General features: G+C 38.5%; 3 protein-coding genes and 1 long non-coding RNA gene across 6 annotated transcripts in view; 2 read left to right on the forward strand and 2 right to left on the reverse strand.

Annotated features, from left to right (window-relative positions):
• Window positions 1-21,068: 21,068 nt before the first annotated feature.
• On the forward strand, window positions 21,069-68,983 carry PKIA (cAMP-dependent protein kinase inhibitor alpha). Of its 2 annotated transcripts, none has more exons than XM_061342917.1 (3): window positions 21,069-21,304; window positions 58,646-58,823; window positions 66,459-68,983. In XM_061342917.1, exons 2-3 carry the CDS (start codon window positions 58,673-58,675, stop codon window positions 66,536-66,538), a joined length of 231 nt encoding a protein of 76 aa, XP_061198901.1. In that variant the 5' UTR covers window positions 21,069-21,304; window positions 58,646-58,672; the 3' UTR covers window positions 66,539-68,983. The 2 variants fall into 2 exon arrangements, with proteins under 2 accessions (XP_061198901.1, XP_061198902.1); XM_061342918.1 differs by lacking the exon at window positions 21,069-21,304 and adding an exon at window positions 34,271-34,403.
• Window positions 30,352-34,264, reverse strand: LOC133206717 (uncharacterized). The gene is made up of 2 exons (XR_009723854.1): window positions 34,211-34,264; window positions 30,352-31,926 (listed from the first exon to the last, which is right to left on the reverse strand). It is a non-coding gene; the product is annotated as an uncharacterized LOC133206717 (long non-coding RNA).
• Window positions 68,984-95,516: 26,533 nt separating the features above from the next.
• Window positions 95,517-128,160, forward strand: ZC2HC1A (zinc finger C2HC-type containing 1A). Of its 2 annotated transcripts, XM_061343003.1 has the most exons (10): window positions 95,517-95,611; window positions 107,821-107,894; window positions 108,659-108,775; window positions 108,982-109,117; window positions 112,411-112,559; window positions 113,595-113,694; window positions 114,886-114,994; window positions 120,915-121,037; window positions 125,801-125,908; window positions 126,700-128,160. In XM_061343003.1, exons 1-10 carry the CDS (start codon window positions 95,596-95,598, stop codon window positions 126,881-126,883), a joined length of 1,116 nt encoding a protein of 371 aa, XP_061198987.1. In that variant the 5' UTR covers window positions 95,517-95,595; the 3' UTR covers window positions 126,884-128,160. The 2 variants fall into 2 exon arrangements, with proteins under 2 accessions (XP_061198987.1, XP_061198988.1); XM_061343004.1 differs by lacking the exon at window positions 120,915-121,037.
• Window positions 128,161-135,901: 7,741 nt separating this feature from the next.
• IL7 (interleukin 7) overlaps window positions 135,902-144,179 on the reverse strand; it is a 9,708-nt gene continuing 1,430 nt past the window's right edge. The window contains exons 2-5 of the mRNA XM_061342834.1: window positions 143,293-143,435; window positions 139,416-139,502; window positions 138,517-138,669; window positions 135,902-137,045 (exon numbers count right to left, since the gene is read on the reverse strand). Of these exons, the coding sequence (XP_061198818.1) occupies window positions 136,893-137,045; window positions 138,517-138,669; window positions 139,416-139,502; window positions 143,293-143,435 (536 nt within the window). The 3' untranslated portion in view covers window positions 135,902-136,892. The remainder of the gene's footprint in view (window positions 137,046-138,516; window positions 138,670-139,415; window positions 139,503-143,292; window positions 143,436-144,179) is intronic.

Below are 144,179 nucleotides of genomic sequence, written 5' to 3' on the forward strand. Positions count from 1 at the left end.
TTTGAAATCATTCTTCCTTCACCAGGATATTGTATGACTGGTTTGAATCATTAGCTAATGTAAGCCTATACTATCTTAGGATGGGTTTCAATAATTCTGAAGTGGAGGCGTACATGATCTAATATCAAGCAAAAGTGGGCAAATTATACACTGCTCAAAGAAAAGTGTAGTTTACTCTAGCTGAGTAAGATCACATGCTTCTTATAGAAAATCAATCAAAACACGGATTTCAGAAAGAAAAAAATATTTGCATTACTAATAAGTCCAATAATTCAATAATAAGAACTTCATATAAAATAATGAACAATAGAAGAAATATATTGCATTCATTATGCTGAGTAGGAGGAAAATTATAGGTCATTACATACTGCAAGAGACATCAATTCTTAGATTTAAAATGTGGTTTAGTGAAGAACTAGTGGGTTTTGGATAAAAGCAGAACTTAATAAAAGAATTCGAAAACCCATTAGCCTCAAATTTATAAATCATTCTCTTTTACATTTGAATATGCCCACTCTGATCATATTTTAAAGTGCATTTGCCCTGAACAGTGAAATTCAGGCTGTTTGGAATGCATCATCTTGCTGTGACAACAGTCGTCTCTACTGCGATGGAGGTGGTCAGATGTAACCACCATGCTGTGGCAAGTGTTACCAGCAGTGGTATAAAAAAGAGTTTTGGAAGAGTGGATTGGAAGCACCTGGATTTTCCACACCTGAAAATTAAACTCCTGTCAAATCTAGCAGTACCTTGGGCTTTAAATACATATTTTTATCTTTAGCTTAACATGAAACATTGAACAAAATATGTATAAGGAAAAAAAAATTTTAACATTTTTTCACTACTTTGAAATAAAATTGTTTAAAATTGGAGAAAACATTTTACAATCATACAAGCCCCTGAGGCTGCCACCCTGCACCAGTTGCTGGTACAGACTATCACACTCTCACACATACGTACACACACACTCAGATACATAGAGCTGGCCAGGACTCCCCCTGCTGATCCCCTGCTCTCTCCCACCTAGAGACACAGGCACTCTCCCAGTCACAGACCTACTCACCCCTTGCTCCCAGACCACCAGCTCACCAGTTTATCCAGTTTGATTTTTACTAGTGAACATATACTAATTCAGATACCCACACTTGCTCCAGTCACTGCACAATGGACACATGGGACCTCCAACATGTGGCCTCAATCCAGTTGCTGCATTCATACACACAGGAATTTAATAAGAAGACAGGACAGACTGCACTGATAAAGCACAGGGTATGGATGGACAAGTGCACCAACCAGTCAAATATTTTCATTTTACCAGCCTTTTTTATTCTCTTAACCCGCTATTTCTCAGACTTACTCCTCTCCAAGTCACCTAAATCTCTCCCTTTTTCACTTTTGGTTCCTCCCTGAAATGCCATAAGGACTCCTGTGTGATTCGAAGATGCTCTTCCTCTGCATCCCATCATGCATCCCCTCCTTGGTCTGAAAGATGACTTGGAGAGCTGCTCCCCAGGACTCACGGTGATGAGTTTCATGCCTGGGCACTGGGGTTTAGGGTCTCCTGGGGCAGTCCTGGGAGGGGCTTAGAGAAGGTGTTTGCTCCTCCTGAGGGCTTAATCCAGGTTCCTGTCTCCCATTGTGCCTCTATGCTTCTCTAGGCTTAAGAAGATGGATCTTTGATGGGCTGATGGCTCCTGTGATGGGCCTTCAAGTAGCCCAGCAGGGTATTACTTGGGATCCCCCAAACATAGTCTCTCTGTGCTCCTCTGCAGGTGCGTGGATGAGCATCTATCATGTAACCTGACATAAACCAGCATAATGGGACACCAAGCCTTTTGGACCCTGCAGCCAGTGAGTAACAACAGCCAGCTTCTAATACAGGTATATATAATAAAGATTGGCTGACAAGAGGGATATGAAGCAAAAATAAATGGATAGCTTATTAAATGGATTGCACTTTCCACTGAAGCATTACTATTTGCTTAGAATCTGTTCAGTTCTCTAGATGCTGCAACATCATTTTTTTTTCTCACACTTCTACCTGATTTGTGTTGCTCAGCAGTCACAGTAAGCTGGAGCAGTTCTACTCCACTTATCAGCCACATTGTAAATGGTGAGTAAATCATTGTAAATGATGTTTTACTTAACATATACTTCAGTGAAGTATTACAACAACTTTTTAATTGGTGTATGGCACAGGTACATAATTATGGTTCCTCCCAGCTTTCCTGATGTGTGATTTGATTCATATAAGGCCTGTAAATTCAGTAGGGCCTGCTGTGACAGGACAAGAAATAATGGCTTTAAACTAAAAGAGATTTACACTAGGTATAAGGAAGAAATTTGTTACAATGAGGGTGGTAAAGCACTGCAACAGGTTGGCCAGAGAAGTGGTAGATGCCCCATCCCTGGAAATATTCAAGGTCAGGATGGATGGCACTTTGAGCAACATGGTCTACTGGAAGGTGTCCTGGCCCATGGCAGTGGGTTTGAAACTAGATAAGCTTTAAAGGTCCCTTCCAACCCAAACCATTCTATGATGATTCTATGATTCTACGAAATAATACTACCAAATAACAAATGCTTCTGACTGTACTGCTAGCGGAACTAAAGTGTCATGTGCCACAGCATGGCCTGCAAAGTGCCATAACTATTCAGCCTTTATTTGAAGGACTTGTCCATATTTCAATAAATCGCCTCTATATCCTTTGTTGGTGATATGAGGAAAGGGAAGACTGAAAAAATTACAATTATGTAGGGTAGCATTATACACTAAAATAAGTTAGAGGAAATCAGCTGAAGAAAACAGGCCCTTAATAAAAATCAGCCACAAAGCACTAAAAAATGTCTTACTTTCATTCTTGTCTTAAATATATATCTAAATAAAATAAAAATTATTGATGTGGCTCCCTTATTTGAAACTCTTCATGTTAGAACTTGATTTTGCCCTGAGGTTCTGAGGGGCTTTTTGTTTGTAACCAAGGTAAGGAAACTAGCACATAAAAAGAAAAATCTGAAAAGGTTAATTAATCACTGTGTTAACAGCTGATATGAGTGATCATACATTTTACTACAAATGTTTAGTATCACATACAGGGCAAACCTTTGAGGAAGCTACAGCTTAAACTGGACTTCAGAATCCTTTTGTATAAGACAGTCTCCATTGTCTTGTATAAAACTACTGAAGAATCAAAGGACTTCAAAACCAGGCACTAGAACCAGATAAGAGATGGTGTTCCTTTGGGCTTACAACTAAGACTAGGTGTGTGTTACATGAGATTTTTAGAAGACAGTTTGAGGCAGAAAACTACTTCCCTCCCATTCTTCACAGTGGCAACTGTTTAAGAACTAAAAATCTGATTAGTGAAGTAAAGAACTAGGAATGAATGATGTTGTGCATCTTTAGTGAGGCAGAGGTCCCTCTGACAAGCTGCACCTAGGCTATCTTAGCCAGTGACTTCATCACTATCCAGACGAATATGGTGCTGAATATCAAGCACTATCTGCTTGCTATTGAATATTTCATGTGCATACATCTCTAAGGGAGAAGGAACCTTCAATTTCTTTAGAAATTTTTTTACAGAAATTATTAAAGCCATCATTAAAAAATTCTTTTAAAAATACATTTCTGGAAATATTTCTGTAAAATACATTTCCAGAGTACAAAGCTGCCTACAAAGCTGTAGGTGGCATAACTGAATAGATTCAGCTAGCTAGTGAGTAAAGATTCCAGGTTTTGTATTTATCATAGCATAAATGTTATCTAGTATAGACTACACTGTCTGGGGACTATCTCTCTAGTATCAATCAATTACAGAGATTGGCATGAGAATAAAAATCAAGGTAGAGCCAGGTATTACTTATTTTTATTTGCTTAAGTTACACCATCCCATGGATCATGAATACAATGCTGATAAACTGTTATAAAGTCATACCCTAAAGAGAAGATATACTTTCAGGAGAATACACTTTGCTCTTTCAGTAATGACAAATATTTTGTACTATGTATGGCTACTACTACTTTCTACTACACTTTACACAGCAGTTGGGGGTTGTTTGGAGTAGGACAGCATGCAGGCAATGTAAATCCTGCAAATCTAATATAGCATCAAGGAAGAAAGCTCTTGGTTTGATGTTTTTGTTGATTATTGCTAATAAATGTGAAAACACAGAACCTCACAAGGTGGCTGCTGCAAAAGCAACTTGTATACCATATCACTTGAAGTCATTCACATGAATGAGTTGACTGTAATAATAAAGTAGTATGGTTTTCTAAGAGCATCCATGTCTACAATTTGTATGACAGAACGTTATTGCTACTTTTCTTTTAACTAAGAAACTCGGGGAAAAAAAAAAAAAAAAAGCTCTCCTTTGTGGCTTTTGGTCCTTCAGCTAATAAATATATCCAAATAATTTGATAGTCCTACCTTATTAATGCTAAAAAAAACCCACAAACCCACCAAATCCACTATTTGATGGATTACTTTCTAAAAGACCAATGAAACTGTAACTGAGATTTTGAAAAAATAAAAAGCACACTGCATTCAACTGGTCTGCACTTTAACAGAGATTAATCATCTCCAGTTGATAGTGTTAATATCAACTCTGTGAGATATTACTCTGGAAAATTGATGGAGAATAAAAACAAATATTCGCTTTTAGCTAATAGTCCATTTCCTACAGAGCAAAATACACTATAAGTCACAAAATGATCCTGCCAATGATGTAATAATACATTTAATCTTCCTCTCTCATCTTCCAAAATTTCATGATAATGGGAGCTATGTCATTTTTTTAGTTTTAGATACTTAGAAATATTGTACATGCCCTTTTATCTCTACAGCTGAAAACAGCTTAAAATATATTGTTAATTTCCAATATTGCACTTTTACCATGAGAAGAAACTGCAATTTTTAGTCTCTCTAGAGGTGAAGAGGATGAATTTGAAGAAACTCTCCATGACTGAGAACTATTCCTATTTCTTTAATGACATAATGCATTAATTGATTGTTAGCTACCAAAGGAAAAGTGACAACAAATTATTATGGAGCCTGATGAAAAACTTCCTATGGTTTGTTTCATAAGGAATATTCTAACTGAGATTCAGAAGAGCATGAAAATTAGGAAATTGATAGGTTTTCTATCTTTGAATTGGATTCTCAAGCTCTTAAAATGTTTAAAATTTACTAAATCTATTCCTACCTCAAATGAAGTGCTCAAAATAATCATTTTCCTATTACATAGTCTTGTGAAAATTGCTGAAACTTGCTAAATATTCTGTAAAGGTTGAACATCAGACTAATTTCAACTACATATTCAAGTTATTAAACATTTTGGGGGTTTAAAATTTTGAAATATACTAAAACTGGAATCCGTTTTAAATAGCAATTTGAGACATGCTGACTTATATATAGAAGCAAGAAAACAGATACAAAAGAAAAAGTCTGAACAGTCTGGAGGAAATGGCACTTTTTCCATAATGACCTTTTAATCTATTAAAAAAATCATTAATAAGGAATATTTTGTAGTATGTATTAAAAAAATCATTAATAGATTTAAATTTAATTTTAATGTGTTGTTCGGGGGGGGGGGATGTGTATCATTTTTGCTATGTTCACCATCTCCCTAGAAAACTCCCTGAGACCTCTGCAAGACCCCAGGTAGCTCTCACAGCAATTCCTATCCATCAGATAGTGATTTTCAGTGTCCTGTGAAATCAGTCAGTCAATGACACTTTGTTACTGCTATACTGTAACTTAGCAAATGTAACTATAGATCGGGAATCTGATTTTACACATTTTTTTTCTTCTTTAATGCCAGTGTCCACCAGGTCCCTTGATTATATGTAAAAGGAATAAGGATTTTACCACAAAAGTATAAGTTCATTGCTCCTTTTAACCAATACAAACGAACAAATTCCAGTCCAGTTTTTCTAAAGGTGACATCAGTATCCACTCTGACTTTGCCTCAGTTTCTGGCATATGCATAGGCCCTTAACAGCTGCTTTAGTACAACGGTCAATTCAATGTCACAACAGAAATACTACAAATTCACTTTTCAATCTTTAAGAAAGTTACAGGAATATAATAATCTCATATACTTTCTTGTAACAGTGTAGAGATCTCCAGCCTTGGACTTTTCAACAAAGTTGCTGATAATATAAAGAGCCTAAAATGTCGATATGGGCTAAGACCATGCTAAGTGCTTTTGGGTTTACACCTCAATAGACAGCTTTTTTGTGTTTCTGGCATTGCATAGGGAGCGTACTAAATCTTCCAATTTTTCACTTTTTTCTTTGACTGTCAAGGAGGGCAGACTACCCATTAGTTTCTGCACTACAAACAGGGAAACTCTCCTGACAGCATGAACTGGGGAATGGGTAGATTCCATCAGCTACACATAAACAGCATTTTCACAGGAAGTCAACTACACTGCTCTTGCTAAGTCCTTTTGCACAAATTGTAATCAAACAGCAACTACGGATTTGAGAGTCCAGAGATGGACAGAGAGGCATTTCAGGATATGCCCAACCAGTCAGAAAGTAATCTTGTGAATGAAGAACTGCTAAGGCTTTTTGCTTTGTTCAAAAGTTAATACAGTAGTAAAATATGTAGTGTTTTACATCTATATTGTGCAAGAAAATATTACTTCCTAGAATAACAGTACATTTTCTAAGGTGGTAAATGTTATTAAGAAGCAGCTAGCATGTTTCTATTCTAAAATGCTAAATGTGTCCTGTTAATAAGACCAAAGATAGGTTGCCATATTTTTATTTTAAAACTTGTGTTTACCTGTTTTTCCCTACCACAGAACTTCTTAATCATTATTTTTCCTTATATTTAGAATATAGTATTTATCCATATATTTTATTATAATTCTCCAATACTACATGTAACTCTACCACTATAACAGGCATAACCACAGTAAACTAAAAATGCATCTGTGTTGGCTTTTTCACTTCTACTTCACACACTGTATCTTTCTGAGGCAAATGTGTTCTTTCTAGCAGCATGGGCCTATTAATTAAAGATTTTTTTTTTAAGCTAGTTTTCTAGTTGCCTTTTGCTGCAGTGGTGCCACTCCTTCCAAGGTCTTTTCTGAGCTACAATATTCTCTTTTGTTTATGGTATATACATTCTGCTGACTCTTGCAGTTGGTGCAATCCTTTGTAGTTATGCTACCATTTTACAGACAACACCATTGGCTGATTTTATGCCGATTGGTGTGAACTTGGCAACATGACTTTCATGGATGCCAAATTTGAGCTTTGATTCCCATTTTTGTTTCAGATGCTCTTTTGTGGTTTGGGATTGGTTGGTTGGTTTTCATTTCCTTTTTTGTATTCTCTCATACTCATGCTGCCCAAGAACTTAACTGTCTTCAGCAAGTTTTGATGTGGGTTGACAATTTCCCTTTGCTTGGCAAATTTGAATCTCTTCAACAAAAATTAGTTCTTTGTGTTTGAGATTTAGGGCAAGTCACAACCTGATCTTTTATAAAACCCCCAGCATTCCTGCATCATTAGGTCAACTTTTCCTATCTTGCTTTTATACAGACTTTTAAAAAGTTATTTTTTATGTATATTATGTATACAGTTCTAGTTTCTAAATTTTCTGAGGGGAGCAGGGGGAACAAAGATTAAAAAAACCAATCAACCACACCAAGTGCATATTAACTGTTCTGTTTTTCCATGTTAATCTACAGCATTCCTACAGAAGTCAACAACTCAAAGTATGACAGATTTGAAATAGGAACATGTCAGAAATATCACTTCTGTACCTCCCAACTTTTCTTTGCTGCTGCCTGCTCATTGTGCTCTTTCATACTGTAAGTTGGTGTGATGGAAGCACCCAGTCTGTGTGAGTGAACAACCAACCTCATGGTCCCAGACGGACTGGAAACAGCCCTGCTGTGCAGTCCACAGGAACTGGGCTGGACTGCATCTTCTCAGGAACCAAGAAGCCTAAGCCATGTCTTAGCAGGAGCTCACAACACCAGCTTGAGCTGGGACTAGACAGAACTAAAACTGCTACAGCTGCACACATTACACTATAAAAGTCTGTGACTTCTAAAAGTCCATTGAGCACTCCTGTACAGCAGCAGGCTGCACAATGCCGATCTCCCCCTTGAGCAGGGCCACCTCTCAGGGTTACTCCTTGAGGTTGGGAGATCCCTTACCTGGCATCTGATACTTACAATTAAGCCTGAAAGTAAACTGTATGCTAGTGACATTTGTATATAACCATCTACAGCTTCTTTATGGGAAGACTTTGACTGCTATCTAAATCACTGTCTAATGACTGCCTAAATTATCATCAAAATCATCATTTAAATCATTGTAAAATCATTCTCAAATAATTGTTAAATCACTATTTAATTAACATTAAAGTATTGCTTAATCACAATTTGATTGCCATTTGATTTCCACTTGATCACTGATTACCATGAGAACATCATTTGATCATTAATTAAACCCTTTAATTGCACAATGATAATTTTTCTTGTTAACTTATCTGTGACAGATTTTTTTTTTTTTTTTTGTAAGTGGTAATTCCACTTTTCTTACTTTACTAGATGTCCCAGGTGGGAAATAAATAAATAAATAAGTACAGCCCCCAAAACTCCCAACAAACAAAAAAACCCAATACTTTAGCTAAAATACTAATTTATTTTGGTTATTTATGATTATTTTGCTCCTTTTCCTAAGTCTTATGCACAAAGATTAGCAATATAGATTCTGATGCACATAAAACCAGCAGAATAATCAAGCAATGAATCTACAGAGTTCAAGACAGAGAAGGCATCCACTGTAAAAATATTCATGCAAAGTGTTCAGACAATGCACATATTGTAAATCAAACAAGGGAGGAAAGAAATAGAGCTGCCCAGTCCATTCTTAGAGAAAAAACATGCTATTGTTTTCCCGTGACATTGTTAGAGACAAAGAATGCTGAATAAGTGATGAACTTCAGTTTTGTGTAATTAAGTGCACCAGCTGTATTTTTGAATTCTAATAGTCAACTGAATGATTTTCAGTAATCTTTGTAATTAAACTTTTGCATGTAATTAAACTCTTTCATGATGTTCTTTCACATAATGTAGATTTGAATAGCCACATAGACAGCTACCTATTCTAGAACAAGTGAGCAGGTTTTAATGTCATGCTACTTCAAATCAGAATCATTTGAGATATCAGATTTCACTGAACTTATGCTTATGGAATATGACACATGATAAATTAATGCAAATCAGCCTAAAAAACACCAGTGTTCTGAGTCTCTTTATTACATATTACTGGCATTATCAAAATAGTCTAGGAATTTCCTATAAAATCAGGTGGAACATGCCTTCCCAAAGGACTATTTCTTTCTCTGAGCAGTAAATAAGCAGAGAAAAGGAAGAAGACAAACCTAGCTACACAGGAAAAATAAAATTGCCAGGGAATGCTTCCTACATAAATAGGCTTTACAAATTATTCACATACACATGCACACAAATACTGCATAATATTAATTCTATCAAGACTATTTTTTCACTTGCTCAGTTTCAGTTTCCTCAGTTGAAGGCATTTTCTGACAAAGGAAAAAGAGAACACCATAAAGCTCCCTGGTAACTTGCAGGAAGAAACGTCTTTTCTTCAAGGGGAAGAATGGCTACATTTAATTAGCTGAAGGCATGCTGTTTCCAAGGTCTGTTTTTCATGTGCAGGATTGGGATAGAGATCCTTCCACTGTAACCCTCTTATATAAATGTTTCCCTCCCTGAGGCCGTATCCAATTTAGAACTGGGCTAATGAAGAGTCAATAGGGGCTTGACAGGGACAGACACACAGGGATAAGTTTTTGTCCTATCAGTGTTTTATTTTTGGTGAAGCTTTGAGAAAACTTCAGGAAAAGCTTTAAATTCACACCCGGCCATCATATCTACCTCTAATGGCAAGCTGAGGCACTTTTTCAGCATTCCAAACCTTTAGTGGCTGAACCCCTATCAAAAACACAGAAGTGACATGAGTGCCACTTACCTTTTATAAAAATAAGGATCGATTCAGGTTTGCTTCTGCTTCCTGGGAGAACTTAAATATCTATGGCAAAGCTGAAGTGATGCATTTGAAAAAAACATCTTTGAATTATGGAAGACACTTCATTAGCAAGAACAACCATATGGATGGATAATGTGAGGACCTCCTTCTGATTTGCTGTGCCACAAAATAACATATTGTTTTATCAGAAGTTCCTTACTTAGAATAAAATCAATTATCTAGTTCTTAAGATTTACTAACTAAAATTAAAAATCTTCATACATAATTGGATGACATAAGCTAAGTAAAATAAAAGAACTTGCTGCATATTCAAGTTTGGTTGCATTTTCCTAAAAATAAAATTGATATAAACCTATTCTGCTACTTAACCATATACTACAAGAGGGATCTTGCTCATAGCAAAAGTCTCATCAAGAGATACTTATGTGTGTTTAGAAAAGTGATTATAGAACCTACCAAATTAGGCTTTTATTAGAAGATAATACAGTTCATAATTCTCCTTTTTGTGAAATTTGAGATGAGATTGGTTTAGTACATTATAAGTTTCCTTGTTAAAAACCAGCTCTCAAAGCTATGACTTCTCTCTCAGAATGCCATTTGAACAGCCTTTTATGTCATAAGGAAGAAGAATTCAACAATCGTTTGATAAGTGCTTTCCATCTGGAAATGAAGACCAGATCCACAATATTGTCTTTGATTGCTGCAAAAACAGCAGCTGTTGAAAAATTTGAATTTAAATGGTAATGTAAACAGAATTTAGAGTGAAGGGGAAAAAAAATTCATCTTCAGATAATCATTAGAGTGGAGAAAAAACACCACCCACTTAACAGAAAATAGTGGTTAAGGCACTCAGAATTCTCAGTTCAGTTTCTAGGTTTGTCACAGACTTAGCTGACCTTGCTCAAATTTCAGGGTGCTGCGGTTCTCCATTTGTAAAGCAAAAAGGAAAGATTCCTATTTCCTTTCTTTTATCCCTCTGTGCATTCATGATTCAGACTGTAAGATATCTGAGATACACATATACACCTACATATACACCCTATGTACACTAATCACTTCATATAGTTGCATGAGTTGAGTGCCAATTTATGCTTTTTAGTGACGCCAGTGCTGTTTCAATACCAGTTAGCTGGTTTCCATATTGTAAGACAAAATTACTTCAGGGCTTAAGTAAGTAGACACAAACTCCAGACTGAGCAGGGCTTACGCAAAAGCCAAGGATATCTGTGCTCAGTCATGGTTTTTCCTGAGTATTTCCAGGTCTTCATTTTAGGTATACAAGAAATTCTAAGCACAATGAGGGAGGATAAGTGGTCTCTGGAGACCCTCTCCAACTCAGACTTGAGCAAAATTTGGATACTGAGTGTAAGGCAGAATCCAGGTGACATGAATATTATGTGTATGTACAACACCTAAAACACTGCAGGGTCCAGACTTCTCGCACTGCAAGAAATTAATCATTCTTACTACCAAAGATTATCAATGTACCTTTACTTTCTGGTGCATATTTTACCTCACTCACATCATGGATATATGGGGGATTTTTACTGCACATCAGGGAATGAAATTTATAGCTTTGATTCTATAGAGTTAATATAGACATTGCCTACTCGGAGTTTCACATGATATGTCAAAGTCTGCCCAGCAGAGCTCTTTATCAACGAAGACTGCAACAATAATAGCAAATCTCTTGGTCTATCAATTTTGTCTCTTTCAAAAAAGTACAGCTAACTACCTAGCTTAATCAGGATTGTTGTAAAATTAACAAAATTGTTGCTGCAAAATTAACAAATTAACAACAGGACATTACCTGTGTAAAATATTCACAGGTAACCACCATTAAACATCTAAGGTGTAGAAATGTTGCCAGTTATCCACTTAATTGATCTATCTTTTATTGCCTTGAGATATCTAGCACACACTGTTCAAAGGCTGTTTTCAGATGGAGCATGCTCTGCTGCTCCACTGCCATCTAATGTATTACCTCTGGAAGATATTGCCCGTGTGGATATTCAAGACTCATTTTATAGAATTTTATCTGTCCAACTGTTCCTATCTCTACACTTGCAATGAAATTCCACACATTGTGAAATGTCAATGTTCCACCTGTTGTACAGTTTTATTCCCCTGTTTATCACAATAATAGCTGAGCTCATTCAAACAGCAACTAAATCTCTTATAAGTTCTTCCCTGGCAATCCTTTCTTTTTTTTTTTGACTGGACAAAAAGTGTTTGCAGAAGGATTTTGTGAAAGTTGTACCTTCCATTCAGCTCTTACTGAAATTAATGACATTTTTCTAGTCTCTTTTTAATTCCCATACTACAAAACAATACCCCATTAACCTATGGTTGAGAAAGTCATCTCCAAAAAGTTACTGTTTCTTCTTTTTCAAGACTGACACATTTTGCTCTAGGAACATAAACAGACCCAAAGAAATCCATACTCACAACATAAGATTGACTTGAAAGTTGTTTTCTTATGGAGTCATTGAGCTTGTGAGTGGGCAGGCACAAGGAGGAGTTACAGAATTTTCCACTATACACTCAGAAGTGAAATATGAAAATTAACCCAAAAATTACAAGTCAGTTACTTTTTACAAAACTATGGTGAGAAGGAAAAGATTCAGTAGCATTGATACAGAAACACTAAAGTACCTGGTTTGAGATTCTTTTTAAGTAGAAAACCCAAACACCCCAACTGCACTAATTAAAACCACTAACCAGCTTTGTGCACAGCACTTATCAGTAATGAGTTTGCTTCTTTTATTCTGTCAGATAAAAAATAGATAAATAAAAAATATGAAATACACACATCTATACAATTAAAAGAGTTCTCAGGAAACAGGCAGATGTGTTAACCGTTGCAAAAATATTCCTAAGGATGACTGTATCAACCAATGTTGTCCTGACTGCACTGAAGTCGGGAATTACATTTGTACAGGAAAAGACAGAAGCAGGAACATTAATGAAAGTATCAGTAGATGGTACCAAAAGAAACAACTGAGAACTGCAAATGCCTTGAAAACCAGAACTGTGTATGTTTAACTGCCACCTACTCATCAACTTTTAAAAAACTACAAGCAACCCACAAGCTTCTGCTATTTAGAAAACTAAGATTAGCCACCATCCAAAACTAAATTTATTTTTTTTTATTTTGAATTGAAAAATTTTGCCCAAGAATACTTTACAGAATGGGATACAGAAAGGCAAACAGGAAGCAAAGCTAACATATAACTAATATACAATCTAATAGCTAACATACAATCAAAACAACCATTAAACAGAATAGAAAATAAATGTTTTGTCTAAACTGCTTCAGACAAAGTTTTAGAGGTGCTATTATGGTACTGAGAAATCTGCCTAAAAACTGTGACTGGTTGTGCTAGATGTGGGATTAGGAAAAGGTGCATTTTCTCTGGTCAGACAAACAGAGGTATCATGTTTCTTAGCTGATGTTAACTGGTTTGGGCATTAAATGATAACTGAAAGTATACATGATCACTGTGGCACATTTTTGCTGTGAAACTCTTTGCTTCTGCAAAGGCACCAGGTTTTAGCAGCTCTCACGGTCTTTGCATCTCTCTTTCCTGTTATGCACTGAAACTTTTGGTAGTTATTTTTTAAATTTATTTTTAAAATTAAAGATCTTACCTGTGTTGCAAGATGCTCTCTGCTGCATTGCAAAATAAAGAGTGGAGAGACAAACCTTTATAAAAGCTTGGACATAAGAATAAGCACCTGGACCCATTGACTCCAGTCTTAAATGGGTTCCTCCACTAAAACAAACAGGTGTAAGGGAAGAAATCTGGAAGGAGATCAGGACTGAAACTTTGCAAAATTTTAAATGTGTATCAGTGACAGTCAAAGAAATACAGACTGTACACTGAATGCTAAATATGACTGCAAGCTGAAATCCTTTTAGTAAAGCAGAAAGACATTAAAGTAAAAATTAAATGCAGACACTGAACACAAATATATACAAAGAATATCCTATCCATTACAGGAGTTATTGGACCACTTTGGGCTGGACCCTTCTATTCTTGGTTATAACTTTACCAATTTTAACCATTTGATCTGCAAGTTTCAGAACTGTATGACCTTCAAGATGTACCCTGAAAACATGCTTAGACAGAACTGGGGAGTTTTAGCAAAAACCACTTTTGAAAGCCCACTCTCACAAAGCACGCTTCAGAGCAGGCCCAATAGAACTTTTAATTAACTGCTTAGCCTGCTGCTAGCCTGGGAGGTTTCCACCTCTTTTGTGCTCTGACAGCCAACTCCATCTATCACCATACTGCATGGAAAAGGAAGATACAAAGTTCAAATACAAAGGAGATATGAGCAAGGAAAGGGTTCTGCTAAGAGTACATTGGCTCAGGCTTTTCAGAAAGAGATTAAGGGGTACGGTGACACGCCAAAATGACACTTGGCAGTTGTGAAGAGTGAAGACGAAGTAAGATTGAACTACAGAGCCTCTAGTTACTTGGTCCACCATATATTAGAAAGTGGAAAATCCTACGACCCAGAAAATGAGCTATGTTGAATACTAGGCAGAAAGAATGAAGAATGACTTAACATCTGTGGGGTCTGTGGGGACTGGTACAAGCAACCTGAAGATGGGAATTAGTCTGAGGATCCAAGAGGATGAAAAGGCGGAGTTAGAAGAAGGCACGAATAAGATATGTCAAGATCCTCGCATTTCTGCTTTGCCATTGTTGACAAATACTTGTGGAATCAAGAGGTGAAGTACTATATCTCACTTTAATATCACAGAATCATAGAATGGATCGGTTGAAATGGGCCTTTGTGGATCATCTAATCCACACTTCCTGCCATAGTCAGGGACAACTTTTACTAGATCACCATTTATCCATTCACAGAAGTAAACATACTGAAGACCTCTGTAGGTATCAGAATTGTCACATGGCGGTTTTGGTTTGTTTTTTTCTTTAAAAAGAACATATTCCACATACTATATCTAAAAATGTGAAAAACTTAAGATTGAAAAGTCAGCCCTCAGAAAACATTATGGCTAATGCCAGAATTAAGAATGCTAGTACAATCTTAATTTCCCCCCTTATGGCATATGCGTTATAACAGCATTATATTATTATAAGCTACTTTTCCCACTTGGAAGGTTGCTTTATATTGCAATGCTACTAATGTATTTTTAAGCACAGAAAATGCCACTATGGGACTATTACCCCTACAAAGTTTAGAAAATATGTAAGAAAGCAATGTCAATGAAAATGTATAAGAAGCTGACAGTGAAAAATGAGAAAACGGAAGCAGGTTGCTATTAAAGCGTTAAGAAAATCAGACTCCTTTGTACCAAGGCAATGCTGGAAGCCCCGGGGGGGGGGTGGGGGGGGGGAGGGGGGGAGTGGCAGGGGAAAGAAATACATCTGTTCCTACTGATGTCAGGAGGCGAAGGACCAGACTCTACCCCTGTATACTTAGGGTAGAATTGGGTCTTGTACATAAAAGTGAAAACACTGTAGCAAAAATACAAGTGCCGCAAATTACCATTAATGAACTTTGCAAGTGCCTAATAACATTGTAGAAACAGAGACAGTCCCTACCTTGAAAACTTAAGTATCCTTCTCTAAGAAAATATGCAACCAGCATTAAGAGGAGGATACTGACAAACAATGGCAGATGAAGTCTGCATCGAGTTTGGTTATTCTAAACTGTTTACAAACAAATCATATTAGTTAAAAATTCCTGTTGTTGAAGATTAGAAACTAATGTACTGAATGCAGTATGACTTGTTTAATTTTTAATTCATATTATTTTGATAATTATCAAGTAATCACCAGGACTTTACTTAAATAATTATTCCTTCCCAAATGGTTTAGAAAATACTGCAGTAGTGCATTACACTACTTTGAATATATTTCCTTGATGATGGTTTTAATTATAGAAAGTCTATTTGGGTATTGGTGGCATTGTAGTTCCTCTTGCAGTGCTCTTTATCATCATACTACTTTTGGTCACTATTTCTGCCATAGACATTACACCTTATAAATACAACCAACTGAACAAAATGTGTTCATTTACTTAATTTACTTGAAGGCAGACCTATACATAACAAGCTGTAATAGCAGCAGCAGAATAAAGAAAGAAAGAGTAAGGAATTGAAACAGTGGTCATGGAGAGATAGCTCAGCCAATTTGCTTTTAAAAAATTATCTTCTGGAGCAATCCTTCTGACAGAAAATATTTAAAGTACTGTTTCTTCTTAGTAGAAAGCCTATAGCAATTTTTATTAGGTACATGATTTTTATTTGTGGGACCTGAAATTACTTCATCTAAATGGTTTCAGAGGGATTCAGGTGACATTAACTTATTAAGAGGGATAACTAAGGATTTTTATCATGTATTCTTACATTGCATTTCAACATCAGTAAGACTGCTTTGATATACAGTAGGAACTGCACTTACTGTATTCTCCATGGGAATTGCAAAATAATGTCCAATATCTTACACTGTACTGCTGGTGACAACTGTTTTTTCTGTCATTTTTTGAATGCTTATGTAAACTTTTAACCTAGATCTGTTACAAAAATTGACAGAATTTCCTAAGAACTGTTTATTCACTGGCTTGCTTCTGTTTAAATGAAGACTGAAGAAACAAAAAAAGAATGCTGTTTTTAAAGTGTACATTAATACTTAGTTTAATACTAAAAGAGAAAAAAAAGCTTATGGCAAACTATAATAAATAAAGTGTTTATAACAATTATATATTGTTCTCCAGGAAACAGCACATTTGCTTGCACTGCAAAGACTAAAAAAAAATATTAGAATTTTGGAACACATGAAAATAACCTAACACAAGTCCAGAGGAGGTAGGCTATTTAGGCATTAAAAAAAAGAAAAAAAAAAAGTGAATTGGAGATCAGAGTTCTTTCTTTTTTATACTCAGTAAAACCAATTTTCCTAGTTTCAAGAATATAAAATTTATAGAAGTCTATCATCTGCAGTGGTCCTCACATCTTCTTATGTTCTTGCACTACTTCTACCTGGGGTACAGTTAATAATTTCATAATACAGTTAATAACTTCATAATAACTACCAGGGGACTGTGTTCTGGATTTGTGCTGAAAACAGTGTTGATAGTTCATGGATGTTTTCATTGCTGCTGAGCAGTGCTTACACAGAGCCAAGTCCTCATACCACCCCACCAGTGAGCAGGCTGAGAGTGCACAAGTTATTGTGAAGGGGGACAGCTAAGACAGCTGAACCCAACTGACCAAAGGGATATTCCACACCATCTGACATCATGCTCAGCATATAAAGCTGGGGGAAGAAGAAGTGGAGGGATGTTTTGAGTGATGGCGCATGTCTTCCGAAGTAGCTGTTCTCTTCCCCATCCCTTTGCGTGGGATTGCATGCAAACAGATGAGTGGGGCTTAGCTGCCTATGTGGGCTAAGTCACAACAGTTCTCCATGTAATACATGTCTTTATTAGTCAGATGTCTTGTAAATTAGATTTGCTTTTACCTACCCTTGTGGTCTATACAAAATAGTTTTGAGATTTTATATTGTATTTTTTTCCATTCCCTTTAGATGGAGATTTACTCCTCTGACGTGAAAACACTTAGTTTTAAGTTCACTGTGGAAACAGTAACATCCATTTATATACATTCATTCATTCTCCTTAATTGTTTCTTCTTCACTCCACCCTTTACTCCAGCCAGCAATTATCAGGAAAACTCAATCTGAGAGAGAGAGACTAGCTTTTTCACCCCATGATCACTAAAACAAAGCTCAACTACTTTATTTCAGGATTTCTTTACATTTTTACAAGTGATGCATATTTTACTGTTTATTATTTATTTTCACAATCTAATTTGATTTGAATGTTGACAAATCTCACCTTACCCTTGCTATTTCTAAGGCCACAAATTTCTCTTCATTTGTTGTTTGACAGCCTACTTTTAGTATCTTGTTAGAACTCACCCCCTGTGCAGTTAAGCCTGGAGTTCTTCCTTATACATTATTATTCTCATGTTATTATACATTAACACCTTACACTAACCTTATGCACTGTTCTTATTTCTTTAATAAAGAAATTTCCAAGCTTTCCCCATATTCAGCTGTTGAACTTATTTCACTAACTACAGCTTACCCTTTTAAAGTTGAAATGCTTAGTTTTCAATCAATTTGTATTTATCGTTGCATTTATTTTAAACTGATTGGATCTGTGATTACTAAATTGAATATTAGTCTCTAAGTAAAATTGGCTTCCTGGATGTTGCTAAATGATCCACACCTTTATGTTTTTGTAATGAGATCAAATCTGTGTCTCATCCATGTGCCCTTCCTTTTCTTTTTTTTTTTTTTTTTTCCTAATAGTACCAATTAATACTCTTGAACCAGGAGAATTTACTTCTTTTGACTCTGGAATATACTACTACCAAAGAAATACTACTACTACTAATAACAGTAGTAGTAATAATAATAAAGATAGTAGCAATAATAATAATTATTCTTGCTTTTGCACAGATCAAGGATTTTCTAGTACGCTAATAATTCGGGGGATCGTGTTAGAAGTGGATGAACCATGCAGCCCAATAGAAGAGAGGCTGCCACGACTCCATTTTCCTAGGTCTAGTCAGTAACAAGTCTGAGCACCTATGCTTAATAGGCATACACACACTATGTATGTATACATAAATACGGATATAATTTATGCACATGGCCAACCACACAGATCAACATAGACACAAACACTCAAGCAAACACAGATGGCATGAACAGTCTAATCCTATCCTCTCTGGCATGGGTCCCTATGACCTGAGGTGTGACTTGCTGCGGGGACTTACATCTCATACACACACACACAGAACAAGGAGCCCCCTCACCCAGTAGAATAGTTAGAGTCTAGTGGGAAGACAGGAGATACTGTGCTGACCAGGCACGGGGCATAGCCAGACAGCATACTGACCAGCAGCCCATTTACACAGGACAAGCCCTACTTACCTCCTCACCCTACTATTTTCCCACACTTGCTCATTCGTATATCATCTTGATCCTTTCCTTTCCCTGCCTTTGGCTCTTGCCCTAAACATCCCACAATAACCCTTGTACAATACCCAAATGCTCTTCGTATTATGCATCCCATCATGTGTCCTCTAACCCTAGGCTGTAACCCCCTCAATCTGCAAGACACAGAGCTTTGTGTCTGGCTGCTGGGTGTGTTGCTCTCCCCCCGCCGCCAAGTCTCATGGGGCTGAGGCTCCCTGGGACAGCCCTGGCACGGGCTGGAAAGGGTCTGCCCTCCTTTGACCTGGTTATTGGGGCTCCCCTGTATGCTCACGTGTCCTTGAGTTCCTCTGTGTATGCAGAAATGAGCCTTTAATAACCTAACCTAACACACTGTAAACAGAGATTAAATATCAGTGTTGAAATGTTGCCAGTGCTGCACATTCAGGTGTGCAATGCCATAATCAGTTGAGGTTCGAGGCAGGGAGTAAACAGGAGCAGCCCAAAATTAGTGCAGCTGTAGAACTGTACAGGTAACAAGGAACCAAATAAGAGATACTGGCACAGTTAAAAGCCTCACCATAACCACAGAATCATTAACACTGGAAGAGGCCTATGGAGATCATCTAGTCTAACCCCCCTGCCAAGGCAAGGGCACCTAGAGCAGGCTACACAGGAACACATCCAGGAGGATTTTAAATGCCTCCAGAAAGGGAGACTCCACAGTGTCTCTGGGTAGCAACCACTATAAAAAGTAAACAGAATGAATTTCCAAAAGGGAACTCAGGCTGCAAGTTTTTATATTTACATAACAGACAAAGATTCTTACCTTTATGAGATTCCCCATTTCTGCTTTCCCCTACCACTACAGAAAACCATCATATCTATGTCCAAGCTGCTGTGGCAGCTCTTCTCCTGTTTCAGACCTCAGCACCATGGAAAACATTAGCATTTACTGTTCAGGTCTACTGCAAAAACTTGCTGAGGCACATCGCTACCCGGCCAGCAAAGCAACGTGCCTTGGAAACACCGGTGCTGTGTGTTTTCCTAGGAGCTCTTCCAGCAGAACATTTCTTGACCAGACACAGCCCTGGCCTGCTTGTGAAACATGAGAGCTCTGAGGCTACAGTGATTTGGCAACACACAGTATCTACCTGAACTGGCCCGCCTGGTGTTATTGATGCAGCAGCATAGCTGTGCTTGCCCTGCACACGCAATGGGCTCAGGAGATTGTAAACTGTGACAGGAATCCAAGCCTTCTTCATGAGCCTGTCAGTTACCGAGCACATGCACAGCACTCTGTAAGTAACAAAAATAGACTTGCTGCCTACTGGTGGGTCTTAAAAAATACCAGAACGCCCTTGGTAAGGGAGAAGTGTATCCTGTTGACCTTGAACGCTGTGCCTTTCCTCCCACCTCCTAAGCACAGAGCAAGAGCCACTGGCAAAGGAACTCCTCTCCACCCCAGGAACAGGTGCAATTTTAGGCGCACAGGCTGCGCACAGCTTGCGCACCCTGAGGCCGGGAGAGGAGAGGGAGAGCTCCGCTCCCATACATCAGCACAAGGGATTGCAGCAAATTTTCCTTCAAAATATACACATACACGCAAACACGGAACCCTCCCGGAGGAAGGCTCTCTCTGGGCTTCGGCCCTGCAGCGCTGCGGGAGCCAGCCTGTCCCTACTCTCCGCCGCTTAGCGCGGTACAGCCGGGCCGAGTAGGGCCACGCATCCTCGTCACCGGACAGAGAGGTGGCGGTTGGAAAGGGCCCGCTGAACAGAGTCCCGAGAGGAAAAACCTGGCGCGGGGCGGAGCGGCCCATCCTGCCGCCGTGCCAGGGGAGGGACTCCCGACCCGCAGCCGCACCGCCTGGGGAACCGTGCCACCCCTCGCAGACCGTCGGGCAGCGGGGTGCGTGTAAAGCTGTGGAAATGCCGGCCCCTCTGGAGAAGGTGGAGCGCCAAGATCTCGCGGCGCTCGAGCGGCCGGGCGGAGGGGCTGTCTCCCCCTCCGCGGCGGGAGCAGAGTGCGGCGGCCCGGGGAGGGGGCGGGGAGGATGACTTCATGCCGCCAGAGCGCTGTGAATTTAGGAGCAGCAGCTGCAGCCGGCGGGATGTGGGGGTGAGGTGACAGCGCGAGCTGTTGCTGGTTGAGGGGGTATAGCGCCGGGCACCGCGCTCCGCCGAGCCCGGGGACTCCGGGCCGCCACTGGCAGCGCTGTGGGACGGACGGAGGAAGGGAGAGAGGGAGGAAGATGCGCTGAGTCGGTCCCTGAAAGGTAAGCGGGAACTGCCGAGGCCGAGCCGCGGGGGCGGGTGGCGTGCGCTGCGGCGCTGCCCGGTTGGAGAGCCGCGGTGCTGCCGCTGCGAGCCTGCCGCTTCGGCTTGCCCGGCTGCCCGCCCGCTGCGAGCGCGGGGAAGGCCCCGCCGGGCCGGGCTAACCGCTCGGGAAATAGCGGCCGTGCTGCATGCTCGCAGGAAGGGTCTGGAGCTGTGCTGAGGTATGTAGCTTCTTCCTCCTTTCTCCTTTTGTGGCTCCCTCCAGAAGCAGAAAGGCTGCCCTCTCAGAAGCGCCAGTGTTGCGTTTTATCTTTCACTGCCAGGGTGCGCGGTGGCTCCGTGCCAGCGCTCTGCTCGGCATCCCGAGCTGCTTTTCTTGTCCTTGTCGGGAGGGATTCAGTGGCGTGGAGGAGGCATTTTGTTTGTGGTGTGGCACGGCACAGGACGGGCGCGGAAGCAGGGGAGGAGTGTGCAGCGCTGCGACAGGTGGAGGGCCGTGCACCCGCTCCCCTCCCACTCTCTCTAGTCCGGCGCGCGCTCCTCAGGTGGCGGGAAGACATCTTAGGGCAGAAGGGCTTCAGGGGAGCACAACCAAAGAAGGTTGTCGCCTCATTTACATTCCTGGATTTGGAAATCGCTTCGCTAAAGGGAATGATGAAGTTGCAGAACCAAAATGGATTCTGTCGACTTTTTCGGGGACTTCTGTCTGTGATTTTTCCCTTTTTCCGTTTTTACCATCTAGCACAAGGCTTGGGACGAACTATCAATTAAAATGCCTTTGTTTGCGAAATAGAAGAATTAGTGAGCTGGTCTTCCATCATATCACCTGTAGACGTGGAAAAATGAGTACATGCAGCATTTTAGCTTGGCCATTGAGATTGCACATGATTTGTGGTATGTACACAGGTATTGACATTAGATGAATCTTTTGGATTAGTGTAGAAGGGAAAAAAATCTGTCTGGCCTGTGTTTTTGTCTGTTGATGATTTTTGGTTCTGTTTTCCCTTTGTTCTGCTCTAAAAAAGGTTGGTCTAAAGCAGGCATTTCAATGCGGGAGACTGGGGTTATCATGCAGAGGCAGATCATTACAATGGGTGCTATCAGCATGTAGTAATGGTTAATGGTTCTATGTGGTTTGGAAGCAAAAACAATGATTGTGCCTCTTGGAGGAAAAGGACAGAATGTTAATCTGTTCTTAATGAAAAAAAAAAAAAAAGAAGTAGGATATTGGAACCTGAAGGTTATCTTATTCAATATCTATTTACATGTATGTTTATCTTAAAAGATCCTGTTATCCCGTGTGTTCACAGAGCAGCTCGTTACAGTTGTGGGATTCCCATTTGTGGTTGAAGCCTCTGGTCATGGTGCTAGAGTGATAGGGGCAATACTTAGGGAGGTAACAGGTGGTCGATCTATTGTCATTTCTGGGACATGTTTAAATACATGTATTTGTGTCAGTACTGTTGCAGGGTACAGAGAAGTTGAATGAATGGCAACAGAGATGGGAAATGTGTATAAAAGACAATTGAGGCTTCATAAGGCTGAAACAGAGCATAACTGGTGAATTGTGGTGTCAGAAAATCAGTTCAACAGACAAATCTCTGCTCTGAAGAACAGTCATTAACTATGACCCCAAATAAACTTTTCCCTTTTAAGCACTCTGTAGCACATCCAATGTATGCATTTCAAGCTAGAAAAAAAAAAAAAACACAAAACCTCATTCCATCAAAGCTGTCTTGTTTCATCTACCAAACATTTACTTTGTTCTTGTAAAAGACTTGGGAGTCTGAGTTGTGGTATGTCTACTGCTTCTTCCTTTCTTTTTTAGAAAGAAAAGAGCATGGCTGGCTTGCTCAGCTGTTGCAGTATTGTAGTCATTTGCCGATTTCTCCTCTAATTGCCTGTGGCTGGGGGAAAATAAGCAAGACCAAAAAAATCCAAAGCTAAAACGAGCAAACAAAAAAACCCCAAACATGTAGCTGAGTTCAGATGCTTCTTGGATTAGTCCACCCATTCTATAGAAAGTCCATTTCCTCACTGAAAAGAGCATCAAGTAATGGTCTCCTGTTGCAAACAGCATAGTATTAGAACTTGCTAATGTTGACAGCAGTTAGCACAATAAGTTTGGCTGTTTGTGCTTCCTTGCAAACTTTAAAAAAATGTATTGAAGACTGTTAGTATGTTTTAAAGCAGTGTGGTGTCAGGGATGAAGAAGTATCTGCCCAAGAGCCATACATTATCATAGGTGTGAATGTACATCTGATTGGTTTGACATGGAAAACTTTAATTGCTTTTGGTTTTATCTTCTGTGTACTGCAAATTCAGGTGGTGTAGTCATGTAAAATGAAAGAGTGCATGTGCCTGTGCCCATAGAAAAAATGTATATCTAATTATCAGTGTGAATTTAGTTCAGTGGTGTAACTGATGTAAATCTACTTCCTGCAGACTTCTCTTCCAAACTCTTCTTCCTCCTTCTGTTACTGTGACTTCAATGCCTCTTCCAAGAAATGAGAAGCATCTTTATTGTGGTTGATCTGGGGCAACAGCCCAGGTACTGGAAGAACAGCCTAGTTGGCCAGCTGGTGATGCCAGGCAGGCTGGGTAGCAGCTGAGATTTAGCTGCCTTTTCCTCAGAGGGTCTGCTATTTTGGAACTCTTTATCTGGGTTAGTTCTTTAAATTTGTAAGAGCTTAATTTGAGATTTCTAGGCTTCAGTCAGCTTTTGAACTAGCAGGTTTATTTGACCAAATTTAGGAGTGAAGGCCAGATGGGTATGATTGCAAAAAGGCTTATTTCCTTAGAGCAAACTGGAAACCCCAGTCACCTTGAACACACTTGCAGTTGCAGAGGTTTTACTCCACTTGTGTCCCTTTCCAAGGGCTGAAATTAAATAGTTTGGTTAATATGTTTCCTATATGAGAATGTTTAGAGCTGGTGCTTCTATGTGCTTTTTGGACTAACTGAAATAACCAGATTCCAGAGCAACCATGTAGTTTTTCAGTTATATTGTTACTAGGCTTTGAGTTGGATTATTTTCCCTAAACTAGTAATTCTTTAAAGAAAGGCTTGAGCAGGGTGGGAGTGGATGGATAATACAGAGTGAATTTAAAACAATGTACTTTAGCATGTGCAAACAATCAAAAATATGTTAACAGTAGTGATGAAAATTTTTCCTCTGACGAACAAATAACATTGACACTTTCCAAATGCATGCCCTTTATATGCAGTAGATAATGTTTCTAGGTGAGAAAAAAATTCCACATGAGAAATAAAAGTCAGGAATACTTTTTCTCCTACTACACAAATGGATTTCATGTTGGACTCTAATTACTGTCAGTAAAAGATCTTTATGTGAGTGGCCAGTCAATTGCAAAGGTAGCAATTGCTAAGGAGAACTGACAGTTTTTTCCATTTATAATAGATCAGTGGTGGGAACAAGGCAGACATTGAGTATATTTTCATCTTGAATTCAACCCAGTCAAATAAGTCAGCACTTCACAACCCAGGTAATGAGCACTTGAGTTTAATATCTGAAATATGGAGAGAGAAGTACAGAGTTTGTGTATGCTTATTGCAAAGGCAAACTGATTCAAGCCTTCTTTTTGAAGAGGACTGCATGTGACAGTGACACAAGCATGAATCCATTTATATTTATTAGTTTCATGATGTATTGAGAGGCTAGTTTCAAGAAAGTCTTCACATTATATACTCTCACAAAATGAGTCTATTAAAACACCATTATAAAAGAAAGAATCAGATTGTACAAGAACTCTGTGCTTCCAGTGTATATCCCTGGATATATGTCTTTAAATACAAACATATCAGTGGAGAAAGTAACATAAAATGGACTTTCATAAGAGAGTTGGTGCAAATGTACCAGCCAAAGCCAGATCATATAAATTCATTTTTCTTCCCTTAATTCTTACCGTAGAATGAATAAGCTATAGTAGGATTATATGTCCTCCCTAACATACTGAAAATAAGCTGCGTTTCTGAGCTGGTTGCATTTCTGTGGTGGTAAGATGATTCCAGGGTATCTCTCCCCTTCTTCTGTGGGTGAACCAAATATAAAATATCAACTCGGCAGAAGAGCTGCAGTGGAAGAATTTCTGTGCCAGCCAGCGTGTATTTCTCTCCAGTAGCGTTTGTGGGTTTTTTTCTAACCTTTATTAAGGTGAATTTTAAAATTGGGTATGTTACTGTTATTTGGCTTTACAGGACTCATGGGAAATTTAGCCTGCCCTTTGTCCAGAAGTGTTTTAAAACAGCTGGCTGGTCTTTGCACAATTGTGCATCCCTTTCTGCACTAATGTCCAAGTAATTCATCAGATATAATAGGCAAATAGGTCTAACTCCAACATATAATATTAGTTTCTTACTTAAGCTGTGGTTTTTTTGTCACATCTTTGCTCTTGCAACTATTCCTACAGACCCAAAGTTATATCAGAAGTTATCTTGGTAGCTGTTTTCTAGCCTGTAAAATGTGCTGCAGCTTTAATGAGATCATATACATCTTAATATATCTATGTAATTATATATATTATATAATATATATATTTGCTAACTATTCACTCATTTGCCTTCTACCACCTACAGAATTTCCACACACATATGGTGAGCACATAACTGTGGTGAAACGATCTCACCACCTGTTGTTTTAGAATAGCACAGCTACTTATTAATGGTCCTTCCATGATACTGTTTATAGTACATGTTAAACCTCACTTAAAATACTGTGGAGCATATTGGTAAAGGATATTATTACTTTAGCAGTAGCAGCCTTAAAGTGGTTCCTGTTCAGCATCTCTGTTGATTGATTTTTCATAGGTAGAAGTAAACTTCACAGGAGAGTCAAAGCTATGATGCTTAATGAGAAAGCTGTTAGTGAATCCCTCACAAGATGTTCAGTGAAAATAACTGCTGCTACATGTACAGCTGATCAACCTGAAGAACTACAAAAACCATGAGTGCACAGATTCTCTACACAGAGAAGGCTTGAACTCAGTTAGTGTGAACTCCTTCAGGCCAAGACTCAAAAGCAGAATTGCTACACTGCAAGGCAAGGGAAAGGAAATAATAGCCTTCAACACAAGTTGTCTTCTATTTTATATATATATAAAATTATTTTTTATGTCTTTTTTTTTCATGGGAAAAATCAGTTCTAAAGTGACTAAACCATGTTTACTTCACCAGATGTTCCATCAATTCCCAGTTTTCTTCATACAGTCTAATGAAGGACTTGGATTCTCAACTTTGCTTTTAAAGAATTTCTAGAGTTCTGTCTCATAATTCTGTTCTGGAAATTTCCAAAGCTGCCTTTGATAGATTAATTTATTCATTAATAATTTATTGGAGATTTGGAGGAGGCTGAGGTTCTGAATGACTTCTTCGCCTCAGTCTTCACTGGCAAATGCTCTGACCACATCACCCAAGTCCATGGGACCTGATGAAATCAATCCACGGGTCCTGAAGGAGCTGGCGAATGAAATTGCTATGATGCTGGCCATCATATCTAAAAAATCATGGCAGTCAGGTGAAGTTCCCAACGACTGGAAAAAGGGAAATATAAGCCCCATTTTCAAGAAGGGGAAAATGGATGAACCAGGGAATTACAGACCAGTCAGTCTCACCTCTGTGCCTGGCAAAATCTTGGAGCAGGTTCTCCTGGAAGGCATGCTAGGGCACATAAAAATCAACAAGGTGCTTGGTGACAGCCATCAGGGCTTCACTAAGGGGAAATCCTGCCTGACCAATTTGGTGGCCTTTTATGACGGGGCTACAGAACTGATGGACAGGGGTAGAGCAGTTGATGTCATCTACCCGGACTTGTGTAAAGCGTTCGACACTGTCCCACATGACATCCTTGTCTCTAAATTGGAGAGACATCAATTTGATGAATGGATGACTCGGTGGATAAAGAACTGGGTGGATGGCTGCACACAAAGAGTTGTGGTCAATGGCTCAGTGTCCAGCTGGAGACCAGTAGAGAGTGGTGTCCCTCAGGGATGGGTGTTGGGACCGGTCTTGTTTAACATCTTCATCGCTGACATGGACAGTGGGATTGAGTGCGCCCTCAGCAAGTTTGCCGATGACACCAAGCTGTGCGGTTCGGTTGACATGCTGGAGGGAAGGAATGCCATCCAGAGGGACCTTGACACGCTTGTGAGGTGGGCTGATGCCAACCTCATGAAGTTTAACCATGCCAAGTGCAAGGTCCTATACGTGGGTCGGAGCAATCCCAGACACAGCTACAGGTTGGGCAGAGAAGAGATTCAGAGCAGCCCTGTGGAGAAGGACTGGGGGTTGATGAGAAACTTAACATGAGCTGACAGTATGTGCTCGAAGCCCAGAAAGCCAACCGTATCCTGGGCTGCATGAAAAGGAGTGTGACCAGCAGGTCAAAGGAGGTGATCCTGCCCCTCTACTCTGCTCTCGTGAGACCTCACCTGGAGTATTTGTGCAGTTCTGGTGTCCTCAAGATAAAAAGGGCATAGAACTGTTGGCCCCAGAGGAGGGCCACGAGAATGATGAGGGACCTGGAGCACCTCCTGTATGAAGATAGGCCGAGAAAGTTGCGGCTGTTCAGCCTGGAGAGAGAAGGCTGCATAGAGGCCTCATAGCAACCTTCCAGTATCTGAAGGGGGGCTATAAGGATGCTGGGGAGGGACTCTTCATTAGGGATTGTAGTGATAAGACAAGGGGTAACATGTTAAACAGGAGAAGTTTAGATTGGGTATAAGGAGGAAATTCTTTCCTGTTAGGGTGGTGAGGCACTGGAATGGGTTGCCTCGGGAAGTTGTGAATGTTTCATGGCATTGTTCAAGTCCAGGTTGGACAGAGTCTTGGGTGACAGGGTTTAGAGCGAGATGTCCCTGCCCATGGCACAGGGGGTTGCAACTAGGTGACCTTAAGGTCCTTTCCAACCCTAACTGTTCTATGGTTCTATAATTCTGTTTTGTCTAACCTGATTAAAGTAGGAATTAAGAATGTGTTTCTACTTTGAAATCATCTGTCCACAAGTGTACCGACAAAAATTCTTGATGTTAAGTGGCAGTTTGCTATCATTGTCACTTCAGTGAGATGTCAATTTAAAAGGGCAGTCAGGATAAACACTGCTACTTCTAAACTTCCCAAGGTGCTTGCTTAAGGCATAGAAATTTTTTTTATATCAGTATTTTCCTAGTAAGTTCTGAGAAAACACTACTATACACTGTTAAAAAAAAAAAAAAGACACATTTTCATGTTTTTATAATGTAAGGTTTGCCAAAAGCTCTTTGGAACTATTAGGGCGGGTGTCTCTCTTTTGTGTTTTTTGGTTTTTGGTCGGTTTTTTTTTTATTTGGTTTGGATTTTTTTATTAAATACATATGAAGACTTTATTTTGTTCCCTGTGGTACATGACAGATGGCATTGCTTGGGTTTAGTACAGCTAGTAAATTAAAAAATAGCTGTTCACTGTAGAATAGTAACTGTCAAATATCCATTCAAAGTGTATAGAATGGACAAACCCATCTTGTTCAGAAGAGCTGTGTGACATGTTGTGGACATAGCCTGTAAGAATATAAATCAGTTATTAAAGTCAGACCACTTGCAAAATTCCAGGACAGGATGCTTAAAAAAGTAATGTATAAATTAAATTGAGTAATCAACTTTTGATGCAGTCTCCTGGTGTTTGGTGCTCATCATTGATTTAGTTTTGTGAGCATGAAGTAATGTTTGCACTATTACATTTCATCACAGGGGGCATTGTGTTCTCACTGAATGTGTTTGGTTGATCTGATTTGTAGTCCCAGCTTCCACAACTTGTATGATTCAATACATGTGGAGTGTAAGGAAGTAAGTCTTTTTGTTTTGCCTTAAAATTTGTTGCCTAATGATTTCATTTGGGGCACTTTTTATTGTCACGATGTTAGAAATGTTAAATAATCATTTCCTTTTCAGTTTCTCATAAGTCATGTTTTCATGTATCTTATTACATTCTCTGTTTTTTTCCTCAGGAATGGAGTTGTCTTGGTGTATTTATTCTTTCTGCATGTATGGACTCTGTTCCATACTCCATTTGTTGTCACTTTTTTACGTACTTCTTGCAAATGTATTTCTCATGTGCAGTGGTCAGAACTTAGGAACTCTGTTTACTAGCATGATAATTCCTATTTGTTACATTCCTTTTTTTTTTTTTTTTGTACTATGCTTTTTTTGTTGTTATTTTTTGTTTGTTTGTTTTTTTGTTGTTTTGGTTTTTGTTTTGTTTTTCTCCAGTTACTAATTACATGTTTCATTTGGACAAAACTCTTATGTCCATGTTAACTTCATTTGCATTGTAAGATAAGTACAATAATACATTTGTATGACTGGAAAAAACTGGTGCCATTAACATTATAAGCTGATAGCTGGATATAAAAAAAAAATGTCTTAAATGTAAGAAAAAGCAAACTGTAGAGTGTAGCCTTATAGAGCTAGAGAGATTCAGTCATAAGCCTTTGTTTTGTGTTACTCTTTTTTTAAACTAGTGGGATGATGGCAGCTTTACAGATTTCGGCTACTGTTTGTGAGCTCCAACATGGCAGGCAAAAAATAAGAGAACAGGATTTATTAATGCATATAAGAATTGGAGCATGTGGAAAAAAATGTAGACTCTGAAAGGCAGGCATAACGTGACACTCTTTAAAAACAACAACAAACAATCAACTAAATATAGACTGCTGCATTTTAAGTAACTGTTATTTATAAAGTCTCATGGAGTCAAAGTGTGTTAAGAGATGTGAATGAAGTATGCATGAATATAGAAGCTGTATGACTTGAAAGAGACACAGCTTTTCAAAATGGATTATAGCATGTCTTAAAAGCTTAAGGAAACCACAGCTTTTTGTCAGTGAAGCCCATTTTATCATGTATTTGTGTATATAAAAGCTACTAATGTTTACATTCAGGTCTTAGACAAACACAAAAACCTTTTGAAAGCAGAATATTTATCCTGAATAAGGAGTCCTCTAAGTTATCCTGAATAGTGAGAGGCCTTGTTGAAAGCTTTTTTTTTGCCTTTTGGGGGGGGGAAGTTATGATGTGTGTTTTGCCTGCAGAGGGATCAGGTGTTGATCTGTTGAGTGGCAGCTATAATGTAAGGTAGTGAGGAATTGTATAATGACAGTGTCATTCACTTTGAGTGAGAATGTACAAAAATGATGCCACCACCACTATGTGTCCTTTTAGAGTATAATTTCGTATATCTAGTGTGGTACTCCTAGGGCCTGACTGGGGCCATGGCAATATTCTCTTGAATTTTCAAAAGTAAACCCACTGATAAATGATGAAAACCAGGTGCAAAGTCTTCACCCATCCCCAGCATGTGCACAGAGCATCTCCAGAACTAATAAAGTCGGAATGGGTATTTATAGAAGATGAACATGATAGCCATGCACCCAGCAGAATACAGATACTGTATAAGAAATTTAAGCATGGAGCACCACTTCCTCACTGAATACTTTAATATTCATTATGTGTTCATGTAACAGTAGGCTTTTAATATATCAAAAGCTAATAATGGGGACTGATTTCATTAGCATGTGAAGAAGGAACTGCATGAAGATAATTTTGTATGGTATGATGCATTAGCTAATTGTCGCTCTAGGAGAGCATACTTCTCAATTGTATCCTTTGCATATTTATGCAATTGCTATACAGACCAAATAGCAGGATGTGTTTCTGTTATCCTCTTAGATACTGGGGAAATGTATTACTTATGAAGAACCTTTCATCATGGAAGACCTCAAAACACTCTACAGCACTCCCATTTTCAATGATAACATTTGCAAGGGCTGAAAGCTGTTACTAAACCTTGTTTTCCCACAGTTGTATGGCTGTTAAGATTGCAGATCAAGGCGTTATTTATGCTAATCTCCAGAAAAAGGTACTGATTCCTGGTGACTGCTGCAGCAAGCTGAACCATGCCATTTCCTTCTAAGCAGAAAATTCTTTCTTATAGCTTTTGTGCCTCATAGAAGCAATTTTTCAAGGCCATTCATCCATTACAGACTGCAGTTCTTCTTAAGCAGTGTTTCCAGGGTACAACACACGCTATGCAAATGGTGGGGTTTTTTTGTATGCTTACTAGATCCTCAAAGCTCAGTCTTTGATAGCATTTTTGTTCTGTCTTCCTCTAGCCTTCTTGAACTGGCTAAGCCAGCACAGGTATTCTTTTGCAAGTTCTGCAAATACATTTTATTTAGCTGAATTTAGTCAGTAAGTAAAATCTGAGTTTATAGTTCGGTCTCTCTTGGTAGTACACTATTTTATAAATATGTGTTCTTAACTACTCTCTTGTTCATTTCTTTGGAGACTAACAGATTACATACCTTAAACAAATATTTATCATTTCCTCAGCAAACTCCAGGGTGGAATTCTGGAAAGAATAAAACTTTAGCATTGTTCTGGGATTGGTATCCAAAGGCCTGCCAATCTTCCTGTAGTCATATGTTGCATTAATTTCATAATGCAGTGGGAGGAAAAAGCACCAAAAACATGCTAATTTTTTTTCTGCTTTCCAGGGTGTGTGATCTGAGCTAATAACTGAACACTGTGGTTTTTGAGCCTCAGGCACTACCTGTGCACCTTGTTTTGGTGTCTAAGTATGCTTTTGGCAAGTAAGTTCTTTGATCCAGCTCTTTGTGAGAGGAGCAGTTGCCTGTGTCTTTGCACTTTGTAGTGATCTATTATATTCTCCTCTCAGGGCTGCTTTTCAGTGTCTTCTTTCACAATTCTATTTTGTCTGAATTTTGGTGACAAGTATGGTGGTTTTTTTTTGAGGAGATTTTGTTTATATGGAACAGGTATCAGTAGGATCAGAGTTGCACTCTTCTTTTAAGTTAAACACTGCCTGTGAGTGCTCCTGAGCACTAGAACAGTTTCATGTATGACAGTTAAACTGTTGCCAAGGATTTTGGTACACTTTTGGCTTTTATCAGCTTGTCCTGAGCACGTCCAAAACTTGGTCTGGGAATTGGTATGGGTTAGGTGCCACTTTACAGTAGGTAATACGAATATTGTTTAAAAAAATAAACTCTTCTATTAGAAACCTTTTAGTTTACCTGTCTTTCCCTTGATGGGGTTGCTGTCGAGGCAGGCCAGGTTTTCAGTTAATTTGTCTCTTTTTTTTCTGTTTAAAGTGATGAAAATGGTGGAAGGTTTCCTGTGAGATCTTTCAACTGCTGTTGCTTCTGTGACATTCTTCTTGAACACTTACCATATCTGTAGTTTTCTCTGTTGAAAAAATTTCAGCTTTCCACCCCCTTTCTGGAGTATTCCTGCTCTGCTTAGAGAGGGGTAGTTCCAGTGAAGTGTTCTAATTTATCTCTATTCTCTGAGCACATTTGAAGGCCTTGTCAAGGAAGGCAAATATGCAGAAATAATTGGGAGCATCATGGATTTCATAGTAACAGTTTAGAGGCTTTCAACAGTGTTTGTTTTCTGTTAAGACGTGATGTGAAAATCCAAGGGAAGTCATAATTTAGCATCTTAATTTTGTTGATTCTCCCTATGGTAGTGTTAATTTATAAAAGTAATTAAGAGTCTCACTAACAGTGGCCAAAATACTAGGCTTTTGTTTTCACCAAGAGCTGTCTTAAGAGATTCTTGAATATGTAAAGACATAGATGTGCTTAGGTTGGAAATGATAACATAAATAAGAGTTAACTGTCACAAGAATGGGAGGTGGATCTAGTGAAGATCCTTCTGAATAAATCTCTGGAACTAATGAGTGTGAGACCAATATGGGGGAAAAAGTAGTTCCTTTTATAAAGATTAGTAAAGCAAAATTTGAGTGACCATAAGGAAAGGTAGGTATGATCTGTACTCTGAACTTTTCCTCTCTTTTTTCTTTTCTGCATGTGTATATTTGTGTGGTAGTCAGGTGCTTCTATCTTACAGTTTGGGCATAAAGTTTGTAAGAACTTCTTTGTTCTCTATTCTTACAAACTAAGGAACAAAAGATTCTGTCTTGGGGTTTTTGCTTTCTTTTGCTTTTCTTTTAGGTTCCTACTTCCCGCCTCAACTAGCCAGCTCATTTAATGCCAAAATCTTAAACTTGGCATGGAAACTGTTTATATTCAACTCAGCTGATGTATCATCAAATAAAAGGTGTTTAGGGAGTCATGAAAAGATTCACAAGGGTTAAATAGTAAAGAATATGGATTTCTGTCCTACAGGAGTAGGCTTTGAAAGCTAAAAGCAACCTAAAGAAAGAGGCATTAATTGTGGAAAGGTAACATGTAAGATGGGAATCAGAAGAGAAGATTCTTTAAATCCTTTCAGCTACTGAAAGCATTGATTCAGAGGTCTTCAGTTTACAAGTGATCAAGTATATAAAAAGAGATCGAAAGGAACCTGGTTGAGGATAAAGAAAAAATGTTGAGGTGGCTGTTATGTACCTCCCTATAATCAGCTGCTTGTGAAGAGGGTCTCATCTCCTAACCTTGAGTGTGGTTTAAAACCTATTTGACCAGAATTGTTGATTATTTAAGATGTCATGAATGACATCTGATGGTGAGACATAAATGAAGTGAGTATCCTTGTGCTTCTATAAATAAGTTTGCATGCAAGGCCATGCTGAATGCTGGTGTGCCTGGCCACTGAAAGGAATAAGTGTTCACAAGTATAATTCAAGTCATCTTCCTTCAACTGCTTTTCTGCTTTGGTTCGGTTTTGAACAATACATAGGTCACTTTCTCAGTCTCACTCCATCCTGATTGCTTAGTGAGCTTCATGCAGATCATAATGAAAACTCATTCCAGCTTTTGTACTCATTTGCTTGGTTTCACTGGGGGAATCTGCACACAATTGTGTCTGACAATAACAAGTTACTCCTGAAGAATCCTTTGTCGTCCTCTGAAAATCCTTTCCTCTTTGAAAACAGGAGGAATAAACAAAGACTGGAATAAGCTCTAAAGTGCCAAGCTGAGTGCCTCATCATGGGTACTTGGAACATCTGCACCACGCCTACTTGGACTGTGTGCAAGTACACATCCTTTCTATGGAAATTGGAATGGTGATGCAGAGAATGGGAATGCCTAGGTCTCTTTCTGACAGTCCTGACAAATCTGCATAGTCAGTACTTGTGAAACATTCAACTTTAACATAACCAGGATCTCTTTTTTGGTCTCACTGGTGGGCATGTTTTGCTGTTTGGTTTTGGGGTTTTTTTTCAGGTTATTTTTTAGTTTCTTCTCATCTCAAAATGACAGATGCTACTCTTCTACCTGCACTGAGCAACACTATAGCCCTTTTATTTACTGGAGCAGGTCCAGCAAGGTGTCTCAGAAAATATGGCTTAGCTCTCGCCTTCTGATGAAAATACTTGTTTTGGCAAGTAATTTCTTTTTCCACAGCTGCTTGGAAGAGGATGTACTTGGTGCTTTCTCATCAGTCTTTAGCAGAAAAAAAAGTATGTACGTATACATGTGAGGTTTGTCTCAACATTCTGCTAGGTGCTTTGAGGGAGCTAAAGTTGCCTTACTTCATATAACCCATTTCAGACAGAAAGTAGATCATCAATTCGTCATTTGTGGTCTTTGCTATGTGAAGTATCTTTCTGACAAGATACTTCAAAGAATCGTTCGGGTTGGAAAGGACCTTAAGATCATCAAGTTCCAACCCCCCTGCCATGGGCAGGGACACCTCACACTAAACCATATCACCCAAGGCCTCGTCCAGCCTGGCCTTGAACACTGCCAGGGATGGAGCATTCACAGCTTCCCTGGGCAACCTATTCCAGTGCTTCACCACCCTAACAGGAAATAATTTCCTCCTTATATCCAATCTAAACTTCCCCTGTTTAAGTTTTAACCCATTACCCCTTGTCCTATCACTACAGTCCCTAATGAAGAGTCCATCCCCAGCATCACTATAGGCCCCCTTCAGATACTGGAAGGCTGCTATGAGGTCTCCACGCAGCCTTCTCTTCTCCAGGCTGAACAGCCCCAACTTTCTCAGCTGATCTTCATGTGGGAGGTGCTCCAGTCCCCTGATCATTCTTGTGGTCCTCCTCTGGACTTGTTCCAACAGTTCCATGTCCTTTTTATGTTGAGGACACCAGAACTGCACACAGTACTCCAGGTGAGGTCTCATGAGAGCAGAGTAGAGGGGCAGGATCACCTCCTTTGACCTGCTGGTCACACTCCTTTTGATGCAGCCCAGGATACAGTTGGCTTTCTGGGCTGCAAGCGCACACTGCCGGCTCATGTTCATTTTCTCATCGACCAGCACCCCCAAGTCCTTCTCCGCAGGGCTGCTCTGAATCTCTTCTCTGCCCAGGCTGTAGCTGTGCCAGGGATTGCTCCGACCCAGGTGTAGGACCTTGCACTTGTCATGGTTAAACTTCATGAGGTTGGCATCAGCCCACCTCACAAGTGTGTCAGGGTCCCTCTGAATGGCATTCCTTCCCTCCACTGTATCAACCGAACCGCACAGCTTGGTGTCATCGGCAAACTTGCTGAGGGCACTCTAAATCCCACTGTCCATGTCAGCGATGAAGATGTCAAACAAGACCAGTCCCAGCACCTATCCCTGAGGGTCACCACTCATTACTGGTCTCCAGCTGGACATTGAGCCATTGACCACAACTCTTCGTGTGCGACCATCCAGCCAGTTCTTTATCCATTCATCAAATTGATGTCTCTCCAATTTAGAGACAATGTCATGTGGGATGGTGTTGAACGCTTTACACAAGTCCGGGTAGATGACATCAACTGCTCTACCCCTGTCCATCAGTTCTGTAGCCCTGTCATAAAAGGCCACCAAATTGGTCAGGCAGGATTTCCCCTCAGTGAAGCCCTGCTGGCTGTCACCAAGCACCTTGTTGATTTTCATGTGCCTTAGCATGCCTTCCAGGAGAATCTGCTCCAAGATTTTGCCAGGCACAGAGGTGAGACTGACTGGTCTGTAATTCCCTGGTTCATCCATTTTCCCTTTCTTGAAAATGGGGGTTATATTTCCCTTTTTCCAGTCATCAGGAACTTCACCTGACTGCAGTGATTTTTTAGATATGATGGCCAGCAGCATAGCAACTTCATTCGCCAGCTCCTTCAGGACCCGTGGATGGATTTCATCAGGTCCTATGGACTTGTGTACATTCAGATTTTTAAGATGGTCTCGAACCAATTCCTGTCGTACAGTGGGCCCAAGGTGTTCATTCTCACAGTCCCTGCTTCTGCCTTCCAAGACTTGGGTGGTACAGTCAGAGCCTTTGCTAGAGAAGACCGAGGCAAAGAAGTCATTCAGAACCTCAGCCTTCTCCAAATCCTTCATCTAATAACTGAAATAATTTTGACTCCTTCCTCAAGCTTCTTAGGAGAAGACAGAGGCAAGAAAGAATATTTTTCCCTCTAAAGAAGACTTTTATATAACTTTTTTGAAGTTTTTTGGGGTTTTTTTTATGTGGAACTTTTATGGCACCCTTCTCATCTAATGACATCTGTAACCAATTTGCTAGCCTGTGTTTTTGTTACTATGCTTATATAAGCTACCAAAAAGAGGAATTTGTTTATCCTACTTTGTGGAGTACAGCTTGCTCCAAAAAATCTCAACAGTGCCACTGAAATTAAACTGTTCACTATTCCTTTTTCTATGCTCCCATACTCTTAACTCAGGTATTTTGGAAAAGCAAGGAAATTGCAGGACTTAAAAGAAAGCTAATATATATTTTATAAAAAAGGGTAAATATAGTAACTTCATTACTGATCTCATGAATCCCAGGCGAAACCATAGATTTGATACACCTTTCACTTGTAGCTTTGAAGGGCAGCACTATAATTAATGCAACTCACAGATGGTTAATGAAAAACATCCCATCAAAAAGACCCTGGCTTTAACTGTTTTAAAGTTTACAAGTTTGGCTAAAGGACATAGGCTTAATAGTGTGATTTACTCACTGAAAACTGAAATTAAGGCTATTTCACATCTGCCAACCCCAAACACTTCTTGTATGTTACCTGCCATGTTTGCTAGTTAGTTTCAGATGCCAGGCAATATAGCGGTAGATAATTACAGCAAAACATATGAAGTGTTAAGCTCATACCTATGTATTACCCACTAAAACTTTTCCATACCTGTCACAGCTGTGATGAATGCCTTCCCAACATGTGTTAGATCAGTCCTGGCCCACGCTGTAAGTAGCTGCTTCTGGGTTCACTGTGGAAAGATCTCTGGAAGATGAAATAGTTAGAAGTCTTACCTGCTCATAAAATACTGATGAGTATCTGATGAAGAATATCTGGTTTTCTCTTTCTTGCTCTGTCTGTGCAATGGTCTGCAATATTTGTATTGTGTTCCCTTACCTTTCTCTGTCCTCCCTGACCATCTGCTACACCAAGGAACAAAAGCAAGGGAGCAGTTTTTCCTTCAGTACAAAGTAGAAAGAGAATTCAGAAGTACTCTGAAAAGCTGTATATATCTGGCGAGCCAGGTGACTTTGTACAGCTTCTGTATTTTACCAGTGAAATTTTTTTTCTATGGATAATTTACTTTGACACACAAACATGCAATCTTTCTCTTAAAATGAAACTGTGAAACCAAAGAAATGCAAATTAAGTTTGCTTGCTCAAGAGTGTTGATAATCAGAATGCTGTTTAAATACAACAGATTTGTCAACAGTACCCTAAAATACCTATTCATAAGACTAAGCATGTTTGTTGGATGAATTCAAAGTCAGCACACAGAGTATTAAGGGTCCTCCCAAGCCATATTAAAGACGTGTATGACTAGGGTTTTTTGGCTGTTTATACGTAGTCCATCTGTCTTCATGTTTATTGCAAATTTATGTATTGAATCCACCAAAATGATTACTTTCTTGCTGAAAAACTATGAAACTGTTGAAACACTGAAACTCAGTGACTCATCACTTTGTTTGGGTCACTTAAATGTTTTACACCTCATTAATTCCTTGTGATTACATTGTGTCTTGGTTCTTTCTACTGGACAATATGAACTTTGTTTTATTATTTGTCTTTTTGTATTTTGAACTTTGGTACATACTGTTCCCCATTATAGTTCCTTCCTTCATCTATAACAGGGTAGGATTTTTACAGACATCAGTATGTTGCCTAAAAATCAAGAGGGGGGCTTAATGTCGCGTTATCTTCCCTACTTCCTTTGTAGTAGATATAATGAAGACTTGACTGCTGTGAAACATAAGACTGCCAGCTGTGCCGTATGCATGTTATCTAGTAGCATGAAGAGAAAACTCTTGTATAAGTTGCAGACAGAGATGCTGACTGGTCTTTCAAATTAATTATTGAAAATGGCATGAGAAACACAAGATGAAAACATGGAAAAAAATCCACCAATTATAATAACCTCTCTTAAGGAGTCTTTGAGAAAGAGCTTTTAAAAGTGTAAAACAACAACAAAAAAGCCACCTAATTTATAAAATTTCTTGGGTTTTAGTGCTGTGGCCAGAACTCCGTGTGAGAGTTGCCTTTGTAGAATGTCTTCAGCCTCTAGCAGTTCCAGCTCACCCTGTTCTTGTACTCTCCCCTTTCTTCTTTTCTTTGAAAAGACAAATACAAAGGTCAGCTTTGTGCTTGAGACCATACGTCTAAGTGATTGCTTCATGCTATATGAATCTATCGGGGGGTTTTTAATTAGTTTCCTTTATAAATTCATAGTTTAAGAACAAATTAACTCAAAAGCTTTAAAAGATCATAACTGCAGTATAGTAATGAGGAAACCTCACTGCAAATGTGTATTATAATGTCACTGCTAACAGATGGAATTTTGTACTACTCTTCTACTACTTCAAAAATTCATTTTAACGGATGATCTTACTTTAATGCCTGCTTGCCCTGTGTATTCCTGAGGCTTTCTCTTCTGTGTCAGCTTATAATGGAGATCATCGTTCTGCCTCCTGTGACATGCTACCTAGCTTGTAGATGTGTATGTAAGATTTTATTAGATAGAATATGTGTGTTAGTAGCAAAATACATAGCAGTGTTTCTCTTTCAGGGATTATCAAGTTGAAGGCCAGTGAGTGTGTATTCTTGCAGATTTAGGAGTTGAATATGCAAATCTTCTTCTCTTGAGAAATTAAATATTTTGACTGTATGGTTAGAATCTGATGAGAATTCAACCAGTGAACATTTTCCAGTAAAGTTAATTAAAGCTGGTATCTTGAGGACTCTGCTTTAATTTTATATCAGATTATACTTCTTTCTTCAATCTTAATTAATCAAATCTTAATGGTTACGCAATCCGTAGCACTGGTTTGGGCTTAAAAATTGTCAGAGGATATGTTACTAATTGAATATTGGTATCTGGGGAGGGGAGAAGTAGGTACTGGTCCTGTTTCCCAAAGGTGAAATAGCTTCTGAAGTCCGTGCAGGGAAAAGGGAAAGAGGTAAAGGGCAGCTTGTCCTTCAGGAAAAGAAATGGCAGCAGAAGGCAGACAGCAAAGTAATTAACAGGTCTTTCTCCAGAAGAGAAGGTGGCCTTTACTGTGCCTAATTACACAGACTGTAATTTAAAACATGCTGTCTTGATCTCACAGTTGGATCTTTCAGCGCCTGCATCATGCAGACAGTCTGCCTGTGTTTTAGACCTGTAAGCAGGTATCTGTAGTCTACCTGAGACCACAAGCTGAGAGGGCAGATTGCTTTATAACGAGTCAGAACTCTCATCCTTTGAGGATTTATGCTGTAGATTAATCTTCTGTAGATTAGTGGCTTTGGCCTGTAATAATGTTTTGAACTGCACCAGGCTACAAAGGACTATCAATTTTATTCTAAACACAGGCTTCATCGAGAGCTAAAATCTGATTTTATAAACTCTATGCAGATGTATGATTAAAAGGAAAATACGTAGTTACTTATATATCGGGGACAAGCTAAGTCTAGAGTAGGCCAAACTAATGTCAAGGAATCATCTTGTCAACACTCAGTTGTCTGTGTAAGTTGAGGGCTGAATTTCACAGATTAAATGGTGGTGGTGACAATTTTTTTAAGCTTGTTAATCATGATTTAAACAATATTTCTGTTAACCAGTGGGCTTCACTTCTACAGTGCTTTTAATAAGACTGGGCTCTTAAGCCAAGAAAATACCTGGGAACTACATGTACCTTTTAGGAGACTGAATTTAAGACTATAATCTTTTCTATTTCACTAAAAACTATAAGCATCTAGAACTGCTGGCCAGATTCTTTCTACGTGCATGCCATCTGTCCCTCACCTAAGACTGTTCATGATCTGGTCACTAGGACTCTCCTGATCTTAAACTGAATGAGGCAGCAGTGTGCCACTGCAGCAATTTGGACTGCTAGGTACAAAAGGGGTATTGACATACTAACTCAAGTTTAGCAAAGGTGGTCAAAGCCATTCTGAGGCAAGAGCACATGATGTATGAGCAGGAACTGAAGGAACAGTGTTTATTCAGTGTGAAGAAGACACTACAAGACTTAACTGTACTGCTCAAGGAAGGGTTTTGGAGGTCAAGTAGGCTTTTCTTGGAGTTGTACAACAAAAGGGTAGGTGGCTGTGGTCACAAGTTGCAATGATAGAAATTCCAATTATATGGAAGGAAAACTTTTGCTGTAGCATGGTTTAGCATTAGTACAGGTTCTCCAGAGCACCTGGGGAACCTCTGTCCTTGGAGATACACAAAATTCCCTGAGCATCCAGACTGAAGTTTGAAGTTAGCCTAGCTTTGAACAAGTGGTGGTTGGACTTGATGGTCTAGATGTAAACTCTGGGAAGTAAATTAATTTAATAACTGTATATCATTCACATTGTGCTGGTGTAGGAAAAGAAACAACAGAAATCAATCAAAAGAGTGTAGAAGTTCATTACTTTTGTTGGGTTTTAGTGTTTGGTCTGTTTTATTTTATTGTGAATGTTGCTAATGCAGTTCTAGGAGACCCTACAGCTTCCTCTTCTCCAGTGTATTCACTTCCAACAGTGGCTGAAGTCTTTCTGCACAGGCTTGTTAAGGAAAGAGAGCAAGAAGTACTTGTTCTGAATAGAGAAAAAACTTTTTTCTTTTTTTCCTTTTTTTATTTCCTTTGGGTTTGTTTGTTTTGTTTTATTTGTATTTTTTTTATCATCCTGCACTATTGTAGTTTATACTTTTACTTATTTCTAATTCTTGTATTCTTATAATAAGACTAGCATAGGATTATAGATAGTAAATTCTATGCTGATCTATTTGGTATTAACCATGATCAACACACAATTTTTGAAACTTCTTAACAGCAAATAGAAATAGTCTTACAACATGGCATGGTTTTGTCTCTGAGTGTTTTAAGGAAAAACATATTCAGCCTTACAATAGTATATTGAGAGTAAGTTAATGAAGTGTATGAGCTGACTTAAAGCTGCTTATTATTCTAGATGTACCTCATCAGCCTTTCATTTTGAAGAAATGAGCCTTCTCCTTATCTAGCATCAGGCATGGTTCTGTCTTGAGCTCCTATGCCCTATTACTGTTGGTTTTAGAATGCCTAAGATTAATAAGGATGAAGAAGAAAAACAAAACTAATATGAAGCTTAACAGAGCAAAAATAATCTGGAATAGTTGATTGTTACTATTGTAACATCTCAAAGACCTAAGACTGTGCAGCTTCTTAAAAACTATGTGGTAACATTAGAGCTCTGGAGTTTTGATTACATGCTTAATCATCAGAGAAAAACAGTTTGCCTTTGTTGGTAATGTTATCACCATCTGTATTTAATGAAATTAGAGGTGGTGGTTTTGTTTAGCTTATCTGGGAAGGTTTTTTGTGTGGTGGTCTTTTTATTGGTGGTTTGGGGTTTGTTATTTTTTTTGTGTGTTTTTTTTTCCTTGAAGTTTCATTTAACTGGAAAGTTGACTGAAGATGTTTCAAATAAGCTTCACTGAGTAATAACCATTTTTTTGGTGGTGGTGGTATGTGAATGGAAGAGGTGTGGTTGTTTCTCCTGGGAGTAACTATTTTATTTATTTGTCTGTTTTTAAAAATACCTTTCTTTCTGTTTATACTCCTAAGTTGAATACGGTGTCTGCCTTTTTCTGTACTGCTGTTTTTTCGTGCAACTCTTCATTTTAATCCTGCTTTCAAGTAATATCATCTTTTTATTGCCAGACTCTTAGAATCTGAACACGTCCTCTGCAGTGAAATTGTATGTGTAGGAAAACAAAATTGTTGGGGTTTTCTTGTTTGGTTGGTTTTGTGTGTGTTGTGGTGTGGTGTGATTTGTGCTTTTGGTTTTGCTTTTGATGGAGTTTTTTTTGGTGTTTTTTTTGTGGGGAAAATGTGATTACGTTTGGCTTTACTGTATTGAACTCATTAGCATTGGTAGTCCCTTAAATGGTGTACCGAGATATACCAAACAAGACTTATGGTTTACTTAAAATTACTTTAATGTTCCTAAGAATCATCACATGTTATGTGATGCATGTTTCGGGTAAATAGTGACATTCCTGTTGACTTTACAGATAAGTTTGCCTCAGTTGGCAGACAAGTCAAGTGTCTAAAAGATTTGTAGTGATTTCCCTTAAAAAATCTTAGCACATGTAGATCACTTTGTCTGAATGCAAGTGCGTTATTGCAGTAATGACGTCATGCAGAGTAGTTTTGTGAAAAGGAGGGGATGCATGTCAATACGTGGATTCAGCAGTGCTTCGCACACAAATGCAGGGCCCAGCTGTGTAAGCCTTCATCCAATGGTCAGCTATGGGCAGATAGTTTTCTATTTAAATTAGCTTTCTGATTCTTGACTTACTCTTTATTTTTCCTTTTTGTTTCGCAGTTTAAACTTTTTAAAAGTTTATATTTAATAATTAATAATAGAATGTCCTGGGTTTGGCTGGAATCGTGTTAACTTCCTTCCACAGCATAGAATGAAATATTTAAAATTTTGACTTGTTTTAATATTTGGTATTACTACTGGAATAATTCTTGTAGGGGAGTGAGTGAAAAGAGTAACAAAATATGAAATTGGAAAATACTGCTTGATTCTGAAAATCATATTTAAAGGTATTGCTAGCAAAGGGTTAACAAGCAAACTGCTTAGAGGGAGGCAGAGCATTTTAGAAAGATTTAAAACCAAAAGACACTGAGGCTGAGCCAGGTTATAGTTAGGATCTCTCTCATCTGGATATTTCACTCAGACTGTTCTGAAAAGCTTTTCTGAAATGAAGCTTGTCTTCTCTGAAGCTTGTCTTTTCTGAAATGAAGCTTGAATCTTGTCTTTTAGGTCAGTTTTGATTTCTGTGGAGTCTATAATAAAAATAAATATGGAATGTTATCTGTTATGCAAGTATCAGTACTAGTTGTTTGAAAATACTGGTGCTGTTTCTGGTCGACCATGAGGAGGAGGTAGGTATAAGGTACGCAGTAGCAGTGTAATATTTCATTCAAAGGAAGGCTTGAAAGGATCATTTTCAGTGCTTGAGGTGGCAATTCTCAAAGATCTTACACTAAGAGTTAAAACCTACTTACCTAAAGGTTGCCTATGATGTACATGTTTAATTCAGTGTTAATAGTCATGTTAGAAAATGTGGGCATTAATTGCTTGCTAGCAGAAAGAAAAAGGTCTTTGTCTCCTCCCTCTCCTATCTTTTTCTTTTTTTTCTTTTTACCCTTTGTTTTTTACAGTATGGGTGAACGTCTGACTTTGCTGAAATAAAAGTGTGTTTTTATCAACTTCTGGTCTTAAAGTTTGTACTATATCTTCAGATTTCATGACTGGGGTCCTATATTTCAACATCACATTAAGTCAGAAGGGATAAGAGGCTTGGGTTTGCTAATTTCTTTCACTGTTCATCCCAAGATACTTTTTAAAAGGTTGGTTCTTACTAATTCCTGAAGCATGAAGCCCTTTTAGTATTTCATGTCACCTGAAAGTGGAAATATGAGTGTTTACATACTGTGTTCATTCACCTAAACTTGGCATGTTACTTGCATATGGGCAAGTATCTTCTTTTTGCCAATTGTTCTTGTGGATTCTTGGGAGTAAACCCACAAGCAGACATGTCAGCTCTTGCAGTGTGCTTCCGTGCTTGGCACTTCCTGCTCTTCCAAGAGACGTTAACTCCACTGAATACTGTGGTGTGATCTTGAAAAAAACTTGCAATTTTTTATTATTTTTTTTTTCTATAGTGAACACTTCCTCTAAAGTAGCCTATGGGCTTGAAAAGCTGCTATATACTCCTCCTCTACCTACCTTGCTACAGAAACCTAAAAATTTCAAAGCTAATTTCATGTTTAAGGTATTTAAAATAACAGAAAAGATTCCTTGCCCACTCATCTAAAACAAGAGCTTCTGTCTTGGCCGGGGGGGGGAACACATGGCTTGTGATGTCTGTAGAAGTCATGGTTACAGTGATCATGATCTTGGATAATGCTGAGATTTTCTTGGTCTGTGATGGTCAATTGGTGAGTAGAGAATAGTCTTATTATCTCTCTCTCTCGTGGTATTAATGTACATGTACAGAGCCTTTGGCTGGAAAGAGACTGCTTCATATCAGCTGTAAGGTGTAGGGAATGTGTGATGGATGAGATCATCATGTGACTGTGAATTACCAGTCTTTAGTGAAAGAAAGTAACAGAGGGGCCATTTCAGCAAGTACTGAAACTTAAAGGAGACACTCAAAATTACACTTGTGGTCATTTATATCCAATTAATATCTTGGATAAATATGAATTTTATTGGTCATTATACTGGGTATTGGTGTTCCGATGTTGGAAGTGAGGTGGGTGCAGGGTGGCCTCTTTGAGAAGAAGCCGGGGCTGCCCCATGTTGGGCACAGCCAGTTCCAGTTGGCTCCACAGCCCTACTGCAGGGTAAGGCAAGCCCCTCAGTCAGGATGGTGGTGCCTCTGGGGAAACATCTTTAAGAAAGGGGGAAGGGAAGGAGGAGGAGGAAGAGAAAACAGCCACACAAGTAGAGGAGGAAAAAAAGAGTGGGAAACAGCAGAGGGAACACAAAGGTTGAAGGAGGAGGAAGAAAGAGGAGGTGGTGCTCTAGGCACTGGAGAAGAGATTGCTTGTGGAGGAGACTACAGTGGAGCAGGTATTTGCCTGCCAGTATGTGCAACACTGGAGTAGCTTGATAGTTCCTAAAAGAGTTGCAGCCTAGGGAGCCTATGCTGGAACCTGTGGGAAAAGCGCATGGAAAAGACCAAAGTGTGAGGAGGAAGGTGTAGCAGAGAGGATCTGTTATGGACTGACCTAATTGCATCTTCCCATCCCCTTGAGCTCCTGTGTGGTGTTGGAGGTACAGCATCTGGGAACTGAAGGAGTGAAGCTGAGTCTGGAAAAAAAAGGTGGAGGGGAGAGGTGGGATTTGAAACAATTCTTTGTTTCTCACTATCCAAGCATAATTTAATTGGCAGTAAATGATTTTTCCCCAAGTCAATTTTGCCAGTGGTAACAGATCTCCCTGTCTCCGTATCAACCCACATTCACCTTATTTTCTCCTCCTCCCTTATTGAGGGGGAAGGAGAGCACAGCTGGGTGGGCATCTGGCAGCCAGATTTTTATGCGCTTTCTTACCATGATTTGCCTATATATCTGTCTCCTTTTCATTGGTTCTCTATTAATTCCTCTCCTTAATCTCTGAAGTTTATTTTTCTACTTGAACAAGGCACTTTTGTAGTGACCAAGATGCATGTGTGTTTTTTTTTCTGTTGCTTAAAACTTAGAGCAACACCTTTCATATAGATACCTTTCTCTGAGGTTATACCTGCAGTGTGCCTGTTATGGTAAAAAAAAAAAAATGGTATCCAGAAGACTCGCTTTTGTGGGTGGTTTGTATTCTTGAGGGGTTTGTACCTTTGCCAGGATTTTAGAATTGGAAGTCTCAGGACATACTCTGCCCACAGATGCATTCTTTCTGTAAGCAGACAGCTGGTACTTCATTATCCACAATACACCAGCAGGTAGGGGAAAAAAAAAAAAGAGATTCTGTGCTTCATGTGGCCTCTGAAGGGTCAGGTAAGCTATCCAAGTCAAGTATGGAAGTACTCATGTAGTCTTAACATTAATTCAGGCACTTTGTGCAGTAGTAAGGGTTTCTGTACATTCTTCTGTTTCTGCTTATACCTGTGTGTTTATGCTTACATCTAGAAAATATTTCTTTCTTCTTTTAGATGAAGAACTAGGACATTAGAAGGATAGGAATTAAGTATTTGAGCTTCAGTTTGGCTTGAAATCAAGATCAAAAGTAATATTTGACCCTCGGATTCAAAGCTGTAACGAGCTCTGATTAAGTAGTGGTGTGCAGAGCTTCTATCTTCCTTCGTTTTTGTATCCTATTTGTCATCATATTTTGTATCATATTTGTCAGGGTACCTGGGTTTCCATCTAGAAATGCATTTAGATCTGTGTGTCAGGGATAAATTGTGTAAAGTAGCAAAATTGCTAATATTAGTATGTGCAAACCATTCTGTAATTTCAGGACATGGAAACTTGTCAGCATTAGGGACAGCTCTCTCAAGTGCAGGTTTTACAGTCCAACGTGTTCAAAATGATCCTATGTCCCAAAGGATTATTAGGAACAAGGGTTGTTGTTTGGTTTTGCTTTATTCCTCTTTGCTTAATTAGTTTCTTTTTTTAAACATGGACATGCAAAAGACCTGAGTAAGGTTCTCCTCTTCAATCTTAACGTGGCAAGTGTGAGGATTTCTTCTCATGTTTTTATGTTAGAAAATATTTGACCTGTCTTTCAAGTCTTACCAGGTGTAAAATGCAAACTGAGCATACTAAAGGATTTTTCCCATTATAAAAGATTTCCTTATTAATGCTTTTATCTCCTCCAGCAGATCATGCAACATTTTCAGATTTCAGGCTGTTGACATACCATGAAGAGCAGCACTGTTCAGAAGGATCTCCTTTAGGTCTTGACCTCTTTGCTTTCAAAACAGTATTTATACTGATTTGAGTTTGAGCTGTACTTTTTATGTGGTTTTAAAGAACAGAGACTTGAAATACTTGATTCTGGGAGATTAACACTCACTAAACCATGCTGAATCATATTCCTGGGCAGCTTGGCTACTATGTGTGCATGTGGCTACATGTATATGGAAAGCTGCTCCTTTAGACCACTTCATGTATTTGTTTTTGAGAAGCCCATTCCTGTGCCTACCACAATCTATTCTGTTTATGAAAAAGTAATCTTTAAGACATAGAATCTTGCAAACGTTATGGAAATGCTGCTCTCTTCCTTTAAAAGACTGCAGGTAGACTTGCCTCTGCAAGGGCCTCAATTTAAACCCTGTTCCTATTTTCTCTGGGTCTGGGAAACATCCTTCTTCTCTCTACCTCAATTCTGGACTGGTACACAGTTCTCCATAGACACAACTGCCCCTGAGCATGCTAAAGAAAAGAATAGGAGGTAAAATATTTTCTTTCATTAAAATCTCTTTTGTACTATTAGAGATCCCTCGTTTGATCCTTTAGCCTGGTACATAGTAAGGAATTTGACCCCCTAGAGCTGATTGATGCTTTAATAAGAGCACTATGTTTATATTGCTCCACATACTGTTGCAGAAAGGATTCCTGAAGAATCCAGCATTAAGGAAACAAAGCACATATGTCCACTCTTACACTATAAGGCTGTAACAAGAAAAATGCTGTTTGAGGCTGGAAAGATTGAATGTTATAGAAGACAGTATCTCAAGGGCTGCTTGAAGGAACCTTGAAAAGCAAATGCAGCCCTGGCTCATGGTACCTATACTGTGATTTAAAAAATGTGCAACCTTGTCTTAAATCAGCTTATTTTATAATGAATTGCAACGTGGAATATTTGCATATATGTTCCTTATGGTGAGCTAGTTAAATTTATAATAGACCTCATATAAACAGGGTTTATTTTTTTTCCTCACTGGTGGCATATTCTACATTAAAAAGGTAACTTTTTTCCCCTTGAATGAAATAAACAGCAAACAAGATGTGTGTCCCCCCCCTTATAAATATGTAGCTCTCATACACCTGCAGAACATCTGGCAAACCTACAGCAATATTAGACATATTTACTTCCCTGTGCTAATGCAGGCGTTATGTTCTGGATTTTGCAAGCAGTGGCATTGTTTTTTGTCATCTTAGGTAGATACCAAAACTTCCCAGGTGACCACTGTCTAATATTGTGGTAATAATGTCAGCAGTCCATTATAAAGAAACAGTAAAGTATTCCTGCTGGAAACAAGTCTAAAAAAAAGCCCATCTGAGACAATTATTTCAGGAATCCTTAAGTAGGCTATGCTGTTGCATAGCAACAGAGCCAGGCAGTCCTTAGACTCTAAAGTAGTCAGTGTACACATGGGAACCGAATGCAAAAATAATGGAAACCTTGAAAAATGTAAGGCTGAGACTAACAAAATAAAATCATATGCAATATGAAATGTGATTTTATTGTCTGTAGTGTATTAAATTGAACTGCTTTTAAGGTACAAAACCTGAAATTCTGTCAGCCAGATTGTGCTACTTTTTTTTTTCTTTTTTTTTAAGCTTCTAGATAGTAATTAAAAGGCAGAATGTCTCGTGGCTGAAAAAACTAATTCAAACGTAAAGAATATGTTAAATGACTGCCAATGACTGCCACAGGAGAGAAAAAGTTATTATTGACTAGCCAAAAAGTTGACCCAATACACCTTGAATTAAATACTTATTAATATATTGTGGCACAAAGAGGTTCAAATATTTACATTATTAAAATGCTGCTTGTCTTATGTTCATTTGGCTCCAGTCTGGCCCGGTGGTATTCATCTTAGCAGGTACTGAAAAATATTGTGTCATTGGGTGTTTTCTTGGCAAACTCCAAGCTTGCATGTGAAGTGTGACATTTTAACAGAAGCATATTATACTATAGCAGCTCTGGTTTTGCAAGAGGTAATTGATTATTAAAAGCAAATATAGGAACCAATATTTAATACTTGGTAACATACAGTTGTGTGTGATCTTGCTATCAAAAAAAGGCAAATCCCTTCCAGTACTGCTTTTGCCACTGCCCAAGAAGAAACGGTAATAATCTCAAGCTCTTCTGTTCTGGGTGCTGCGAGATGTACTTTCATGATGAGTCATGACTGCGTGATTTTTAAAAGGTAGTCACATGCAGACAGCTAAAGCTGTTCCACCAGAAATTGCTGAAAAGCCATGTAATACAACAAATGGTGCATCTGTCTAGTAACATAAAGTGTATTAAAGGTTTGAGGAAGGGGGCTTGGAAAGGGATGTTTTTTTTTTTAAATGCTAACAGTTTAAGGATAGCTAAAATGTGGAGCATTTAGGTATGCTGAATACTTGATAGCTAGAATACACATTATACTGAAACGCTGAAGAATGGTAACAAGTAGGTCTGGAAGAAATCTTCGGAAAATGCTGCTGCATCTTCCTGTCCACACAGGCTAACATACAAGTTTTAAGTGCTGCAATGATACTGTTACCTAGACATTTCCTTTTTGATGTTCTGACTTCATGCTTTCCCTTTGAAATGCTTTTGTTACCTACAAACTGCTGTTGAAGATGCTGTAAACATATCAAATTGTCAGAATGCTGAACATTGCAAAATGAAAACTTTAGTTAGTTTGGGAATTTGAGCAGTGTAATAGGAAGGATAACTATTAAGCCAAATCTCTTGCACTGAGTTAAGAGGAAAGGTCTTTAAGACAACCTCATGCATTGCAGTTTCAGAGGAATATGGGTATGATATGAGTATTGCCTGGAAACAAAGTATGCACCATAATTCTGTTCTTGGTTCAGCAATAACCAGTGGAAATGCTGTGTTCCAAGGACGGAAAATTAAAATAGTTAAGATTAAGTCCTCTAGGAGGATATCTGCTTTCTTAGTAAATAGGCTCTACAATGTTATAGCAGCCTTTTTAGTGACTAGTAAATACAAAGATGCCATATGAAGAATTAGTATATAATATTGTTAAGCACATGATCAGGTTTAATCTTTACACTGTAAGATGTCCTAGGCTTTCCCATCTTTCCCATAAAATGTCTTTTCAGTGAGCCAAACTTGTTCAAATCACTGGCCCTTTGTGGAGTCCCTGGGTTGTGTTAGCCCACTGGGTACCTCTTGTTAGAGCAGCTAGAGGGTTCCACTACAGTAGACAGTATCTCCCATTAGAAGTACAGGCTTAACTGGCTTCTGTAACTGAACTCTGAGTTCTCTAAGGAGATTGCTGCTTCCTCCCCATCTCCATCTGATTTTTTTCTTGCAGGTCTTGTACTCCAGATAGAGTACCCTTTTGAATGATGTCTCCCCACATGAAATCTGAATCTTAACACCCCTACTGTGGTTTTGGTATTCTGTTATGTTCCCCCACCCCAGCACATACATGAATAAATCTTTGCTGCTGGCTAATAACCTTCTTGATAACCATTACCTTTACTGACATTTTAAAATGATGAAGAACAAGGCTCACATTAGTTCTTATCCTAGCATAACAAAGTGATGTATTTTATCAGATTTGGTATATATTAATATGGAAGAGATGGTCTAAATTTCTTGGCTTGTAACTAGCTAAAGATCATGAATCTTGATGTTAGTTTCATGGTTCACTGTCAGGAGTTGCAGCAACTAAAATTAATTACTTAGGGATGTTTAGCTTTTCAAATCTATAGTCCATGTGAGTATTTCAGTGCTTATAAATGAATGGCGGTTGCCTTGCACCGTGGAACTATTTCTTAAGACACACTACTGTTCCCATTTAACTGGAAGGTATCCAGCAATGTACTGCATACTGTCTGTGTGCATTTCTTGTTTCACTTTTCATGAAAATGAAGTCTTTTTTTGTTTTGGGTTGGTTTTTTTTGTTTTGGACTTGGATTTTTTTTTTTTTTTTTTTTTTTTGCTTTGACCTCAAAAGCATTAGTACCAGTAAAGTGATACTTTACTGGGGGGAGAAAAGACATTGTGGGGAAGAGATCTTTGGTGGATAAGTATTTTATATATGCTAAATTTAAGAATGTAATGGACCAGAATCCTTTTAGGTCATCTGGAGTAGGCTGTCACCTAAATTAATGCATGTGTAATAAAGATCTCTGCTCACCCTCTAGATGGTTGGGGTGTTTTTCAGTTCAGTAGGAAGAGGTAAGCACGTTGGAAGGTGCTGGTTGCATTCATTCTATAATTAATGCTCAATATGGATCAGATGAATCACCTCTTACAGGTACTACCCTATGTATGTATACACAGGTGTGAATCTCATTCGTGCCCCCTTTCATAGCATTAATCTTCTGTCAAAAATTGGAGATATGCTTGGTAGAAAACCCTTTATCTGAGTGGTTTCCACATGATTGCCTTTGTACCACTGATTGTTTACATGGTTCATACTAGTCTGCAAGTAATTCAGGGAACTGTTTTGCTGTCAGACCTTCAGTCACAAATTGGCTAAATGTGTAATGCCCAGTTTTTTTCAGCTAAAAGTTGTCTGTAAGGATTACAGTGGCTCCTAACAGTTTGGCCCAAAACACTTGTAGGCTGCTTATTCCTGTTAAGTGTTTTGGGTTTTTTTTGTCCCACAGAAAGCCATATAAATGGTAGTGTATGTAGCAGTGAATAGAGGAGACATTGTTACAAAAACAGCCTCTATAGCGCTCATTAGTTCTATAAAGAATAGATATGAGAGACTCAGCTATGTTTTCTAATGAGTATTGTGTTGATAAATACCTTTAAAGCACTGGCTGTGCAGGCTGGTACGTGTTGATGGAAGCACCTGAGAGAATGAACTTGCTTATAGCATGAGTCCTGAATTAAGGGCAGGGTTAGAAAGATACAAAGAGGCTTCATGAGCAAAGCCTACACAACTTCACCTTTTAAACATCCTGATGCTAAGCAGACATCTACTTTACATTTCTACAGAAAGTCTTTTCTCTTTGCATAAAGCATTCCTAAGCTGTTGGTCTGTTGTGAGTCCTCAATAGACTGTGCCTTTCCAGTAACCCAGCAGTTGAGGGAGAATTCCTCTTTCCTGTCAAGAGGTGTATTTTGTGTCTTGATACTCTTCTGCGGGCTTACCTCTCTGAAATCTCTCTGCTTGAAGAGATGTGCTGCTGGATTGCCTTATAGAGGTCCCAGTGGACAGACTTTCCCCAAAGGCTGAAGCCATCCCTTTTGAACAAAACATCGTACTTGTTCAGTATTGTGTAAACCCTGCTCTTTGGGTTAGAGCATCATAACTTTCTAAACAAATAAACTGCAGTGCTCCATACCTGCCTCTATCTTCCCAGAAACCTGTGACATCAACCTCCCCACAACTTAGAGGGATGTGGGAATGCTCAGCAGGACTGCTAGTTGTGTGTCACATGAGAAGCTTGATAGCTTCCATCTTGCTTGAGGGCCTAATCCATCATTATGGTTATGACGTGCTATAGCAATGGATTTATTTGTTCATAGAGAGTATTGGAGCATCCAGAAAAGTGATGCTTTAACTTCCTTCTTCCTTTCAGAAGCCAAGAGGTCTGTTCACCTACTGCAGCTGGAAAGGTCACACAGCAATAGATGCCTCTTTGAAAGCACATTTTGTTTGCCATTCTTTTTAGGTCGAGCAGTGACTAGAGATGGTAGATGATAGTTCACTTTCTTCCATTGCCTAACATAGAGTGTCCATGTGGATACTTAAATGTTGTGATTTGTTTCCTCCCGGTATTCGTTTCAAAATATCAAAACACTTAGTGTTCATAATTACTGCCAGTAATCTCACTAGTGATCAGTAGGAATGACTACTTCTGTGTTGTATCTTTTCAAAGAGCCAAAGTTTCTCATTGACTGGGGGGGAGGGGTGTTAGGTAGTTTGGTGGTGGTTTTTTTTTTTGGTTGGTTGGGTTTGTTTGTTTGTTTGTTTGTTTTACTGGTGTTATGTCACTGTCCATTTGTATGCCATAGTGGAAGGCAAAACTGAATTTGTGAACTGAAATTAAGTTATAGATGAGAAACCAAATCCTCATGGTCATGGGCGTAATGGAATTTGCCTGAGCAAGGACACAGTGACAATTTAACTACTTGGCTTTTAGTTCTGTAGATCTCTTTAGGTAAAATATAATTTAGATAATGCAAAAGGAAAACCTGTCTTAGCAAATGACCTCTTTGTACAGGCTATAAGCTGAAGGAGATCCAACTTCATAGTGCTTTTTAAATGCAATTTAAAACAGCTTCTTAATTTTTTTTCTAATTAAAAAAGAATAAATCTCAGATGCTCATTTTGTTCTGTTTTGGTTTTTTAAGCAGTTGAATTGGCTACTAATTTCCATTAAAATCTTATTAGTACTAGGAGTACTGCACATACTAGATTTACAGAAAACAAATACATTAACTGTCAAAAAGGTAAGTAACCTGTTCTATATTGCTATTTTATAGAAGCGATCACTTCAGAAACATCAGGCGGACAAAACTACATAAGGGATTTTCAAAGTGCAGGTTAAAATACTGTCCAGCTCAATGGTTGGCATGGACATTTATATTTCCTTTAACTGGTTTTCAAGAGTTAATGCTATTTTCTTCTAATCTGTGTCTGTGAAAAAGCAGTACTGTTATAAAGCACAACAGATACCATTTCCTGTGGAAAAATACCCCTTTGTTAAATTGTTCCTATGTTTCTGCTTTCAACATAGCAGACTATGCATGCATGAGGTAGGAATCTAGGAACAGGCTGCTGTGGAACTGAGCTGTTGCCTCACTGGAAAGAGCCCTGTCTCTAAGCCAAGGCTACACTTGCAACACAAGTTTATTTTAAAAGCATAATTGCACACCTTCTCTAAAACAGACATGTTATTAAATGACAAGTTCTTTTTTTTTTTTTTTCCTTCCCTTATGAAAGCTGAATATAGGTAATTATATTTAAATAATGTGCTGATCGTGATACAGCGTTTAGCAGCCAAAGCCTGGGAGAGTTTTATTTAAAAAAAATCTGTATTCAGTGCCACCATTAAGCATATATGGAGAAGAGGGGGAGTAGATGTTGAGGGGTAGTATCTCTTCGTCTTACACTGCAGGTTACCAAGGAAATGGCAGCTCTCCTGTGCCAGCAACATAAGCCAAATCCCATAGACAAGTCATGTGTCCAGGGCCCGTTCTTATTCTGTCTTCCTTTTAAAATGATAAATACCAATTAATAAGGGTACTTTAAAGGCGTTTGGGTTTCTTTTAAGTAGCTAGTCCCTTAAACAGGCTAAACAGTCCCTTAAACAGCACGTACTTTTAATTCATGCTGGTATACCAACATAACTTCTGTACTCCCACTTCCAGACTCACAAGGACAATGGCACTGTAACACCTGGATTCACTGAATGATTATGGAACACAGTCAAACTGGGTTTTCATTTGTGAAGTCATCACAAACTTTTTAGGGGTTTATTTTAAGAGTACTTTCAATACAACCGAAGTACATAGAAGGAGGAAAACAGCTGTAGAAATTTGACAGTTCAGAAACTTGGGGTTATGATTTGTTATATATAGCATGGAAATAGGAAATCTAGCGCAGAAATTACATTGTGGAGATCAAGAAGCATCCTGGGAACTTTCTGAAAGCACAAATACTGATTCAATCTGTACATAATAAATTACATGGTTCTTGTCATCCCTCTTTTCTTCTCCTGCATTCTCTGGATATTAATTCTACTCCATATAATGCTTACCTGTAAAGTCTATTAATTTGCATAGGATATAGAAGTAGGCCTTATGCAGGTGTAGCAGTATGTTATCGAGAATATTCATTAATAATTCAGAGATGTCTGGCTAAAATGTAAGATAGCAACCATGCCTACCTACCTTACTCATCCTTCATAATTCTTTAAATGCTTTCCAATAATTTTCAGCACAGCTTTCTTTGGGAGGAAGAAGTTAGGAGGCAAAAGATGTGGAAGTCTGATACCCCTACATTTCTAGTAGTTATGAAACTAAGAAGCTGAGGAAAGGAAAGATGCCATATGAAAATTCCCAGACCTATATTGCAAACTCTACTCATTACCAGGCTCAGTTGACTCTATGCGGGGGAGGAAGACAAAGCACAGCTGGGAGAGACATAAGAGGGGATAGTATCTGATCAGTTACCAAGGAATCCAATCCTCCAGCAGCAGGTTTCATTGGTCTTTATGCTCACAGAACTGCTTTGCTGGTTCAGTTGGCAGGAACAGTGAGGTTTGCAGCTTTCTTGTTTTAGATGAATACCATATAGCAGAGTTTTGCACATAATGCTGGTTTTGCAACTTAAAAAGTAACTAAATAAAATGATTTAGTAGAACTAGAGAGACTGTGACCTCAGTTCTTAACACAGGAATATCTGTTAATGGAATTAGTTAAGCAATTCAAATTATGTTTCACAGGATTATTAGGGAATTACATTCCTTCCAGAGGGACTGAAGGGAAAAAAATAAGGTTTTTGAGTGAATGGTAATTCCTTAATGACTGGTTCAGTGAATAAGTACAGACTGCTGGGCACTGAGCCATTCACTGGAAGGGGAGCTCTTGGGTGATATCAGTGAAGTTCCATATTTATGCAGTAATGTCTGAAGATAATGCCAATACAAAATAGAATGGTGTTTGATATTTAGAAGAAGACACAGACGGGAAGACTTGGAAGTGTTAAAAAATGTATGTTTGGTAACATTCTTTTTTTGATCAGATTGTTGTTACAGTAATGCCATATTTAGCCTATAGAAAATGAAGATTTAAAATAAAGTTCTCCGCAAGCACATTTTCCTATGGCTTTGCAGATTGTTTCATAGCTAAAATTAAATAAGCTTGAGATTTCCCTGGTGTTTTCTCCATGTGTTATGGAATGTTTCAAGAACAGTATAATCTTACAGAAGGGTATTCTGTGCAAGTGCAGCCTGTATAGTCCAGGGAGTTGCTCACAGAGCACAGCGTTGCTTACTTTGCCAGCCTCATGGCCTTACAGTTTGTCCTACCTCAGCCGTAGTCCTCTCTGCTTATTTGGTTCCTGATGTGCCAATATTCAGCCTCCAAAGTAGCAAAAGAATATTCTTCTCTGGCATTTTTTTTTCTGAGCTGTGAAGGAACTAATGTCTTTACAGGTATGATAGCTATGACAACTTTGGGCCGGTGCTGCAGTAATGAAAAAATCCAAGCCTATACATTGATTTTATATTTTTTTTTGAGGTTTTGCACTTCCTTTTCTACAGGCCAGTTGCAATAACAGGCATGAACAAATGTAACTCATGGAATTTTCACTAAGAATTTTTATTTTCTGATGTTGCTGGATGTTATTCTTTAGTGAACAGGTCAGATAAGTCTGAAAAACTGTGCTATTTTCTTACCTTATCATGACTGTCCTTGCTCTTTCCCTTCACCTTTGTAAGCTGTATGCTTCATTACTACACGGTTGGCATTGTGATGTCTCACCTTGGGCAAAGAACAAATGGTAGGCTTCTCATTCCTCATTTACTTCAATATTCTTGCAGAGTTTCAAGAAGAGGGCACTTCATGGGAAGAAATGTACATGCTGTCATACTCATGACAGTATTTGTTAATTGAGATGCGCTATGCTATTTTATGTGTGTCAGGCAGGCTTTCAGTCGATGCTGACCTCTTTCCATGCCCTAGGTATTTGTTAGGTTTTGTAGGTTGTTTTTTGGTTTGTGTGAAGGAATTTAAAGTTACCTGGTTGGTAGTGGTTGTTCATAGAATTATCCTGTCAGCCATTCAGTATTTGGCATGGGACACCAAAGCTTGGTAGGAATGAACTTAAGTCTGTCAGTCATACAATGATACTTGGTATAGCTGTATTTAGACTAAATAAAATATGGTGTAGAACCCTTTTCTTGGTTTCTCAGATACATCATTATGTGCATCCTCATACAGCTAATTGAAGTTGGGGAGGGGAGAACTGGCATGAAGATGAAGAATGGACAGGGTTTGTGAAGTTATTTGAGAGGTGTACAGGTGGGGAAGAGTTGCCTGTTGTCTTCTTATGCATCTGTTTTCAAGAAAAAAATGTGTTTATAAAAAGAAATAGTTTTTTTGTTTTGTTTTTTCTTAGAGCAACCTGTATCTCTTGCTGCTGTTAGTGTTTTTGATGACTTTAGGAGCTTATTCAGTGCTCAGCAATAGCAGTAGGTACCGATTAAAAAAAATCGTACAGTCTATGCAAATGTGAAACTTCAGTAATAATAGCTAAAGCCTCTCACTGCATACAACTCTGCAATGCTGCCCTTACGGCCACGTCCTCTCTCTGCAGTATTCAAAACCACACAATTACTGCTTAGAAATGAAGGAAGTGTGCAACTGTGGGGATGCTAGTTTTGTTTTGTGGTTCACTAGTGATTCTTTTCTTTGGAGTAGTGCTCTAGGAAAAGGTTTCCCTTATTCCTCTACTTCATCCAAACACAAAACGTGAGGGAAGCTACATTTGAAGCAGGGTAGTCTAGATTTGTGCAGGAAGCCTTAGATGAGTGCAAATGCAACCAGAGTAAAAGTAATGTGAACACCAAGAGAAAGTGGTTCCCCACCCCTTGGTCTCTGGTTATAATTCTGTAAATTAAGAAAAATTTAAAAAAGCCTGAACAGGTTAGATCTGTAGCAGAATCCAGCAGGGTTTCAAATAGTTTTCTTACTGAGGCTGAAAAAGGATTTTTCTTGTAGCTTTGGCAAATCTTACATTAATGCATGTCATCATGTTATTCTGATAAAACATGAGAAATATTTATTTTTATAGTAAAAATAAGTTCCAAGTTTATATGTAGCTTACAGAGTCCTGTATTGTAACCGGTGCATTACAATTTAGCTATTCTGCTTGCTCTGTTAGCCTGTCTCCATTCATTTCAGTGATGTTATGGTAATACATTCATTTGCTTTGGTGCAACTACCACACCAGAATAACGTAGTTGAGTCTGAAATGGTCTATATACAATGCCAAAACTAATCATACTAACAGAAAGGAAAATACACAAAACAAAGCTGTGCCTGTGTACGAGAACAGTGTTCTGTGTGCAAAAGCATTATCAATTTGTACTTTATTACTCCTTACGCTCTGCTTTTAGTGCAGAAAAGAACTTTGTTCCACCCCCTACCTACCTCCTACTTCTCAGCTAATATTAAAAGCAGAGACAGCTCTATAAAGAAATTATGTTGCTGAGGTCACTGCTTTTATAAAGAACTCACTAGCACATTATGAAGTATGAAAAATGAGGTTGTTTAAAATACCGTTGAATACAGGCTGCATAAAAATCCACACACATTTTTTGCTTTCTACTCTATTTCTTCTCTAATTTCTCCAGATTTTGAGGCTGGGGCATCTTTTGCTGCTTACTGTTTAGCCAGTCTACTGCACAATGAGAACCCTTTAGTTTTCTATTCCTATTCCATAATGTCATGTGTTTTTCTGGTGGTAGAAGTTCTGTCTCTTTTTTTCCTTTGATCCAGGTACTGCTATGTGGATATTTGTTAGCAATGACTGATGTGGAATCTACATATGCAGACTTTATTGCTTCAGGAAGAACTGGTAGAAGAAATGCATTACATGACATACTTGTGTCCTCTCCGGGTGGGAACTCTAGTGAACTAGCCTTAAAGTTATCAGAGCTTGATATAAACAAAACTGGTGAGTACATCTTGGTCTTTTATTATATTTATTTAAAAGTAAAATTACGAATGTAATTTTGCAACAGAAATACTTTTTTCTGATCAGCAGGGGTTGCCTGCAATATAAGAAGCTCAGATGTCATAAATGGGAAGGGAGGCTATTTGGAAGTACAACATACGACTGAAAAAAAAAGTCATTCTGCAGTGAGTGCCTAGTAGTAGGGTCCATATGAGGATAAATTTCATGGAAAATTGAGTATATGGAAGTTTTTATTAAGACCCAACTCTTCATAATATCCTTTATGGAAGCTCTCTGGTTTGAAACCTTTAGGAGAAGCCATGTATCTGCTTGAAAGGTTATTGTGTAGACTGATTTTGTTTTCAGCTGCCAAAGGACAGAGCAATAGCAATGCATTGTTGCTGGTTTTACTTGGATCTTTGTTCCTGGCTAAATTGTCTCTTTCCCCTTTCTGCTGATCCTTTGTCCTTCTTTTAAGGTGATTAATACTAATGCAACCGTAAACCTTATTTCACCTCTGATATTACCAAAAATTTTAGCTGGTTGTGTACCCTCAGCTGACAGGAAGGAGGAGGACAGTGTATGCTGAAGGGCCTTAAAGGAAAATGATATAAAAATAGTAATATGGCTGTGCAATTATTTTCATGTTATGTGGGTGGGGGTTAATGCATGCATCTTATCTATATTTGAAAGCTCTTTTCAGTTCTTAGGAAAGACATCTTATGCTCACTTTAATAGTAGCAGAAGAAAACTAATGTGGCTATGGTGGGTTGACCCTGGCTGGATGCCTGGTTCCCACCAAAGCTGCTCTGTCAGTCTCCTCAGCTGGACAGGGGAGAGAAAATATAGCAAAAAGCTCATCGGTTGAGATAAGGACAAGAAGAGATCACTTGCCAATAACCATCACAGGCAAAACATTCAACTTGGGGGAAATGAATTTAATCTACTGCCAAATCAAATCAGAGTAGGGCCATAAGAAATAAACCCAAATCTTAAAATACTTTCCCCTCACCCCTTCCTTCTTCCCAGGCTGAATTTCACTTCCGATACTCTCTGTCTCTTTCCCCCCAGTGGTGCAGGGAAATAGCAGTTGTGGTCAGTTCGTTATACTTTGTCTCTGTTGCTCCTTCCTCCTCAGGAAGATGGCTCCTCACACTTTTACTCTGCTCCAGCATAGAGTCTTCCCACAGGAGACAGTCCTTTGTGAACTTTTCAATGTGAATCCTTCCCGCAGGCTGTGGTTCTTCACGAACTGCTCCAGTGTGGATCCCATCTGTGGTTACAAGTCCTGCCAGCAAACCTGCTCCATGGGCTGCAGGGGCACAGCCTGCCTTACCATGGGATGTAGGGGAATCTCCGCTCTGGTGCTGGGAGCATCTCCTCCCCTCCTCCTTTACTGGCCTTGGTGCCTGCAGAGCTGGTTCTCTCATGTATTCCTACTCCTCTCTCCAGCTGCAACTGCTCTTGCACAGTAACTTTTCCCCCCTTCTTAAATTAGTTATTCCACCATCACTAATGGGTTCAGCCTTGGCCAGTAACAGTTCCATCTAGGAGCTGCTGGCATTGGTCCTGTGTGACGTAAGGGGAGCCTCTGGCAGCTTCTCACAGAAGCCACCCCTGCAGCATCCTGCCACCAAAACCTTGCCATGCAAACCAATATAGTGGCAAAGAACAAACTGTCGATAAGCAGCTGACAGGTTTATGCACATATACTTCTCAGAGACCACAGCAAAAGTTCTGGGGGGCATTGTCATAGAATCATAGAATAGTTAGGGTTGGAAAGGACCTTAAGATCATCAAGTTCCAACCCCCCTGCCATGGGCAGGGACACCTCGCTCTAAACCATATCACCCAAGGCCTCATCCAACCTGGCCTTGAACACTGCCAGGGATGGAGCATTCACAACCTCCTTGGGCAACCTATTCCATTGCCTCACCACCCTAACAGGAAAGAATTTCCTCCTTATATCCAATCTAAACTTACCCTGTTTAAGTTTGAACCCATTTGATGATCAGGTAGTGAGGTGGATCAAGAACTGGTTGGAAGGAAGAAGGCAGAGAGTTGTAGTCAGTGGTGCAGAATCTAGCTGGAGGTCTGTGACTAGTGGAGTGCCTCAGGGGTTGGTGCAGGGACCAGTGCTGTTTAATATTTTCATCAACGACCTGAATGAGGGAACCGAGTGTACTCTCAGCAGGTTTGCTGATGTCACTAAACTGGGATGAATGGCTGACACACCAGAAGGCTGTGTTGTCATTCAGCGAGACCTGGACAGGCTGGAGAGTTGGACAGGGAGAAACTTGATGAAATTCAACAAGGGCAAGCGTAGAGTCTTGCATCTGGGGAAGAACAACCCCATGTACCAGTACAGGTTGGGGACTGACCTGCTGGAAAGTAGTGAAGGGGAAAGGGACCTGGGGGTCCTGGTGGATAGGAGGATGACCATGAGCCAGCAATGTGCCCCTGTGGCCAAGAAGGCAAATGGCATCCTGAGGTGCATTAGAAAGGGTGTGGTTAGTAGGTCAAGAGATGTTCTCCTCCCCCTCTATTCTGCCTTGGTTAGGCCGCATCTGGAATATTGCATCCAGTTCTGGGCCCCTCAGTTCAAGAAGGACAGGGAACTGCTTGAAAGAGTCCAGCACAGAGCCACAAAGATGATTAAGCGAGTGGAACACCTCCCTTATGAGGAGAGGCTGAAGGAGCTGGGTCTCTTTAGCTTGGAGGAAACTGAGGGGTGACCTCATCAGTATTTACAAATATGTAACGGGTGGGTGTCAGGATGATGGAGCTAGGCTTTTTTCAGTGATATCCAGTGATAGGACAAGGGGCAATGGGTGTAAACTGGAGCATAGAAGGTTCCACGTTAACATTACCCCTTGTCCTATCACTACAGTCCCTAATGAAGAGTCCATCCCCAGCATCCTTATATGTCCCCTTCAAATACTGGAAGGCTGCTGTGAGGTCTCCAAGCAGCCTTCTCTTCTCCAGGCTGAACAGCTCCAACTTTCTTAGCCTATCTTCATGTGGGAGGTGCTCCAGTTCCCTGGTCATCCTTGTGGCACTCCTCTGTACTTGTTCCAACAGATCCATGTCCTTGCTATGTTGAGGACACCAGAACTGCACACAATACTCCCAAGTGAGGTCTCCTGAGAGCAGAGTAGAGGGGCAGGATCACCTCCTTCGACCTGCTGGTCACACTCCTTTTGATGCAGCCCAGGATACAGTTGGCTTTCTGGGCTGCAAGCGCACACTACTGGCTCATGTTCATTTTCTCATCCACCAACACCCCCAAGGCCTTCTCCGCAGGGCTGCTCTGAATCTCTTCTCTGCCCAACCTGTAGCTGTGCCTGTGATTGCTCCGACCCAGGTGTAGGACCTTGCACTTGTCATGGTTAAACTTCATGAGGTTGGCATCAGCCCACCTCACAAGCGTGTCAAGGTCCCTCTGGGTGGCATTCCTTCCCTCCAGCGTATCAACCGAACCACACAGCTTGGTGTCATCAGCAGACTTGCTGAGGGTGCACTCAATCCCACTCTCCATGTCATTGCTGGACAGTCAGATGGGTGGCTATAGTGCTGTTTGGAGGGTGGTATATTTTTTTTTTTGGCTTTAAGACTAATGTACATATTAAGTTATTCCTTCTGCAGTTAACCAGTTTGGGACCTGTAGCTTCTAGATGCATTCAATTCTAGCTGGGCCAGGCCTTTAATCTTTTTTTTTCATATTAAAAAAGAAAAGCTTTATTAGTATGTGTGTAGGTGTGTCTATTTATTTTAATGTGGGGATAAGTGTAAAATGTTGGAAAAATAGAAAGTAGGTGGCATTTGAAATGCATAATGCCAGCCTTCCTTCTTGCTTCAATTTTCTTCAGTCTCAGATGTGCATTTATCGAAATTGTCTTCGATCTTGTACATTTAGAAGACACAAACAATCCCTATTTTTAAGTTAAGCTGCTGGAGTGATTGTAAGCCAGAGCTGTGTACTTTTGTGATATATAAAAACAATGTGACTGTGCCTGTAATATGTTGGTACACATTTTGTGTGTGCTGTTAGCTTGGTAGTGATGATAATGGCTTAAGTGACTGTTAGGTTCATTTTTAATATATAAGTCAGGAGTTTAGTTTTTCTTGGAGACCTCTTTTGCAGCTTGGATAATTATTGCAGAAAAGTGTACAGAGTTGCTCATAAAATTACCTTAGGTAGTAGCTGCACAAAAATGCCTGCATGCTGCTTCAGGAGGTTATGCAGTTTGAATTGGGAACAGTGAAAATATAAAGTTTGTATTGTTAGTACACCTAGGTGCTGGATAAAAGCCTCTAAATCACAAATATTGGAAAACATGTTGTATTATCATTTGTAGTAGTGCATTATCCCATCATGTCCCTCCAAACCAAAGAGGCGCTACAAAATATTTTGCATCCCATATTCCAGTTCAGAGTATACAAGTGCTTGCGGGATGTATATATGCCTCACACCTGACAGGATTAAGAGGAAAGCATGTCTACAGGTCGTGTCTTCTTTCAAGTTGCATGTCAAACAATTTATTCTAAGTGCTATCTAATGATACAAACGTAGACATCAAGTTTCAATTCTTTTGTCTCTTATTACAGCTATATGCCTTCTCTTGTAAAAGTGCAAGTACATTTGCTTTCAACTACGTGGAGTAATGAGAGAGTAGGATAATGCAGATTAAAAAAAAAAAGGTTATTATGAAACATATGTAAATTAACTCCCCAAGCATATTTAGTACATTCACTTTGAAAAGCCTGCAGATACATTTCCTGTAAAGAACAGGAGCAGCTTTGATCGGCACTAGGCAGTGAGGCCTTGTTTAAAGACCACATATTTTCTGTCATGCACTATTTGATATCTGGAGTACTGGTTAATCTCCTCATTGATAAGATGATGACAATCAAGAGTTTACTGCATAATTATGTGTAATACCTGTAATTATTGTATTATACTCTCCCTTCAAAACAACTGTTCCAGTGTTCTTTGTCCATAATAAGCAAGCAATCTGATATTATGTATGGAATGTCCATATTTACTGAAATTCAAATCAGATGCTAGGTACCCAATTGCAAAGCATTTTCTCTAAATTCAGTAAAAGCAACACTGTGTACATCTGTTAAGTAGAAAACAGCAACAGAAATCATAAGGCAGAAGGCGAAAGATTTTAGTAGGGAAATCAGCTGGTAGTTCTCCTGCCCAAAGCTCTTCCAAGGTAACCAATGCAATTCCAAGAAACTTCATATTCAGATCATTGTGAAGTAATGAAAGTAGTAAGGGAAAAATACAATGAAGAAGGAGGACCAGTCTCCCCAAGACTAAGCTCTAAAACAAATTGCTGGTTTTCAGGGTGTCTGCAGATATGCCCTAGAACACAGATTCAGTGCAGAAGTGGAAAGGAAACTTCCATGTAAAAGTTGTGATGGTCAAATCATCTGCAGAATCCTGGGGATATTGGAGGTGTTTGAAGTCACAGAGAACTGGAATGAAGGACTGATCATAGAAATTTGTGACTGAAAGTAATTCTAGTTCATGGTAGAAATGTTTTAAGTGTAAGCATTGGGAACACTGGTAGACAGTGAAAAATCAGTAATGTTACAGGAAGAAAAACGAGTTAAAAGCTGCACGCTAGCAGAACTAGTAACTGTTGCTATCTTATCACCTCACACAACTGTATTACGGCTTACAGTATATTATTTGGTTTGGGGCTCTGTAATACTATCTGTTGGTTTCAAAATGCTGTGCAAGAATTGCAGCTCTTAAGAGCTTATAGCCATCATGCTTTGAGGGAAGAATAGTTCAAGAGTGTGCTTAGGCAACTTGGAGATTCTTGTAACCCGTAAGCAAAATTATCTGCAAGTGTATTTTAAGGCCTTTGATAGGAAAGCTTTACCAGCAGAAAGGCAAAGTCTGTAAGGGTGTATTATACATTAAATGGATTTAGACTAGTGAGTTTTTTCAGTGAGTTGAGAAAATTTTTCAAGAAATGGTATATTAGAATCTTAGTGCTCCTTCTCTGAATCTTTATGCAATGTGTTTAACATTTAGATAGTGAAATGCTTTGTGTCCAGGATGATTTTTCTTTTAAGCACAAATACTTTGCTGGAAATCTTAACTCACGCAGAGAGTACAAGGGATATTAAAGACTTGCCAGTAGTATGGAGTACAGACCAGGTAAAAAAGGAATAAAATAAAAAAAATCAGGTTCCACCCATCTGGGCATTTGCACTATCAGAAAAAGTGTAGTAGGCTTTGTAGAAAGTGCTTGTACAACCTGGGCAAAAGGGATTTCTGTCCAATAGGAAATAATTGTGTGTAGATCCATTCCTGATGGAATCCTTGTCAGAGGTAAAACTCAGAAATAATTTGCTGAGAAAGTGCCTTGCAAAACAGATTTTTATTTATTACTCAATCCATAATGACCAGAACAAACCTCAGTGTTTAACAGGTTAATCAGTTTATCATACAACTTGTCATCAGGTTGAATTTGATAATTGCCAATACCTTTCGAGGAATTTTGCCACCTCGATACTTAGTGCATGCAGCAAACACAGATGCCACATCTGATCGTTTGCAGTGTTCTTTGAAATGCAAAGAACTTTTTTTTTTCCATTAGCAATGTGCCATTTCTTCTGTATAGAAGAGATACAGTGTTTGTGGTGCAGATGTACAGTCTGATCTAAAATAGGGAAACGATAAGCATTTTCTATTGAGAACTCCGATTATATTCTAAAAATCTGTAGATTACATGTCAGAGGCACTACTATGTCTGATTAAATCCCTTTATAACTTAGTGTATGGAATCTTGTTCTGTTAACTGCTGTATCAAGCCAGTTCAGTACAAATTACTCTGAATCCTTGCAAGATACAAGAGACAACTTATGAGTTAACATTATTCCTTACCTAATTCTATTCTTTATTGTGTACCTATAGGTAATAGGTCCAGTGTTTAGGGACTTCTGTCTCACTTGCACTTAGCTTCCACCTGCCTGAACCTTCCACCTGCCTGAACATTTTAGGGCTTTAACCATTAAGTGAAATACAGTGTTTTGCATATAGGTACTAGTAGGACATTTTCAGTTCACTACTTAGCCTTCTTTAGATAGGCTTCATGGGTTGTCTGCTCATGTGCCACTGTAAGATGTATTCTTTTCCTCAGATGGTTCTGTGGTTTGAAGTGAGACAGCTGGACTGAATGCCGTGCAGTATGGTACTGATAATGGACACTCAGAGCAAGCAGCTTTAATAAACTATTGCTTTTGCTGAAGTTGTGTCTCTTCGTAGTAAACTCTGTTCAGACTTGGTGTAATGAGGCTTTTTTCTCTTGTATTGTCATAATATCATTATGAAGAAATTGTCAAAAATATTCCATTATTTTTGTTAAAATCTCATGGCTACTTTAGGTCTGTACTTAAAATGATAGTGGTGATTGCAGCTAGGAATTTGATTTTGAAGGTCTCTCTTGAGATGCAGAGTATGGCTATATTAGTAAAAGGCTTCATATTTAATGCAAGGTTTCAGTTTCTCTTTACTTTGTTTTTGAGATGGGTGGCTGAACAGTTGGGGTTCTGGGAGGAAGATCTCTTTCGTTTAGGGTGGATCACTCATCCTTTTCTTGTCTGTTACAGAAGGAGAAGGAGATGCACAACGAAATCCAAGTGAGCAAACTGGGGAGGCCCAAGGGGAGGCAGCAAAGCAAGAAAGCTGACATCCAACTTTGACCGACTGAAGCAGCTGCTGGATGTTTTCAGACTACAGGAGCATGCTGGAACAAATTTGTTTCCATGAGCAAGCTGGTGGAAAAGAAAGTGCATGTGTCTTCACTGCTGGAACCCACTCAACACAATGCTAAAAATGGGGGTGCAAGCTGTGGCAGAAGACAGAATTTTCTCTACCTCTGTCATTAGCAATGGTTGAACATGTTTTGATTTTTTTTGGGATAGTGTCATCAGATGGATCCCTTCATAATGACTATTTGATGGGAACACTTTTAGAAAGTAGAACAGGTAAATCTTGTAGCAAATGGCCTGTGAAACATCAGAGGATCTAATTGTGCATCTAATTGTGCAAAGGCTTGTGTGATCCTCAGAGTTTAAAATTCTCTGGCCAAAGTGTTCACCCATTAAAAGAACTGTAAAGAAAGCACTGTTTTTAGAACTTTGCGTCTGTTTTACAGCTCTGTTATTTACAATGGTTTTTGTATTGTATGACTTAGATGCTCCACACTGCCCCTTCTCAACTGCTTATGAAGGATATTTCTGTTACTGTGAATTTTTCTACCACGCGTTTTGAAAGGGCTGGGTTTTTGCATAATGTGGTGATGTGCACATGATAGATTTAAAACGTCAACTGCTAAATTGATTATGCCTAAACTGAAATGATTCAGCATCCCTCTAATTTGTTACTAGATGAGCCTTCAAAATGATTTGTTAATGTGAATACTTCAGCGTGTTTTGTGTCCTTGGTACAGTTTTGCCACTTGCCTGTAGCTAGTTGCTTATCAGAGACTCAAATTTGAATATTTTATGTTCTTCTTCCCCATTTTTCTAATTTATTCCCAATTTCTTAATCTTTCTCCAAGGTATTTTTTTAAAATGTTAGTCCTAGTATTTTATTGTTAAGGCAATTTTAAGAATACATTTATAGCCTTATATAGGTTAAAATTCAAACAGATTCCATGGTGCTGGAGATTTTCCTGGTTCACATGTTAAGGATGGGCCTTGTTTACACACAGGAAAATAACTGGCATGGCTTATTGCCAATTACGTATTCTGGAATAAGTTTTAGATTGTGGGATAGCCCAGCTAGTGGATCCTGGGCTGGATCCACCTAGGGAGAGTATTTTTTCTATTCCTTGCCTTTGCCTCAGTTGATCAGGCTGTTGAGTTTGCAGAGCCGGTAGCCTGTTACTGATGCACCAGGTTACAGCCAAGTGCTAGAAGCTGCCTCAGCAGCCTTTTGGCTAGGAGGAAATGGAAGAGAGAGACTTGGCATCTAGCACCCAAAAGACTGGATTTTTCGCATTTCATTTATTCCAGAATGACAGTCCTGGACCTTCTTTGAAATACCAGGATAGCTTGTCCATCCAGGAGACTACTTGAAACATCTACAAATTAATAACCTATTTTGCAGTAGCTATGCTGATTGATATCCTCCCCCCATCCTGCCCCAATAGACAAGACCATATATGAAGCAAAATGGGCAGCCACACCTCTGTGTGACTAAGGTGAGTAAAGAGAGTGACTGACTAGTAAACCATGGCAATCACATAAGCACCAATCACAAAGTCAGATTAGTTTTATTAACAGGAGGTGATGTCACATTCTTTATATATAGTATATATATAATATATATTTTTGTGTTGTTGTTGGTTTCAAATGTTATGCACTTTTTAATGTTTGTAAACTTTTACTAATGAATAGTGTGATTGCTTCCTGAATATATTAGTCATCAGTTAACAAAACATCTTTGTGGCCACAGCTGTTTGTTTCTACCATATGTATCATAGTACTTGTCACCTGAAATTCTTTTGTGATATGTGTGGAGAAAAAACAAGCACTTCTGATCAGTATTATGAGCTCATTTATTAATGTTAATAAAAAACAAGCCAGCAGTATGCTTGTGGCTCATTAGTGTAATATTAACTCTCACCTTTTATTGTTTGGAAGTTGAATGCCTTCGCTGTCTTATTAGCTGTCAAATGCCCTATCTTCTTGGTAACAGAACTAGTCCATGTGCTTTGAAAATACTGTTAGCCTTAAACTAATTATTTATTTGTTTCACTTGACGTTCCTTTCAGACTTAACACAATATTACTAATCTTTCTTTTTTAATTATTTTTCCCTCCCCTGGCTCTTGCATCAAGTCTTCAAGCTGAACTGGTTGCCCCTTTGTCGTGAACTAGTTACTATCAATCTAGCACAAACACCAGAAGGAAATAAGATTTTAGGGGTTTTTATAGTGTTACTTTATTGATGATCCATGAAACATCATCAATAAAATGTTGTGGGAAAAGGCAATAGTGGAATAAATACAGTACATTAAATTGTTGGTTTTCCTTATTTTCCTTCAGTGCTTTTTATTTCAGTACACTTTCCTTCTTCTTAATTCTTCTGTGTTGTGAAATAAAATTCATTTCAGCCTTTCCTCTTTATTTTGTACTGGTTTCTTCTATTTCTCCTCTTCGTTTTCTTTTGTTTTTAAAACAGCTATGGAGTCCTTCGGTGCTGTCTAAAACACATCTCTCTGTGATGGAAAATAGCGTTGTTAATTTCAGTGGGGTAAAAGGCTGTTTATGTTCCTCATCCCCTGAGGGATAAAGTAAGCACTCATACACTTCTGGACTCTCCTTGCTCTCTTTATTTGAGATACTTCTATAAGGAGGCCACACTTCATGTAAACACGTGGTTAGTCTGTTCCAAGTCACAGCACTGCACCTTAAGCACTGTTACCCAAGCAATTACAAAAGAGCTAGTTCAATTACAGCCACACCTTTACTTCTGAGTAAGTGCATCATATAACAGGGACCCTGATGGCAGGATCAGACTTTGAATGGGTTGTTTTTCCCTTTGCTAGTTATCTTCTTCAGTAAGCCTGTTACTCTGGCTCCTGTTCCACTATCTTTATATTTTATTGTTTTCATGAAGGGTAAAATATTTAAATGTTTGTTTAATCCAGGATTATCTTAGATCTCTCCAAAAGCTATATAAACTCAACAGCGAGATCTGAGCTATCAGTTTAATAGTCCCTAAAGGTCTGACTCTGGTGGGGTTTGTGGTGGTGTTTTGTTTGCTTTGCTGTCTCTCCATTTGTATGTTTTCAGTGCTTCCTTCACCTTGCCAGGCCTGTCACTTCAGAAAAATAGTCTCTGGACTTAGGTGCTTCTTGCTGTAATAAAACGTATGACTGTGTTTGCCAGCATTGCACTTGCAGGGTTTAGATTATCCATCCACTTGAAACACAAAGAGTATAGAACTGGAGAGACATATTGGCTTTTTTTTTTTCCCCTGCTTATTTCTATTGAAATGTTGTCCATGTGCTTCAAAAAGCTTCTATTAAAGAACAGCAAGTACACACATACCCTTATTTCATCAACTATCGTTTTAAGCCAGAAGTCCACCATGAACTTCCATACAACAACTATTGAATATATATAAATAAAAGTCAGTATAGCTGCTACTCATCCCTGTTTTTTCTCTTGCCACATTTTTTCCACCGTTTAATGTAGGAAAAATTATATCCTGCTGTGAGTGACAGGTCATGAGCAGTTAGATTTCATGCAAATGGATAATGAAATTACCGTGTGCCCAGAAGGAGGGAGTTACTACCAGAGTGGTTGACCTGGAATTTCCTGTGGTGTGAATTCCTTCCTCAGCTGAATGATGAAGAATTCGAGGTGTACTTAGTATTTATAGTTTGTTTCAGAAACATCAATTAATTTTGTACAAAGGAAAGACGGAGAGCTGCTGTTCAGACTGAGCACAGTAATGTAGCCCCTACTTTGGCAAAGTTTACCTTACCTCAGTAGTGTTTCTATGCTAGAATGCCGTATGTTTGCTCCGGCTTGTTTTCCTGCTTTGCTCTGCCTCTCTTCCTGGTTGGTTTTATTTTTTGTCTTGTGTTTCCCTTGTAAAATAATACCTAGAAACATATGGATTTTGGATACACGTGGATATTGGATTTTCTGTATCTTTAACTGACTGAAGTCTTTGGAGTGGAAAGGTTGTTTCTTTTCATCTTTTTGTTCAGTATACAGAGGAGGATCTGCTTCAAAGTTCTCAGCATGAGAGAAGCAATAAAGCCTGGAAGAAAGTGTGGATTGAAGAAGATAGACCAGCAATATAAGGAGGTTATCTTTTCTTAATAGTAAGGCAGGTGCAGCCCAATGCAGAAAATAGCTTCCTCTATCATATCAGGGTCTTCAATAAAAAGGAGATAAATTGTTTAACTTGGGTGATATTTTTACTTCAGAACCAACTTCAGGTTTTCAACAGAGCTCCAGAACTGAAGCACACGTAAATCTATGCCCCTTTTCCTTGAGACAAATGAGAATCACCAGCTTCTAATGAAAAAGAATGAGATTTCTAAGATAAATATGAAAGTGGTACTAGATAACTGAGAAAGGATACTCTTTGAAAAGCAGAAACTTTTAATAAGAAAATTACAGACATGGAGGTAGTAGCCAGAAAATTCTCACTCTTCTGTACAGGCTCAAGCAGATTTCTATTATTTTCTGCAGGAGAATGAGGACAGAGATGGTCAATATGAATGTTTGTTACATTTCCATTATTTTAGTTATGTAACATGCTGCCAATATATGTCTGAGAGAAATAATGGTCAAACAATTGCTGATACATGCAATTGAAGCAGAAATAGTCAATCAGAATGTACAGCGACAAAAAAGTGTCACTCCTCCACAGTGATTTCACTCACATACAGCATCTGCAGGTAGTGCTTGAGACTGTGGTAGCACATTGAATTTTACCTTGGTCAGAACAGGATTATCAGCAGCCCCTGTGGAACACATCTGAACCATACATCTTACTACCAGGCAGGGCTGATCATATTTTATGAACTAATTATTTATTTCTATCTGATGTTCAAATTAAATCAGATTTCAGTCTAATGTATGCTTCTGAATATGCATATGGTAATAAATAGGCTGCATTTTAATAGGATGTCTTTGAGTCATTTGGACATGGAGGACATTTATAATGTCCTATGGATCTGTATGTATTTTATGCCTATATTTACACTGAAAATACATATTTTCTGATTAAATTTCATAAGCCAATGGGGATGTGCAACATAAAAGTACTGTATTAGCTTTCGGTAGTACACATTCATCTCTTTACTAATCCTGGAAGTTGTACATAAGTGCAAATACGATGCAGCTCCCATGTTTCAGTAAAAGATCTTCATTTCCACAGCTTATCTTTGATCCTGCAATGCAGTCAAAATGTAGACTGTGTAACATCTGATTATAGTCATCATTTCCCTAGCAACAGACTGATACCCTCAATACATTACACAATATACTTCAGAGAACAGGGCACGCTGTAAGGGAAGAAGATAGGTGACTTAACAGGTCTTTTTCATCTACAATTCTTCTCATCCAGGGAAAGAATTAAGAACTCTCTCTGGACACAAACACAACATCCTTACTTGTTTGGAAGTGCAAATAGCAACGGGAAGTAATAGTAATGATCCTGTAGAAACTATGACTGTGGCGTTGTTATGGAGCCCTCCTCTCCGAAAAATAAAATGAAAGCACCGCGGGAAAAGCAATAAACAGCACACGGACACCTCCTGGTGGCACCACGTAGTATTTTGAATAGGATTAGAACTTAAACCAACCCATAGAAGCCCAAACAGCTATGGTGGATCTGTGGTGATTAAGGTGTTGAGAAAATTGTCTGGAAATCGTGAAAGCAAAGTGTTGTAAATGCATCTTTTACATGATTGAGTTACAGCCTTGGCTTTTGACATAATCTTTTAAAATACCTATTATTTTACAGAGCTTTCCCAGGATTTGCACCATACTCCATCTGTACGGATCTCCATAATTGCTAGAAATCAAACTGGGGTTTTAAAGTAGGCCTTGCAACTGATTCCAGCAGATGTGCTGAAATCAGATATGCGTTATTCTCTTGCCTTCATACGATCTCTGACTGCTATGATGACAGCCCACAGAATCCCAGCCTGCACTCACCAGTCTGACAGCATGGTCAAAACAGTGTACGTTCCTGGTGACCTGTACTATCAGGAAATTCAGAACTTGTGTCTACCAAATAGGCTTTAAGTTAAATCATCATGGCAAACCCAAAGAATACTCTTCTGATATTTGTGGAAAGTTTGTGCTTACTGGAATTCCTGGGGGTGGTGGGGAGGAACACCACATGGAAGTGTCATTAAAGCAAATTCAGAACAACAAGAAGGGATATTTAAAGCCTTACAGGGTGCTTATGATAGACCTCTCTTTCCTGGACCTAATCCCATGAACAGGGCCAAGCAATGAGATGAATAATGAAAGGATTTGGTGGCTTTTTTTGCCGTAAGTAGCCCAAGGTACTTCAAAGAGAAAAGGACCACAAGAGAGCACTCTTCAGTGCAGGAAACGAGATCATATGGAAAGGTGGGTGAGAAGCCACTTCATTTCAGTAATTATCTAAACAAGACTGTCTCATTTCTTCATAGAGAGGCTTAGTGCTGGAGGATATGAAAGGGCACAATGAGCTCCTAAACTGTATCACTAATTCCAGGCATGACACTAGGAAAGGCTGGTAAAACACACTGATGTGTTGCTCTGCAGAAGTCTCAGAAAGATGCATTTCTGAAGATTAACAATACTTTGTAGCAGTTAAAGTCCTGGCACCTCTTCAACCTAACCTGCCAAAACTGTGTTCTGTTGCTGACAGGCAGTCTCACATCTAGGCTTGCTTTTTTTGCCTTTTTTTTTGTTTTTTTGCCTTTTTTTTCGTTTTGTTTTTTGTTTTCTCAAAGAAACATGACTTTTTACCATATCTTTATGAAAGAGCAGAACAGGACTGAGATGGGATGCCACCCCCAAATGCCTAAACCAGACAGACACTTCAAAAATCTCAGAGAACCTCTTCACTCCAACACTGTTGCATGTTTATGTACATACAGCTAAGAATATAGGAGCTTTCTACTGTTTCCAATCCAAAATAGCTCTCTAGGGGATCACAATCCATGATATTCACTGCTTCTCTCTTTGATTCAGTGTTAATTTCATCACATTTCAAGAAGGTTTGGCACATGTTAGAAGCTCTGTGAAAGTCCACAGTCTAAAATACTTGCCTTTCTAAAGGCAATAGTTGCTAGAACAAAAGATTGTCCATTCACTTCAACCACATGTTTCCTTATAACACATAATCAGTATTGCCACAACTCTGGTGAGTAAACCTAGTTTCTACCTTCTTTCCTGATGTCTGAAAAGTGACTTAGTGCTGCAGTTAGTTCCATTTTGTATCAACAAATTTCTCATTACACTACCTATAATACGTTCCTTCTTCAAAATCGAGTCATCACATCAGTCATTTTTAGAACTATGAAAAACTTCTGTATGAAACAAAGCCACACAAGGAAATTATATTCCCTCTGAAGTAGCCTATCTGCTTTCACATGTTCAGGTTCCACAGAACATCATAATATTATGAATTATGACAGTGATGGTACTGCGTACTGGTGCAAGTGTACCCTTCTTGTATAATTGTTGTCCTAAACATAGCAAACTGTTATGCTTGTATCAGTCAAAAAAAAAATTTACTATTTAACTATTCCAGACACAGTTCTGTCATGTGCACGGTTTTCTCCAGCAGAATTACCAGTATACTTAGACATATGTAGCCACCTGTGAAACTCATCAATTGTGAATTCTGATTCTTTTGCTTCGAAACACATTCTCACTTAGAATTTCCTTGGTTTTGAAAGCTGAAAATGATAAATCTCCTATGTACTTTCCTGACATATATATCTGAATGACTTCTTTGCCTCGGTCTTCTCTGGCAAAGGCTCTGACCACATCACCCAAGTCTTGGAAGGCAGACGCAGGGACTGTAAGAATGAAGACCTTGGGCCCACTGTACGAGAGGAACTGGTTCAAGACCATCTTAAAAATCTGAACGTACACAAGTCCATGGGCCCTGATGAAATCCATCCGCAGGTCCTGAAGGAGCTGGCAAATGAAGTTGCAAAGCCACTGGCCATCATATTTGAGAAATCATGGCAGTCAGGTGAAATTCCTGACAACTGGAAAAAGGGAAATATAACCCCCATTTTCAAGAAGGGGAAAATGGATGACCCAGGGAACTACAGACCAGTCAGTCTCACCTCTGTGCCTGGCAAAATCTTGGATCAGATTCTCCTGGAAGGCATGCTAAGGCACATGAAAATCAACAAGGTGCTTGGTGACAGCCAGCATGGCTTCACTGAGGGGAAATACTGCCTGACCGATTTGGTGGCCTTTTATGATGGGGCTACAGAACTCATGGACAGGGGTAGAGCAGTTGATGTCATCTACCTGGACTTGTGTAAAGCGTTCGACACTGTCCCACATGACATCCTTGTCTCTAAATTGGAGAGACATCAATTTGATGAATGGATGACTCGGTGGATAAAGAACTGGCTGGATGGCCGCACACAAAGAGTTGTGGTCAATGGCTCAATGTTCGGCTGGAGACCAGTAACGAGTGGTGTCCCTCAGGGATCGGTGTTGGGACCGGTCTTGTTCAACATCTTTGTCGCTGACATGGACAGTGGGATTGAGTGCGCCCTCAGCAAGTTTGCCGATGACACCAAGCTGTGTGGTTCGGTTGACATGCTGGAGGGAAGGAATGCCATCCAGAGGGACCTTGACACGCTTGTGAGGTGGGCTGATGCCAACCTCATGAAGTTTAACCATGCCAAGTGCAAGGTCCTACACTTGGGTCAGAGCAATCCCAGACACAGCTACAGGCTGGGCAGAGAAGAGACTCAGAGCAGGCCTGCAGAGAAAGACTTGGGGGTGTTGGTCGACGAGAAAATGAACATGAGCCGGCAGTGTGCGCTTGCAGGCCAGAAAACCAACCATATCCTGGGCTGCATCAAAAGGAGTGTGACCAGCAGGTCGAAGGAGGTGATCCTGCCCCTTTATTCTGCTCTGTTGAGACCTCACCTGGAGTATTGTGTGCAGTTCTGGTGTCCTCAACATAAAAAGGACATGGATCTGTTGGAACAAGTCCAGAGGAGGGCCATGAGAATGATCAGGGGACTGGAGCACCTCCCCTATGAAGATAGGCTGAGAAAGCTGGGGCTGTTCAGCCTGGAGAAGAGAAGGCTGCTTGGAGACCTCACAGCAGCCTTCCAGTATCTGAAGGGGGCCTATAGTGATGCTGGGGATGGACCCTTCATTAGGGACTGTAGTGATAGGACAAGGGGTAATGGGTTAAAACTTAAACAGGGGAAGTTTAGATTGGATATAAGGAAGAAATTCTTCCCTGTTAGGGTGGTGAGGCAATGGAATAGGTTGCCCAAGGAGGTTGTGAATGCTCCATCCCTGGCAGTGTTCCAGACCAGGCTGGATGAGGCCTTGGGTGATATGGTTTAGAGCGAGTTGTCCCTGCCCATAGCAAGGGGGTTGGAACTTGATGATCTTAAGGTCCTTTCCAACCCTGACTCTGCTATGATCCTATATATATATGTGAATGGACAAGGGCTGGAAAAAAACATTCCTTTCTTTGGTGTGCTCTGTACTAGTTACTGGCCTGTGAAAGTCAAAGCAAAACAAGTTCCCATATTTAACATTACAGAAGAATCCACCCACTAAATAGCATTCTACCAAATTTTGGCCCTAAAGAATCTAATGTTGATGTCAGCTCCTCGTAGTACCACTGTATTGCCCTGGAGACATTCTTGTTTCAAAAGATGAAGTACCTTATTTATTCTACCACGGTGGTTTGTAAAGCTTGTATGCAGATGCATCAACATAATATTTTTGTTTGAGCTGCAGGACCCCTGCTTTGATCTCAGCTATCTGCAAGGCCTAAGAGCTTCCTAAGAGCTCACAAACTCTTTTTGGTCCCTCCCTACTGTCTCTCATGAAATATTCAGGCTCTGTTCTCTCAAGCGTTATTCCGTTTCTCAAAATTGCCTCAGTAATTGTTATTCATGTGTTGTGAAGTCAGAAAACATTTAGAATTTACTACTTTTAGATATATTAAAACTGATTGTTATTTTTCCTCTGCTGTTTTTATTTCCTTAGGACAAATGATACTACTCAGTAGATATTCCAGTTTGCTAAACATTTTCACTGTACTACTGAAGGTAAGTGATTGTAAAGAACCAATCAGTTAATTTCAAACTAGAGAAGAAGCAAGTAACTTGGGTTTCACACCACTCTAAGTAGACTGCTCAGTACATTCTGCAAAATAACGTTTCTTTTAAAAGGGGGGATCTGATCTTTACAGATTATAGTTCAATTTCATAGAAACTCGCTTCACGGAAGACAATAGACTTGGATTAATATAAAACTCATGTGGAGGTACACTCTGACTGCCAGAAGCAGGTTAATCTGATAAACTTTTGGTGAGGGTTTCAGTCAATGAGAATTAATGGAGTATTTTTTTTTTTGCCTTTAAGTTTCACTAAATAAATTTCTCCAATTTAAAACCAATGATTCCCATCCTTCATCTAACCACATGTGCCAAGTGTATGGGTTTTGGCTGAGTTAATTTTCTATGTGTAGTCAATAGTGAAGCTTCTGCAAGGGATGATCAAGAAGCACAATCTAGTTAGGTTCTTCAAATTGCCCCTACAAAAAGTGTTTGGGGACTGTCTGGCTTAGTTACACAGACAATTCAGTTTCTAATGTGAATATTTCCTTACACCTATACACTGGAAAATCAGGACTCACAGACTCACTTGTCTTTTAATCTTCATTTTTTATTAATTTTGCCATTTCTTACAAAATGTCGAAGTGAGGGCTCATATGAAAAGTGAAACAGCTATTCCAAAAATATGTACCAGTTTCACTACAGGCCATCTACAGACCATCATAGAATGGTTTGGGTTGGAAGAGACCTTAAAGATCATCTAGTTCCAACACCCTGCCACAGGCAGAGACACCTTCCACTACACCAGGTTGCTCCAAGCCCCATCCAACCTGGCCTTGAACACTGCCAGGGATGGGGCAGCCACAGCTTCTCTGAGCAACCTGTGCCAGTGCCTCACCATCCACACATGAAAGAACTGCTTCCTAGTATCTAGTTTAAATCTACCCTTTTTCAGTTTAACATCATTCCCCCTTGTTCTATCCCTACATGCCCCTGTACAAAGTTCTTCTCTTTCTTTTAGGCCCTCTTTAGGTATATCCTTATATAGGAACCATTTTAACTGGGCAAATGCGGCTTTGCAGGTTTAGATACAAGATGATTCACAATGAGGTTGCAGTTGACAAACACACTGATACTACTACTCAGCATATAATAAGCTAATTAGCTGAAAAAGAATCCCATCTTGGAACTGGTAATCAAAGTAGTACCCCAAAAGACACTAATCTGACCAGCCATGCAAGGTTCTAAAGAAGGATATTAATAACCTCAGTAACAGGCATCTGGAGTTCACTTCAGCAACCGTATTGCATATGAAAGTGCATGACTGAGGTGACAATTAAGTGCCTTCAGTGGTAAACAGGCAGGTACAAGTCTCCACTTTTAAACTTTCAGTGATATTTGATATGAATTTGAAAATTGCTCTTGCATGAAAACTTTATACCTTTTTCATATATGAAAAAAATGTGGATTGGGTTGTGCCACTGATTTTATTTTCAAGGGGCAGGATGATACTATTGTGCTTCATATTATTGTTCTTTGCACTTAAATAGTAGAAGGAGGAGGGAGCTATATGTCATCTTGAAGTGTATTTCCTTTCCATGTACTACCATGTTCTTTAACACTTGTAGATTTTAAGAGTGCTTGAAAGCAAATATAGCAGAAGAACTATCATAACAAATCAGATCGGTGGTGATGTCTGTATCTGTGTCTATACCTATATATCTTTATTTAAATCTGTATTACATATATATCTACGTCTAATCATATGGATTAAGTATAGCTATATGGAGATACACTAGCTACATTTATACAGATACAATCATATAGATATATATACTACAGATATATATTATGTATCTCTACAATCCATAATGAGTAGAAAAGTACAATTTTCTCAAGCAGAAAAATTACTTGACTCACCAACAACAATCACATGGCAATTCCATCGTTATTTTTACAGTTTCAGCAATAGGAAAAGCAGAACACATTTTTGAAGAGCATTATAATGGCTAACTAGTCCAGGCAGGCTGAGATTATTTTTGTCTTTGTTCAAATACATGAACTATTTAATTCAAAGCTGTATGCTTGATCACATGTGCATTACAGAGAGGTAAATGGCACGTTAGCATTTATATTCCAGTAAAGGTAGTACACTAAGTCTTTTGCAGAGAAGTTACAGCAATTTTATCTCAAAAGCTTTCATGCTGTAGTTTGACAGCTTGGGCTTTAAAACCTGGGAGTTCTATGAGCCAGTCTGTCAGGCTGCATCATAAGAAAGTACAAATGCACTGTACATGAAGTGAAGGTGCAGCATATAACCTTGAAGCTTCACACATGAAAAAGGTGACCCCTTTCAGTTACCATCTTTTATCCGTAAGCTGATACTCCCACTCATCCTTACCAGAAAGCTGAAATAAATGCTGGGAGGAAAGGGATGTTCCACAGAGGTTTTTACAAACCTCATTTAGTGGCTCACTGCCCAGGGAAGTGGTGGAGTCACCATTCCTGGTGGTATTTAAAAGACATGTAAATATGGCACTTAGGGATGTGGTTTAGTGGTGGACTTCACAGTCCTAAGTGTGCAAAGTTAATGATTGGACTCAATGATCTTAAAGGTCTTTTTTAACCTAAATGATTCTATCATTCCATGACTTTATGACAGCCACTGAGTATGAGACTACCGAGGCCAGAACTGCCTCCTAAAACCTTAATTCTTTCAGGAAGTTCCTTCTTTTTTATTCTGTTTAACCTATTCATCAGATTTGCCAGCTCATCTTTTAAAGTTAAAACTCAGTACCTAAAATAAAGGACCTAAACATACTTGAAGGTCCAGATGCTTTGTCCCTTTGTGGTTGAAGGTGAGAGATGTCCTCCCCTTTCCTATTGAAAGCAACAAAAACTTTGGGGCACTTTACTCCTTAAAGAATATACCTCAAGCATATATGAAACAAAACAGGGGTCAGGTGATCATGACAGTACACTGTGTCTTAGTCTAACATTCAGTCTTCCTAGGACACTACTTTATCAAAAGTTGTAGCAACTGTGCCTGTTTCCCACACAGTTTGAAGATTAAAGCTTTGTTCCATAACATCAAAGGTTCAGAATAAATCTCATCCTTTGTCTGAGGCTTTGAATATCCATCGTCTACCTTCAAGGCAAGAAAGTATTCTGATCCTGAGACCCTCAAGCCTTCCTTTTAAAGTGTTTCCCCACTCTGTAAAAAGAAATTAAAGGCCTTAATTTCTCCCAGGTGAATGCCCTAACCACTAGACTACCTGACAATGGGCCCAAAACTACACTTATTTTCTTTAAGGAAAAAGAGTAGGATTGATAAGCTTATCTTCAAAAGAAATTATTCAAAGAGATTTACATGCTTAATAACAGTAGTTAAGCCAAAGAAGAGAAAGGCAGCCCCCAAGCCCAAAGGGAGAGATTTACATCCCTGACAAGCAGGTCTTAACCACCACTTTGTGTTATTCTTTACAGGCTTATGTACAGGCACATGACTCCCACTCATCACATTTCTATGCCCATAACCCAGAATCAGCCTAGACATCCTCCAAGCACAGAGAACTGCAATAGTTGTATCCCCCTCATGAACCCAGTCCCACATTTATTAACCCTCTTGGCTCTCACAGGAAAGATAACAAGACATGACTGATCTGAAATCGAAATATAACCAATTATTTTCTCTCCAAAAACAAGAATAAAACCTACTTAAATTACAACTATTCAACCAATCAGTCACATCTAGGTGCAGATTGATTCTGACATTGATATTCTAGGTTAATCTTAGTAGAGGCTACTGACTAACAACTGCTTTTGAAGCTGTCAGTTAACCACTGCTTCCCCATCCTATGGTCTCTGCCTTCATAACGTAACCTGCCTTTTTCCTGTATGATGTTGCTGGTTCATAAAAAATCCCCAAACATCCTTTACTGAGAGAAATATACAACTAGGTGAATACAATCTGGAGTTCAAGGAAGAACAAAAATCTACAAAATAATTGTAGCTAGTCCTTTCCTGGCCTGGGGAGATGCTTTTACAGTATCATGAGCAAATATTTTGACACAACTTTTATAAATAAAGACCTGTTCTTCACTAAGAAAATATACTTAAATAGAAAAAAAAATAGAGCTTTTACAGCTGTGCTTAACAGAAAGGTATGTCTGGTATACATAGAAATAGGAATATGCATGACAAAAAAGTATACCATAAATCTATAACTAAATGAATTATTGAAGTCAGACACTGAAATTGAGTGGTCATCTGATAAAAGAATATTACAAGTGAGTGTTTTCCCTTGACTCCATCTCCCTATAATACGTTGTCTCTGAGTAGATGTGAGACTGCTAGAGAAAATTCAGTTCTTATGATGGAAATTTAGAGTAATAGTGCTGAAGTAAGTATTGCACTTATTTATTGGTTTTGAAAGCAGGAATAAACTTTACTCTGTAATTTCTGCATTGAGCCCATGCTATCCATCAGCTTCATATTTTAGCAGGATTAAAATCTGTATATAGATGTATTCATTCCCAAGGCATGTTTGCTGCATAATGGCTACTTCAGGACCACCAGGGGGGGTTCCAACATTGGGAGTTCCTGCTATACAGAATGTCTCTATCCTAAAAAATTATCCTTAAGAGAATATGGCAAAGATATTTCAGAGCTCAGTTTTTTCCTTGAACGTATGAACACAATATTGTTACTTCTTACAGCGTTAGAACCATATGGCAGCATCTGAGAATAGCATATTGTTCTGAAAGTTTAGAAGTCCAGATGATAAATTTGAAACATAAACAAAATCCCAAACTTTCAAACAAAACCTTGATTATTTTTATTTCCCTCATATTATTTGCCATTCAGCTTTGATACTTGGAGGAGTCATGAGGAGGAGTGATGGTGATGATGGTTATTATTATTATTAGGTATATAAAACATACTGTGTTCATCTTTTTCCTCCTAGGGGGACTCTTCAAGACTCTCTCACAAAACAGTCACCCAAATAAAAACATGGTGTCATCAATATAAGGGTAAAAAGTAAAATCACTGCTTGTATATATTTAATACATGGCAAGTAATAATTTCATATAATGTATGTATCAGCCACAGACATCTAGATACCTCCAAGTTTTACCCTTAGGACTTATCCACCCTGGTGATTGCCATACCCATGAACCTGGATGATGGCACTTCTCTATTGAATGCTCACCTGCTTTTTGCCAGAAGGGTAAAAGAGGAAGGTCTCATATGCTAAATCCTCTTTACCTGAGGCTTCAGGTAACTTTTTAACTATATTTGCTGAGGTCAAATGCTGTCTTAGGTACACCTGACTTTCTCATTGTCTAAACCAGAGACTTAGGCCAGCAGATGCACTTTATATCTGGGAATCATCAAAGTGAGTAGGAACAGTGAGCCTATACACACAAAGTTTCCACTTCTCTGTGGGGCTGAGAGGCACAAGGGCACGAGCCTTGATTCTTCAATTTAGATGTGTGATGCTGTATCCTAGGAGGGTTCATCCCATTTTTTCTTCATTCAAAATATATAAAAAGGGAAATAACTTTGTCAGTACCATACACTGCCCAGTAACACATAATAATACATGTGAGATCTGTTGAATGAATTCTTCATGTTTTGAATGCTTTCAGAGATCACAGAGGACATTTGGAAATTAAAACATTTACAAGGACAGATAACACAGCTGACAGCCAGACAGTGTGCACAGAGTTTGCAAAAACACAATGCACACCTCACTTCTGGTTCAATTTCTGGTTTACATCAGTATTGTTAAGAATAGGGTGGGATGGTTACATTTCTTCTGCAAGGACATATCTTACCACTTCTGTGAAAAGCTTTCCTCAGACTTTCCCAGCCTGGCTTTTCTTCTTGAAGTTTGTCATTAGCATTTCTGGTTCTAGAAAAGCTGAGCTTTACCTCCAGTCCTGCTGATCATAGAATGTGTTACCTTTCTGCTCTAGCTGTGACTGGACCTCTCCAATAGCACACAGGCTTTTGACTTTCTGTTGTAGCCCCTTGGTAGGTGTGAAGCATCCAGACATCCCAGACTGAAGCATCTTCCAAGAACTGTACAGTCAAGTCAGAATTTCATTTTGCTGAATAATCATGGATTGATATTTCCTCTTTTAGATTTCACCTTGTCCCATTTCATGATTTAAGTCCTTCAACGCTGTTATGGAGTGGGATACCTTTCTTTAAGAGTTTTAGAAGCCATATGTAGTCATCTCTTATGTAGTCACACAACAGATGGAAGCAGCATAGCATAGCAAGCTATGAAGTCACATACCAGATGGATGCCTATTAAGGCAGTCATAGATCATGACAGTCTCTTCTTCCCTTTTTTTTTTTTTTTTTTAATGAAAAACATTTATTTACAAGGTTTTCAAGCATTTTGCTTGACTGTATTGCACTATGGAAAGAACACTTACAAAGCTTCTCCTATAAGACAGCGTTTTGTACCCAAAACAATAATGACTTACACTCCTGGGGACCTAAGTAGAAAGAATAGGTAGCACTGTTGGTCAGGGAGAATGTACTCTATGGACAGAGGCTCTCAGATGCCAGAGGACTCCACAGTCATTGTGGTGATACAGGATTTACTGTTACCCTTTTGTAAAGTCATTTGGAAAAGGCCATTTTAGAGAGAGGCCTGTTCTCCTCACACTTCTTGACCAAGTCACGGGCTAACAAAATTGGAAGGACTGATAATGAAAAAGCTATAATAAATTATTATAGTTATGATAATTGTAATTGGTGATCTGTGCTTTTCAGCACCCTTTAGTGAGATTTTGATAGAGAATGATAAACCTTATTTAGTAATTAAATCTTACTGGTTAATTAAGCAATCTAGAAACTGGAAAATACTATGCAGCACTCCACCCATGCATTACTAAAAAGCTCTGAGAGTGAACGTCTATGTTGTTTAATACAGTATTATAATAGCTTGCATAAGAAGGAAAAGAAGTACTGTACCAGGGCCTGCCTAGAATTTTAGGAGGGTTGTTAGGTAAACAGCATTATTATTTTCAAAATGGCTTTTGACCACATGACTGTGTTTTGCTCTCTAATCCTACTTATAAGTTTCCTAACTAAGCTGAACCTTCACAATTTTAGGAATTCATCTTTGAATAAAGCATAGGTGCATTTTGCACAACTCCTTCAGGCAAAATTCTCTTTGAAATGAAGAAGAGATTTGCACAGTAACTATAAGAAGAAAGAATAATGTAAGAATGTGAGGTCAGGTCTCAAGCCGATGGTTTTGGAAGCATATACTGAACACATGAAAGCATGAAAGAAACCTTTAGCATCTTCTAATAACAAAGGGTCACATTTTTTTACACCAATCATATGGGTGTAACCTCCTTTAGTCAGAAAGTCAAGCACTGAGGTCAACACCTTTTAAAAACCAATACAATTCTTTCAGTTATTGTTAACTAAGACAGAAAAATTGCATCCTGCAAAATGAAAGGCAAATCCAAATAATAGATCAATATTCTCATTCACCTCTTTAGAAAATTAAATAGTAATTAAAAAAACCCTACCAAATATATTTACCAAACTCCACAGTATTTCTGTATTAGTAATAATAAATACATGAACCCATTTTAAACCCATTTTGTTCTTTTGTACAGAGCTAACACAATGCCATTAATAAAAAAGACCTAACTTAATGAAAAGAAAGACTTCTCACTCTTTCTTCCCTGTAGCAGGTAGATGAATAGCCATAAACAGAATGATTAAAACATATAAAACTGATGTTTCTCACCTACTCTCAAGCATAGAGAAAAACCTACACCCTCTTATTATTAATGGTCCTGGAATTATGGAGTTGCTGTGAGAGAAAAAGCAGAATAAGCTTGGTTTATTGTTCTGATATTCAATGACAGCACATGCCCATATTGAGTCACCTAGTTTTGCTTCATGGTTTGATAGTACTTTTCAGTCTTTATTACTTAGCATCCAGCTGGACCAAGAAGCTCTTTCCTATGTTTAAGGATGTCCTTCCATTTAAAAGAACTGGTCACTTAAAAGAACCACAGCTAAAAATGAGTACTGGAAAATGAAGAATCTTTCTGAAAATGAAGCCAAAATAGTTTCCTTGCCAACTCCTATAATCATCTTGCATAATTTCCTGCACCTGTAGAAAGCCTTGTTTCTGCCAATATCACTCCCCAAAGACTTACTAATAGCAAGATAAGGACATCAATCATCTGTACCAGAGCAGCATAGAAGTTCAGCTTCTCTGCTGTTTTCATAGTGTTTTAATGACCTGTAGGAGTAATAGGGATGTTTCATAACTAAATAATGCTTTCTATTAAAATGGTGTTTCCTCAAACTGGAAGCCACTGGAGTTTCAGAGCTGCAAACACAAACCTTGTGATGGGACCTGAAATAAATACTTTCTGTTAAGCAAACAAACAAACAAAACAATAAGGAATTCACTGGGCAAATAGGAACAATGCAGAGTTCCTAAAAAGTACTGTACCAAGCAGAATACCGCATGCTGATCCCTACTTCTATAGATATGAAACAGGAACCTCAGCCCTTCTACTAGAACTGATAAATCTGTTATATACAAAAACAGCTATGCACTAATTATAGATCATTGTCAAGAAAAAAACAGTAACCTCAAAGAATGTCAGTGGCAGCATTTGCTTCTAATTTCTGTGTCTGTTTATGGCAAAAATAATAATCATTTTGTTAGTGATTACCAGATGTTTATGCATCAAGCATATTAGCTGAACTGGCATACACACAACTATAGGATAAAATACACAAAGGATGACTGATTAAGATAATGGATGATTAAACACATCGGCTGATGGAAATAACATTTGAGATTTCTAAGGAAGACTTACAGGCACAGAACTGGGAAGAGCTCAATGTTAGTTCAAATCCAAGGTGTAAGGTGCAAAATTTTTGGAATTTAAATGTAGAGAAGCTGAATGACCTAGGAGAAATCTACTCATCCATTAATACATGGGTATTTCTAACATGGATGATGGCACTAACATGTTCTAATTATAGTTCTAACATGGAAGTGCTAGCGCAAGGGGATGCTCAAACTCTGTCCGGAACTGTGCTGAACTTCTATGTTTGTATGCAAGAATCACAGAATGGTTGAGGTGGGAAGGGACCTCTGGGGGTCATCTGGTCCAATGACCCTGTTCAAACAGGAATATCTACAGCCAGCTGCCAAGGACCATGTCCAGATGTCTTTGGAATATCTCCAAGAGCAGTGACTCCACAACCTCCCTTTGCAACCGGTGCCAGTGCTCAGTCACCCACACAGTGAAAAAGTGTTTCCTGATGTTCAGAGGGAACCTCCTGCGTTTCTATTTGTGCCCACTCCCCCCAGTCATGTTACCGGGCATCACTGAAAGGAGCCTGCCTCTGTCCTCTTTGTACCCTTCCTTCAGGTATTTATAGATATTGATGAGATCTCCCTGAGTCTTTTACTCTCCAGGCTGGACAGACCCAGCTCTCTCAGCCTTTCCTCATTAGAAGTGTTCCAGTCCCTCCTTCGTCAGGGCCCTTCACTGTAAGAGGCAGTATGTCTGTGTCTCTCTTGTACTGGGGAGTCCAGAACTGGACCCAGCACTCCAGGTGAGGCCTCACCAGAGCTGAGTAGAGCATCAGGATCAGCCTCCTTGACCTGCTGGTAATACTCTGTTTAATGCAGCCAGGACACCATTAGCCTTCTTTACTGTAAAGGCAAATGCATGAGGCCTTGAGGTAACTTGATTTTGTAGGACTGGTCAGTAGGGAGGGTATGTCTATATTTAAATACAGGCTAAAGGCTAAACTCAGCAGTTTTGCAGAGTGCTGACTTGTAAGACATGAATTGGACTTGCTTTACAGTGACTCAGCCACGACGCTGTAGGCAGAACTCTGTGGTTGTCTGTGTGTATTGCATGCACTTTAAAGCCCATTTAGTCCCATATTCATCTGAACTGCAAATAGCCTGGCTCCCAAAGACTGGCTTAACAGCCTCCATGTATTCCAACTGCATGTAGTGATTTTATGTCTGACCCTGAACAGACATGAGAATTTGGACTACTCTGAGGTGCTCAGGAATCTCCTTCTACAAGGTCAAATCAGATTTGTATGCAACTTTAGCTGAAGTTATTTTGCAGGAAAATGTATGTACAAGTAAAGCCCCTACTGACCCTGCTCTTCCAAATTTTGTTTATGGTGTATAAATTGTATAATAGGGATAACATAGATACAGCCATCCAAGCCAGATCAGAGATGCAGATGAGGAGCTGGACTCATTTTGTTCTGCTTAGAATACAGAAATCAGTGAGGGGAATAACAACCAGACAGAAGCAATGAACAGGAACAGAAACTGAAGCATCAGGAGGAATTCTGTAAGCAAAGCTTTAGAAAGAAAACCTTGAAAATCTGGACAGAGGACATATGAAACAGCACAATCTGAAAGACCCAGAGAAAGTCAAGTCAAGAAAGAAACATGGGAGATCAAGCTCAAGGTATTCAAAGGAATAATAGAATTCAGTGGGGTTTATACCTGGACAGCTATTTTCAAGACATTGGTAAGAAATGACTTTCCATTCTATTGCTAAAGAATTTAGGTCCACAAAAAGAAAGAACTTCTCACTGGTGGAAGATGAAGTGGTCCCTAGAACCAGAGGGAGGCAGCTGGAGGTGTAGGAAAGAGAATACTGTATTGTGATTTTTTCAGGAGCTGTAACAAGTCAGTATCTTAGAGCTGTAAAAGGCTTGCATTGGTTTAGTGGCAGTTAGATGCACACAAAAATCATATTCAAAGATGCAAAATTGGGCTTGAAGCTCAGTTTGATTTCCTTGTTTATCTTTCTCAGTTTTAACTAGAGCTTTCAAAGAACCAGTTCTTCAAAAGTATTTGAAGAAAAATCAAAGGAAAAAAATCAATAGTAAGAAGAAAACCAGCAGTGCCTGACAACTGAAGAACCTTTTAATTCTCTCATTACTGCCTACACTTGACCTCTGCATTTTAATTAACAATACTTGGCACCATATGATACATCTAAGATCTAAAAGGCCTGCCCAAAGGGACATAAAAACCTACTGAACTGAGCACTTAAAATATGTTCATGGGTTAAAGACTAAGAAGAGGCATATAAGAGATGTGGATGTACACACATACAAAATAAAAAAATATTTATTTGAGGAATTTTGCCCTGTCCATTTTATATTAGTCTTATTTTACGTATTATCCACTGAGAAAATAAAATTGAATCACTTTTAAAATCAAAAAACTTATCAGAAATAACATGAATGGGGTGCGAGGGCAAAAAAACCCAAACCAAACAACACAACATCACCACACTGCAAACATAAAGAACGTTGTAATCTATGTGGAATACTGTCTTCTCAGCATCTCCTTTGATTCCCCATATTAAATGAACGCCAAACCCACATATTTAAATTTTTATTTTGCATGTATTTAGCTTTTTTCATGCTAAAGGAGGATGATTGTGAGTAAGAGTCAGAGGACAATTTCAACTCTTCATTCTGCTTGTGACTGTGATTTCACTTCCCCTTTCCATGTCTTACACTGCCAGTGTCAGTAACAGTTTGAGATCAAAAGATTCCCTTAGTTGCTATCTATTATTTTCAAAAGTAATAGCTTCTATATACAAATAGGGTTTTTGAGACTGACTGTCTTAGAGAAAAGATCATCTTAATCCAGGTGATGAGTTCAAAGTATGTCTCATGCTACTGGGTAAACACAGAAACCTTCATGAGTTTCAGTTTTGAGACCAGTGTATGCAAATCTTTAAATCAATGTGAAATTTCAATTAACCAAGGAAAAGATTGAAACATTAAGCTATGCTTAATCAAGTACTTCCCAGTGAATCAAATAATCAAGGATTTTTGCACTTCTAAATTCTATAGTTTGATCAAATAACGCTAAATATTTAAGAATATAATATGAAAATTACTCTGAGCTGGCATGTGTCCCCTCTATTTCTGATTTCTGTGATTAAAAGTGGAAGCATGCCACAGTCCAGTTGTTGAATCAGTTCAGTATGATGCCATCAGTATGATGGGCCATTCCTCGAAGTGAAAGCATAGGCTACTTACTATTTCTGTGTTTCCTGTTGGAGCCCATGTAAATTTTGTGACTTTTTATAACAATGTGAAAAAGAAAACTTTGTGCCAAATGGTAAATTCAATTTAAAAAATAAAATTCAACATTTCATTAGTTCTTTATATTAGAACTTGCAGTAATTATTAGAGTCACTCAACTATTCATCACCATGAATAATGTTTTCCAATCTACTCTGCACCAAACGTGTCACAGAGTAGACACATTTTCTTCCTTAAGTATTCACATGAATCTGGAAGTCTCAGTGGAGTTGTATCACATGGTGAAATTAATTTTTTATCCTAACATCTCATCACATTACAAAACCAACTTGTACAGAGAAAGCCATCTCAGAGTGAGAGCCACCACATTTACCACAGTATCTTTCAGTTTACTGATAACTTTCAATCTACTGATCTATACCTCAAAAGCCATTTATTGAAATACCCCGTTGAACCGGAGACTGAAGAGTCAATTTTCTTGATACCAGAAAACAACATGGGACATGCAGGTATCTGGCATTTGGGAAAAAAAAAAAAAAGGTCACAAACCATTATGAGACAGAAAGAATTCTCACCATGGCCATGCAGAAAATGCCACTGGTAAGAAATGATAACAGGGAGAAAGAACAGACACACATGGACTAAGGTTCCGGCTTTGGAAGGAAAAATAATAGAAGACAATCACTGGGAAATCAGCTTCAACTAGAACAGGCCTACAAAATTCATTTATGGAGCTCTTTTTATTTAACTTAAGGAAAGCACATCCAATTTAATGACACTAAATGTTAATCTAAAACTAGATGAAACTTTAGTGTTTTGCTGCTTTGCCAAATTAGTTTGTAAAAATGCTTTGGTTTATGGATTTTTACCACCATATCCATGGTTACTTATTCCCAAACAGAAGAACTACAAACGTGCAAATTTAGTCACATCTTGCAAATTGATATGGGGTATGCACTGCATAATCAGTCCAGGTTTTTGTCTAAGAATAGAAGGATCATCAGATCACATTCTAGGACAGAAAATGGCAAGAAGCTGAGTATCTTAAGTGGTACATAAAAATGGAAACAAATATATCAGATTATTTTACTCTGAAATAAAACGTAAGTTCAGTCAATAAATTCTACTCTTACTGTGATAGAATATGACCTTTTTCTCTGTATAGTGAACACTAAACCATTATAATAACTCTAAAGTAACAAGCCAGTAATACAGATTAAATTGTAATGAGATTTTAATTTCTCAATTAAAACTAAAACCAATACTCCCAAAAGGCTGAAACCACCTCATCCAATCCACAGACCATGTGACATTTGTGTAATTTTAATGTAAGTTTCTATACAAGGCATTTGGAGAATTCCACAACAGTATATTTCAGCATCTGTGTGGACAATTTGTTTGTGCAATACATAGATGCACCCAATTTTTACATGCCTATACAGCAAAGTCCATCTTCTAAGCGAACACTTAGGGAGGAGAAACATAAAGTCCTTTGTGGAACTCTCATATAAAATGGTTTTGCGAAATCAGCTTTGTAGCATTGCTTGCTTTCTCAGTAATCTCTTAGCTCTGGCTTGAGCCATGTCTTAGAAAACAAGATCACCTCCTAGACCAACAAGATGAAGACTGTTGGAAATGAAATACAAACAGTGCAGAGGATTTACTAAAAGTCAATCTGTTTGGTTTACAGATTTTCCCGTAACTCTGATTTTCCCACTCATGTTTCAAAAACTAACCTGCTAATAGAACTGTGAAAACTAACACTCCAACATTTGAAGACTGTTATATAGGTTGCAAATGCCAATATATGGAAAACAAGTAAACAGCAGAGGTACTACATGCAGTGAAACTTTAACTATTCAGGACTTGGAAGCAGATTATATAGAAAAAAAAAAAGTGTGTCATTTGGCATTTCAGAATAAAAGTGCTCCTGAATTGGAGCTGGGTAAATTCCTAAACCACCTGAGTGCATGAACATCTGGGCCAGCACAAGGAAGAGGAGAAGGAGGTCAGTGTAGTGCTGAGGTCACTGGAGAAGGACAACTGTTTTCGATGGCAATGGCGGTTTACTGATCATGAAGATATGGCATTACTCCAGCAGCAGAATGTCTAATGGGAAAAAAAATATCGACTTTTGTTTTTTGCTATCTAACTGAAGAATCGCAGCCTCAGACAAAGTCACAGTCCTTAGCCTCCTCCTGTTCGCTGGCTACTTGGCTTGAAAAATATACCTAATAGCATGACATCCTAGAATTTAAACTATTCTTTGTGTTTTGGGCATTATTACATCTCATTTGCTCTAAGGCTCCTAGTTTAGAATTAGCTTTGTAAGTTGGGCAATTCATGCTGGGAGAGAGCAAAACTTGTTCAGTCTAGCACTGCTCACTAATTTTCATTGTGGCCTATGGTCTTGCTCTCTCTAATTTGGAAGTCCCACAGCAAACAAAACTGTGAAAGTGTACTTAAAAAACCCCTGGGTTGCTAAAATGATTGATAACTAAATCACAATACTCCAATCCTGAATATAAATTGGGACTATAACCCATAAAAGAACAAAAGGCATTCTTGTATTAATTCAATTGACGAATTATTCTAGTAGGAGAGTAATCATTCTTGTCTGTAGACCTCAATTAGTGCTAATTGTAAAAAAATCTTAATAAGAATATTTAAACTTTAAAGTCCCCTTGTGCAAACATATCTGAATTCCCAGAAGCTAGTTATAGTGCAAAGTGTATTACTTAAAATGCCACTTTGGGAAATCCTCTTTATCCAGTGTTCATTATTAACATGAAAGATGGTGAACAGGTTTTGATTTTCTATTATGATTTTAGTTATCGTGACAGGGATTCAAATGGTGAAGAAAAGCATTTGAAATGTTAATGAAATTCTGATCATTTTACAGGACTTAGTACTTTTATGACACTTCCTCCACAAGTGATGGATTTGAAGAACTTTGCAAAGATCCAGGGCAATGTATTGTCAAACTCTGCATCTGAGTCACTTTCTAAAGTGACTAAAGATTTGGAGCACTTCAGTTTAGGGATTTTTCTATACTGATGTATACAGTAAACCATATTTATTCCAACCTTACCTGGGGTGGCTGTTGGCCATATGAATATTTCTAAATGCCAGAAAACTCTCCCTATTGCATTTTACTAAATATATCCTGTGATTAGTATGTGCCTTTCATATGATCAAAATCCAGGTATCTCTAGCACATGAGGAGCCGCATGACAAATGGTGCCTACACATGGGAGATGGCTTGAGTTTATTATGTGACCAGACAGGCTCTGCTGGTCACAAACACCACACCTAGGGAAAAACTACCTTCTGTATAAAAAGTACATCAGAGACCTATGAGTACTGTAAGTTCAGTCCTCTGCTTCTGCCTTCAGAGATTAAGGAAGAAAGATTTTGTATCTCTGCTTCCCTGTGCTTTGAATTAAGGACCTTTTCAAATCTTAGATCATGATGATTATCATGAGATGGTCGAGTTCAAGATCTTCAGGACAGTGAGAAGAGCGTGCAGCAAGCTCACTGCCCTGGACTTCAAGAGAGCTGACTTTGGCCTCTTCAGGAACCTGCTTAGTAAGGTTCCTTGGGATATAGCCTAGAGGGCAGGGGGGCCCAAGACTCTTGGCTGATATTCGATGATCACCTGCTACAAGCTTAGGAGTGTTGCATCCTGACCAGAGCAGCAGGAGGGCCAGGAGACCTCCTTGGATGGATAAGGAACTGCTGAGGAAACTTTGAGGGAAAAAAAGAGGATTATGAAGGGTGGAAGCAAGGACAGGCGGCCTGGGAAGAGTACAGGGATGTTGTCCAGGAAGCTAGGGACCAGGTTAGGAAAGCTAAGGCCCAATTAGGATTAAGCTTGTCTAGGGATGTGAAAGATAACAGGAAGGGATTCTATGGGTACATTTTGAATAAAATACAGACTAGGGGCAAAATGTGGGCCCTCTCCAGAAGCCATCAGTGGCTACCCTGGATTTGGAGAAGGCTGAGGTTCTTCATGACTTCTTTGGCTCGGTCTTCTCTAGCAAAGGCTCTGACCTCACCACTCAAGTCTTGGAAGGCAGATGAAGGGACTGTGAGAATGAAGACCTTGGGCCTGTTGTAGGAGAGGAACTGGTTCAAGACCATGTTGAGAACATAAATGTGCACAAGTCCATAGGACCTGGTGAAATCCATCCGCGGGTCCTGAAGGAGCTGGCAAATGTTGCTAAGCCACTGTCCATCTTATTTGAAAAATCATGGCAGTCAGGTAAAGTTCCCGATGACTGGAAAGAGGAAAATATAACCCCCATTTTCAAGAAGGGGAAAATGGATGACCCAGGGAATTACAGACCAGTCAGTCTCACCTCTGTGCCTGGCAAAATCTTGGAGCAGATTCTCCTTGAAGGCATGCTAAGGCACATGAAAAACAACAAGGTTCTTGGTGACAGCCAGCATGGCTTCACCAAGGGGAAATCCTGCCTGACCAATTTGGTGGCCTTCTATGACGGGGCTACAGAACTGATGTTATCTCCTGCCTGAGTTTTAAACAAAAATAACCACAAATTTCAAACAGAAACGATGAATCAAACCAAACAAAATGTTCCTCTAATACTAAATCTTTCACTAAATTGAAAACACAAGATAAAAACTATGTTTATTTTTTTCATTTGGAAGGATTTCCTGCTGAGAGATGACGTTATCCTGAGCCTCTGTTTTCCAGTTTGTTGTCCAAGTACAGAAATACCACTCAAGTAAGTGCACTCTGACACACTACCTTAATGGTTAGTTAACAGCAAATGCTTTCTAGCTACCGGCTCATTTAAGTTTTATGTTAAAGATTTAATGGATAATTTGCAAATTTTAAGACTCTGCAACATGGTAGCAAACTAGTTCCTTCTGGTATGGCCTGTAATTTTATAAGCATAAACTCTACAGATCAAAGGCAATTTTGAAATGTATTTTTAGCATGGTTCTAAACTACCAAGAGAAATTGCAGCTAGAATTACCATGTATTTTCAAGTTTTTGGTCTCAAAAGATGATTTTAATCATACATTAATCATGGTTTACATGGTGGCTGTTTTGCATGCAGCATCTGGATCTATTTGTTCCGTGCTAAGGACCTGCAGAGAAAACAGCATGATCATAATCTTCAATTTAATTTAGGTTTTATGCATTTATTTTCCTTTCTTTGAGTTGCATTCCCAGATGTACCGTGATTGGGACAGTAACTGTGATTGTATGGACAAGCAAATCTATATCTATCAACTTACTTATCTAGAGTGAGAAGAGAAATAATTTGCATGTGCCTGTAAAAACAGTAGTAATTTCTATAAAAAATTAATTGTACTTTATACAGAAAAACTTTATTAGTTGCTCATGGCATATGGCCACAAAAAAGCAAATGAAAGATCTTAAGAATTAATTCTAAAGTAATGTCTTGAAGAAAAAGAAAACCAACCTTTAAATGATTGTGTTGCTAAAAATGTGGGGAGCTCTTGTAAAAGGAACAGAAGAATTTCAGTATGTACCAAGCATTCATATTCATTAGTCAACAGCAACTTAGTAATACTATTTTCCAAAAACATCTTTTATGAAAATATTATCCTGCAGCAGGAGATGCCTTCAGATGCTAATTTTATAGTAGCAGCTCTTTTCATTAAAAAAAGGGGGAGAAATCCACTGACTCCCAAGCATTTTCAGGCCATGAACTTGGAAGCCATTTTTTGTGCTTTCACCATGGCTGCTCTTCGCTTTCCCTCAAGCGCCTCTACGGCCACACATTGCGTTGCACCACAGCACACTTGTGAGGGCTCACAGGTGCCAATGGCAGCAGGATCCTGCTACCATCGTGGCTGCTGCCTGAACCCACGCAGGGACTGGTGGCTCTGGGGCTTTTCAACAGCACAGTTATTGCACCTCACTTGCCCTCAGCACAAGAGGGATGTGGGCCTGCTTGAGTGAATCCAGAGAAGGGCTACAAAGAGCCATGGGGCTGGAGCACCTCTCCTGTGAAAACAGGCTGAAGAAGGGAAAGCTTTGGGGACACCTTAGAGCAGCTTCCAATACCTAAAGCCTACAAGAAATCTGCAGAAAACTTTTTATAAGGGCATATGGTGACAGGACAAAGGGGAATTGCTTTAAACTGACAGAGGGGAGATTTAGATATTAGGAAGAAGTTCTTCACTGTGAAGATGGTGAGACAGTAGGACATGTTGAACATGAGAACTGACCAGAGAAGCTGTGGCTGCCCCATCCCTGGCAGTGTTCAAGGTGAGGTTGGACAGGCCTTGAGCAACCTGGTCTAGTGGAAGGTGTCCCTGCCCATGGCAGGGGGTTGGAACAAGGTGAGCTTTAAAGCCTCTTCTAACACAAACCACTTTGTGACTCACTCTGGTCATCATATACAAGGGCTGCTGTTGGAGGAAACAGATCCTGGCCATAGCGTAACCTCAACACCCGGCCTACAGGCCAGGTCAGACTGTATCAGAACTAGGCTATGGCCGGGTTTTGCACGAAGAAGCTCGGACCAGGGTCCCCGCTCCTCTGGCCACACAGACCGACCTAGCACGGCGGGGCGGTGGCTGCCGGGGCAGCGCCTTTCTGGGCGGGCTCTGTGCTGCAGAGGAGCGGCGGACCGGGCAGGGGGAAGGCTCGCAGAGGCGTGGGGCGGTGACAGGCGGTGCTCACGGCGGAGGAGGGGGAGGCCAGGCCGATCGCTCGCGCAGCGCGCCCGGCCAATGGGAGCGGCGGTTGTTAGCGGGCGGGGAGGTGGCGGCGTTGCCACAGCAGCGGCGGGACTAAAGCTGCTGGTCAGGGTGCAGTATGGAGGGGCTGGAAGGTGAGAGGCAGTGGGGAGGTGTTTTTTCCCTTCACCGGGTGCAGCTGGCTGGCGCAGCTGGCGGGCGCCTGGGCCGAGCCTCTGGGCTGTGGCGGGGCGTGCTTGGGCGGTGGCGGCGGTGGGACCTAGGGCCCGGGCGCTGTCTTCCCCGTTCTTGGACCCCGCCTGCGGCGGCGCGGCGGCCTTGCCTCGCTCCGCTGCCGGCGGTACGGGGGGCGACGGGGCTGAAGTTGGGAGGGCTGGAGGAGTGGGGCCGCGTGCCTGTGAGGCCACGAACAAAGGCGAGTGGTGGTGGTTCCCTATGCGGAGCGCGGCGGAACGGGCGGCAGGCGCGGCGGTCAGGGCCGGCCTCCCTACTCTTTGTCTAGGGCGCTTTTCGGTTCTCCCAGCCGAGCTGCAGGGCTGTGGCGGTGCCCCGCCGGCCCCTTTCTGCCGCGGCCAAGCTCAGACCGCGATGAGTCTGCTCGGTGATCCGCCGCTGGCGGGAGGGTGCGTTGCGCGGAGTATGACAGCGGGTCAGGCGGGTATTCTTGCCAGGCATCCTTTTTTTGCAAACAGATGGCTAACGTGGGTGTTAGGATACGCTTGTGATGCTAGGGAAGTGTTCAGTGCAGTGAAGACTAGGTATGTGTTTACTGAGTTTATCCTTTGCAACTTTATCCTGTGCCAGTTGCTTTAGTGAAGTCACCATCACTCCCCAGAGTAGTCATCATAGCATAGAAAGTTACAGCTTGCTGTCTGAGCATTTCGGTAGGCTTGTCATTACTGTGTTTTGCAAGCTGCTTTAACCCTACTACTTGAGAAAAAACCACAGGCTTCTTCTGAGTAACTTTCCCAAAACAGTCATTAAGTCTTCCATGCCGTGCTTCTCTAGAGGTAACTGAGTGCTTCAATAGGGGTGAGCACAAGCTAGCCTTTGTTCTTTATCCCTTCTAGCACAGTTGGAGAAATAGTTCTCCCTGAATTACTTTGTCTTCCTTCTTTGTCAGATTTTACAGTATTCTTAGACATAGTGACTTCAAAGCCATACATTTGGACACGATTTGGCATTAAAATCCCTACAGATTCTCTGATTTACTCATTATGCTTTGCTCACTATTAATGCCTTTAAATTTGAAGATGGTGTCTGGTGTTTCTCAGATAATGCTTTATCAGGCACTCTGATGACAGTCCTGTGACAAATCTGTGTTGCTGTCCAGAAGGGGACAACTTGTTTTAAGTTTGCATTAAGCTGTGTCTTTGACTGCATTTGGGACTGTGAATCATCTGCAGCCCATCCATCAATTGATTTGACTATGAGCTAACTTACCAAGGCCAGCTGTGCCAGCTGTTTTTGTATCAGCTCTAGCACCTTCGTAACAGAGGGTGGGCAGAAAGTAGAACTGCAGGGTAATAGCAGAAACCTGAAACAACATGCCGTTTTTGCAGTAGAACTTATCCAGCTTCTGACTTTGTGCTGGAAATAGTTTACATTTTGTGTGTGTTTTGGTAGGTACTAGGCGTGGTGGAAGGAAGAACTGCTAAAGCATGGGTGAAATCTCATATTTACTCTGTGAACCTTTTCTTGAAAGTACTTTCAGAAGCTACAGCTTATCAAAACATTTTTTTCAATGTTCCTTCTGAGGACTCAAGATTAATTTGAGAATAGCATGGGTAGTAAGACATTTCTAGAACTTCAGATGGCATTGCATTGTGACCACTCATATCTTGAGCTGTTATCCAGCATCCTTGAATGCTAAAGTTTTTGAGACTGAAGAACATAATGGTTTTGTGATTTTGTGGGTTGCTTTGTGCTGTGTTTTTCTTTCTCTAAACAAATCATCATGACATAAAATAAGTCCTTATTTATGTCAAAATGTTTGAAGCAAGTGGCTTTGCTTTGATTTACAGTTTTTCAGTTTAAGCTGTCTCTTGATGCAGGTTAGGTTAGGCTCAAGATGAAGTTTCTGTAGAAAGGTGGCCATAAGACAGGGAAAACGTAAGCAAAACTAATAACAATAATAAATTACTTCATTGGGAATTATGCTTTTTTTTCCCCAGGCATTGCTCCACTCAGAGTAGTGTTACTGGTTGCCATTTTAGATTAAATTTGTGTTTAGAAGCACAGTTGCAGAGTCATATTCACCTGACATGGAAGTATGGGCTGCTTCTGAAATCTGGCTTGGACTGCTCCTTCCCTATATTAGTGCTCAGTAAAATCATTTCCCAGAGCTGATCTGTACAGCAGGTCCTGGCATTTGTGTGTGCAAGCGATGTGCTTATGGTGGAGGGAGGGACTTCTCTTTTGGCAGTCTCCTTTTATGATTGTGTAAGACCCCCTCAGGAACAGGATGCTTGGACTTTCCTCCCTTGGAAGACAATGCTTTACTTTTCAGGAGCTCAGCGCTACAGATGCAAGATGTGTTTTACTTCTGTTTATTTGAGCATGCTATTAAATAATTTTATAACGATTCCTTCATAACATGATGGAGAGTTCTAACTATATTCATGATTATTTGGCTCATGGAGCTGCATTACTGACATTTAAAAGCTAAATATTTTTGGTGTTGCAGTCGCATTTTCTCACTACATGCAAGTTTAAATGTTCAGTGAAATGGTGAAGTAGGTTTCTGTGAGACTTAAGTTTTTTTCTAAAATTTACTTTTGTTTTTTTTTTTAAGTCAGTTGCTTTATTATTTTATTTGTATATCAGTATCATTATATTACTAGGTTCATACTGAAAGGGAAATATGTAAAGTTTTGTAAAAGAAGTCAGTGCACACGTGTGTCATTACAAGTGACAAATTTGATGTAAAATCTGAAGTCACTAGTTTAGTATTTGTTACTTTGCAGCCATGTGCTGTTTGGCTGATTTTCAATTTTCATTTAATTTATTAGTGAAAATACTCAGAGCAATAGACCATCAGTGTCTGAAAATGTAGTGATTTGTAAAGTGAGTTTAAAAATCCTTTCCTGAGTAGTCCACCATGTGCTCTCAGGACCATTTTTGCTGGGTTAGCATCTGCTGATTGCATTCACTGGTAGATGGCAAGAAAAAGCTGTCATGCTCGCATGTCTGTTGCTCCCTTTTTTGCTTGAAGGAGACGGAGGAGGTGATCCAAGCCCAGAATTCCTGACTTCACATAAGCTGGAGCAGTCCAGTGATCGGCATTTGATTGGCTTCTCTCCAGCCTGTTGTTTTCTCTGGGAGGATGCCGACAACAGCTGCTTGATCCGACTAAACGATGGTACCCACACTTGTTCCCAGCCCATCCCAGCAGGTCATGACTCCTGCTGCCTAAAGCGTGAAGGGGAGAGGGGCAGCTGTGTCTGAGGGCAAAAGTCCAGCTCTGTGGTCAGTAATGGCATCACTTATCCAGCCTCAGTGTTCTCCAGCTTGCGCTCTAGCAGCCAGAGAAGACTGGTTGTGGTTGGGAGGGGATGGGTGGCTGCTTGCTCAGGAAATAGCCTGCAGTCTCAAACCCAGCGCTTTCCCATGCAGATGCCAAACAGAGACTACTGTGATTAAGCATTTAGACTGTGAGCAGTCTGGGTGTGCCCTTGAGGTCTCATAAGAATAAGACTCCCGATGTAGCATCTTCTGCTGAGAGCTGAGATCTGTGCTGCAATAGCGTTTGTCCCTGGACCTTTCACTGGTACTGATAATGTCTGAGACACCCCACCCCAAATAGTGCAAGCATTCTACTTCAGGGTTTAATATTAGTAATGCAACTATTGAAAGCAAATGCTTATACTTGCTTCGACAGGATTTCTGAGTAGGTTAATGCCCAGTCCTATTTTTCCCTGACACTACAGACATTTTTTTCTGTTTTGAAAAAATATAATATTAATATAAGTCTTCCTTTTCCTTTAGTATTCATCTTTCTCTTGCCTCACTGGCTGCATGCAGCAGCTTCCTTGCTTGGCAGCCATTTTCTTAAGCTCCATTTGAGAGAGGTTCTTGCCTTTTTGAAATACTTCAGCTTTTTCTTTTTTTCTTCTTTTAATTAATTTTGCTGTATTGTTCTAAAAAATTGCAAACTATTAAGGATTGAAATGCAAAACTAATATTAACGTATATTCTTTTTGAGCAGTTTTTTGTTTCCAGTAGCCATTAAAACACTGATAAATGTGACTGCATTGAATTGCTGTGTTTCACTAGGCACGTGTGCACCTCCCTTAAATGATCTGACATTTAATACACTGTATAATTGTGGTCAATGTATTTACTTTTTCTAAAGCAATTATGTTTTTATTTTTTGGTTATGCTTTGGTGAAGCAACTGAAAGGAAATGTTTTACTTAATGAAAATTCAGAAAGCTAAGTTTAGGCCATTATGATAGGGGAAGTGTGCTATCAGAATACGTTTTGCCTTTAAAAGAACAAAGTACTATGTGTAGACAGTAGTTTGAATGTTTCAGCTTAGTTTCTTCAGCATCTTGGAACGAGTAGATTTTACACCCTTTTCTATGTTTTTTGTAGAATTCCTGTATTTTTAACTTAAATTGCAGAAACTAGATTCATCTGGTAATTGTATTCAGTTGGTTGAATATAGTAGGAAGATGAATGTATTTTACCTGCACACACGCACACGATGTGGTTATTATAAAAAGCAGTTGTTTCATTTCAGTAAAATCAAGTTCTGGGGCTATGTTAAACAGTTGACTGGAGGGAGCAAACTGGGAGCTGATACAATATAAATTATCAAAATTATCAGAATTGTTTCTAAAACATTATTCTCTTGTTAGCTGAGTAATATTCTGATAAGCAAGCAGGCTTAGGTTGGGATTGCTCTGTCCAATTACTTTTGTGTAGTAGAGTACAGAATTTGGGGGTCAGTAGTGCAAAGCAGTTTTGGTTTAAGACTAGTGAGAAAGCTCGTCTTTGCGTGATTGCCTGTATACAGTCATCATGGTGCTTGTAGCCTAATAGAGAAGAGTAGTGAGTTTATGATGCCAGAGCAGAATTGTGTAACATATACATAGATTTTATAGGTCACACGCTTTCTAGTGGCTTTAGTTAATCTTAAAGCACACTAATGGAAGACCAGATAATGTATCTGGAAGTCAGATTGATCAGATAGTGCTGCTTATTTGTTGTGTTTCCATATGCATTACAGGGGAAACTCTCATCGATTTTTCTGGATAATCATCACAACTGAGTGCCTTTCTAAAATGTCTGTGTGTTAACACAATATGGGAATAAATAAGATTTGGAGGTCTGCATGCAGTTGGAGGGGTAGGATCTTGCTGAGATCATGTGTAGGACAGCTCACAGGACTGTAGTATTTAGGTGGATGAATACAAGCTCTTCAGGAAGAACCAGCTGGACTACAAGCAGAGAAGTTGCCCTTTATGTGTGAGAGCAGTGAGAATGCACTGAGCTGTGCTGTGGAGCCACCTGTGAGCTTATGGATCAGGGTTAGCAAGCAGACCAATGTGGGAAATGCTGTTCTGGGTGTCTTCTACAATCCACTTCTTCAGGAAAAAGATGATGCTTCCTTCAGATAATTTGAAGAAGCCTCATATTCACAGGCCCTGGCCCTCATGAGCCACTCAATACCAGCTGGAGGGACAAATCAGCAAGGCACAAGCAATCTAGGAGGCTTCTGGTGTGCATTGATGACAAATTCCTGACTCAGGTGATTGAGGAGCTGACAAGGGGATTCATTTCTGCTGATGACATACCAACAAATGTTTGAGATGTGAAGGCTAGGGGCAGGCAGCCTTACCTGAAGTGACCAGGGGATGATTGAATTCAGGGTCCTGAGGCAAGGAAGCTGGGCAAATAGCAGGATCTCAACCCTGGACTTCAGGAGAGCAGACTTTGACTTGTTCAGGGATCTGCTTGTAAGAATCCCATGAGACATGGCCCTAAAGAGGAGTCCAGGAGAGCTGGTTATTTTTAGTGTGACATTGGTATGTTTTCCACATTAAAGGTTATGCCTCATATGAGGAAGGGAGGAAAGAAAGAATTGTAGAAAAGGGGAGTATGCCGTGATGCAAGTTGTCTCAGCTGCATGCAAATAATTTCTCAGTCACAAAAAAATCCTTTGCCAAATCCTCCTCCAGGTTGTCATTTTAGAGCAATGGGATGACTTGATATATTATTTTCAAGGAAGTTGTACCAAACTTGCCATCATCAGAGTCGTGTTCAATGGAATAACAGTAATATTGACAAATATAATGCACTTGCATTGTCAGGCTGAACAGCTGATGCAAAACATGCAGAGGTACTGTGAAAGTCTCACTCAGGCTTTTCAGCTTGAAGGAATGGAAGTTATGCTGCTTTTTATTACCTTTGGAAGCAGAAATGACATGTTTGAACAAGATTAGACTGCATTGTCAATACAAAAGTAGAGGAGAATTCATGAGACTTTCCACTAAGATTAGGGGTAGATAGATAAAAGTAGATTGGTTTCCTATTTGTTATACAGTTGTGAATAACCTGATTGCATAAATATTTCAAAGTATGTGAACAGTTGAATAGTAAGAGACAGAGCTTACTTTGATTTTCTCTTTCTTCCTTTAACTCTTCTTGCAAAATGCTGAATAGCATAGGCAAGAAGGGATTTGCTTGGTAGTGAATCATGCATATTGTCAGTTATCAAGTAGACTTTACCAAAGCATGGCAAATACTGCCAGTTGCTAAGCAGTATGGCATCTTTGTCTGACTTCCGTTTACATTTCAGAATCCCTTTTGGCAAAATAAAGAAAACTTGCAAAACTTACACCATTTTTGGTATACTTTTTAAATTTTATTTAATGCTCTTTAAAAATTAATGCTCTATATCATATTTGGCTGTTGAAAGAAGTGTTCTCTACCTATGTTGCTGCATCAGTATCATTTTTAGGTGACTTCTGTTTATAGTATTTATGGTACAGTATATGTACCTGTTTATAGTATCAGTCATTAGTCTTTTCAGACTATTGTTATTTCATGTGTTGATTAAAAATATAACCTAGTCAATACTGATAGGTAGACATGTTCTGGAGACTTGACAGTCACCAAAGAACTAGATGCTGTGGCTCGAGGATACAGATTCTAATTAATCTAGGAAAATCACTGCAATTTTTTTTTGACCCCAAATACAGAAATCTGAAGTGGAAAATACCTTGCTTTTGGAGATGAGGGGGGAATTATGCTAAAAGCAACAAATGCAGTTTTGTGTGAGAATTTGGCAAACACTCAGGTAATAACTTTCAGCAGTTGTAGATTGTTTGCTGGTTTCAAATAGGTACCTAGTCTCAGGACTGGAAATTGTACTGAAATGTTTCTGCAAGTTTGAATTCGGTGAGGCTTGATTGTTGTGATTATCACAATTGACTGGCCCAAGTCATTTAGTGCTGTCACTGCTGCAGATAAATAAAAGGTTTTGAAGGGCAGTCAGATTTTGCAACATGACAAAATATTGGTATTGAGACCAAGCAAAGTCTTGTTTCTTTGAAGCTGCATTTTGTATCTAAGTGCAAACATATACTTGGGTATACATAGCTCTTCAAAAGAGAAAACTGTAATAAAACTTCAATTAATAGCTGTTCAGCAATCCTGAAGCCTTCTGCTCCCTCTAGGTGTGGAATTTATTTACACAACTGCTTAATTTGTAAACGTGATAGCAAGAGCTAGCATTATGCCTGTGACTCAGATGCAACTTGTATGTATTGATGAGTTCCACATACTGTACTGATAAAGATAAGTCTGAGAACTGGCAACTTACACTTTCTGCTGTAAATCAGTTGCTGTATGTGAACGTGAGAGGGGAGAGGAAAAAAAATGCAGTAGTTCTGTAGAAATCTAGGTTTTGAGGAGGTCTAAATTCATCTGAGTATTGAAAGCAGCTACATCTGAGGGACTGACTGTACGGCTATGCTGTCAGACTTTGAGGTCCACCCAAACTTCACAGCTAAACTCCAACTTCAAAATCAGAAAGTATGTGTAACTAGACTGTGACGATATTCAAAAGGAATGTGTGCGATAACTTCTGTGTAGGTAGAAAAACATGATTTGGAAGGAGGTTGTACTCTAGAAGTGGCCGGAGGAGGAGCTGTGGCTGGGACAGTTTAGAAACCCAGGCTATGAGATAACTGTAATGCTGCTAATTGAACTTCCAATCTAGTTGTTTAATTTGGATACACATCATCTTACGAGGTTGTACTCTTGTATTTTTATTTAAGACCTGGTCTGGAGCAGACAGTAGAAGAATAGGGTGTAAAGCTATATATCATAGTTTTGGCATCACTTCAACTGAAGTACTGCTCCTTTCTTTGATATTTGCATAACCATTCTGAACATAGTTCTCTTTTCCCTAAGTGTGTTTAGATTAGATAGCAGTAATAATTATGTCTGTCCCCTTCCAGGTTAACTATGTTCATTCAGGTTTAATAAAAGCATGCTAAGTACTGGTGATTAGTGGTATTAAAAACAGTAAAAGGAGAAAGAGGCATAGCTGCTGGATCTTGGGTCTTCTGTGGTTTTATAACCAAAATAATGGTGATCCCTGCATTGTTGTGAGACTTAAAGAAGGCTGAAGAAAATTACCATGACACTATTTTACTACCGGTTTCAATTATCAGATGCCTTTGCCAAATACTTCTTCTGTTTCTTGATTTGAGTGTTCCTTCTTTTTATTTTATTTAAACCTCCTTCCCCCAACATAACAGCCATTTCTATTAATTTCCGTTCCAGAGGTGGTGTAGCATTCATGCACGATATCTAATGCATTAAAAAAAAAAACAACAACAAAAAAAACCCCCCAACAAAATAAAGTAGAAAATATAAACCATGAACCAGAACCCACACACAAAAAAAATCCCCAAACCACAGTCCCACACCAAAACCGACTCTACTGCAACTTCGGCAATTTTATTTTTAAATTTATTTATTTTGGCAAATTTATTTTTAATTCAGATTTCAAGTTGGTGACTTTGCTAACCCTTCTGTTAGGGAAGGCTCATGTGCTCCTAGAGAGAAATATTAAGGTTTTATGATTATTTTTTATTTATTTTTTTACTTTAAAGGTGGGGAAAATCAAAGTGGAATGATTTCAAAATTGGAAGGGTAGGTGTGCAAATCTGTATGTCTGTAGGCTTCCCAGTTTCAACAAAACTGAAAGAGCTCATTTTTTAAAACGACTTCCTTTTGTGTTTTGGGTCAGTGGTTTGTATTACAGGGGAGGAGGTGTTGTAGTAGCAATAGCTCTTGGCAAATGTGATTGAGTAGCTGCCAGCAGCAAAGGAGGGTAGGAATGCTGTAAGAAAATCCACCTCTGTAACTGTAGCTGCAGTGAGTGCTAATAAGCATTTGTTACGCACTGGTATGTGATATATAAATACTGCTCGATCAGGTGAGCTTTTATCAAGTCTCTTTTTAATGATGAGTTTAAACACAGGCTTGAATCCCAGACTTTAGTGAACAGAAGAAAATGGTGGAAAATGTAGCTTTTTTCTTTTTTCTCTCTTTTTTTTTTTTTTTTTTTTTTTTTTAAAGAAGACAGATATTTGAAAGAATCTTTCCCTTGGTCAGATTCTTAATCTTATACTATACACTTTTTTGAGATCACTAATTCTGATTTATTTCATCTAACAAATTTCATCTAATTTTTTTAGATACATTGATACATTATATGTAGTTGTAAACTGATGATGAATGTCATTCAAGGAATTGAAAATATAGAAACAGACCAACTGGTTACATACTGATACTGGAAATCTCACTCGGTATTAATGTTTGCCTTTGGAATGAAATGTTTTCAGTGGGAACCATGACTTCCTGAATCTACATTTGTTTGCCATAAAACATTTTTAAAAATTAATTTTCTTTAGGACTGATCTTGTACTTCATTGGCAAGTATGTATGTTTAGATGGAAAGTTATTTTCCACTGATTAACTGGAAAAAAGCCCTGATGAACAATCATTGAATGTTGCTATGTTCATAACTTCATTAGTTTAATCCACTAGTTTGCCTAAAATACGTGTGTCCTGGGTTCAGCAGTAGCAGTCATTTTTCTCCTTCTTTAGTAGCTGGTGCAGTGCTGTGTTTTTGACTTTCAGCCTGGGAACGGCGCTGATAACACTGAAGTTGTTGCTAAGTAACGTTTAGTCTGACCAAGGACTTTCTGAGTCTCATGCCCTGTCAGGGAGGAGGGGAAGCTGGGAGGAAACAGACAGGACACCTGACCCAAACTAGCCAGGGAGGTATTCTGTACCACAGCACGTCATGCCCAGTATACAATCTGGGGGCAGTTACCTGGAAGGGCTATATCGTTGCTTGGGTCAGGCTGTGTATCAGTTGGCAGGTGTCTTGTCTCTGCTTTCTCCTGGCTTCTTGTGCCCCTCCTCAGAAAAATACCTGTTACAGCTGAACCCAAGACAATATGTGATATAAAAATATCCCAGTTACCCTCTGGTGCAGTACTAAATACAATAGATACCAGTTACTGGGAGAGCATGTAGAGTTTTTAGTCTGTGCCATGACTCCATTGCATGATGCATACTGTATGAATATACTTGCTTGCATAGGCTTGGCTATTTGATTTGCTGGTCTTTTATCTGGTTCTATGAATCTGTTGCATCTCAAGTATACCGTTTATGCTTTTTGTTACCATTGCTTGAATAGCAACATCAGAAATGCTTTTGTAAACTGTCAGTGATACTCTGCATAAAATAGAATAGAAATAGCATTAAGGATTTTTTACTTTTCAAGAGAAAGCTAAATAGTTTAACTTAAAAAATAAATGATGGGATGTGAGTCTGATACTGTGAACAGGTGATTCTCTTTGAAAGACACAGAAATACTAAATACTGGTATGTATTTTGGCTGTTATTGTGACTTACAGTGAGTTTGTCGTTTACATATTGACATACAGGCATCCTTTTAAAGGTGCAGTGTTTTGTATTGTAAATTAGCAGGATTTATGGTGACACGTTACTGGGCATGTAACTTGTCTATCATCTGTTTCTGAGAAATGGTCTTTAGACAAAAACTTAAGCTCAGGGTAGACACAGCAGTGAAGCAGCTATTAATATTTTTGCAGAAAAGGGTGTCCTAGCAAGTAGGCACACACAGCAAAAGCAGAACTATGATTTGTATTTCCTATCCCGGCTGCAATTTCCCTCCCTTATTTCCCCATTGGTTAAGCACTCCAAGTTTTGCAGCCTATCCAACGTGTATGATCTGCATATTAACTGTCCCGCCTCTGTTTACATCTCCCCTTACTTGATTTTTGTACACCCCTTCCTCTTATTTATCTCCTTTTAAGGTTCGATTTCATAACTCTCTGGTAGACAGGTGGCTCCCCAACTTACTGCTTAACTAGCCTCCACCTGCTTATTTTCGTAGGTTGTACAAAGATAGTATTCTTCTTAAGCACAGAGTGTGTCTTTCATCCAGAGATGATGTTGTCTTTAACCACAGAGTGTGTCTTTCTAAGTTATGGTATCTCAATTCCTTTCTTTCATTCCCTTAGTAACTTAGCCCCAGCCCCAGTATTGGAAAATCTTAATATTGCAAAGCCTTAATATTGATCTTGAAGCTTCTGGGCTGCATCAGAAGGAGGTCAGAGGTTGTGATCCTGCCCCTCTACTCTGCTCTCGTGAGACCTCACCTGGAGTATCGTGTGCAGTTCTGGTGTCCTCAACATAAAAAGGACATAGAACTGTTGAAACCAGTCCAGAGGAGGGCCTCGAGGATGATCAGGGGACTGGAGCACCTCCCGTATGAAGACAAGCTGAGGAAGTTGGGGCTGTTCAGCCTGGAGAAGAGAAGGCTGCATGGAGACCTCATAGCAGCCTTCCAGTATCTGAAGGGGGCCTATAAGGATGGTGAGGCACTGGAATGGGTTGCCCAAGGAAGCTGTGAATGCTCCATCCCTGGTGGTGTTCAAGACCAGGTTGGATGAGGCCTTGGGTGAGATGGCTTAGCGGGAGGTGTCCCCCCCCATGGCAGGGGTGTTGGGACTAGATAATCTTAGGGTCCTTTTCCAACCTTAACTATTCTATGATTCTAATGTTGTAAATACTTAATATTTCAAAGCCCCATCCTCAATTATGTGAAAATAACACTGTTTCTCTTACATTTTCCTTTTTTATCTCTGCATAGTTCAAAGAATGTATACTTTTACGGTAGTAACTTACTTTTGTGAATTATATGAGGTTACCAATCTGGAAAGAAATTTTTATCCTGAATGAAAACATAAGTATGTTTTTGGTTTTATGTTGTGTTTTTTTTTAAGATGAGGTTACAGTGCAAACTGGAGATCTGCTGCCATGCAGGATTTGTGGAAGGACTTTCTTTCCAGCAGCCCTGGTAAGTGGTGTGAGTGAGCACTGTTGGCTTTTAGATCTGATAAGTTGATAGAAGAGTTAAGCAATGGTCACTGTAGCTAAATAAAGTAGAAACCAAGTGATGCTTGGGTTTTGGTGGTGTTTTTTTTTGATGTTTTGTGTTGGTTTTTTGTTTTTTTTTTTGTTTTGGGGGGGGGGTGTCCCAAATAATTAGAAATTCCACTTGTTTCAATTTTGAAGCTCCTTAGAAAGAAGTTAATTTTTATTTAAGTTTCCCATGACTTTCTGAAAATACATGCTTCTGGAAGCATCCTCTCTAGGGTCACAGAATTACTGTTTGCCTCTGCAGATGTAAGCCCTAGCATTATGCAGCCTCAGCTAGTAAATGGAGCGTTTTCTTAGCCATCTTCAACATACTGTGGTTTTCAGTCTTAATAGAAATTGGGCTGTCCTTAAATATATGCATATGGATATCAGAGAGCACTCAATGCAAATACTGCTTGCCTATTATCATTCTTTTTTTATTTGCAGGGGGCAAATACAGATGCTCCCTATTTTTCATTGCCCAAATTTTTGTGTCCTTGTATGTGCTCATGGATTCCTGTACTTCTGCTTTAAAAGTAATGGCTGGCATAGATGTTTGAGTGAAAGCAGTCAGATCTGATTTACCAAGAGTTGAGCCTCGTTTGCTGATTGGCATATTGAGAAAGAGGGAAAGAACATGTTAATAACTTACATTGAAAGCTAAGTTCTATATCCTCCTTCTTGTTTTTTTTCTGTTTATAGAAAAAGCACGGACCCATTTGCCAAAAAACTTCTGCCAAGAAAAGGAAGACATTTGATTCCAGCCGACAGAGAGCAGAAGGAACTGACATTCCCACAGTAAAACCTCTGAAGCCACGGGTACGTTATTTACTGTGCATATGAACATTTTAAGAAAACTATGTATGCACTATAATAAAGCTTATTTCTCCTGGTGATTTGTGATAATTAGATAAACTAGGATCTAGAAGAAATTGAACTATAATGTTGTGTACTAAAATAAGGCACGTACTCAGCTTGAAGTAAGATCTTCAAACATATAAAGCTCGCTCTTTTTGTCTTCTTAGCCAGAACCACCCAAAAAACCTTCCAACTGGAGACGAAAGCATGAGGAATTTATAGCTACTATACGAGCAGCCAAAGGACTTAATCTTAAAGATGGGGGAAAACTGCCTCCACCGCCTCCGCCGTCATATGACCCTGGTATGTAAAACAATCCCATTCTTTAGAGAATTGTGCGGTTTTTTTTTTTACACTTAATTTATAAAAATTTGAATTGGAAAGGAATATGTTGGAATACAGTAATCACAAGTTCTTGAAGGTAACTTTGATTATTTCCATGCAGATGCTGGTTTGTGACTGTGGGTCTGGCTAGCTACCATCCTGTGAGCTTTCAAAGCCTATGACTGTTTTAATGAATCAAGAGGTAGTTAAGGGCAACTTACAGCTTGCTGCTGTCTTATAAATCATATGCTGGGCAAACAGTTTCAGCACCTTGTTTCTGTCCACAACAGTGAAACTGCTCAGAAAGAACAGACTGCCTTTTTAATTAGATGCTGGACACCCACAACCTATTTACATTGTAGGAATGCACATTGACTGTGTTCTTCAAATACAGTGTCTCCCATTTCTTGCTGAACTCACATTTAGTTTCATGTGTACAGTACGTGCTCTAGTGTGCATTTGATCCTTCCTCATAAGGTGGGGGTACTTGCATTTTGGGTATGAGATGTGTGGGATTTGTATTAATAAGGGTACCTTCAGAACTGAGGCTGGATAAAGTGTCGATACAGTCTGATGTGAGTGAATAAGACGTATACTTTTCAGTTAACTTTTGAAATGTTATAACAGGTTGGAGAATATATTTCTTGCTCTTGTCCTAAGAGCTAAACTATGTGATCAGTTCAATGGCTATTTTCAGAAGGATTGGGAAAACCAGAAAAAAGCATGTGTTTTGCTTCTGCTGGTGGTCAAGTGAGGATGGGAGTGTTCCCTGCCTTGTTTCTCCACAGGAAATGCATTACCCCAGTGTTAGGATTGTAATTCTGAATTCATAGTAAGAAGTGAAGTCATAGTATTCAGGATTCATACATGCTATCTTGAAATGCCGTATGTATTTTAAAGTAAAGTAAAACCAATACTTAATGTTGTGGATAAGGAATATAAGTCTTGATCATGGAAAGGACCATTAATAATGTAGGCAGAAACAGCCAGAACTAAATCTGTTTTGGAAAGCCTACTAAAATAGTGCTTCCGTGGTTCCAGACATCACAATGAGTTTTAAGAGAGGGAAGTAACTCTGTTCAGCCTGTTTGAAAGCGGATAGGAGGTAGAGGGAAGAGAAAGATATTGTGCTTCTGTTCCTTCTGTTTTTTACTTTTTCCAAGCTGAGTTTACAAGTTTTAGTCTCCTGACTTCATCCAGCTGCAGTGGGTAAAACTCAGGAGGAAGAATGAAGATAAGATGAAGTAATCAGTGGATGCTCTTCTTACAAATCGAACCAAACAAAATATAGGACAGGGACAGCTACTGTTGCTCCTTTTCCACTTTACATGTAGGAGTGAATGAGAATTATGCATGGTATCATGGAGTATATCCATCCTTTCCTACTTAGCTGACTTTGGATTGCATATTTCTAACTGGTCCTTTTTTTTTTTTTCTCTCCTGTGAAAGGAAAGAGTTCTGTATTAATATTTCATATTTAATTGTGTGCTTTCAGTTTGCAAACAAGCTATATTGCTGGTTCTTTGATCTCCCACCTTTTCGTTAGAAATGTAGAATAGCCTCATGATACTAAGAAGGAACTTAAGTGACCCCATTTGCATTGAACTTGACTGCATATGTATGCTGGGCTTTATTTCGATTAGTTTGTATTTTATAAAGCTTCCAGATAGGCAGGTGGCTGACTGGTGCTAAGCAGTTTACAAAATGAGGAAGATACAGTCTTTGATTCTTGAAAAGTCCATATTAATCCTCTACAGTCTGATCCATTTACTTAAGTGGGCTTTGAAATTATTCTGTGGGAATTGAGCTGTAAGACAGCTGGAAATGTCTTTTCTTATTAGCTAGGGGCTTGCATTCATCTGTTCTGGTTTTTTGTTTGGTTGTTTTTTTGTTTTTTTAACTTTGGCCCTATCTATCTCTTAAGGTATAGTTTTATGTTTGAGTATTCTCATGGTAGTGGAGTTTTATGTAAAATAAATAAAAAAATCCTTCTTGTTACCACATGAGATTCCCATCCTGTCACCTCTCTCATGGATTCCTCTGTTCTTCCTGTGTACTTTGCTCACACTTCCTGGGTCACAGTTCGTGGTTTGGTGGCCACTATGTAATTTTAGTTACTTGAAGTAATAAATAACCAATTTAAAAGGATAAGCAATTAAGCCAGATCTGCTGCATTTGTAGTAAAATGTAAATTTTATTTTGGATTGTATAATATCTAAATGTAATATTGGAGGCAGTGACTGAATCCTCATTTTTTTTATATGTTTCTAAAGTTACCTAGGAACATGCCAATTTAATCTGCTTCATCACTGTCCAATGTTTCTGAAGTTGTTTACATGGTTCATGATTTTGAATACTGTAAACTAGGGAATTCGGGAATTCAGCATCCATATCTCTAGACACTAAAATGTCTGTCTGAAACTGCAGCCCAAATACTTTACTTTGCAAGGGCAGTTTATCTAAAGGGGTATACATTGAGCATACGGATGAGGGATCTTTGAGTACTTTAAACACTTTCATGGCCTTTGTGTTTTTTGTGTTTTATTTTTTTTTCCCAAAGTTAGTAGTAATAGTTCCTGCAAGTAACACTGTTTGTAATGTGGCTAAATTAATTGTGAAAAATAATAAATACAGCCACCAACTGCCCTGTTTTGTGTGTCTCTGTAGTTGTCTCCTAATTTTGGAAGGATTTCTTATGATTTCTTTTTTTTTGTTGTTAAATTTATGATTTTTTTTCTTTAGTAATAATTTCTAGTATTGCAGTTAGTATTTCGTAGTCCTTTCAAAATTGCCAGAGGAAACAGGTTTTGTTGTCTTTTGCTGTTTGTATGGGAAAAGTTTTAATGTATTTTCATATCTTGAACAAACTGAACTGTGTTTGTGATGTGGGAGGTGTTTTGATGGTGCTTTTTTTGGTTTTGCTTGTGGTTTTTTTTTTATTTAGTCTCTACTCTTCTCCATTTCCTTCCAGCTGATAACCTTGCCACATCCATATATCTCTTTGGCCACTTTCTCTGATGAATTGCATTTCTAAAAGTGTTTCTGATTTTTCTTAGGTTATTTCTGATCTTCAGCCACTCTTCTCGTTCTTATCCATCAAATAAGAAACATCTTTTGTGTTATATATGGGCAATATTCTTTTCCCCTGCAATATATATTTTTCATTTTCAGATTCAAGAGGCTTTAGTTTTGTCTGGGGGTGGGGCTGGTCTTTAAAAGACTTAAAACTGGTTTTGTTTAAAAAACATTAATGTTAGTTTTTTGTTTTTAAGATTACATTCAGTGTCCATATTGTCAGAGGAGGTTTAATGAAAATGCAGCTGACAGACACATCAATTTCTGTAAGGAACAAGCAGCACGTATTACTAATAAGGGGAAATTGGCAGCTGATACCAAAGGGAAGCTTCCTACTCGAGCACAGGTGAACAATAACATTTTCCTTAACTTGTAGATTCTATTCAACATCAAATCAAGTTTGTTAAATGGTGTATTGCTCTTAAATGTAATTAACCTTTTTATTCTGTAATGTTATTACTTGTGCTAAACTGAAATTGGACACTAAGCATGGGAGAGGTTCTTTCTTTCTTATGAGAGTTGTAGAAATCCATAAATCAGATGGCAGCAGCTGCAAAACCAAAACCAGTCATAAATGTAATTCAGAGACTTGTGAAAACGACAGGTAAGGGTAGGGAGGGGACACATTATGTGTTAAAAAAGAAAAAAAGCTGAATTTCTATTGTGCAAGTCTTTTGAACCCAGTTCAGGACTCTTCATAAACTGGACAAAGGTACATGTCCTACTGCAGGACAACTGGCAGCAATATTTTGGCTAATAAGAAACTTAGGAATTCAGGCATATTAAGGTAAGAGCTGCAGTAGCTAACTCACAATGGAAACAAATTAAGGGTTAAGGTGTATGTGTGTTTTCATTTGGTGGCAGTACACTTTTTTTTATGGAAGAGTTTAAATAGACACTAGCAGTTACTCAGTGTTTCTTGCACTGTATTCTGAATCGGTGCTGGGACTGGTCCAGAGAGCACAGGTGAAAGTAAAATTTGATAGACAAAAATAATCATGCCCTTGATTATTTTTTTTTTGGGGGGTTGTGTGTTGTGGGAGGTTGTTTGTTTCTATTTTGTTGGTTTTGGTTTTTTTTTTTTTAATTAACTGGTAATGAGATGATAATCTCATGAGCAGCTATGGAAAAAGATGAGAAAAGCAGAAAATAGACATATATAAAAAATACATAGCCACTGAGATAATCTTTCTTACTAGTATCATCTGTATGTATAATAAAGCAGACTAGTGGAAACCATTTGCATGACCCTCTACCAGAAACAGTATACTGAGTAGGTAATAGGTACCTGTTTTCCCACAATACCGGAGGTAACTACCTATTGTGTTGTATAGATAGTTTGATTTAATTGCTTAAATTTCTAGGTTGTATTTTGTTACAGTACAAACCACCCGCAGTTAAGAAGATGCCTTCTGTAGGATCAACACCACCATCATCATCACGCTTACCGCAGCCAAGTGGTGTTAGCAAAACTGTTGTAGGTATGAAATGAATGTTACAGATTTTCCAGTTCCTTTCCAAATACTCATTCTCAACCTATGCAGTAAAAGTAGTATGATTTTAATATCTGGAAGGATCTCTACAGCATTACCCAGTGATCTAAACTGAAGTAAAAACATTCATAGGTGTTCAGTGTTACATGAGCAGATAAGATAATGTCTGGTTTTCATAACACTTTTAAATTTAACCAATGGTTTTGTGACCTGATATTTCTTGGTTTTACTTACGTATATACTTATTGTTGAAATTGATATAGTGGCTGGTAAAAACATTTAAAGTGGACAAGGGGCAGTGGGTGTAAACTGGAGCATAGGAGGTTCCATGTGAACATCAGGAAAAACTTTTTTACTGTGAGAGTGACAGAGCCCTGGAACAGGTTGCCCAAGGGGGTTGTGGAGTCTCCCACATTGGAGATACTCAAGGCCCGCCTGGACAAGTTCCTGTGTGATGTACTCTAGGTTACCCTGCTCTTGCAGGGGGGTTGGACTACATGATCTTTTGAGCTCCCTTCCAACCCTTGGGATTCTGTGATTCTGTGAAGTTGGAAGGGGCATTGATTGGCATCTGTCCAATGAGGCTCTTAAGCACACAGGATTATCTTCTCTTTTATCAGGTCAAATTGTTTTTTTTTCTGAATTGAACCTGCAGAATCATTCTGTGTAGTAATGCAAAATTTTATTGAATACTGGTCTCTCACCTGATATTTTTCTGTTGCTTAATTCTGTAACTAATTTTTATGCTGAATATGATTCTGATCATGAACATGAACATAAAAGCCATGTATATTATAATTATGCTAACACCGGTCTTATTGCAATTTCAGATATCATTAGGTATCAGACATGTTCTGTCTGTACACACTTTGACATTCTAGACTTCTTTTCCTTCCTTTTGCTTTCTGAAGAAAGTAATTGAGATGCAATATTTTTATTAGAATAGAATATTCTAATTAAACAGAATATATGCAGAACATATGCAACTCAGTTGCATATGATCTGTAACTTTCTGGAAACGTGCTTGCTTTTTTATTGTATCTTGACACTTGTTCATATCTTGACATTTCTAAAACTCTTGTTTTGAATTTTGATATTAAAAAATTATAATGAGTTATATCATCCCAGCAGCAAAATCTTATGTTGTCTTGTATTTCCATGCTTGCTTTCAACTGCAAGGTACCTCTTCAAGTAAAGCACTGTCCTCATCTGGATCCAGCGGGAGCAAAGCTCAGACATTGTCACCAGTTCATAAAAACTCATTTGGAATGGTAAACTCACAAGCAGGGTAAGTTTTCATTTAAAGTTGTCATTTACACTTTATTTTATGTTTACGTTGTGCTAGTTCTGGAGGTCTTTGTGGTCTATTTCACTCTTTTTTTTTTTTTTTTTTTTTTGCTGTGAGCTTCAGAAGTGTGATGTTACTAATTTATCCTTAATTTATGAACGCAATGTTTAAGGAACATAGAAGTAGGCGAAGATACATTTTCTGATGTTAAAATAACAGCAGAGGTGGTCAAATGAGAAAAAGAGATAGGAAGTAGATTAAAAGGTTATAGAATATGCAGAAATGGTTGGAGCTATATTTTTTTCTTTCTCTAAAAGCAAAGAGACTTGAAGGGGGAAACATTAGGCATAATTTCCTGCAATTCGTGGGAATTAAAAAAAAAGGTCTGTGCTACAGACCACAAGTCAGTTGTGACAGGATCTTCCCTCTTAGCACAGAAGGGTGGATACTTTCCCTCTTCCCTTTCCTGTCTTAAAATACTCAAGAGACAACAAATGAGTGAGCACAAATAAGGCAATGGAAACCAGTGCTCTACAACAGCAGCAAAAAGTGGTAGATGTATGTAATTAGAATTCAGTGAAAGTGCTGGTGTGATCAGGGCTGTTACTGATACTTTGCTGGGGGGGGGGGTAGTCAGTACACACTATCTCAAAGAATAAATGTATGAAGGGATTGAAGAAAAGTAGAGCAATTTTACAGAAATTTGAGGAGTACTGAGAGAAAACATACAACAGAGTTACTGCAGTTGTAACACTGGTGATTGAAGAAGGCTTATTCTTATAAAAACGAGTATCCGATTGGTAAAGGCTGAATAAGGTGGAGTAAAACAATGACTTAAGTTTGTGAGGAAGAGGGACATTCTGAAAGAGCTCATGGGGTTGGACAGCTTTATTAATTACACAAAACTAGTGATTTTTAGTTTATTGCCCTTAAGTCTCACAAGTTACACACACATACGAACTACAGCACCTCTTAATACCATGTTGCATGAGGATGCAGTTCTGTCCCTCCTTGCTCTACCCACTCCTTCAGATATGGACTGGAGGTAGAGTCAGTGAGGTTATCAGTTACTATTATTATTCCCTCCAGTGTCATAGGAGCCTTTGGTCTGTGAATCAGTTTCACTACTGTTTGTAGGCATTTATGCTTCAACTGTCAGAAAATCCCACCCTCTGTTATGCAGTGCCATATTTTTATATCTTATTTTTCCATTTTCAGAAGTTAACACCTACTGATGAGAGACAAAAAGAGTAGGTCTCCAAACCACAGTAAAAAAGTCAGGGGAGGTCATTTCAAAGCATGTTCCTGGCCCCATTGGTGAATCCCAGCTGTCTGGAAAAGGCCTTTCCCTGTTGAGAGTAAATTGCAGTCTGCGTTGCTTATTGAGAGGTCACAGGTTTTGGTCTTAACTTCTTAACAAGGAAGTTCTGTTTAATTTTCCTAGACAGTTGCTCATTGGACTTTGTATTCTGTAGTCTTCCATTTCTTCTACTGAAACTTTGAAGAAGAATAGTGACATGGTCAAACCAAGTAGTTAATATCTGAAGAGATGTTTGTGCAAATTCTCTCTGTTCACATGTTAACCACAAATAGATGACTTCTAGTTGACATAGCTCTCAGGTAATGATCTCTGCCTGAGAGGCTGTGAATGTAGCTTGGTTTATAACCTCACATATTTAAGAGTACAGATGAGTGTGTTTCTGCCTGAAGTCCTCACTTTTCTGCTCTAAAAAACATGCGTTCTCATCTTTGCCAGCCAGTCCTTGTGATTCCTTGCTGGTTATGTATTAGTTTTCTCACAGATGGCTGTTTAAATGTGTCTTTTCTAGGTGAGACCTAACAATCTTTCTTACAGCTTGTTTGTATTCATTTCCGAGATTTGTCAGGAGCTACATTGAAGCAAAGAGGAGCAGTTACAACATGGAAGAGTTAGGTGACTTATCTTGGTTACTAGTGACAATTTTGGCCCTAATCGTTTTAGCCCCAGGATGTGAGGGGGAAATAGGTAGGATTCCATTGAAATACCTACAGAATTCTATGAGAGCAGGGAGTGAGACACTAACAGTCAATCCGAAGTTGGAGAGGGAGTCTGTTGTGACACAGATTTTCAACATTAAAACATCTTATAATTTAGGCTTTAGGTAATTGCAGCTAGAATTATAAAAAAAAAAAAAAAAAAAAAAAAAAAGCCACTTTCAGAATTCTATGAAAATAGCCTTCATTAGGATGGAACAAGATGTATTTATTTTTTTTGCTATGTTTGCAAGTTAACCAGTAAAATGGGAAGCCATAGCATGATATCTGCTCCTGCAGTTCTCCCTAAGGAATTTTTATATTTTTTTTTTACTTTTTACATTTTAATTAATTGAAACCTAACTGTTGTCATTCCTGATTTGGCAGATAGAGTGGCTTAACAGTAGGATTAAGATTAATATTGGAGGGAGAGGGGAAGCAATTAAATCAGACATTGGTTCTTTCTGTAGACTCACGACACCTGTTTGGTTTGCATAAGCAAAGGGGCAAGAAACGATTATCTACTGGCTAATGTTAGAACCAAAAGTGATTAAATATACATGCGTGCAGTTTCCCTCTTGCTCTTTAGGTGGCACTCTTGTACTGCTGCCTGAAACTGTTGAACAGGCACATGAAGCAGTTCCTGCATTCATGTTAAAGGTGAAGACTAGGAGGAATTGGGTCTGTAGGCATTTAGTTTGGTAAAGGAAAGATTCTTGACCTTAATTTTATATGAAGTTCAACTTAAATATCACAGTATACATTTTTATTTTGTATGAGAAGAAATGAAACCAAATTTATGGACTCCCTTATTGTAAGTAATTTTTGCTATACTATTTTCTTTTTTAATTTGGATTCTCTTCTGCTCCCCGAGTAAAGGACTACTGAGAGAGCACACCACAGCATCATCAGTATAAGCTAGGTTAGTGTTAGTGATGCTTACTCTGTATGCAGAGATCAGGATGTGTCAGTTGAGCTATGCAGTGAGAATTTTCTTCTTCTGCCTGGACAGAGTATAAGCACAGACAGTTATAAATATTAATGGAAGTGTAGCAAAAGGATATTATTTCTGAGTCCTAGAGAATCAAATGAGAGTGCAAGAGTAGCATGTGTCTCTGTGTTGTAGTGAGTAGTAAAATGTTCATTCACTTGCATGAAAGTAGGATTTACTCTCTTTGATGTTGAAGAACTGGGAAAAGGAAAATTAAATCTACCTAAGTTGTGATTAGGCGTGTATTTTAAGAGTGAATCATGTTAAGATCTTAAGATTAATACATATTTTGTAAGAATATGAAGCTTAGCTTTGTCATGCATTTCTTGAGGAGCAGGGCAGTTCTAGTAAACTGTTGGAAGCAATTAGATCTTCAGAAGAAAAAATTGGGTACATTCCTCTTATCCTAAGGCTAAGCAAACAGGCAAACTCCACCCCCACGTGTAAACTGTTTTGCCTAGCAGAACCTGACACCACTGTCTGTGGTCAGTCAGGGATCTTTTGCATGTACAGATTGTCTGTGCATGGTTCATTTATGAGCTGTTTTTTTTTAATTTGGACGTGGAAAATTATGTGATGCTTTTCAGTATAACGAATGAACCCTTGGGTATTACTTTGTCATTTTTATTTTGTTTTGGGGATAGAACATACTGTTTAGTGTTAAGCTAATCTAAGTTAATCCTCCTAGGAATCGTGTCTATTAGTGATACATTTAGTACTGTCTTACAGCTGAAATGCAATGTGAATAGCACAGCTAACCAGTATCAGTAAATTTTAAATTCCACTTGTATATTTGCCTTACAGCATGTTTAGCCTTTAAAAACGTATTTTGTAAACATCTTATTCTTTTCATTAAAACTCTTAACACAGTTTCATTCAATGAAATCTAGTAAATAGGAAGTTGTCTTCATGTTCTTTGCATTTAATAAGATTCTTCTGATTGTCCTTTTTTTCATTAGTACATGAAAGACCTGTCAGTTTGGGGGTTTGGGTTTTGTTGAACAGTGGAGGAATCCTGTAGTTCTTTATTTTTATCATAACTGTTTCTAGGTTATTGTCTTCAATATTCTACACTGTAGGTGCCTGAAGTTATAGATCATGTTGATAAATTGTTTAAGGATCAGAAAAGAGCTAAGAAAAGTGTGATAGGTTGGAGTCCAGAGAAGGGCTACAAAGGTGATCGTAGGTTAGAGCATCTCTCCTGTGAAGACAGGCTGACAAAGTGGGTTTATCCAGCCTGGGGAAGAGAAGGCTCCAGATGGACCTTATTGCAGCCTTCCAGTACTTAAAGGGGCCAACAAGAAATCTGGGGAGGGGCTTTTTATAAGGGCATATAGTGACAAGGAGGAATGACTTTAAACTTAGAGGGGACATTAAGGTTAGATATTCCGAAGAAATTCTTTACTCTGAGGGTGGGAAGATATCATTTAATGCTTTTAAGGTTCATACCAGAAGCTTCTGAAAAAAATTATGTAGCAAACTTGACAGGTTCTTTCCTTTTTAATACGACGTTATTGTGAGAGCATGAAAAGTAGTATGATACAGCTGTTGGAGATACAGCAATACACAAGCAGGTTTTTTTTTTTATGGTTGTATCTTTTATTTTAAAAGCTAAATTGAGAAGAATATGCTTCCTTGACAGCAATTAGCTGTTGCCTTCCTGGCATTGTAGTTTATTAAGGTTGTATGATAAGAATCAGAAAACTGCACAGTAATTCTAAGAAATTATTTCTCTTGGTGGGAGGATGCATTTTCTTAGTTTTGGTTCTTTGATTTTGCCTTCTGATTTCCCTCTAGAGGTGGGGAGGTTACAGAACAGTTAAGCTTCTGCTAACCAGATATTTCCATCAATCTTGCTTGGTTTGTTTCTTTTATAGTTCTTTAATTTCAGAAAGATCAATAAAAAATATTTTAAGTGTCATCATTTTCCACTTCAGTCTTAAGTTACTAAGCTTTTCTTGAGATGAAATTTCAGTTATATTATTGAGGTAGGCCTGGAGATATAATAGGCTTTATGCAGTTTTTAGTGTAGGATTTAAGATGCTAGAAATGCAGAACTTTACTTGAAAATCTAATTTTCCTAATATAAGCTGTGGTTTCTGAAAAGCTACAATTTTCCTTTACACTGATATGTGGAAGGGATGGTGGTATGGGTTTTTTTGTTTAGTTTTAAACAAAACAAAACAAACAAAAAATGCAACCAAAACCAAGAAAACATTTCATGTTTTTAAAATTTATTTTAAAATTTTTGGTTTATTCTTTTTGGTTTGAAAATGTTACCCATAATAATAGAAAAGTGTATAGTACTGTCTATTGTGAGTGGGGTTTTTTTATACTAAAACAAACGTGTTTTTCTTTCAGGCTTTCTGTTCTTATCTCCATAAAAGAAAAGAGAATGGAAGGTGTGTTATTCTCTCTGGGCACAATGTTCAGCCTTTACCAAATAAAGTGAAAAAGAAAAAAATTTCCTTCTTGATAATTCTAAAGTCAAGGAGGCTTCTACTTACATCTCTGTTACCTCCTAACACCTTAATAAAGTTACTGTGGCTTGTAATTATGAGCCCCTTTTACTTGAGAAGTTTGACCTTATGTAAGCTATTCTTAAAAGATAAAAGGCCAAATGCGAGTGCATTGTGCAGATAGTGAGGATAACTGACATTAGTTTTTTTTATTTTGTTTTTAAAAAAAGTATGTATTGGAAACCTAATCCAAATATAAGTCTATGAAATCCTGTTCTCTTCAAAGTAAAAACCACCTCTTGTTTGCTGAATTATTAAAGTCTGATTTCTACATTATTTTAGTCCATGGGGATTCTTTGGGAATGTCAGTATTTAATTGTGAGTACTTTAAATTGTTTGCAATAACTTGAATAGCAATCTAGCAATCTCCTTATGAGTACCCCTTTATATATTTTAGTAGTAAGATGGACAAGTTAGGCCTACCACTGCGAACTGGAAGAGATGTGCAAAGGTTTTATGACACTGATACAAAAACAGACAGTACCATCAAAAGACCAAATGAGTTGTTGCCTATAAAGAAGTAAGTATTACAAATCAATGTGGTTTATCTGTTTTGCAGAATCTTCCTCTAAAGCATTGGAATAGTGAAAGTATTACCTTGGCAGACATCTGTCACCCAGAATGTCTGCCATATAATGCTGTGGGAGAAGAGTATATAATGTAATTAGTGTAAGCACCTGTTTTATGTTAAGTAAACAGCTTCACAGTAGAACAGGAAATATTAAGACTTCTACCAGAATTGACTTCTTTTGTTACTGGTTATGAACTAAGAGTAGTGAACATCTATCTTTGTAAACCTGAGATAAAACTGTTGAATAATGTAAAGCTTGAAGTAAGCATTTAAGCCTGATAACTATACAAATGCCTTACAGGCAGATATTTTATGACAAAGTCATTTTATTCTCTGAAAGTCAAATACTTACCTGTCTTCTGTAAGATAGCTGTGGTGCTCCAAGAATTTGAATAGGGAAGACTTTATAATAACATGTCCAGCAGTTTATTAAGTCCAACTTACCTCATATAAAGACCTTTGAATTTTCAGCTAGTTTGGAAGAAATCTAAGTTTGAAGAAATTTTATTCCAATCTTTTAAAAAGGAAATAGATACTCTGTAGTAGCTAACCCTTTGTTTTTAATTTGGAAGATGCCAAATTCAATTGGGTTGATTCTTCATGAACAATACCTTAAAGCATATTGTAAAAGAGAAATTAGTAGGGAACTATGTGACACATACATGGAATGTAATGCTTTAGGTAGTAGAAATGTGATTAAATCTCTTACTGTTATTTTAGTATTGTAACTAAAGCTGAAGTATCTTTGAGACAGAGCAAGAATATCTGAACTTAGTTTTCTATTTGAAGAAGCAAAAGGAATAAAGGGAGGTGGTGTCCTTTTAGATATCTTTTAGGTATCTTGGGGGAGGGGGGTGTTTGTTCTTTTGCATGTTGGGCTAGAGCTATAAATCCTGTGAACCATCAAAAATCAGGTCAGTTTTTCATTTTATAGTACATTATAAGATGCTGAAAATTTGTGAGTAACTAAAAGTGTTTACAATAGCCCCTGTCCATAGTGCAGTGATTTGATTTTTCTTCTTGAGAGAACTTCTGCAAGAGTATGGGTGCTTACTCTGCTCTTTGTAACTTCTCTGTTGTTCTTATTTGAATGTCTGCTTAGTTTAGGAATTAAATCTTCCTTCTTTACAGGACGTTATTTAGTATGTTACATGCCAACAGCATTTGACAAATATGAATAGCTACTGACCCCTGTAAAATTCAGCATAGCAATGTGGATGGTCACAGTTTATGATTTCTGGACTTTGGTATGCATGCCATTAGTCATAAGGAACTTATTATTTTGCACATAACTATGAGCTGTTGTGGGTGACAGTGGTAACTGTCAAGAATACGTGAAAACGTCCTGTCTAGGGAGCAAGCTTGATACTTATTGCAAACTCCAGCCAAATTGCAAATGCATAAATAGATTTTGCAAACAGTCGTAATTCAAGTAGGTGTACAACATGAGCTGAAGTCACCTTCAATCTTCTTTCTTTTGAAATTCAGAATGGATAATAAACGTCTTTAAAGGTATGTCCAGATTTGAAGAATTCAAGGTGGCATTGTTACACAGCTTCATCTGCTGTCAGGTTCCATTAATCATAGAATTATAGAATCGTAGAATAGTTAGGGTTGGAAAGGATCTTAAGATCATCAAGTTCCAACTTAGGACAGGAGTTTGTATAACCTTGCAAAAAAGAGACAAACAAAAAGACCAACCAAAACTAAAAAAAAAAAACATAAACAATGGAACTAGCCAAGTAAATAGAAGTGGCAGAGGTTAGACAGACTGGAAGAGACCAAGCTATGGTGGCAGAGGTTGAGATAGTCAATGGTGTCCAACTCTGTTGAAAAACATCTGTCTCTAGAGACCAGATTACAACTTAAGGGTACAGTTTCAAGATTTGTCATAAAATACACATGAAACCTAATGCTAATCATGTGTCTAGATCTGGGATGAATAGAGCTGTAGACCATGGTAGCCTGCTACTTCTGCTGATTTACTCATCAAAAATCTCAGAAAACATTCCAGTTAATTATAAGACTCAAAGTTTCTAGTCTAAAAATAGGTTTGGGTTTTTGTTTTGGGGTTGGTTTTTTTTTCATTTATTTTTAGAAAACTATTTGGGGAAAAGAGTCTGCAGAAATTATGCAGTAAGATATGCTTAAATACTTCAGAATCAAGACATCGTGTTAAACCTTTAATAAATGACGTTTTATTTCTTTGTGGGACTCTGCCTCCCTCAATAGACAGGGTAGACAGTGCACTTGCAATGTGGCTTTTCAATATTTTGGGGTGGTTTTTTTTTCCTGGTTCAGTCAGTGGCATCTGTTCTGTTCTAGATGCCACACAAATCATGTATATAAGACACTGATTTCTGAGAAATTTCTCCAGTATATACTTAGCATTAAAACATCAGGTGAATTTTCAGAGTAGTTAGTGGGATGAGGGTATTACATATGTTTTAGAGAACTGAACAGTTGAAATTCAAGAAAGAGTAGTGGTTAGTTTTTTCATGCCAATTTGTGTCAAATATCTAGGACTCCTAGTATTATGTTTAAAAATGATTGAGTCAAAGTACACCTTGAAGAGACTTCAGTTTAAGAAATTAATGCTGTTAATTGCAGCATGTTTGTCCCCCCCAAAATCCAGAGAAAACTGAGTCAGTAATACTTTTGAAAAAATGTTTTAAATTACTTGCAATTGTCTAAACAGGAACTGAGACACAATCCTGTTCTTTGCATCATAGTCTGATCATCTACAGTCCGTCATGATCTATACCATTTCTGTGTCTACAGCTGAATTTTTCTTTATATGCTTTTCCAGCTCCCTTAACAAAGTAACAGTACAGAATGTCCTTTCCCCTGTTGAGCTCTAATGACTTTTACTGAACTATGAGCAACGGTCTCTCTTCAGGGTAAAATCAGATGAGGGAAATAACATAAGATAGAAAATTTAGCGTCTATACTGTTGTGTATACTTGTAACAGTGTAATCTAGGTTACATTTGGAACTTTTATCCTGGAATCTTGTAATGTCTGAAAGACATAACTTTTAATAAGTTTAATTCTGATTTAAATTATGTAGTGCTTTTTCAGGGTTTTGTTGGGTTTTTTTTGTTTGTTTGTTCTGTTTTTTTTTTTTTTTTTTTTTTATTATGAAACCATCTTTAGAATCTCCTTGCTAAAAAAGTTGGGCAGACAGGAAAACTAAGGGAGAAGGCTAGTGTTTTGCCCAGTGAGTCAGAATCTTTGATGCTTCCACTCCGCATGTTACATGTAGAAGCCATTCTTGTTAAACTTGAATATTTTAGTTAAATATAGTATCACTTGATTTAATCTTAAATTTATTTCCTGATTTCAACTTTCATAGTGAATCATTTGACTGCTTTTCCCCTGAACTGTTTCCACTTAAGCTGAAAAGCAATCTTTAATCTATGCTTATAAACGTGAAGGAAGAAATGTTTTATGCAACATGTCTAAAATTCAGGAGTTCCTACATAGTTCCTCAGTTGTGTCAATGTTTCATTTGAAGTTACTGGATTTGAATGCATTTTCTTCCATATACTTTGAAACCCAAACCAAGACTAAGTTGTTTATTATTGTGAAATGAGCAGTTAGATTCATCTGAAGGGAAGAAAAAATTAGAAGTCACTTCTGGGTTTTCGTTGCCAACTAGGCTCTTGGTGACAATTTTTTTTAAATGGAGTCTTATTTTAAGTCCATAAGCCAGTCCCAGCTTCAATTTCATTTATACATTGGTGTTCCAAGTTTGAGAACAGAAAAACTTGGTGAGTCATTCACAAGATATCAGTTGCTAAAGTCTTGCTGAAGAAGAAATTCCAGTAAATGGTAATTCTTTTGAGTAGTGATGAAAAATTCTGTCATTTGTCACTGATGATAAAAGGATGCCCCTTCCAATCTTTTTTTTAGTGCTACTCAGATTTTTCAGGGAATTCTGATGTTTCAGTAGTCATCAAGTAGTGAGATGTTCTGTATGTTTAGAATGTGTTATTCATTGCATACTGGCTTCTCATAAAACCCACGATTCTGAGGAAAGCATCTTTCATAGCAGTGTGGTCATACTATTGAAGCCAATTTCAAGAACACTGTGACAGGCTAGAAAAAAAAAAATAGGCCCTAATGCACATCTGGATAGACTTTCTTTCCTCCTATTTATAAATACAATATTTATGCTTTGAAGAAAGAGGATCTACGCATCCTAAATAAAGTCTGTGGCTATGACGAAAAAGTTTTGTGACTCATTTGATATTGCTCACAAAATATTGAGAATATGGTCTTCTTTCTGCGTTTTTTGTTTTTATCTTCTTTTCACTTTTAAATGTGCAGTCAGCTGCTCTATATTTCTCTGAAAGCCCTGCCAGTCCTAAAATGTGATTCATAGTTTGTCAAGGTAGACATTATATACTAAACCACCAGTACTGCAGGATCTACCTGTATTTTGGTGTGAAAGCAAGTAAAACACATGGGCAAGAAGGGACCTGCTGTTCTGTTTTGTTTCTCATTCTAAGGCTGAAGTCATATTCAGTCCAAAACATGCAAGTTCATGCCAGAGCTCTACTGTCTTCTCCCAGTAGGAAACAAGTTATATTTTTCATGCAGTTAATTGATGTGTAGATTGTTGAGCTAATTTTTTTTATCATTGTAAATGTATGTTCTTGCGTGTATTTTTGTGTATACATAAATGATCAGAAGTTTTTCATGTTTTAGAGGTGCAACAAAGCCACGGACATCAACCCCTCCTAGTGTAGCAAGAACCATGAGCACAGGAGCTCTAACAAACAAAAGAAAAACTAGCAATTCCGACAGTTACTCAAGGTACCTTTGAATTTTGTGGATTTTTGTCAGCAATAGAACCTTAGTTAAAGGGGAGTACTTAGTACAAAAGAAATTGGGGAAAATACTGTTCTCTGCAGTTAATAGATAACTCATGATCAGTATTATTTAGCATGTTTAATATACTCAATATATCTTGCATATTTGTCATCTAACAACACCTTTGTCATCAGCTGTATTGGGTGTGCATGCAAGACTGTTAGAAATGTCAATAACTTCTTAGGATTGCTGTTGAAAAAAATAAGTGAATGGTCCTTCAAATGATGTGTGGTTCAGTTGAAATTTAGTTACATTGCATGCTAAGCATAGAAATTCTGTTGTCTGCCCTTTCAAAGGGTAGGATAAAAATTGCATTGCTGTATTGTATTTTACCCTTTCTTGTTTTGACAAGCTGAGTTTTAAGTTTTCCAGCATCCAATTTAACTACTAAATCAAATATCCTAAATTAGATATAATTAGATTAGATCCTAATTTAGATTAGATCCTAATTTAGATTTTACTAGTTAATAATCTTAATTTAGATTTTACTAGATCTAAATTCTAGATCCTAGTCGTAAATTTTTGGCATATTTTTTTGTTTTCTTGCAGGGAATGTGAATGTCTGGAGATAATTAGGGGAGTCTGTAGAGTTATAAGATATGCCACTGTAAATAAACAGGAAGTGTAAGATGACAGTAACAATAGCAGTAATTCACTGCAAGGATTAGAATAATTTTGCATCAAGTTATACTGAACTGTGTTACAGAGAATGTTCTTTCTCTGGGCATTTTCAGGTCTGATGGTAAAATTGGATATGACAGTGGACACTGCACATCCTCAGTCAATGGAAGTTCAAAAAGCAGTGAAGGAAATTCACCTGTACATTTATCGAAGTTCTGCCATGAATGTGGAACAAGGTATCCAGTGGAATGGGCAAAGTTTTGCTGTGAGTGTGGAATTCGAAGAATGGTTGTGTGAATACATTCTTAAACGCAAAAAGAAAATGAGAAATTGGGAGCATCTGCTATATACTGCTGCATGGAAAACTAGAGCACTCCTTCCAGTTAGACTTATGCTGCAAAGATGTTAAAACATTATAGTGTAATTTTCTGAGTACAATCTTCTGGTTACACAGTTATTTATAAAGAAATATATATATATACACTGTATATAAAAATAGCAGGTACCTAAAACTGTGCCATTCAAGGAAATGCTCTTTAATCTCTGGAAATACTTAAAATTAAGGTAAAAATGTATTAAGTAACTTAGGTAGCAAAGTGGTTCAGTGTTATTTTTCTTGTAAATCCTACTAGGTAAGTGATGTAAATAATTCTTTATCTAGTAGGATAATACACTACCTGTAGAGAACTAGCCATAGAAAAACTTGGGATTCAGAAGTTTCTCTGTGGAAATAATTACCTTCAGATGTGACAGTAACTTACATGCTATGCTAAGTGACAACAATATGAGGAACTCCTTACAAATTCCTAGCTAAAAGTGCAAGTCTGGATCCCTTTAAACTCTTTTAATAGTAATATTATAATTGGGCGTCCTAGGATTTAAAAAAAAAAAATCAAAATGGAATAACTACCTGAGAATTCTGTCCACATGTAAGAAAAGCAAGATTTTTGTTTGTGGCTTTTCATGTTCTATTTTCTAACCAGAACATGTAAATACTTTTATGTATTTATAAGGAAACATATGGTATCGTCATTTTATTAAGTTCCTTTTGTTCAGAAATACTTGTCTTCCTCCTCCTGTGCCCCACCATGACTAACATATCTAAAAGGTTTGTGCTTTTTGCCTTTAAGGGTTTCCAAAGGTCTTGCTCCTTTTTTCTCTTCCCTCATTTCTTGAAGGAAAGACAAAGTCTATGCTTGTCCTACCTAAATGATGAACACTTGTTTTGGAAACAAGCCTTCTTGATGTATCCAATACAATAAAAAGATTTCTGTAAAAAACTCACGTTATTAGAGCAGTAGAACTTGATGCAAGCAGTGACTGTATTTTATTCTTATTCCTGGTCAAGAAATACAGCTCACATATGAGCACATGGTGGAGAAACTGTGCTCCATAGGTTGATGTGTTAATACTTTACGTGGATTTTTTGCTATTTTCTGTGTTCCTGGGCTCTGAAGGGCAGTTTCTTGAAGGTAGTAATGGACTTTACATTAATTCATTGGGAAGAAAGGTCAGGCCCTGGAAGTTCTTGTTGTTTTTATAAATTAAACCGGATATTAAAACCATTCAAGCCACATCACATAACTTGTATCTTACTGTAGTAAACTGTTTCGTGAAGTTTTGCTTCAAAGTACTGGCACCATCTTAGTCATGGGTGCAGGAACAATCTGAAAGAATTTAATTGTGCCTTTCCCACAATAAGTACACTCAGAAATGGTTACTTTCAGCTCTCAAATGCTGTTGGTATCTATTAATATAATTTCTTTGTAGCTTATGCAAAATATAATACAGTGTTCCATGACAGCATTAGGATCACTGTTTGAATTCTCAAAACTTGTGATTACTATCAATGGGGCCAATTTTGAAGAAAGCAAGATTGAAGAAAAGCATCTCCAAAACAGGTTCCTGTCGTGGAAGATGAGAGATTTGAGAGCCTTGACTAGTCATGTTGCAGGCCATAAATTATTGATTGTTTATAATTAGTTCAGAGGTGTGGAATTCTGTTACACTTTTTATACAAAATTATTTTTAGAAATTATCCTTCATTAGCATAGTATTGTTTTATTATAATTTTCATTAACTGAGCAGGGTAGGTGGATTACTGGTAACGATACTTAGAACTGACAAATCACAGCTAAATGATGCTCTAGGTAGTTTAGGTTTTAGGATCAATATTTTGGCATGTGCGTATCTGTGCTTCAAAAAATGGAATCCTGCATCCTTTGTGTAAGTAAGCCTGCTTTAGAAAATTGGGCCATGGAGTTCTGCAGAATGAATTACTGCAAAACAAGTGTCCCTCAGCAAAGATAAAATCCAGAATAATTTGGATCAGTTAGTGAATCTACTGAGAAACCAAATCCCTTGATTTGATGAACTTCCTAGTTCTTGTTTCTACTGGAAAAAATGCATTTTACTATTTACTGAAAATGCTTTCTACGAAGGGAGAGTCTAGTAAGAAATAAGTACCTTCTAGGTTTTCCAGGATTGCTGTAACTGTAGGAAAAACATAGATAGTTTGTCCTGTGAATTGTAGGTAGCAGGTTTCCTAGTTTTCAAATCAATCCAAAGATAGTTACCATAATTTCTGATTTCTGAGCTGTTTATGTAAGTCTTTGCTTCTGGTGTAGCATTTAGTAAATTCCTCCAGCAACATATCACTTATTTTATTTACATTTCTATGGTTTATAGCAAGGACTAGACAGGAGATTAACCTGAACTAAAAGGATGTTAAGATTTCCTGAACTTTTAATTTGTTCTTACAAAAAGGTCTAGTGAAACATAAATAACTGTTGATAGTAACATTGGATAATGTGTGTGTTTGAACCTACAATAAATACAAGCAAAGAAAATATGATTGACTATGCAGTTTACTGATGTACAGTGAAACTATCAGAAGCCTTGTATTTTTTCACTTTAGCGACTGGTTTTGTTACTGAATTACATAGGTTTCTGAAGTCTCTGGTACTATAGACCATAGACTGTATTACACAAGTTATCAGCACGCATTGCTGTAGTTCCATCTCAATGTGTCATGCAATTAGTGGTTTAGGGTTACTCAAAGAATCACCGTCAAAACTATTGTGAAGAGTAGCTTTAATACAAATTTATTAGAGTGTGACTTAAAAAAATTTGATGGCAAGGTTCACTCCATTACTTACTACATGGATAAAACATACCAAGGAAAATCAAGGTAAAATCAAGCTATAAGTATTAATACAGAGACCAATGGCACAAAAGGGTAAGATTGAGTCAAGAGGTTCAGAGTGGATCCCCTTGCTTTGTAGACTGGTGCTGCTTAGGTGTAATTAAGTCTGGTCTTCATCACAGACTTGGTCAGTGATTTGTATCTGAAGAGTTACATGTGTGCCAGTTCACCACAGATGGGACTTTTACACAGCTTTTACTGAGCAGCAGTCTGTGGTGTTAACATTTTGCACTGTGAGTCAGCACTCAAGTGTAGTGTTCGCTATACTTGTTAGTCAATTTACATGCAGATACAGACACATATAAAGGTACCCATTAAAAATTCCCCTGAAGTTCAGTGAAATATGTTTCTGCATTTCTAAATGGCAGAGGGTTGAGCCTTGAGGAGTGGGGAGTCTTCAGCCAGCTCCCATTTGTTGCTGTCTGTGATGGTCTTCTGGTTATCACAAACTTGGGCATGAGGTCTGAGGAGCATCCCATTCAGAGAGAGATGCTGGTAGCAGCCCACTGCAGTCCAGGAGCGTTCAAAGGGCCTTACTTTGCACCACTGTTTATATGGTCATGAAATGATTGGCTTTAGTCAGGAGTAAATTTTCATGTTGGCCACAATCTGAGTTGGTAACTGCTAGAATTTTTTTGGCACTTCAGTAACAATGGTACCTGTTCCACTCAGGCTATGATCAAGGGAAGGAATATCCCAAGGCTGTTGGGGGATGACTGATTATCTCTGCCCTTTCTTTTCCACCTTGGCCAGGGAACAAGAGTCCCTGATATGGCCAGTGCCTCTCTTGCAAAAGTGCCTGATAGAGGTGCTTGAGTGCCCAACCTCTTACAGGAAGGCCAAGGCTTGATGGGAATTCCTGAAATTGTAGAGGAGCCCAGTGGGGAGAAATGCACTACCATACAATGGAATGTTAGGAAATAATAGATTTCATATGTTTTCATAATGCCACTACAGAACTGAACGTGGGGAACAAAACTGTTATATGGAGAAAAAAAGATAATCTGTTAAGAGAGGTGGACTCTGAATTTTGAATTTTTAGGTACATTAATGACCTAAAACTAAAACCTGTTTTCCTAGCCCTCCTGCTTTTATACCTTGATTTTTATGGCAGGAGAAAGCAGGTATACTAAAGAGGAGTGTTCCAAAATGTCTGAAGCATCAGAATGTTGCTAATTGCAAACATAAAGCTGGTAGACAAACTATGCACCACTGATGCACTTCATTGATGAGTCTAAGCTTAGCTAGTGTCATTCTTTGGATGCCTTGTTCACAGATATTTACCTTAAAAGCCCAAATTCCTTAGAGTTCATGTGTAAAATTAGGATGATGCGATTACTTAATTTAGGATCTGTATTTCCAGTTCTGTGTGTGTGAGTAAGCATGTGTTTTGTGAGAACTGGTAAGTTGCACAAATGTAAAAAGTTGTTTCACTAAAGCAGAGTTTATACAAAACAGGAGCAAGTGCTACTGGAGGATTACAAAGCCTCAGGCAGTAGGCTAATGTAGTTACTGTCCAATTAAAGTGAAATTTAGTGATGTGACTGTTTTAATGATTTCTGTACCAGTGTCTGACCCTATGACAGATTTACTGTCTGCCACTGTACCTTCCTAATGCACTTACTAAGGTTATTCCATTCAATTAAAAATAAAAAAAAGAGAAAAAGTCAAAGGTAAAATCCATATAAAGGAGCAAGGAGGAGGCCTGTTTGGGAGTCTGGCCTCAGGGTGTTTGCATTCCCATTCTGCTTTTGTGATGTCTGTGTCTGAATGAGTGCAGGATCATTTGAACTGGTGTAAATGCAGTGGAGTTATGCAAAATACCAGCTTCAACAATAAAAACAACATAGCTTAAGGTTTAATCTTTATATGATGTATCTTAACACAGGTTTATATTTATGCATGATACTCACTACCTAGGTAGTTTCAGAACTGGAATCTCTAAATATACAGCAAATTAAGTGTATGGTTATGTGGATAGTTATGCCCTCAGTCTTACACACCTCCACAGGGAGGTGGGCATGGGGAAGCACTTCCCCATTTCAGCTCATACCTACAAAATGAACATTTAGGCAGAGTTCTGAGGCTTGAGAAGTCGTCAGAGGGTGAGGGAAGTGGGGAGCTCTCCATGGTACTGGAGTTGCTCAGCCTCCTGCAGCTCCAGCTCTTCCGTGGGCTTGCAGGTAGCAGGGTCCATGGACTAATGGTTCTCAGATCGATTCCAGGAGCTGAACAAATCATTGATCTCGCACCTCACCATTGCAGCTGAGAGAGTTAGTGCCTGAAATGCAGTGTGCAAAGAAGACAGTTTTGTGATGCATACTGAACAAATCAGTGGAAGGATGTGTGGCTGCAGTAGTTTAAATGCTAATAAAGCATGTAGCAGGGCACACTGATGTAATCAATCTGAGTATAAAATGAAGTGGTATTGTCTATGTATTGCAAAGTTCTCCAGAAGTACTAGAGGCCAGGATATAGACTTCGTATATGTGCAAGGAACAAACTTGTTACAAGTTTTCTTTTAATGCTGGCTGACAAATCTGTGTTTTGTAAGAGCACTTTTTGCAACGTTAAGTCTTTCCAGTTTGATTAAGCTAAGAATAATTACATGGGTAGTATGACAGGGTAAACACGTAAACAGGTTTTGGTGACTCTGGTGAAAATAGTGTTATTGCCTTTCAAGTACAGCTCATTCCAACTTTTGATGGTTTGGGGTTTTTGTTTGGGTTTTTTCCAACTCTCTGGTAAGATTTGAGTTACCTAATTATGGTGTTGAAGAAGTGTTTGGTTGATATTTTCTTCCCAGTGTTCACAGTATAATTGATTACTCTTTCATACTAGTTCAGTGGAGTGGGTTTTTTTTGTTATAACATTCCGGAATGCAAATTTCTGGAGAATCCTACTTAGCCGCATTCTGTGCAGTCTTGCCAGAAAACAGCTTATTCATACTTTCTCTTAATTAGTGTTTCTTCTTTACAGAAATAATCAATGGAAAAAATCATATTTCTCCAGTGTGAACAGTAACTTTTGAGTCAGCAAATCAAATATTCAGTTTAATGTAACTGAATATTGAACTGAAGTTTGAAATGGTAGTGCATGGTTTACCATAGTTCTGTATTTGGATTTCTGGCAGAAGTGTGAATGGATTTGGGTCTGATGTGTAAAGTGTTGAGTATTCTAAGCCCGTTACAAACACCTATGTTGTATGATTGCTGTAACTCTTGGTGTTCATCCTTTATATGATACTTAGTATGTATATTCATAAGTTTATTTATTGATGTTCCATGTTTATAAATGAAGTGTTCATTCATGTGTTCGAGGTGATTTTGTTAACATTTCATTTATTATGTTTGCCTTGCCCCTCATACATTGAATATTTGTGTTTATGACCATCCAGTGGGTTTGGGGTTTGTTTTGTGTTTTTTTTTTCTCAGAATCCCTGGGTTTGTTAGCATCTTATTTGGTATATTATGGGGTTTTTAAAGTGTCAGTTCTGTTTAAATTAATAAATGTAAATCACCACCTAATGCTTATTTGCCACTTGTTAACAATAAAGCAAATATACCAGTAAAACTTTTTGTGATGTACATTTTTGTTGTCAAATGTGAAATTGTCATAACTAAAATAGCACAGGGGTAAGTAACATTATTTCAACCTTAGGAATAGTTTGATGTCTTTGGTCTCAAGTACACCAGACCTGATGTGAGAACCATCCCCTGTTTTCTAGTGTCTGGGAGAGAATATTTAGTTATTCTTTTCAAAGGATAGGGGTTTTTTATTGACTTGAGATTCCTCAGTCACCTTGAAAAACACTCTATACCAGATACTTCAATCAGTGTCATCTGACTGTATAAATTTAACCATATCTCTTCTTTTTCCCAACTTTTTCTTTTTTTAATAAGGCTGTAAGGTATAATATATAATACATAACCTAAACTTGATCTGGACTTGTTCTTGTCCATGAGGTTACAGCACTGTTTTCTTAATATGATTAAACAGGAAAAATGCAGAAGTTACATTTTTTTCTGTGAAATTCACTTATGTGAGCAGAAGTCATAGTAAGGGGTTGGATTCCTGATTTTGTGGGTTTTTTGCTAAATACAGATGAGTAGAGACCAATTCCTTTTTTCATTCCTCGTTTTGGGGGAAGATTCCTCCTACTGGGCTTTTCTGTTTATTTCACTGCACCCTCTTCAGAGGAAGGCAGATATATTTTCCATTCATTATGGATGAAATTTAGTTATGTGCCAAGAATATGCAGAATCTCTTGTCACCTCTGAGTTTCCATGATATTCCACACACTGGTTTCCTCTTTATTCTAGTTCACCAGGAACCATTCCAATTAAACAGCAGGAGTGAAAAAAAACCCAAACAAGCCAGCAAACAAAAAAAAACAACCCAACAAAAACCTAAGCAGCTGCTGAATTAAACCTGTTGTAAAGTAAACATCTCTTCTGTTCAGCATAAGCCTGAAAAGACGGAACTGGAAGGAAGCATGTAACAAGCCAGAAGAGGTTTACTTCTGCATCTTTAGCTAAAGAACTGCAGTGACCTTCTTTAACCTGGCTTCCCAACCACCAGAAATTCTTCCTTCTCATAAACCACAGAAGACCTAACTCATTCTTGCTGTTAGAAATGTGCAACATTCTCTTGCTTGCAGGGGTTAGTCACCCCTTTTTTGCCTTCTCATAGTCCCTTGCAACAGCTTTCTACTTGTTTAAAAAACTAAGATTTTTCCCTTGACACCTTCCAATAAAATCCATGTATTTCTAAATCATGAATCTGACCTACTCATATTCCTTATTTACTGTGGCCAAATAAATAAATATAAAAATGACAGTGGCAGAGGGGTAGGCACAGTGGTGATACCCTGCAAGGTTTTCATCACTTCACCCATTCCTGCAGAGCAGTTTATTGTTAGATCTGTAGTTTTGGGAGAGACCGGAGAAGGTTTTCAAATGGAAGAAACAAAAAAGCACAGGCCACTGCACTTAGCATTTAGTCTTTGCATGTAAGTGGTGACTCAGAAAATTTGGCATCAAGGATTAGGCAGGCAAGATATTCATTAAGAGAAACAATCAGAAAAAAAAAATCCACAGTTTCATAATCTGTCAATTTAAATTCCTGCTCGAATGTAACCTTGGTCTTTTTCCCAGGATAGGCTTGAAACTGCTTGATTTGATTCAAGATCTGTGGGCTGCTGCTCAAGTCATTTAAGATGACTGGACTTAACAGTTTTTTAATAGCTAATCCTGCATCTGTTTTTCTTTTGATTCCCCCTGACCTTTTCTTGCGAAGTGGTTATTAGGAAATTCATCTTGGCTTTAGACTGTTCCTAAATTTAAAAAAAATTAAAAACCCCAAACCCCACAAATTTAATCCTCAGTCTCCTGAGGGCTTCTTCCAGTAGAAAGGGTTTCTAGAGAAGTCCTTACAGTTGTGGTTACATTCTCCTATCTGCAGTATGATATTGGGAAATTTGTTTCCTCTTCCTATTGCATAAGAGTTATGGGTGGGGTTTGGGTTGGTTTTTTTCAGTGTTTGGAATTGAAGTTGTAATCTCTTGCATCAAAAGCTAAAGAGAGTATGTGAAAGTCTCAATCACAGTTCTACAAAGATCCTACTCCTGCCTCAAGCCTCTTCAGCATAAATACATGGGGGGCTGAAGGGAGTGTATTCCAGGAAAGCGTAACAGTGTGTTCACTTTGCTTTTAACCCCTTCCCTCACCATTAGCAGTAGGGCACACTGGGTTTCATTGATTCAGTACAGTGATCTTATGCCAGTCAAGGGAGATGTATATGGTTCTTTGAAGCACATCTCACTATTTTTCAAGCCTTTTATTTGAATACCACAAAGTTTTCAGAGCAGCTCTGTGGAAAAGTTATTTTCACCAGGTAAAATAACCTTATTCTGAACCAGGGAACAACAGGCCAAGGTAGATATCTGGTATGGAAATGTCTACCTAAACTGGCCAGGTAACAAGCAAGAAATGGGTATTTTATCATGGGAAGTCCCAAGAAGCTGGAGGTTACATTACCAGCTGTGCTTTTAATGCCAAAAAAAAAGCTTAAAAAGGACTAACGATGCCCAAAACAACAGCCCAATTCCATAGAAGAAAATATTTTATTACCAAAGGAGTTATAATATCAAAGTAAGAAACTGCAAAAGAGTTATAAACAACTATAAAAATACTTCTATTCATCCAAAATTAAATATGGACACTTCATTAGTTAAATGCCAATATATTATTCTCTGACAATATTCACACATTTTAAGTCATGTATGTCTAACATGTTGAACACATTATATAAAATAATTGCATATAAGAAATCACAATCTGAAGGTCAGACATTCTACCTTCTCCTGCAGCTAACTCTAGGATAACCAAATACACAAGTAAAGTGCTGTTTCCAGTCAGCTGAACAAACTTACATTCAGGAATCTCCTTTTTCACCTTCTATAGATCTCGCTGTCTTGCCTCTACTCACAGCCAGTAGAAGTGTGCTACCTCTCTCAAAAATCAGTACCCTTCCTAAGTTTCTCATAAAGTTAACTTTTGCTTATTTTTCCAAACTTAAATTAGTTTGCAGACATATTAGATACCCACACTGAAAACATCACTGCATCGGCAGAACAGATCCCAGATCAGCTGCTGTTTGGTAAATTGCTCTTTTTGGTCCTTGATGTGTTTTATGTAGATAGTAAGAAAACAGCTACTTTTCCATATCGTTTCCATCACCTGAAGCTTATAAGATGGTTTTATAAATTGCAGTAGACACTTAAGTATATTGCTTTCATATGACAGTATTATAAACTGACTCAGAAGATCAGAAAATTCAGAGGAGCTTTTGAACGTGGGATGCAGCCTTCTGCCAAGTTCTTTGTTCCAAATGCTGGTCTTTTCCACTTCTAGGGCTTCAGCAGCTTGGTTTAGCCATTTCTGTTTATTCCTTCTCCAGGAACAAGGTACAGTAGCTTTCCATCAGAATTCTGGCATAAAGTGTTCATATAAGCGAGCAGAGTTACTCAAGGAATGCATATAAAATGCAAAGACACCAAGTAATGCCACTTTGGAAGAAAAGACCAAGATCCACCTGGAATCATCTGGAAATTATTTTTTCAAATTTATTCCAGCAGGATCGAAGGCTAGATATGTTTTCCTTCAGTTCACATAATTCTTGGTTACATTTCTTTTTGCACTGTTCACCTGTTTCTGTATCTTCATTATTATGCATATTTACCTGTGTGCAAACCTGAAAAAGAATAGCTTGTATTGTTAATTGAGAAGTGCTTATTCTTTTCATACAGACATCTTTTAAACCAAACTGATTCCATTACATCTCAATAAATAACGGAGGTACCTTACACAGTAGTTAAGTCATAAAGCTGAGCTACTTACAGAATATGCCTTGGCAGTAAACAGCCTGCATCACTCTGATGTTCCCCCTCTGAGCACAACCCTGCTGCTGCCCTACTGAACTGGGAAAATGTGGCTTTGACAGATATGGAGAGCTGATATGGACAAATACAGAGAGCTGAAACTAGTGTGAGCAACTAAGAACATGTGTTCTCTGTCAGTGGTTTAAAACTTATCCTCCATTATTTGAAGGACTGGAAAAATAAAGCAAATTAAATTGTGAGCCAAACTTTGAAAGATATGACTACATGTGTAGTACCTTGAGACTGGCGGAACGAGGCAGACCTGTTCACAGGGGTCAGTGCTATGGCCCAGTGTGCAGGATCTCACCCAAAGAGAAGACGACTGTGGCTCTTGTCCATATTCAGTGACTGTTCATTACTTGTACCAGATTACTTTAACTGGCTTTTAAATGAAACCAAGCATCCACAAAGTTAGGCATGAGTTTCAAAGGTGACAACCCTTTGCCTTCTATGATGTAACTAGGATAACTTTTATGGTAAGGCAAATGTTGGACTCACCATAGGTGGCTAAACAAAATGTAGACACCAACATTACTCTGAAGATCTGGTCCTGGACTGTAAGTTTCTCCACTTCAAGGAGAAAAGAAAGGGTCAAATGCAGCTGTCAATCCAACTATTTAAGCCAGTCATAAAGAATTACATCCTTTGCTACCTGTGGAGAGGCTTTTTGACGTTGGTCAATATTTTTGTGTTCAACAGGTAACTGTGAGCCACACTTAAAAGAACGCTCCTCCTCTCTGTAGGTCACTAGATTTGAGTGACACATCAAAGAGCAGAGTCTGCCAATGATCAAAAATACAAATGTTTTTACATCCCGCTGTTCCTGTTGAGTTTGAGATATTGTGGTTAAAATAAAGATCAAAGGTATTATGGAAGTGAGAGAAATTCCCACTAATTGTTTGATGAAACAAAGCAAATCACACATTCACCTTACGGTAAAACCCCAATGAGAAGTAACAAAGTATAATTTTATACACTAGAGAAGTTAAAAGTCCTTCTTCGCACAAGTGGTCTTTGTCTTCTATGTGAGAATTAACTCAGGCATTTCAGCACTGAACCACGGTATGCATCTTCACTCTGGACCTCCAGATCATTGTCTCAGTCTTTGCACTGGGCTTAATGTCTATTACAAGATATATGCTACACAAGAGCAAAATTTATCATGCGTGTAACATGTTCATGACAGCGGTACCTTTGAGAGGTAGATGTGATAGTCTGTGTTGAAAAGCTCTAATTAATAAGTCACATGCTTACAGTAAACTACAGGTTCTCACTACCACTCACCTTTTCTTTTTTGTGTCTTTCACATTTGCACTGTAGAACTTGTAATGTCCCACATGAGACTAATGCTGCTCTCCATCTAAAGTCTTTGCTGATTTTTTGCTTATGAAAGAATCTGAGCATGTTGCATGCCATACTCTGTAGTGCTTCTATTTCCTGTAAAGAGAGCAAGAAAAATGTGTCCTGAAAGGTCTGTGCACCCTTAATTCTTTATAATGTTGATCTGTCTTTTCTAAAAAAGCTTCATTAGTTGCCATTACTTTATTTTGCTTTCATAGTGCCATTCTTTTCCAATAAAACACAGGACTAATCTGACCTACCTGCCACCTCTTCCTAATATTTAAAGTGTCAATTTTTAGTAGTAATAATAATAGAATAAGGAAATCAGCCGATGCAGTTTGGAAAGCACTGAATTACTTTTAGAGTCAGTCCTGTTACCAAGTCATGATAAAATCTGCAGCAAGAGCTGCCAATTGTGCTGTCATTTGAAATCTGCCCAAACAATTACTAGTAAGTGTTTCAGATCTGAAGTGAAAAGCTTAGCTAATATGGACTTCTGTAGAAGAATTAAAACAGATGTGAAATTTTTATGTTTACTTCTGTTGGCAAAATAAATTAAGGAAATAAGATTTCTGTACTATTCTGGATTAAAAATATAAAATAATCTTTACAGTAGGGGGCAAAAAAGCATTTTCTGGATATGGAATTCTTCATATTTTGATTTGTAAAGTATCATTTTACTTGACAAATTTTATGATTCCAAATTCAAAAAAATATCATGATTCGACTATTAAGAGGTAGCATTAGTCTCTATCACAATGTAGTTTTAAGGGACCAGACTGTACAAAGAACCCACTTGAGTTTGTACAGTCTAAAGTAAATTTTGAGAAGTTAAATTTTACCTGAGTATCATTGCAGAAAAACACTTTGCTATTTTCATGTTTTTTATTCTTGCAGCACCTGTCACGATACTCTGCAGACATATTTACCTGTAAAATATCATATATGTTTAAACATGGAAGTACTTTTAATCAAGTGAGCCAAGTTTCTCAGTAAGAGCTGGTGATGTCAGCACACCATCTCCTCAGGGGTCAGTGTACTACTCTGAGCTTTTCCTTTGCAAGCAAAGAAAACCCTAATTCAGCCCCAATTTCTACAGGTATTTACCGATTCATACAGAGTCATTGAATGGCTGAGGGGGGAAGGGACCTCTGGAGGTCATCTGGTCCAGCTCCCCTGCTCAAAGAGGGTCACCTCTTGTAGGGACCACAACCAGATGGTTTTGGAATATCTCCAGGGATGCAGACTGTGCAACATCCCTGGGCGATCTGTGCCAGTGCTCGATCACCCTCACAGTGAAAAAGTGTTTCCTGATGTTAAGAGGGAACCTACTGTGTTTCAGTGTGTGTGTCCATTGCCTCTGGTCCTGTCACTGGGCACCACTGAGAAAAGCCCAGCTCTGTCCTCTTTGCCCCCTCCCTGCATGGATTTATAGTCATTGATAAATCCCAAGTCTTCTCTTCTCCAGGCTGAACGGTCCCAGCTCTCTCAGCTTTTCTTTATTGGACAGATGCTCCAGTCCCTTGATCATCTCTATTGCCCTTTGCTGGACTCTCTCCAGTATTTCCATATTTCTCTCATACTGAGGAGTAAAGAACTGGAGCAAATCTATTCATTTTAAACCTTAACATCCTATCAAATTACTTGATTCTTTGGAATTTGAAAACATACAAGAATATTTAAATCTTACACAGACGTCAAATACAGTATTTGTCAAGTTTGTGTCAATAAATCCATGCCCCAGGCATCTAAACAGATTGTAGCACGCACTTGGCATATGCACTAACAGAAGACATCCTAAGCAATATCACTTGTTGCCTTTTTGCGACCAGTCTTTTATCAACAGTTTATTCTCTGTGGCTTTTTTCTTCTACTTCCACACTTGTCATCAAGATGACATCAAGATGACAACTGAACTCAACAAAATTCCTTTGCTTTCTTCTTCAGCCTGTATCTAGATAGCCTAATGCAACCAGAAAGAGTTTAAAACAAGCAGCTCATAGCAATATTGTGTTAGATCTCCTCACTTAGACATGCATTAGACACACATTAGACAGTCTAGTTCTAAAAGATTTTCTGCAGATTTTTTTAGGTAATGTTGTCTGTATTTCAGAAATTCACCCAAGATGAACAGAACTTCATCCTTGAAGTGCTTTCAAAACCAAGAATTAAGGGAGTCGAATACTCAATGAAAAAAAAAATAAATAAATATGGGAGATAATGCACATCCTTGCTTGTACCAGAACGGAATGAAGGTTTGTTGCAGTCACAAAGCACCAAGATTTAGAAACAATCAAATAAATAAATAAATAATCACCCTAAACCCTGTATACCTGTGGCTTCATTTGCTCACTGCTAAGGGATTTACTCATTCTCACTGACTCCCTCAGAATATCTTTAACACACAGTAACCATTTTTGAAGAAAGTTTATTGTCTGTGACTAAAGCAACCAAAGGGAAATCCTGGCCTCAGAAAAGGCATTAGTGAAAATCAAATGAACTTATGGAGGTCAAGTATATAACCCACTAGTTACCTCCATAGCTGCCTCCAGACATCGGGCTGAGGCGCTGAAGGTTCCTGAGTTAGGCTCTGCAATTGCAGCAACGTGCCTGGTGGGCAGTTCTAGCACCCAAACAGCACTGTCCATAATATCTGCTGCTAAGTTATAGTGACAAGACTATACACTGCTTTTACACAGAAGGGGAATGAATCTCTCCTAAACTGAGAAAAAATAAAGACAGGAAAATTAAGAAACTGGCAGAGTAGGTGCTATGCATGCCTATTCTATGAAGTAAAATCTTCAGAGCTCATTACCTTCCCATTACCTTTGACACACATCAATTAATTACAGTTTATTTAGTTAGTTAGTTAGTTAGTTAGACAGTTAGTTAGTTAGTTAATTTGGATAACCATTTTAGGTCTCATACAGTTTCCTAAAAATCTCTATCTCCTAAAAAAACCTTACCTGGAATACTGTGTTCAGTTTTGGTCCCTATATACAAAAAAAGACGTGGACAGGCTGGAGAGGATCCAGAGAAGTGCCACAGAATGGTCAAAGAACTGGAAAGCCTGCCATGTGAGGAAAGGATGAGAGAGCTGGGCTTGTTCAACTTGGAGAAAAAATGGCTCAGAGGAAACATTACCACCATGTTCCAGCACTTAAAGGGTGGCTACAAAGACAGAGATTCCCTTTCTACAGGGAGTCACATGGAAAAGAGGATGAGTACTGGGCACAAGTTATTCCTGGGGAGATTCTGACTGAACACAGGAAAATTTTTCACAATGAGATCAACATTGGAATCATCTCCCCAGGGACATGGTGGATTCCTCAACATTGGTCACTTTTAAGATTTGCCTGGATAGGATACTGAGGCATCTAGTCTAGGTCATGCTTTGCCTAGAAGGGTTAGACCTGATTATTTGAGATCACCACCAACCTGGTATTCTGTGATTTTGTGATTTATTACAATTAAAAATAGATAATCAAAGGTGTTTGGAAGAATGACATTTCTCCATTCAAATCCTTGAATCCCTGGGGCACTGAGTATATCAAGCTTCATCCTGCAATTGGGCAGCCTTTGTCAGAAATAAGATAACAAACTAAAGAGGATACTTATCTTTTCTAATATGGCCATGAACATTTTCCCCAACTTTGGTACCTTGTTCAGGATAAGGTCATTTATCGATGGAGAAGTACAGTTCTTATTTCATAATCTCAACAAACACAAAGTGATTAGAATGTTTTTGGAGATTAAATGATCATTCCCTGTCCCTAAAGGTATTTTGCTTCCAGATGAAGAGCTGATGTGTTTTGGTAGAGAAAGGTTGGAAACCACTGCCATAATGCTCAGGATGGTGGTGGATCTTAAGTGTGAAGAAATACAACAGCTCCTGACTTCTCCTTTGGAAAAGCACCGTGTATCACTTGTATTTCATGCAAATAGATCTTGATTTAGGACTGCAAGAGAATGGTTAGTTCTCATTTAAGTGACTAATGGCAGAAAAATCCCATTTTCATAGAAAGTGCCTCTGCTAATCTAGGTATGGAACGTGCTTTCTCCCATGAAAGTGTTCTTGACAGGTAATTTAATTGTTAGTAATTCATGGTGAAGAGTTGGAAGGTAGGTTTTGGCCATGGATTGGTAAACTGTTATGATACCGTTTTCATAGCTGTAATAAATGTGGCTGATAAAGCTAAAGATTTACAACTGAAAATTTTCTCTGCTGCCATCTAGAAAGGTTGATTCTTTGTTGACTGAACATGATACATTAATAGAGAAAATACAAATAAACTTCCATGGTTGCATGAATTTTGTGCCTCTGTGCATTTGTATTCAATGGACACCACAGAACTTCAGTCAAGCAGTCTACCATTAGTAGAACAAAATACAGCTTGTGTAATCCTTTCTCCTTTTGATAAGATGTAAACAGAGATTAATTCAGAAAAGAGTACTTTTAAATGTAATATATTAGACTATTTCTGGCCAAATAGTACATGTGTCTAACTAGATAATGCACAGGCACAAATACCGGTATCACAGTATTTGTACATGCAGACAGACAGCATCGTCATACCCACCAGCATTCCACAATGTGATAATGTGTGATCTTAAACTGGTCATTTATTGTATGTTAACATTACAGCTTTTTTATTATTATTATTTGCTAGCATCTAAAAATTCTCAACATTTTTTGAAAGCCCAAGAGCTATTACCCACCAGCTCACGGATGTCATGGCTTAGTATATTCTCATACTTCACACGTATTTCTGTTGTTCTATTTCCCATTGCACAACTAGATGAATTCACTGGAGACAGAACAAGGAGCAGTGGCAGAACCCGAAAGATAGATCTGAAAAAGGCTGGATTACAACAAGAGCAGTTCAGTACATATTAAATGACATTTACATCTTTTCATATACTGATCAACCAGGGTCTATTGCTATCTCAAAAAATCTAACCTGAAGGAGCTAAATGAATCCTAACTAGATCCTACATGTAATAAATATAAAAGATCGGCAAGGCAAATTTACGATCATCTTCAAGCTCCAAGAGCCTGACCTTCCATAGAGCTTTACCTTTGTAAATCTCCATGCTAACTATATCTGTGCTGAGCAAATTATTAAGTTGTAGGACTGAGATTTCATATTTTAGAAGAAGTTTTCTTAAAAAAAAAAAAAAAGCAAGAACTCAGTTACAGGACATTTTCCCTATATGCTGCTGTGTCTCTTGATCTCAGGGCCAAAAAAAAAAAGAAAGAACAGCAGTGCCTGTTTCTAAAGAACAGTGACATTAGCAACTCGGATCTGCTGCTTCAAAAATACTCTTTAAAAGACACAAATAACAACTTTCTAAATGTAAATCAGTCTAACAGACTGCACCACTTCGAACTGCTTCTGCCCAGCAACAAGTGGAGATAACAGCTGAAAACTGCAAAGTCACTTCTGTTCATTTTTGCTTTCTCTGTACTGTACAGATGGTGACACTTTTTTAAATGAGGGAAATACAGAATCAAAGCAGGTAATTCTGAAAGAGATGTTGCACACTCCTTTAATCCCCTTGACCCATTGAAGGATCACGATGAAACTTGTTCCTAAACGAGTCCT

This window comes from Neopsephotus bourkii, unplaced genomic scaffold (genome assembly GCF_033783945.1).
Source record: "Neopsephotus bourkii isolate Nb327-2 ecotype Australia unplaced genomic scaffold, CSIRO-AGI_Nbou_v1 NB_1820, whole genome shotgun sequence".
Classification (NCBI taxonomy): domain Eukaryota; kingdom Metazoa; phylum Chordata; class Aves; order Psittaciformes; family Psittacidae; genus Neopsephotus; species Neopsephotus bourkii.

What these genes read in the sequence shown, in the direction of transcription:
- PKIA (XM_061342917.1), top strand. Translation starts at nt 58,673, where the DNA reads ATGACTGATGTGGAATCTACATATGCAGACTTTATTGCTTCAGGAAGA. An exon ending in GCTTGATATAAACAAAACTG is followed by an intron (nt 58,824 to 66,458) that starts GTGAGTACATCT and finishes TGTCTGTTACAG; the next exon opens with AAGGAGAAGGAGATGCACAA.
- ZC2HC1A (XM_061343003.1), top strand. An exon ending in AGCTTCCTACTCGAGCACAG is followed by an intron (nt 112,560 to 113,594) that starts GTGAACAATAAC and finishes ATTTTGTTACAG; the next exon opens with TACAAACCACCCGCAGTTAA. An exon ending in GAGTTGTTGCCTATAAAGAA is followed by an intron (nt 121,038 to 125,800) that starts GTAAGTATTACA and finishes TTCATGTTTTAG; the next exon opens with AGGTGCAACAAAGCCACGGA.